Source organism: Ostrea edulis, chromosome 7 (assembly GCF_947568905.1).
Source record: "Ostrea edulis chromosome 7, xbOstEdul1.1, whole genome shotgun sequence".
In the NCBI taxonomy this organism is placed as follows: domain Eukaryota; kingdom Metazoa; phylum Mollusca; class Bivalvia; order Ostreida; family Ostreidae; genus Ostrea; species Ostrea edulis.
Window position 1 is genome coordinate 73,579,194 of NC_079170.1, and position 144,179 is coordinate 73,723,372.

The 144,179-nt window shown below is 35.4% G+C and overlaps 7 protein-coding genes and 1 pseudogene across 8 annotated transcripts; 5 read left to right on the forward strand and 3 right to left on the reverse strand.

Annotated features, from left to right (window-relative positions):
- The first annotated feature begins 3,430 nt into the window (after positions 1-3,430).
- LOC125655622 (uncharacterized) lies at positions 3,431-10,096 on the forward strand. The gene is made up of 2 exons (XM_048885975.2): positions 3,431-3,739; positions 8,694-10,096. The coding sequence occupies exon 2, from the start codon at positions 8,702-8,704 to the stop codon at positions 9,659-9,661; it is 960 nt and encodes a 319-aa protein (XP_048741932.1). The 5' UTR covers positions 3,431-3,739; positions 8,694-8,701; the 3' UTR covers positions 9,662-10,096.
- Positions 10,097-22,577: 12,481 nt separating this feature from the next.
- Positions 22,578-35,521, forward strand: LOC125655949 (microfibril-associated glycoprotein 4-like). Its single transcript, XM_048886490.2, has 6 exons — positions 22,578-23,071; positions 23,430-23,487; positions 29,156-29,277; positions 29,386-29,482; positions 33,484-33,648; positions 34,515-35,521. The coding sequence occupies exons 1-6, from the start codon at positions 22,658-22,660 to the stop codon at positions 34,769-34,771; spliced, it is 1,113 nt and encodes a 370-aa protein (XP_048742447.2). The 5' UTR covers positions 22,578-22,657; the 3' UTR covers positions 34,772-35,521.
- A 12,956-nt stretch (positions 35,522-48,477) lies between these two features.
- LOC125656297 (uncharacterized) lies at positions 48,478-51,236 on the reverse strand (annotated as a pseudogene).
- Positions 51,237-53,003: 1,767 nt separating this feature from the next.
- Positions 53,004-74,096, forward strand: LOC125655950 (fibrinogen-like protein 1). The gene is made up of 6 exons (XM_048886491.2): positions 53,004-53,584; positions 54,334-54,391; positions 58,456-58,577; positions 58,686-58,782; positions 63,200-63,364; positions 72,117-74,096. The coding sequence occupies exons 1-6, from the start codon at positions 53,270-53,272 to the stop codon at positions 72,371-72,373; spliced, it is 1,014 nt and encodes a 337-aa protein (XP_048742448.2). The 5' UTR covers positions 53,004-53,269; the 3' UTR covers positions 72,374-74,096.
- A 19,718-nt stretch (positions 74,097-93,814) lies between these two features.
- On the forward strand, positions 93,815-96,160 carry LOC130048487 (uncharacterized). The gene is made up of 3 exons (XM_056145331.1): positions 93,815-94,009; positions 94,203-94,221; positions 94,693-96,160. The coding sequence occupies exons 1-3, from the start codon at positions 93,986-93,988 to the stop codon at positions 95,874-95,876; spliced, it is 1,227 nt and encodes a 408-aa protein (XP_056001306.1). The 5' UTR covers positions 93,815-93,985; the 3' UTR covers positions 95,877-96,160.
- Positions 96,161-96,176: 16 nt separating this feature from the next.
- On the reverse strand, positions 96,177-99,539 carry LOC125655996 (uncharacterized). The gene is made up of 8 exons (XM_056145330.1): positions 99,341-99,539; positions 98,825-99,000; positions 98,503-98,648; positions 98,107-98,326; positions 97,785-97,978; positions 97,453-97,521; positions 96,996-97,231; positions 96,177-96,845 (listed from the first exon to the last, which is right to left on the reverse strand). Exons 1-8 carry the CDS (start codon positions 99,442-99,444, stop codon positions 96,425-96,427), a joined length of 1,566 nt encoding a protein of 521 aa, XP_056001305.1. The 5' UTR covers positions 99,445-99,539; the 3' UTR covers positions 96,177-96,424.
- Positions 99,540-105,777: 6,238 nt separating this feature from the next.
- Positions 105,778-120,563, reverse strand: LOC125653614 (uncharacterized). 2 transcript variants are annotated; one of them, XM_048883184.2, is made up of 11 exons: positions 120,225-120,563; positions 117,186-117,225; positions 114,728-114,895; positions 114,417-114,535; positions 113,824-113,992; positions 112,512-112,708; positions 112,079-112,129; positions 111,691-111,808; positions 110,109-110,288; positions 108,700-108,807; positions 105,778-108,526 (listed from the first exon to the last, which is right to left on the reverse strand). In XM_048883184.2, exons 1-11 carry the CDS (start codon positions 120,366-120,368, stop codon positions 107,505-107,507), a joined length of 2,316 nt encoding a protein of 771 aa, XP_048739141.2. In that variant the 5' UTR covers positions 120,369-120,563; the 3' UTR covers positions 105,778-107,504. The 2 variants fall into 2 exon arrangements, with proteins under 2 accessions (XP_048739141.2, XP_048739142.2); XM_048883185.2 differs by having other exon boundaries at positions 110,109-110,252; positions 120,225-120,551.
- Positions 120,564-133,933: 13,370 nt separating this feature from the next.
- LOC125653632 (cysteine and tyrosine-rich protein 1-like) lies at positions 133,934-138,043 on the forward strand. Its single transcript, XM_048883204.2, has 4 exons — positions 133,934-134,262; positions 134,705-134,798; positions 136,101-136,276; positions 136,561-138,043. Exons 1-4 carry the CDS (start codon positions 134,217-134,219, stop codon positions 136,776-136,778), a joined length of 534 nt encoding a protein of 177 aa, XP_048739161.2. The 5' UTR covers positions 133,934-134,216; the 3' UTR covers positions 136,779-138,043.
- Positions 138,044-144,179: the final 6,136 nt, after the last annotated feature.

Here is a 144,179-nt window from a genome sequence, read left to right on the forward strand (position 1 = left end):
ATGTATATAAATATTTGTAAAGAATATTTACTATCTTGTTTTGATGATCAGATGTTAATTTGGCCCAATAAGAAATCATTCTAGTATACACATAATTCAGGCATGTCAAAATATTCTTGAATACAATATTACAGTATTTTCTAGATTGTTGAAAAATGTATTTTAACTAACATAGCATAGTTAATAAAGTCAATGAACTATTTTTGATCTCTGAAAAACCGTTTTGATATTCTCTTACCAAAGTTTTGAAATAGCTAGTTTGACAAAAGTGGTCAGGTATCTTTTTTTTTGTTTTTTTTTTGTTTTTTGGTTTTTTACAGAAGGCCAGTGTAAGTTGTTTTCTGGCTCTTTAGACCGTGTTGCACTGTACTCACGTACAGTACTCACGTACAGTGCAGTGTTCAATATATGACTGATATGCACAAGGCTGTACATAATTTTATTAAATTTCGTACTTGTATATATTTACTGCTGAGGTACCTATTTCTAAAATTCTGAGATATTTTTCAAGCGATATTTTGCTCACTGCAATGGACAATGCAGATAAAAAAAAAATCGATCCCAAGAAAGAAAGAACAGAGAGAGAGAGAGAGAGAGAGAGAGAGAGAGAGAGAGAGAGAGAGAGAGAGAGAGATGGGAGAGAGAGAGAGAGAGAGAGGGAGAGAGAGAGAGGGAGAGAGTTGTTGTGAAAGGCAACGCACGCCCACTGAAGGTGAAAAACTCTGCCAATCTTAATATTTGCCAAAGTCTGAAAATTAATAAATTGTTTTTGTTTAGCATATTTTGATAATCCAAAGAGCTACAGATCTGCGCCAAAAGCATTCAGAAATATGGAAGAGTCTACTCTGTCTTTTGTGGAAATGTGAGCTTTGTGTGTAGAATGCCCCGCGACGTCACTGCAAGCACCCGTAGTTTAAACCCTATATTGTCTTTATTTCTTAACGTACTTCAATTTTCTACCGAGATATATACATTATTTGATAACAATCAGACGTAAAAGATACTTTCAATTTCAAATCAAACATTGGACTTAGAGAGCAACTATATGTAGATCACCCCTTCATTTTGTCAAAAATAGCAATTTTGTATACTTTGTGATATACGAGGGTTGTGTAAATACTCGTATACAATGTTAATAACTCATTTATTCGATAGAAAAATGATCAATTTACTTTGTTATCTAAAGGCATCGTTTTGTTGGGTTTGTTTTTTCTTACAAAGTATCATATATGTTATACCGTTGTGACACTAATAAAAAAAAACGTATGTTCATAGCTGTCGGCGCACAAATCCAGACCTCATAAAAGTTTCATTTGACGTTATCAGTTTTCTTTTTCAAAGTACTGGTCCCTGCGCGGTGCATTTTTCATGTCATTTCACTAATTCATAAAACGCACCTTAAAAACCACTTCTGATTCAGAGACAATTTTAAAAAATTTCCTCATCGCTCCTCTAATTTCTCCTACCGATTCAAACTTTTGTTTCTTTAAGCTGGCCTTCCAAAAATGGAAAGTAAACAAAATCGAGTGGAGCCAAGTCTGGGGAGTAGGGTGGGTGTGGAAATATTTGAAAGCCGATAACATCCAATTTCTAAATCTGTTTCAGCCGATGTATTTGCAGGATCGTTGTTATGATGATAAATAATGTTTTCAATGTGATCTTTTAGAGCTGGTCGTTTCTTTTTTATCGCATGAAGAAATCACGGCGAACCACTTTGGAATAATGCTTTGAGTTTACAGTCCTTCCTTGCACATCATGACTCGATGTGATCCCTTATCTGCCCATAAATACCATGTACCTGGTTTTCTTGTAGATTTGCTGGACTTTGCCTTCCTACGGGTTGGAGATCCCAAGGGTTTCCATACAAAGGATTGTCTTTTTGATTCTGGTTCGTAATATCAAAGCCAAGTTTGATCCATTGTGATAAATGTGGATCTTTGTGATGTTTCTTAATAAATAATGCGTCTGTGCATTTCTTCATTGGTAAGCAGTTATTGTACTTATCTACCAGACACTCATTTCATACCAAGATCGTTTGTTAGAATTCTATGAACCCCTGGTTTACTCATCGTCGCTAGCCACGCTTACTGAGTCCGGTAATACCTACCCTTGTGTAAACGGCGACAATGGGCGTGGTTTGCGACATGTGATTTACCGATTTACACTCTTTCTGCTACGCCCAAGACGATCTGATGACGATCGTTATCCATGACGATCTTAACCTTCAGGATTTTGCGGCCGCTATTTATTTATTTATTTATTTTGCTTTCCCTCGTTCGGTTCTGGTGTCTTTCCCTCCACAAATCTATTGTGTCGTTTAAACACTTGTGCCCTGCTACCATACGGATGATCTGATGTGATTTCCATTCTCCGTTTCGTTTGACCTACATGATATTTAATGATATGTAAAACCAGTGTATTATATATAACATCACTGATTCCATTGATATAAATTTTCGCTAAATAATGGGGGGGGGGGGGTGCATTTTATTTTCATTACTAAAGAGTAAATTAATGGTAATTGTCAGACCCCCCCCCCCCCCCCCCCCCCCCCCGATTCTACACACCTGTCTTCATTAGAACTATAACAACTACAAGTGTAATTTTTGGTCCATATCTTGAGAGCTGAAATACCATCATTTGTTTTTTAAATGGCTGATATTTATACTTTAATTCTATATTAATAAATGAGTTGGGGAAACTCAGTGCTTTTGTCGTGGCCGGAGTGAGAGGTCGCACTGTTACATGTAATCGTTGCTATAATGTATATTTTTGATACTATTAACTACAAATTGTATATGGTTGGTTAAACACCATGTCCATTGGAATTTAAGCCATAAATAATATTTTGGAGTCATCTATTGGAATTGAAAATCATCCTTACATGTAATCGATATTTTTCACGTTAATTCACAATAAACATCGATCTGAAAGATATACATGCGCAGTGTATATATAGGTTACATGAAGTAAAAACCATGCTCGTTTACTAATATATTTAAGCTTCTATTCAAATGAAAAGTGTCTAATTGATATCTAGACTTTACATAGATGCCGTGAATGAATTTCCGTCATGACTTTGCTGTTAAGGATCCCGGGGCTCTCACCTTCCCATAAATCTTAATCGCACCGTGAACAAAGGGGTAAAAAATCCTAAATAACAACAGGAGTTTCTTATCATAAGCACTTAAAGAAATACAAGTCTTTAATTGCTTTTTTACGATTCAAGGCACAACTTTTGGGGTTTTGTAAATGTAGGCATTGTCCTTAATTTTTAAATATACATAAGCAGGCGAAAATTCACGAACAAGTGGGTACTTTAAATTTTTTTCTAATAATTTTGAAATGTAATAGAAATTGAATGCCTCATTTTTATCCTCAATAGAAAACTTTTAAATTCCATTTTTACAAAGCTAATTTTAATTTCGTCACATATGACACAATTGCCATGGCGGTTTATAGTATAGGGAACAATACGGGCGCTATAAAATGACCTGTGTTTATGAAAGATTAACTCTACGGGGCCATGTTTGTGAGTTTAAGACATTATATCTGATCGCTACTTACTTAACGAAATTCCTCGAACAAACGTCTGTAATATATTGGCCCTGACCAGACAACAGTTTCGGAGAGGAATGATAATCAGGCAGCATTATTTAATTGTGCCCGGAATTATTTCACGTCATACATCTGATGTGTGCTGTGGGAAAAAAGTAACAGGACTTCTTTTAAAATTAAGGTAAGGGCATCGTTTTGTATTAAGGATTCAATTTTATGGTCTTTCTGTAAGTGTGATTTTTATTTTGCGGGAGGGAGAATGTATCATTTTATTTTTTTCTCTTCAAAATCACAAAATCCTGCAAAGAACCATAGTATGCAGCTGGAAAATCACATTAAAACATGGGTATATTACTGTTAAGACTCGTGAGTAAAATAATCAAAATAAAACACCCTCGATAAATCCTCTCTAGCGATGAATTAATTCATAAAAGTTGCTTCTTCCTGGGTTTTAAAGGGAGGGGGGGGGGGGAGATAAAAATCGTTAAGCGAAATTAATCTTTCTGAACTAAGGTTTCATTAAATATCATCAAAGGCTTTAAAAATGCAGTGTAAATGAGCCGTTCCTGAGGGGTTTTTTCCGGAATCATTAGATCCCTCACAGATATCCCAGTCACCAGCATTTTCTTATACGTCATTAAAGAATCGTTACAAAGACACCTCAATCGATCACAGTAGCGCATAGGTAGATTTAAATGACGTATCTATGACAGATATGTGCCGCATACAATTAATTTTTAGAAGGTTTTTAAATTACTATAACTCCCGGCGGAAAATCACGTCTAGTCTATTACATGTAATTTTAAACTTATTTTCCAATGTTGTGATTGCTTTAGGCCTGTCTAATTTGTTTGCCAACAGATCGAGAGCATTTGATAACTCTTTTGAGTTTTCTGGTGAAAAAAAACATTTTGTTTACACACAGCAGTATATCGGTTCCTGATTGAGATACCATTTGAATAGAACATGCAAGTCATGTTCCTTTTGATTTCAACTGATATTTTGAATAAATTGATTTCTGAATATTTTGAATTCCATCTATCATCTAGATACATGTAGTAATGCAGTATTATGGAGTATGGAGTTCGTTACAATTACATGTAATGCCATCTCATGATTTTGAATTACTACTGTAACAAATATATGTTGTCTGAAGTTGATATGGTTAATGTAACGTACATTGCATTCATGCAAATAAATGATGAATAGATATCTTTTTTCATATTTATTGTCGGACATGCAAAAACAATGAATGTTTGCTGTATACTATTTATTTATCTACTTGTACGGATGTTGTGTCACCGTAGAGTTTGTAGAGTTTGAACTCCTGCCCTTAAAGCAACACAAGCTGTAACTGACGGCAAAGAAATTGAAAAAAAAAGAACGAATATTCAATTCAACATATATATGTGATTGAATATATATAACTTCATAGAATCAAAGTGAATCTGAAGCAATAAATCCTCAAATCAGCAGAAAATGTCGATTCATGAATCATTGTCATCCCGTCAGTACAATGTAATTTCTGCTCGTAATCTCCGATGAGCATTGTCCTCGGAGGTCACTAATTCGGAAAAAAAGCGAAAATGAGGCATTGCATGGGCACGTGCCAGATTTGTAAACATGCCAATTTTATAAAAAAGAAATCACTATCAAAATTTCATATGAGTGGCACATTTGCGTAGTTATTGCTTTCTTACACTTTTAGTACTTCAAACAATGTCATATTTCAAAACAAACAAAACGTGTAGTTACGTATGTCAGTTTCCATCTTTGTGTATATGACCTCAGCCTCAGCAACCCGATTATCCGTGTATACGACACAATGGCGGTTTATACGAAACGCTCATTGTAAGTATGCTCTAAAACAATATTCCCTTATTTATTTTGCTGATTTTTTTCTTCAGATCTTGGAAATGATATTAGTTATACCGATAGGTGTTATTTAGTGCACAATTGAATATCTTTAAAAAAAAAAAAAATGCCGTCAGTTACAGCTTGTATTGCTTTAATATCACTAGTCATTGTTTTGGTTGGGGACTATTTGTTTTTTTATCATAATCCATTTCTCCTTGTCTTGGAATCTTAATGCATGACCAGAGGTCGCATGAATTTCACAACAGTGGAATTAGAGCTACATGTACCTATGTGTACATGGGTTGGTAGATATATTTTGGCTTGGTTTGGTCGTAATAAGTACAACTATAAAAATCCCCCCACTGTTTTTGGGCTTAATTGAGAATTCACAGAAATTAATTATATTCCATACGGTAAATTGTATCCATTGTACTTATAAAGAATTTTGAGATGTAGATCTAGTTTTCATTTTTGAACAATGTTTGTAGCAAATGTCATTAAAGAAAGGGGGATGTTGAAAATCACGAAGCTGTTGTCAGAGAATCCAAATAGTCTGAAACTCTGTTGAGCATGCATGGATTCACAATTGTGACGAGTGTCCATTGTTCGCTATAACAGGGTGTGAATTTGCATTTCTAAAAAAAAATTCAAACTTAATTTTTTTTTATTTCAGCAGTCAGAATTTGAGTAAAATCTTAGATCTTAGATCAAAGTTTCGACTTAATTTTTTTTTCGAGAAATCCAGGCCAGGCTGTATCTGTAAACCCTGGGGAAAAAAGCATGGATTTCTATTCCCCTTTTCACTACCTTTCTGAGAAAACTTTGTTCAATGTATTCAAATAGGTCGATAATTTCATGATGATTAACAACATACATTTTGAGAAAAAAAAAATTAGATAAATAAAATTAACATTTTCCTTCACAATTAGTTTGAGGTCTGTCATACAACCTCTCTAGATTCACCGGAGTATATCGGACAATGAATCAATGACACGTGATCATATTGATTGCTTTATATTATGAAACCTGCTTAATCCGTTTCTGACTCCCTGTCTAATTAATCTCAGGAAATACCTGTCGTATACGGCATGTTTCGCGTGTGTCGGTCTGTATCTTAGATGTCCTGAGGCGAGGACAATTGTATTTTGAGGATACAATCCATTCCTGGATTCTGAAGATCTAGAAACGCCTCGGATCACGAACATGCCAGTATCTAAATATGCAGCAGCAGTTTGTTTGCTAGATTGTCCGGAAAGAAGAAGCTTGCTTTTCTGAGATTTTAGATGGCTTATTGAACCAAAATTCTATTTAATGGCTCGTTAAAGCCTCTCATACGAAGCATTGTTTGATATATGCCAAGACGATCTCTTATATGCTAAGAAAACACCTTTTTTGTCATTCCAATAAAAATCCATACGGAAGAATTGAGAGGTTGTATCACTCTTTTGAGTAGGCATTAAATATGATTTTGATGCGATGAGCTAATGATGTAGATCTACTCATGACATTTTCCGTTCAACCATGAGTTCTCTTATGACTCAAAACTCATACATTTGATAAATGAAGACAACCTGTCAGTTCTACAGGTATCAGATATATCAACATGGAAGGAACCCCATGCTTGTCTTACAGATTGTCAATCTAACACATCCAGCGGATAGACAAGATGTTTAGATGTCGTTTATATTTTGAAGATTCTGGCACCATTTCCAAAATGTATATGCTACTCATCCACAAAAGAGACCCATTATTGGCTGCTGTTGCCTGATATGTAGATTTAAGCAATAAATGCTTTCTTTGTGGTTTTACGGGTCGTGGTAGGTCAGTGGTAGAGAGCTCGCTTCGTAACCGGGGGTTGTCAGTTCGAGCCCCACTCGTGTCATGACCGTGTCAAAATGAGGAGCGATAACCGACCGATCGCGATGAATCGTACTTTGTGTATGTAGTACATGTATATAAACAACGTTTGCAAGTGTTACCCTTGCCCCCCCCCCCCTTATTTTTTGCTTCAAGCATGCTACAACTGTAGCCTTTAGTTTTGGTATAGAATGAATTGTGTTTTATGCACTACAGAAATTATACGAAAGTGTCATTTAGCAATGCTATGGTATCATTACGGTAAATGGAATGTAATATGTTGCTTTTTTAGTCCAGGTATGTAAAAACCTCACTTTGTAATACAGAGTTTGTACGGCCTGACGGTGTTGTAAAAACTAATGATCAATTTCCCATCGTTGTTAGCCACGGTTACTGAGTCCGGTAGTACCTCCCCTACCTCAAACCGTGGCTGCATGATCACCGAAACCCTCGATTTTCATGAATATTAATGAAATGACATAATAATTGTTTTGACCAAACACAGTCACAATAACAAATTTCCGATATTTTAATGGGCGCCACAACTAAAACGTGCAGTATTTGTTTACAAGTAATAACAAATAAAAGGCTACAGATCCATGTATACTGAAGCAAGTGAAGTTTATAAGTATTAATTAAATGAAATTCGCATTAACAGCAGTGGTTACGCTTGTAAACTCTGTGTTCATTAACTTAATCGTATTCTCAAACTTGATGAGGAAGTTCAGGGTAAAGTGGATTTGTTGAAATCTGAAAGACTAGAGTTGATCGGACAATTATCTAAAGAGAGCGGCGTAGTTACGCATATCATTTGGTACATTTATTACACCAGTGAAGTCCACAACGAAGCGTCCATTTATTATATAATTAGTTACAACAGCTAAAAAGTGTCCAGTTTGTTCTCAATCGACAGTCCTCGGATTATTCTGTGCTACGAGCACGCAATGACCTCCGAATGATTTTCTTTCCACCAAAAAAAAAAAAAAAAAAAAAAAAAAAAATGGAAGCTCACCGATTGGTTAACTAATTAACATAAATATTCATGAAGTCGAGGAGTTAATTAATCATACAGTCACGGCATTTGACGTAGTGTAAACAGAGACAATAGGTGTGCTTTGCGACGAAGGCAATTTCCATGTTAATAATACCCAAAGTCTAAGGTTTTAAGAATAGGGATAATGAATGCACAGGGGCTAAGCCCGTTTTGGGCCCGAACTCTGTGATACCATAAACCGTTTTGAGCCCGAACTCTGTGATACCATAAATATTTATGGTATCACAGAGTTCGGGCCCAAAACGGGCTTAGCCCCTGTGAATGAATGTATGCTTTCGATGTTCTTTGTATACCTCGTTTGCATATAATTTGTATCAATGAACTGATGACTTATCATTATAATAATACATCAACTCTTTTATTTTAGTCAAAATAATGGCGGGTAAGCGACAAATCCGTATGCAGTCTGAAGGTGACGTCACAGGAATGAGTGAAGATACTTTATCGAATGCATGCATCAAAAACGAGTTAGAGAAATGGAAACTTATGAACGAAATGCACACACTCATGGTAGGAGAAAAACAGTCTTCTATGGAAAATAGAAGGAATCTAAGGAAACTAAAAGATGAAATTACAAAAATGCTTGCAGAAGGATGTGTTTATAAATCACACGGATTTCAAAAATACGACCCATTTGTTGCCAGTGCTGATGAAAAAGAAAATTTGGAAGAGGGATTTAAATCCAATGGTTACAATAAATCGCTTTCAATGGGAAGTTTCCCATCAATAACAGAAACAGGTAGCTATGTGAAATCAAATTTAAAATCATATGGAAGAAAAAGAGATAGAAAATCTAGTGAACGTTCGCTTATGTCCATTCCCAACACTCTGCCTACTATAGACGTTTCCGATAATACCACAGCGCAATTTGAAGACACTGACGACGAAAATGACGTAGTTGAAACTACAGGAAATTTGGCATCTTCTTTAGCATTGAGTTTCCATGGTATGGTCCTATGGCGACAAAAAATTCGTGACAGAATAGTTGAAAAAGAAAGAGCAAAAACAGAACCCCCTGTTCGACACCATCCAAAAGTCGAAACAAAAAACATGACAAATCGCTACAAAAGTATGTTTGCAGGCAACTGTAGGACGTGTCATGCAATGAAAAAGTTTGTTGAAAAAGAGGCTACAATAATGATAAATCAGGTTGACTCGCCATTATATCAAAAGAGGATGTCACAAATAGAAAAACTGAAATTAAAATGTCAAATTCCGGAAATCATAAGAAGAGACAGGTCAACGTCAGCAATATTTCGAGACTTTGAAAGTTACAAGGCAAACAAGATACAAGACAAGAAAAGGAAAGTGAAAGAATGGCAGGTCTCACAATGAAAATGTTGACCGGATATAATCTTTCAACGCACATATTGATAAAATTAGATAATAAATTACCAAACCCATGTTGACAGTCTGTAAATAGAGATATTATTGCAGCGTTAGATATGAAATTCATATTCAATGATAAAATCCATACTAGTGTCATGAAGTGTAATATTCTATGAAATATAACATAACCGATAAAGCTCATGGTTAGTATAATGAGTTAGTCACAATCTAGTTATAGTCAAATTCTGATAAGTCTACAATCTAATTAAAATTAGATGTTGGATCCGCTCGCATACTCGCTACAGTTTGTGTAGCGAGTATGCAAGCGGATCCAACATCTAATTTTAATTAGATTGATAAGTCTATTAACACATTTAAGATTACTTTTCTATAATTGGTAATGGTTGGTATCAGTGTACTTATAGTGCATTTCTGTAAATGTGATTTTGTTGCAATAATGAATACTCGTAAATCATTCGTGTTCAGCGTTATATTGTTTTCCAGATTTATGTGAGGATATAACATGCATGTACGTATACATATTAAGTAAACGGACTTTAGTTCTTGAGTATATTGACACAACTCATCGCCAAGACAACTCGCCGTCTGTTTAGGACAATCTGCATCTTGTAGTCTTGCAAGATAGACAAACGATTAAGAGAAAGAGAGATAAGAGAGAGAGATTGTCAGTAAAGAGATATTGTCAGGAGAGAGAGAGAGAGAGAGAGAGAGAGAGAGAGAGACGTAGCTGACACTTTAAGATACTTCACTATTGCATTAACGTTAAAGATCTTAAGTCTGTCCAATTATGAAAAATTTTACCAAGTCGAGTAAGTATTTTTAATAAATTCATATTGAATTAAGTCAGGCATGGGTTTCTCTAGCCCTCCTTGCACCAAAATTTACTAAATGTCGAGTTCTTGATAAGCCTAAACTATGCATGTAAGAATATCTACATTAGTCCATTTAGACAATCGAATCTTCGAATTTTACAGATTTTTTTCTTCAAGCCCCAGTTGTGATCGATCATACTTATCCTTCAAAATGAAACTAATGAAATCATATAACTTAATAAAGTAATTCTAATTACAACAAGATATCAAAGGTATTATAGACTTGATGTTTGTAAGAAGTCAATATACAGACGGGGTATCACACACACATGAAAGGTGGAAATAAAGAACAGTGATCAATCTCTTAACTCCTATAAGCAATACAAAATAGAGAGTTGGGCAAACGCGGATGCATACACCAAAGAGGTGTCTATGAAAAGTAAGTATCCCCTGTTGAACGATCACACCCGCCGTGAGCCCTATATTTTGATCAGGTAAACGGAGTTATCCGTATTCAACATCAATGTGCCAAGAACGGCCTATGAAAAAGGTCAGACAGCATTTAACACTGAGAGAGAGAGAGAGAGAGAGAGAGAGAGAGAGAGAGTTTAAATTAAGGCCAGATGATATAAACAGATGTTTCTACCTTTAGCACTGAAGAGTTCCCATGGTAAAAAAATATTTTGGTTGGTTTTGGTTTTCTCATTTATAGTTGTTTGGAACTCTTCTGTGTTCTAAGAGCAGGAAAGGGGTCAGTTAACAATGTAAACAATTATGACACCAGAATTATTCAGGGGGAAAAATCAGGAAGATTTATTAGTAAAGAAACGTCATCAAAGGTTATAGAATGTTAAGAAAGGTTATGCATTATCCCTTGGACGTAAGATAGTGAATGTTGATGCCAATAACAACGTGGTGATCGAGGAGAAGTTGGATGAATCAAGAAAAATTGTTCCTCTGGTGATAATTCACATGAATGCCTAGGAAATGAAGACACGTAACCATCTGATGCATCAAAGAGTGAGGAATTGGAAGAAGAGCATGAGGAGATGATTTGATGGAGAAGTGGGAGACGAGTTGTGGAACTTGGAATTCTAGTGGACAATTTGGAAAAAGGTGGTGCTGCGTGTAGTAGACCACTAGATTTAAGACATTGCGAGGACGAAAAATGGTATGGACTTGGATCATTGTTGCTATACATAAGATGTCAGCAGGAAGCATGCAGCCATCTTTCTCCTGTTTCTACTGGGAAACGTCGTAATGCAGAAACTAACGTAAAATGGCACATCAAAGATACCCTGTATTGGGCATATCTTTATTATTATCAGAGATGAATAGCAAAGGAAAACCAAGAGTGACAAAAACAGTAAAATCATAAATGCCATTGTAAATCATTTTCAGAAATTGTAAAATTTTACTCTTATATTATGGGAGATAACTCTTCTTTGTCTTGAGAAAATCAGCCAATGTCATTTTTACAATTATGCTTCTCCTCAGAAAATTCACTCCGTATGGTATATGTTCTTTAAGTTTATATTACACTTTAAACATTAATGCAACATATTATGAAGTTTATTTTAATTTGTAAACCTTTACTGAGGGTGAAATGTCCATATATGTAATTTTATTGAAACAGCAACTAATATTTTCTGAGCGTAAAATTTATAATGAATTAATAGTTTACATGTTATGTTGTAAATCTAATATCAGTACACTCTGTTCTCCTTGACAATCATTTTTTGAGGGATAAAAAAGGTAAACAAATGAAGAATAAACTAATTTACCATAACTATTGTTTTCTACTTTTTTGGAAATACTTAAAATATTTCACTCTCCAAATCAAAGGGAAAAAGAATTCAAGGAATTATCCGCTTTTATAAAAGAATGACATCATATAAAGTCTCTTCGAAAGAAAAAAAAATTGTTTGTATCATCTGCCCTTAAGGCGTTGTTGTGGTATTGGAAGAACATACAATTGGTTTACATAAAGCAATGATAAATGCTGTTTTCTGAGGGAGAGAAAACAAAAACCAATCTGGCCTCGATATGGTGAAATTTTTCATAACATCGAAGTTTCTCCTTCAAACATATATTTTTTAATTCAACGGATGAACAAAGTATTTCACCGCTAAACTAATTTTCCCTCCCTGGACAAAAGATAAAGTTAGAGAGCTGATTTGTGTATTCTAATACATTATTTGGAAAGAGCACTGTGCATAATGTTACGTCACTTTCGACTAATGACATCTCATCTTTGGTGGATGCGAGGAGAGCATAGTACATGTATCTATCAAACACCATGATCTCATTCATCAGCCAATGTTTATTTATTTTCGCATCTCAAACAAAGTTATTAACTGTAGAGAGATGTGTACGTACACACAGTGCACTGAAGTCTCTTGGTTAGCAATCTCCGACAACCTTCAAAATCAAAGACAAAAAAAAAAAGAAAAGAAAAGAAAGTTAATGAGGTCAATGAATCATATCCAATTAGGTATTTCAAAAGCAATTAAACAATCCATACCGTAACGTTTGATCTTTCACGTACATTAAACATTAATGTCAGTGTGTAATTTGTTCCTAGATAAGTTTTTTGAGGTATAGGTAAATCCATCATTTGAAATTGACGTCTTCTGGTTCGAAATCTATGTTTATAAACAGCTTACAAGTGTTGAATTCACATTGAACCAACAATGCATTAATATGTTACATGCACCACTTTTTGAGTTGTGTAAACAAGGATTACAAACTATAGGAGGATTCAATTTCAAAGAATGATAGAACGAATGATGGATTTACTTATACCACAAAACTAATTTTGCATTTATACTTATCAAAAAACAAAATACACACTGACAACTTAGAAATCCCAATACGTTTTTTTTTTATCTTAACATGTATCAATGTAGGCTTCGTCAATGTAGGCTTATATCATATCCTTGAAGGTAATGAAGAAGGGAATGAATCATCCTCTGAAAGGTCGCTGGAGCATTTGTCATAACAAAAGGCTTCACTTTCAATTGAAAGAGACACAGGCCCTAGACGTTTTAAATATCTATAACAAACATGTGTTCCTGTAAACGGGATACCGGTATTTACAATCTGTATCACGGCGTCATCTTGATTTTCATTTTTACTAGCTGCATCACTTGTCATTTTCGGCGTAAAGTTCGATGTTTTAAGATAAGTAGACTCCTACCGTTTAGAAGCAACTCTATCAAGGTCTCGTCACACGGCGTGGTGAACTGACCTCAAGAACATAAACAGAGAATAGATTCTAATTCGAAGGGTTTATTACTTGATATATCTTAACATTTATCTAGCAAAGACGTTTAAAAGACTGCTGATTTATAAAACAATTGAATGCAAACATATACTGAAAATATTTGCTTTTGACAATTATTCCAAAGGTTAGTTGAATACAACCCAATATAGACTTACGTCTATTCTCAGTTTACGGTCTTGAGGACGGGAAACAATGTTTATCTATCGACTATGATTAACCCTCAAATATCGCATTCTCCTTCTCAAATGCGACAAATTGTAATTTAATCATGTAATAAAGACATCAGCATATAAAGACAAAGTATAATCATATAATGAAGAAATATCATTATCTGATGTGTAAGTTTCAGCATGCAATGGTGAAGTATCTGCACAAAAGGTGAAGACAACGAACAACGATCAATCTCATGACTCCATAAGGAATACAAAATAGAAAGTTGGGAAAACACGAACCCCTGGTTATACCAGAAGTGGGTACAGGTGCCTAGGAGGAGTAAGCATCCCCTGTCAACCGGTAACACCCGCCATGAGCCCTACAACTTGATCAGATAAACGGAGTGATCCGTAGTCAAAACAGTGTGCCAAGAACTGCTTAACAATCGGTATGAAACACGTCAGACAGCATTTGACCCAATTATGAGTTGTATTGGTAAATGAAATCATTAAAACGGTCATAAAATTTGCAAAATATTGAGTTCAAACGGGACTGTTATAATCTCTGTACCATCAACTTGATTGTCAGTAGCCTGCCTCGATTTAAACTGATCATACGCAGAACAAACTCTTGCGTATGGAATCATTTGAGAGATATAAACACCATATGCAGGTGATAACGGAATATTGCTACATACATAGGGGAAGTTGACGATAGAGAAACGGAAATCATCCCATTTGTCATAAAGTTGAGTTGTTAGTTTGCCATTGATGATTATTTCCAATACAATATCTAAGTTCGAAGCAGATATGGAGTATTCTCTGGTGTAATTTATTTCGAGTTCACAGGAATCTATTGAATTGACATATGAATGAAAAGGATTATTGTTAATAGATAAAACATCGTCGTCGATATAATTATCTAAATGTCAAGTTGAAGGCTACAACCAGATTTTTCCTCTCATGTAGAAGCTTTTGAATAAACTCTGCTTAATAATATTAAAAATGTCAGCTAGCAAAGGAGCACAATTCGTGTCCATGGGAATTACAATGGACTGTTGAAAGACCTGATCACCATAGGCTATAAGAATATATTGAGCATATTGTTTTTAATTCCAAGATAGTTTAGAGCTTCAAGTGAACTCACTTGAAGACAATAAGAGCGTAGTAAACTGCATTCTGGATGTGATTTGGTCACGTAGTGTCTGAGAAACCGTTGGCCTATTCTAAGTTGAATCGTAAGAATTAAACACAGATTTGGACAGGAATTTAGAATATTTGAGATAACTGACGGAGGATGGATGAAGTTGACACTCATCTCTTGGTCAGGTTTTTGCAAGTTTAGGAACGAAACAACGGCATGCTCATCGTCAGTACTCGTGGTTACAACATTTACGCTGACAGATTCAGACGAAGTGCGGGTAAGTTGCTTTCTTTGGCATCCAAGGTGTGTAAAAATAAACACGAACTGACAAAGACATTTTGTTCTTTTGGAATATTTCTGTTGTAGGATTTTGATGACGACTTGCAGAGGTGCTCTGACATCAACAAAATTTTTCCTCATGGTCGTGCTGGCTATTGCACGGAAACAACAGGATATCATGATAAAGTAAATAACTCTGCCTCCAATTCTTCGCCTCCACTGCCAAAGTCGCCATATAGATTTGCCATATTGCAGATGTTGCAGGTTTAATTACAAATGGTATTTCAAGTAAAACAACTGAACGGTATGTTTAATGTTTCTGGAATTTTATTCCTGTCTATTACAACATAAACTCTATTTAAATATTCTGATGCGTGGTTTTATTTTCTTTCTGATATGATGGCATTGCGTAAGCATAAACGAGGTGAAAGTAGTACAACTAACCCAAATATTTTAATTTTGAAGCGATGATGTTATTCATACGCAGGGAAGTTTGATCACGTGACCAACTTCAATCGAACAACAATTTCGTTAGCATTGTCATATAAGGGTACACATTTGCAGATGTAAATAGTCCCGTGGGGATCCGGGTTAGTATACTTCCTAAGACCTTAGCACCCCTTGCTTGTCGTATAAGGCGACTAAATGGGCGGTCCTTCCGGATGACATCACAGAAACTAAGGTCCCGTGTCACAGCAGGTGTGACACAATAAAGATCTCTCAGTGCCCAGAGGCTGTAAGCGCCGAGCATAAGCCTAAATTTTGCAGTGATTGTGGTAGTGAAACATTCTCGAGTGGGACGTTAAAAAATATAAAATCAACAAATGTAAATATAGATCTGTAGCTCACTCAAAGTGAAACAGCATCCTGATCACATTGTTGTACAAAACTCCACAGGTTTTCGCAGTATGCAGAATTCGACTTACGTCTATTGTTCATCGAGAATTTTTCACTCATATTGAGCTGTAGGGGAAGTACCACAAATTTAGACCTATGCTTAGTGCTTAGGGCTCTTTAACGTGCCAGCGTCTGCCGCAACGCAGGACCTCGGTTATAAAGTCATATGCAAAAGACCAGTGATTGGCACTTCTAAATGCCGAGCGTTTGGTGAAGAATTATTCACTATGTTAACATCTTAGGTTTGATGCGACTATAGCACGAGCAGGACTCGAACTCACGACCTCCCGGTTACAAAGTCTAATATCTGTTTCATTTAACAACAGGTTGTATACATTGCTTACGTTTCAAAAACGTACTCATATACAATAGATCATGCCTATTCTAATGATAGAAGTTAGTTTCAGCATGCAATACATTTACATGGGTAAATTTTCGATTTTCGTTTTCATTTTAAATATCATTCTTACAGTGTATCTAGGGCTCAGCGTTGTGTTTAACAGAGATAGAAAACTGCACTGACTGTAGAAGCCAGTTCATTGTACTTTTTATATAGTGTGATGCTTTCTTTGCAAAACATTTTTCTGGTAATTAGAAAAAGTCCTTCACATGAATAAAAAAGAATTTAATGATAATGAAGAAAAACAAATCAAATATCAGCATTCTACCATCAGTCTGAGTCACATGTTTGACTCTGTATTTATCTATGTCCCTAAAGTCAACATTGCGAAAGGATATTAAAACACAACACCAACACATCAACTGAAGTGACCCTCTTCTCAGTATATGTGCATGACGCAATGAAAAAAATACATAAACATTGGTACACACACACACACACACACACACACACATATATATAGGAAGACTAGTAAGCATGGGACATTTCAGTTTGACGTCATATTATGCAAGATGACCCCTATTCCAACAAGCTATAAAATATTAATGATAGTTTTAAAATTCGACAATGCCTGTTTCAGGGAAAGATGATCACTTATTAATTTTATTTCAAATCAAATAATTCAACGCAAAATATCACAATCAGACAGGAAACATTTTCACTTGACGTAGGACTCCTGCCACAAAGAAAAATAGGATGCATATGCCGATGTATATTTTGGGTTAATCAATTTGCAATATTCCTAGAATATAAGTTTCAGGAACTTTTATATTTTCTATAATTTTCCAAAATCGTAATGTATTGCCTCTCCCTATATACGATTGAAGATACTTTGAATTGGACGATTGAGTGCCCGAGAGGAAATGAATTAAAGCAAAAATATGGTCAAAAGAGTTGGTAACGTCATGGACATTGATGAGTAGTTCACTATGTTCACGGAACTTGGTATAGCAGAGTTTCGCAGTAAAAAGAAATTGAAAATACTGAAAAACCAACGTAAGCTACTTGAATATTTGTTAACAAATAAATTGTTGAGCGGTATAGACACATTTTTAAAGGGTGGCTAACGCCCCAATGACCGTGTTTGAAATGTAGAGGGGACGAATGTTTGAGCAACAGTCATGAGCTCTGTCTTTTTATGTTACAATGTTGTCAAGAGTGCTCCGTGGTGATAAAATATGTAGATTTTAGATTAAAGTAACGCAAGGTTTATCTTATCAAATCGAATGAAACTGCACACATTGACAAAATAAATGTTTTACATATAAAAATGTGTTGATCTTGAATTTCTGAAAAATGATGTGACAAAAAGCGACATTGTCTTCATATTGTATAAATGATCCTTCTAACTCTTTACAAAGTGTGGGAAATGATTGAGACATGGTGGTGCAAGAAGTGAATTTTATTCATTTTACAAATATCAACATAAATCTTTCATCATCTTTGAAAACAAGTTGTTGTTCATAGCTAATGGATTTAAAATTAAATGTGCATACTTTGATAAAATCTAGGTTATTTCTATACAATTCAATACATCGACTGAATTTAATATTAATACACCGAAGCGATGCTTTCTGGCGTTTCTTTGAAGTAATTATATTCTAAAGTAAACATCGGCCAAATATACGTATAATATCTGTAATCAATAGACAAAGTTATGAAAAATAGTATTTCACTGAAAGACATGATTCGATTATTGTCAAGGCAATGGCCCCAAAAGGAATCCCTTTTTGAACTAAAACTGAAAGGCGCTAGAAAACAGTGTTGAATAAAAAAAATTGTGTATGCCAGGCCAAGCTGAATGCTTTTATATCATAACTGCTTCTTTGCCATACTAAATATATTCAATTCTATAATTACTGCTATGAGACAATCATCAGTTTTATGATGTGAACCTGATATAGATGTACATTATTTAGCTACCGAAGCTTTTTCCCTCACAAGTGAGATGTAAATCTGTAAAATAGCGACCGTTCAATAAGGTATCCCTTGTTTCCCTTTAATATCATACGTACAGCACTATTTCCAATAAGCGTTCTAGATGCATACATGTATGAGCTATAATAAAGGCTATTGTTATGAGCAAATCTGTGCAGACTTAATACAGTAATACAGCGAAATCGTCTTTTCTTTCGCTACTACATAACTTCGTTGCTTTGCTTTTGAATTTTCCTGATAACCCATATGTAACTTTCGTTGGCTCGTTGTCTGTGAAAATGTGGGTAAAAATTATCACGCCGTTGCCCGTTGCTATAGACTAGTTGTTAGAATTCTCGCTTCACAACCGGGAGATGGCGAGATCATGTGTTTGATTCTCAATTCCGGTGTAGAGTCAAATTTTGACTCCCATAGAATAATGACCGGGGATCATTTTTCAACACCGAAAAATGACCCCCTAGCCGTAGAAAAATTGGATAATTTTGTAGAAAGAAGACCCAGGGGTCATTATTTTGGGTGTCATACCTGAAAAATGATGAACCCTGTAGAAAAATGACCCCCCTCCCTTTTTTAGCAGATTGCTTTATTTGAAAGGATGCGTGTCATTATTTACCCAGAGTTATCGTTCCTGCTGCTCCTCTTATCAAATTTATTCCATGTGTAATTTTTTTTTCACGGTTAAAAAAAAGAGCTGCGTCTAAATACAATACTTCTTGTGTCACAGAGAGGCGTGAAATATTCTTAAAACTGATGAATTGACATACATTTTTTTGCAACTGAAGTCAATAACTTATCTCATTTACGCATCATTATCGTTTTTCAAGAATTTTGAAAAATGAGTAAGTGTGGATAGAGGTATTAGTGAGTATGCGAACGATAACTTTGGGTAGACTATAGCATTTCACTGGATAATTTATGCCTATCAGGGGTGTAGGACAGGGGAACGGGGGCAGGTGCCCCCTCACTTTTGGAAGAGGGGGGGGGGGGGGCGCAAGTGGGTTTGTGCCCCCTCACTTTTTTAACACAAAATTAACATAGATTGATCAGATGAGAATATACCATGGTTAAAAAAATACTCAATTCTAATATGCAGGTTCTCAGCACTCAAAGCATTATTTCTTGCATGTACATAACCTATTCTCTCCGTACTACATTTTTTTTGACCGAGTTACGTTTTAAACCGTCATAAAGTTATTAGTTACAAGAAAAATGTTCTCACGGTGATATAGTTATATCTCATTTATATTAGAAGGGACCCCCCCCCCCCATTGCAATGTTCAAAAGTGCAGTATGTCGTAACAATACATGGGGAGTAGGGGAAGGTACAGCCGGGGCACATGCCCCCACACTTTTCAAAGGGGAAAGACGTATGGTTGTGCCCCCTTAAATAAGGCATTTTTACAATCTGATTAGAAATATGATCCCCGATCCGCTCCTTTGTTTTCATGTTGTCTTTACAACATAAACACAAAGGAGCAGATGGAGGATCTCATTTTTATCAGATTGGGATTGTTAGTTAGTACCCACAAATAAAACAATGTTGAGTCATTACAGTCGGAAGACCCTCCAGAATTCTTCAAAATTTTATTCGGGAAAGATGTAAATACATGAAACTTGATTAATGAAGTCAGTAGGAAATGGCATACAAGCAAAGTATATAAAGTGTAAAAAAAAAAAAAAAAAAAAAGTGACAAGGGAAGTGTTGCCCCCCCCCCCCCCCCCTCCCCCGAAATAGGATTTTGGAGTGTCAGAAGGATATCCTACGTGTTTTTTAATTTATTTAATATTTTTCTTTTTTTCTTGTCAAGTCAAGATGTGTTTAAAGGGGATTCCTTTGGTGTCCCTCACTATTTTTAGCTCAGCTACGCCACTGCCTATTGTGTTAAATTTTCAAAATACCCAAAATAAAACGCCGCACTGTCATATCACAGTAAATGCAGTACACCTGCTATCACCGTGTAGAAACGCACTAGAGTAAAGTGTGTCACCTTCTTCTCTCTCTCTCTCTCTCTCTCTCTCTCTCTCTCTCTCTCTGTGTGTGTGTGTGTGTATGTGTATGTGTGTGAAGAATGTAGATGAAGCATATTTACTAAAAGATGTGATTAATTAAGATTAATTCCAGGTTTAGCACCCTATAAAAATGGCTGATTGGGGGGGGGGGGGGGGGGGGCGCAATTTGTCTCCCCCTTTCGAAATTCCTTGGATATCCGCATGAGTACACAATTCCCGCCGCTGATCAGAATTGGAGGATTTCCCAGACATAGTAACCCCCCGGCATGTCCATCCAGGTCTGCAGAGGTTGGGCTTATCGACAGAAAAATTTTGACATGTTAAAAATTTCTGCGGGAGAAAAATTCCGCTAAAATTCTTTCTAATTTGTTTTGATCCCGTCAGCATTCCACTTTCCTGTCCTCTCCGGTGAACATCCGTGGTGATTCCGTTGATTCTATATAATAAAATCTGCATTTCTTTCAGCGGATATGAAGAAAACATACATGTAGTGTTCTGCTTTTTTGCTCCCAAATTTCAAATGGATGAACGCTTATATATAACTGATGGGTGATCTGCAGTTCATGTATGATTACATGTATTTTGATAGTGTGCTTTGAAACAGTTTTCGTAGTGGATACAAAAGAGCGTTTTTTTTCAAGTACTTAAAAGAATCACTCGACCATTAAATATTTCCTTTAATCCTTATTTGGTACGAGTAACTATTTTGTTAAAACATGTAAATTCTTATTTTTGAAACAAAATTACAATTCCTAATATGTTTTGATCTGGTTACGTTTCATATGAATGATAGATTTACTTATAATATGACAATGTTGGACTGTCTCCCTTAGGCATTACCAGAGAAATAATCCTTAATAAAATTTACAAGAGGGTCATTATTCTACGGGGATCATTTTTCTAAACGTAAAACGAACTGATTTTTTGAAAAAGACATTTTTTCTATGGCCAAAAGGAGTCATTATTCTACGTCGAATAATGACCGGGGGTCACTTTTCGACGTCGAAAAATGACCCCCCGGTCATTATTCTATGGGAGTCAAAATTTGCCTCTACGCCGGCGCCGCCTCCAAATTAAGGCGTTTAACATAGGCAGTGACCCTTCTTTTCCCAAGAACTCGAAATTAGAAGCAAAATTAAACTAAAGTTACAATAAGCGTTGGCACGGTAAAGAAACCTCAACGACGCGACCATAAATATCATGTATAGGTCAACAGACAGGTCAACCTTCTCAACATGATCGGAAAATTCCCGAAGAATGTCGATCTTCATCTTAACATCAAATGGTCCAAAATTCGTCAAAATACACAGTTCTTTAGATGCCCACATCCTGGGACAGTGTTTCATAATGTATTTCCCAGTCGAGAAAATAATTTGCCATTGTCTCTAAGACTGCGTATTATGGTGGGCTTTTTTTTTCTTTGAAAAAAAATTCAGATACTTTCCTATGATTTGAACATAACGCATTGACAATTAGACAAACGGCGGACTGTATACATGTACAAGTTCCACAACTTAGACCGACATCTCCCTTAATACAAGCATATACCATACACTGTATAAAATACTAAATACATGTAATAGATGCATATAAAAAGTAAATTAGTACTGACAATACATTAAGTAAATGAAAATTTGAGAATGGTATAGAAATTCAAATAACTAATGTTGAAACTGACGGCAGAATGATGAACACAGAGACAGTGGAATATGGATTAAGTTTTATAGATTTCTTTCTTTACGTGTCATGATACTAAGATAGATGAAAAAAAAATCGCCATTGAAGAAAAAAAAAATGTTTACTTTTCTCACGACCTGGTGGTTATGCATTATTTACAAAATGAATTGGTTCATGTTTGAGGTATATTGAAGGAGATACAGTGCAATCCTACATCTTTATATTTATAGTTCCATCGCTTAAAGTTTCCTTTCAGAACAATATCAATATTTACATAAGCATTACACGTGTCTTATACAGATGGAGTTTACTTTTTCCCAATTTTAATCCATAATGATCTCCCGAGTTTTTTGAGCGGAAGTGACAAAGGAAATTGCAACCACGTGATGAAAAAACTCGTCAGAAGGTACTCTACTTTGGGGGGGAAAAAAACATCGCCTCATCCTGGATTCAGTTACTTTGGGGAATCTAGACCTTCGACGAAGATGTGGGTACAAAACTCCCATCTCCATGGTTTCGTAATAGCCTGCTTGATGATCCATAGCCAGGCTTTGAAAGAATTTGGGTATTTCACGTACATAGGAGACGTATCGTATGATGACCAAAATGAAACATTATCAGTCTTTGATTTATCTGACTTTATGACCAAATCCCGATGTGCCCAGAACTGTATGAATAATCTTCAGTGCAATGCTATAGAAGTATGTACGGCTGCCTCCGGGGATACATGCAGACTAAGCAGTGGAAGAAGGGACACGGGGGCTGCTATTAGTGGACCCCTGTGTAAAAGATTTCAGATGGTAAGTATTTTAACAAAATGTTGTTATCAGTTAATCTTATTTTACTTTTCTGTGATATATAAACGCGTATAAACTTTTCCATCAAAACGACACACACGACAGCCTACTTACGAAATTATATGAATAAAATACTAGTTTTTCATGATATATCTATTTTCAAAATATTAAAACAAATAAAAATGCCTTGCAATAAACCAATGATTGTTTTACGAAACATGGTTGAGTTATTGCATGTACAAATGTACATGAATTAAGTACAAATTACAAAAAAGTGTGAAATACTTAATGAATTTATTGCATAATGGCTACTTAAAGACATTTCTTGATCAAGAATACAAGCTACAAAATTATTTTATAGGATGATGTGTGTGAAAGTGAAGGCTACCTAGACAGGACGACAGGGGTTTGTATTTATGGTAAGTTCAATATTTTCTATAGTCCAGTCAAACTAGATTAAGAGAGCGAAACACGAAATTTATTTCGAATTATAACAGAACTATCTGTTGTTAGGAAAAGAAGTATCGAATTCGAATTATAACAGAACTATCTATTGCAATGAAAACGTAATTACTAGGAAAAAAGTGTCGACTGAAATGGGAAACTTCGCATACATTGATTGTATAAGAAACGTGAAAAGAAGTACAAGTTTTCATGTCAGAACAAGTCAGTAGTTGGCTTCCCGTGAGACACATTGCTCAACGTGATCTACTGACTCAGAAACTTCCACTGTCCTGAATGTTACATTCAGGATAGTGGAAGTTTCAATTTCACTATCACGAGTGTAATTTCCATTATCCCAAGTGTAACTTTAAGAATTTCGAGTGTAAATGTCAGTAGCTTGAGTGTAAATGTCAATAGCTTGAGTGTAAATGTCAGTAGCTTGAGTGTAAATTTCGCTAGTTTGAGTGTAACTTTCACTAGCTTGAGTGTAACTTTCACTAGCTTGAGTGTAACGTTCACTAGCGTGAGTGTAACTTTCAATAGTTTGAGTGTAACTTTCACTAGTTTTGAATTAAATGTGTATATACCAATATTCTCTAAACACAGCCTATTTATCATCTGATATGTATGTATTTTTGGGTTGAAAATTTTAACAATTTTTAACCCAATTCGACAACAGACGACTCTATGATTCAATTTTCCAAACCTCACCACAATCATCCGTTCCCGTTGATTTTGATTTAGCTTTCATTACTTTTTCCAGTTATGAACGTGTTTTAAAATGTATTGATTTAGATAATCTGAAAATTTGTTGATAAAGGACTTTCTACAAAATAGTATTCACAATTATTTTTGCATAAAAAACACAATTCTCACTACCTGATAATAAAGGATAGTTAAGATAATAAAGGATAGTTAAGATAATAAAAGATAGTTAAGATAATAAAGGATAGCTAAGATAATAAAGGATAGTTAAGATAATAAAGGATAGTTAAGATAATAAAAGATAGTTAAGATAATAAAGGATAGTTAAGAAGTTGTGAAATAATGTCATTTACCCTTCAGAAAAGAATTTGATTGCTTTGTCGACGTATGCTTTGATTAAATCAATTTATAAATTAATTTGTGGAATGGAGTCAATAAAATTCGATACAATGTACAGTAAATTCTAAAAAGCAACTGCTCGCGATCCGCCGGTCAATGTGATGTCATCTGGCAAAATGTGTGCCTTGAAAGTTGAATAAAACATTTTTTTATTCAGTGAAAAATGTAATTCAAAACGAAAGAGAACTAAATTTAATAATACTTAAAACATACCATTATTTAGAATATGATATGTGTGTTCTATGCTATTACATGGATTTTGATATCATAAAGAGGCGGTATTGAACTTTTATCAATTGAAAGTGGTTTATTGTGTAAAATAAAAATAAAATCTAACAAAAATACCTTTTTGTTCAAGTTTAATATAATTTTTTTTTTGGTCTTTTTAAAATTATTACATTGTAACACTGCTACTTTGTACCTACTATCAAAAAATGATAATAATACAAAATAAAGAATTTAGAAAAAAGTAGTGCCGGCTGGGGTTTGCAAGGTGTGTGTCCTCATACCAAGTTAATTCATATGTAAGGCGAAGATAAAGAACAGTGATAAATCTCATAACTCCTATACGCAATACAAAAGAAAGAGTTGGGCAAACACCATCGTCGGAGACCCCGGTCTGTCGCTCTATTCGTTTACCTTAAAACCGGATGTCCCGTGTCACAGCGGATGTGGCACGCTAAAGAACTCTCACTGCTCTATGGCTGAATGCGCCGAGCATAGGCCTAACTTTGAGGGTGTTGCTAAAACGCGGGAAGGAAAACGAAACGGAACGGAATTGAAAATTAGAATGATTAATGTAGTTAAGATAACGCCAAAAAGGGGGGGGGGGGGGGGTAATTCATTTTGATTAAAATCAACAATATGGGAATTGTTTACAAGCTATAAAACAACTTTATCTTAAAATTTTGCATCATAAATTGATTAAGCGAATTAAGTTAAACGTTTGTATAAGAATCTAAAAAGCGTTTTACAAGAATTTTGAAATATCGGCATTGAGAGTGTTAGCGAGCAGTGACACCTAGGGGTAAAAAATGAAAAGAACACACGTGGTTCACCCCCCCCCCCCCGGCGAAACGTCATTAACGCACATGTACATGTATTTACACACAATACCGTGTATGTGTGTGCTTACAACGGGGAGTATGATACAATGTAGGTATAAAACAACGATAACTCATGATCATGTTTTTAAGTCAACAAGTTGAATATCTTGTGTTTGATTTATTATTTTTTAACTAACAGAGATTTAGTGACCGCAACACCCCAATCCTAAATAGGGAGGACTTCTAGCAGTTCATTTCTAATCTAAATACTTATATATTATCTTAACATTTAGATTAATAATGAGATGACTTTTAATTCCATTCAAGCATAAATTTTGTGTTGGGCTTTTAGCTATTTCATATATCATGAAATAAATATGTTGATTCCTCTTACTATGGGTTGTAAACTTGAACCTAATTTACATTGATTGTTTTAGTCTTTCTTTCGCGCTGAATCTCTTCAGTTTCAGCACTAATCCGCAGGATATCGGTAAATATACGAACTTTCACAAATGAGGCGAGCCTGTTTTCTATTCCGAACTCGTTTGCTTTAAAATTTGATGTGATGCTTAAATCTATATTGTACCAAGTGTACATGTAGATCTAAATTCAAACCCATTTATCTTAAACATATCTAGTTCGATTAAAAGCACGTTTGATTTACAAAGACTACGTTTGGGAAAAATTGTTCAAAAAATTATTTTATCTTTTAACAATGTTTTTTTTTTAGGGGGGTACCTTTTATTCATTGGGTAGGCTCACAAAATCATTTCCTAAGGTAGCAGCCAGAATAAAGTAATAGAATTTGAAAGGGGTTCAAGTATTTTTGAGTATGTTTATCTTATTTACTCTTCGTTTGTAAAACAACATACTGTCACAATCGCGGGGGGGAGGGGGGGGGGGGGGTCACTTACAAAACCGGCGAAAATGATGGCACCTACAGGTGCTTGCTTAATATTCTTATTAAAATTTACTATGCAAAATATTAAGCAAGCGCCTGTTGGATACATTCATCCACAAAATCCACCGTTTTTAAGTTCATATTAATGCATTAGTATGAGGTATTTATATGAAGTGGTTGATTCTGAGGATGACGTCCTATTCTCTCTAATTTCTGCTTCCCTTGTTTATAATAAACCTTTTGATTTTACAAAATGCTGACCTCATAACATTATTGCATAAAATATTTTACGTTCCGTTTCATTTTCCGTTCCGCGTTTTAGCAACACCCTAAATTTGAAGCTCTTCTCCGGTATTGGTGACGTCTCTATATGAGTGAAAAATTCTCGAGAAGGGCGTTAAACAAAATACAATCAATCAATCGACTTATCTATTGCTGAAGCTAGCCAAGAACGTTACCTTGCGGTGTAACTATGGAATTGAAAACACACACAAGGTGAAATAACTGGTGTCATATTGATAAAGATAAAGAAAAGCACCTTATGTACATACTGTATATGTCAGCTAATATTTTTTTCTTCTCTTTTTTTTCTGTTTAGACAAAATTTACTAGACGAGACTTCACCAAATTATGATTACACGGTTATCAGCGTTTAACGCATTCTGTTGAATGTTTACCCAAGTACATGTACCGTTACTGTTAATTCTGAATTTTTAGAATGTTTACACAAGTACATGTACCGTTACAGTTAATTCTGAATTTCTACAATGTTTACACAAGTACATGTACCGTTACAGTTAATTCTGAATTTATAGAATGTTTACACAAGTACATGTACCGTTACTGTTAATTCTGAGTCTATAGAATGTTTACACAAGTACGTGTACCGTTACAGCTAATTCTGAATTTCTAGAATATTTACACAAGTACGTGTACCGTTGCTGTTAATTTTGAATCCCTAGAATGTTTACACAAGTACGTGTACCGTTGCTGTTAATTCTGAATCCCTAGAATGTTTACACAAGTACGTATACCGTTACTGTTAATTCTGAATCTCTAGAATGTTTACACAAGTACATGTACCGTTGCTGTTAATTCTGAATCCCTAGAATGTTTACACAAGTACGTATACCGTTACAGTTAATTCTGAATCTCTAGAATGTTTACACAAGTACATGTACCGTTACAGTTAATTCTGAGTCTCTATAATGTTTACATAAGTACGTGTACCGTTACAGTTAATTCTGAGTCTCTAGAATGTTTACACAAGTACGTATACCGTTACAGTTAATTCTGAATTTCTAGAATGTTTACATAAGTACGTGTACCGTTACAGTTAATTCTGAGTCTCTAGAATGTTTACACAAGTACGTATACCGTTACAGCTAATTTTGAATTTCTAGAATGTTTACACAAGTACATGTACCGTTACAGATAATTCTGAGTCTCTAGAATGTTTACACAAGTACATGTACCGTTACAGCTAATTCTGAATTTCTAGAATGTTTACACAAGTACATGTACCGTTACAGTTAATTCTGAGTCTCTAGAATGTTTACACAAGTACATGTACCGTTGCAGTTAATCCTGAATTTCTAGAATGTTTACACAAGTACATGTACCGTTGCAGTTAATCCTGAGTCTCTAGAATGTTTACACAAGTACATGTACCGTTACAGTTAATTCTGAGTCTCTAGAATGTTTACACAAGTACATGTATCGTTACAATTAATTCTGAATTAACATTGTACAAGGATAACAATTACATGAAATATATTTATAGGTTATAGGCTTTGTATGGGAAAATATGACGACCGAGTTTTTTGGCGCGTAGACGGACCGAGCTTGCGAGCTTCCCATACAAAGTCTATAACCTTTTTATTATATACTTTCAATTTCATTTAGAAACTAACAATAATTTTATTTTTAACAATAACGTTATCGGTTTAACTGAGTAAAAGATGAAAAACACGAAAAATTTGAAAATTAACGGCGTAGAAATTTGATTGTGACGTAATGTTTGCGGGCCGGAATGTTTCCGGGCATATATCGTGTGATATATTCCCGCAAACTTTTAAAGAAAAAAGAAGAGATGAAATTGAAAGTATATAATAATTATAATTATTATACCTCAGAATGTTTTTGCTATATGAATGTTAGGTGAATAAATTTGCTATTTCTTCTGGTTAACGCTAGCTATGAAATAGTTTCTGAACTATCTCACCCTAGGGGGAAATAGTCTTGAAACTATTTACCGAATGCTATATTTTCCCGCGTTTTTTCGAAATATATCTTGTGTTATCAAGTGTGACGTCAAAGTCCGATAACTCTAATTAGTTGGGGATTGGTAAATTTCACTTTGGTGTGTCTGACAGAAGTAAAGTCTACTTTGGTATAATAAAACACCTATTTACTGACTATTCGGACAATAGCAAGTTTATTGTTTATAAGTTTATTGTCCCCCCTCGGCTGCGCCTATGGAGATAGTTGCTGTCTTGGGGGACAATAAACTTGCTATTGTCCTCATAGCCAGTAAATAGGTGTATAATATAAGATAAAAGTTAATTAAATACAAGTTTAATGCTTATTTAGACAGAGACACAGATTGCGACTACATATCACAGACTACCCAGACTTCGGGAGTGTACATCATAATATTAGATGGTGAACCCAAACAGGTATACTGCTCATTTGAGAGCGGGTCGTCTTGGACAGTGAGTATACATTGAATACATTTAACACCGTTCATATCTTATTTCTGTGTTTCTAAGCTTATGGATTATGATTGCACATGTATTCTAAAATTGAATATATTTATATAGGTATTGCAAAGGAGAATAGATGGTTCTGAAGATTTCATGAGAAATTGGACCGATTATGAATTTGGTTTTGGATCCCTCGAGTCCGAATTCTGGCTAGGTAATTCAATCAAAAATATGAAACTCATCTTGAATTAAACCATAAATATTTCACTAGGATGTGAAGTGAGGTGGTCACACGATCAAATATTATGAAGCCAGAAGGAAAATAATTGATCACATAGCACCGCATTTTACATTTAATTGGAGTTTTTGAAATGGTTATTAACTTGAAATACACATGTATACAATTTTGAAATATTACAAAAAAACAACAACAACAACAACCCACCCGACGTACATAATAACGACACGCTACCCCCCCCCCCCCTCCCGCCACCCCCCTCCTCCCCTGAAAACAAGGTTACTGTCTAAACTTTCGTACAACTGAAGTTTAGATTTTGATCACTTTCAACTAAGGATTTTTGTTGTCATCATTCTGAAGTGTGCATTTCAAATGGTCAATCGAAACACAGTAAAATTGGGGAGAGGGTCGTTTGAAATATCGAATATTGAATAAATTAAAATGGTGCGATGACGCGTATTTCGTTCTTAGGCATATATATTCATGTTGCTGTGGTTTTGTTACTGCAGACATGTTTAACCAGTATTCCATTCTGAGCTACTGGTAAATTTTTGTAACACCCTGGTCGTATGTTGTGTCCGATCAAAGACATTTCTGTTTCAAATCGGCATCAAGGTTTTAACCTTCAACCTCGCAAGAATAATTGAAATTAAAGCTATTTCGTTTCAAAATATCTATATAACATAGGAATATCCTGTACAGAATGTATATACATGTTCTTTTGGGAAATTTGCTAGTTTAACGCATAAACCGGACATTTTCAATGCATTCTTACTTAAAACATAACTCATTTTATTTATCTAAGAACTGAAGAACCATTTTGAAATCGTCTCTGCTAAAGGAGGTGGAGTGGTCATGTGATCAAATCCGTTGAAGGCCAACAGAGCTTCTCATTAGATTTGATCATGTACCATCACTCTGCATTGCCTAGTGAATATTCTAACTGAACCGTCACTCTGCATAGCCCAGTGAATATTCTAAGTGAACCGTCACTCTGCATAGCCCAGTGAATATTCTAACTGAACCGTCACTCTGCATAGCCCAGTGAATATTCTAAATGTACCGTCTCACTGCATAGCCCAGTGAATATTCTAAATGTACCGTCACTCTGCATAGCCCAGTGAATGTTCTAAAAGTACCGGCTCACTGCATAGCCCAGTGAATATTCTAAATGTACCGTCTCACTACATATCCCAGTGAATATATTTAAGTGAACCGTCACTCTGCATAGCCCAGTGAATATTGTAACTGAACTGTCACTCTGCATAGCCCAGTAAATATTCTAACTGAACCGTCACTCTGCATAGCCCAGTGAATATTCTAACTGAACTGTCACTCTGCATAGCCCAGTGAATATTCTAACTGAACCGTCACTCTGCATAGCCCAGTGAATATTGTAACTGAACTGTCACTCTGCATAGCCCAGTGAATATTGTAACTGAACTGTCACTCTGCATAGCCCAGTGAATATTCTAACTGAACCGTCACTCTGCATAGCCCAGTGAATATTCTAACTGAACTGTCACTCTGCATAGCCCAGTGAATATTCTAAGTGAACCATCACTCTGCATAGCCCAGTGAATATTCTAAATGTACCATCTCACTGCATAGCCCAGTGAATATTCTAAGTGAACCGTCACTCTCCATAGCCCAGTGAATATTCTAAGTGAACCGTCACTCTGCATAGCCCAGTGAATATTCTAAGTGAACCGTCACTCTGAACAGCCCAGTTAATATTCTAAGTGAACCGTCACTCTGCATAGCCCAGTGAATATTCTAAATGTACCGTCTCACTGCATAGCCCAGTGAATATTCTAAATGTACCGTCTCACTGCATACCCCAGTGAATATTCTAAATGTACCATCTCATTGCATAGCCCAGTGAATATTCTAAATGCACCGTCTCACTGCATAGCCCAATGAATATTCTAAATGTACCGCCTCACTCCATAGCCCAGTGAATAGTCTAAATGTACCGTCTCACTGCATAGCCCAGTGAATATTCTAACTGAACCGTCACTCTGCATAGCTCAGTGAATATATTTAAGTGAACTGTCACTCTGCATAGCCCAGTGAATATTCTAAATGTACCGTCTCACTGCATATCCCAGTGAACATTCTAAATGTACCGTCTCACTGCATAGCCCAGTGAATATTCTAAATGTACCGTCACTCTGCATAGCCCAGTGAATATTCTAAATGTACCGTCTCACTGCATAGCCCAGTGAATATTCTAAATGTACCGTCTCACTGCATAGCCCAGTGAATATTCTAAATGTACCGTCTCACTGCATAGCCCAGTGAATATTCTAAATGTACCGTCACTCTGCATAGCCCAGTGAATATTCTAAATGTACTGTCTCACTGCATAGCCCAGTGAATATTCTAAATGTACAGTCTCACTGCATAGCCCAGTGAATATTCTAAATGTACCGTCTCACTGCATAGCCCAGTGAATATTCTAAATGTACCGTCACTCTGCATAGCCCAGTGAATATTCTAAATGTACCGTCTCACTTCATAGCCCAGTGAATATTCTAAATGTACCGTCTCACTGCATAGCCCAGTGAATATTCTAAATGTACCGTCACTCTGCATAGCCCAGTGAATATTCTAAATGTACCGTCTCACTGCATAGCCCAGTGAATATTCTAAATGAAGTGTGTATTACTGGTGTACGCATTTGAGAGGAATAGCACAATTCTAAAATACAGGTATGACACTAATCAACCACCGTATACTGCTCCGACGCAGTGAAGCGATTTTAGGATCTTTGGGGTAAGGATATTTGTGGTTGTTTGTAAATGTGAATGGACCAGTTGGGATGACGCGAGAGAAAAAAGAGGGGAGGGGTTCAATCGAAGTATTGAACATTGAGAAATTCTTCATGGGACGCAGACTCGTGTTTCACAACGATGCTAGGTTGATTTTGTTACTGTTATTGCAAAAATAATGAACCAGAGTTCTTAACAATTGAAAGATGTTTTTTATACCCAGCTCATGTTTTTGTCTGATTGGTGCTTCGAACTGACTTTCATAAAACTTCCTTGGAAATTGTAGCTATATATTGCACTTTCTATTGGCGTGTTTACGTAACAAAGGGATGTCATGAATGAACATTTACATTCACCGAATTTGTTCACTTACATTTCTTTAGAAATTGACATTGCTTTCATTACAGACAATGAATACATGTTTGTTGCAATCTAGTTCGATTCGGTTTTTAGTACCACCTGCCTCCGTATTCATTACCAAATATGGAGCGTCATCAAGGTCAAAGGATTCATTGTGTAACATATTTTAGTGCTTAGATCTAGCTTATATTTGCAAAAAAAAAAAAAAAGAAAAAAAGAAACACACACACACACACACACACACACACACACACACACACACACACACACACACACACACACACACACACACACTATAAACGATAAAACCATTTTCTTTGTTGGTACATATGCTTGCTACCTTCATTGCTCGAAGAAACAACAAAGAAAGCATTTTATTGGTTAGATATGTTAAGAACTAAATTTCAACTTTTGAAAATGCAACTGGCACGCTTTTCGTCAGCTTTTGTCATGGGGCATATTAGTGCTTTATAAAAAGCTGGCGTGAACCGTTCCTATTCATATCCTCATGCATTTTCAAAAATGAAATTCAATAATTGACATTTTACTTCCATTTCTGTCGGGATATTCCCAGACATTAAATAGTCGTACCATATTGATTAAGAATCATACGCACACTGTTCAAATTCACGGGGAAATGTCTGATCAAGATATCGGAGTAAAACATTGAAAATGTAAAATAAATAGTTTACTATGACCATATTGCACTCTTAATGTTCGCAATTATATTTACTATATCGCAGCCTGTTGTTTTTCTAAGTAGTTCTTATAGCTTTAGATTTTGTATTTGATGTCTGACCATTGTAATGAATGCAATTAAACTTGTGAATATTGCTTGAGTAGGTAATAAGTACATCAACAAACTCACGACGGACAGCCATACTATACTGCGTATAGAGATGGAGGACCACAGTGGTAATACAAGATTTGCTGAATACACCAGTTTTACAGTAGCCGACGCAAGCGACAACTATAGGATCCAAGTCACTGGTTATTCCGGAAATGCTGGTTAGTGGTTTATATATATATATATATATATATATATATATATATATAGTGAGATAAATCTCCGATATAATCTTCTAGAGTGCTCGACGTGGCCTCACGGAGCTACATAAATTGATGATCAGATGGAGTTCAATCACATAGAAATAAATGCTATGTGATTGAACTCCATCTGATCATCAATTTATATATATATATATATATATATATATTGAGAAGAAAAAGATAATTTGAACGCCGAAAATAACTCAACCGGTTTCATTTTCAATATGATTTAATTATAAACACATTTTCACGCATTATAAATCTGTTTTATTTGATTGTTAACACATAGGTCAGAAGTCAACTGCTATGTAAACAAACTTGTCATTATTATTGTACATATTGTATATTTTTTATCTTGCACAGACCAAAAGTTGGTTGTGTTTTTATTTCCATTTTTTTTTCTTCTCATGTAATATTTTATAACGTTGTATCATGATGTCATAATGATCTTTGTTAAAGCGTCAATGCAAACCGTCATGTTTGACGACATAGTTAAATCTATAATGTGTAACTAAGCAATAATGTCACAACTCTTGAAAATTGAAAATGAAACCGGTTGAGTGATTTTCAGCGTTCTAATTCTTCTTTATTATACTATTACTTGTGTGGATATTTACTCATATTTTGGATTATATATATACACATGTATATATATATATATATATATTCTCTCTCTCTCTCCCCTCTCTCTCTCTCTCTCTCTCTCTCTCTCTCTCTCTCTCTCTCTCTCTCTCAGTGCATCACCCCCTCCTAATGCAGTTTAAAAAATATAAATTGTACTTAAGATATTTTATTATGTATATGTATGGTCATTCTATTGACAGGAGACAGTTTTGGCGGAACCTGCGGTATATGTAACAATGGAATGCCCTTTTCTACATTTGACAATGACAACGATAACCATGTGATCCTGAACTGCGCCGTGTGGGGGAACGGAGGCTGGTGGCATAACGCATGTCATAAATCGAACTTGAACGGACTGTATGGAGATAATAACTACGGACAGGGCGTTAACTGGGGAACATGGACAACATTGAGTTATTCCCTTAAATCATCCATCATGAAAGTCAGAAAACTGTAATATTGATCGACGTATAGCTATCCACAAATGGTAGTGATTCTCATTTTGGTGATTTTATGCCTCACCCATTATCGTATTTATAATTTTTAGTATCATAAAAAAAATTAATGATATTTATCAACTTTGAAATGGTTACATGTGCGTCAAAATTTAAAATAGGAGCCAACTTAATTATTTTTGTCCAGGAAGCGAAAATTATCCTGTTTGGAACTTCAATAGGATTTATTGAACCTTTATGCCTAGAGTCACGTGACACGTGTTGGACATTCATAGTAATTGAATTGATGAAAAATCAAGATTTGTCGTTGTGAAAATACTATTTTGTACATTGTATATCTCCGTCTTACGTGTACGTGGTGTATTGTCTTTGTACATTTATAATTTTACTCAACTCATTTTCACTCTCCTCATGTTTAACCAATCTCATTTGCCCTTTTGTTTAAAGTAAATATTTTTGTGAAAAGTTTGACTAGGTGTTTTTAAAGAAATTAATTTGCTTGGGGAAAAGCAAAGAGAGTGCTTTAGTTTTCTGTTTAGATGAAGTGAGTTATATACCTGATATACCCCTTATAGCATTATCGCACAATTGATCACTTGTTAGATTGCATAATAGACGGCACGTTTTAATCTCCATATATCTGTTTATTATAAAACAAACAGATGAACATCAAGCTATAGTTAGCGCGTCATAGTAGGTTTGTTTCTCGTTAGAATTTCAAAACACTTCAACTTTTATAAAAGGCAAGAACTTGATGTAACAGTTTTATCGTTAATTTGTCTTCTTCTGATGCCATACAAAGTCCCAGTTTTAATCCTGTTTATCTCCATTATTACACATACATGTACTTCCAGTACTGTATGGACATAACAGCATGCACTAAAAGTTATACACACCCCCTATTCTAACTGAAATTCATACTGGATATTTACATTCCTTCAATTATCGACAGCTGATCCCAGTCAATCACAGCAGTCTTTGCTGAACTCGCTTCGTTTGTCAGTTATCTGTTGTCTTGGTACACGAACTACCACAGGTTTGGTTTTGTGTGAGAATGAGAATACACCTTTTGACCTTTATAAAGGACGTAATAAGGGGATACTTCCTTAGACTGCTTATCACTTCTTCCACAGGAGCTGAAGTTTATCAATTAAATAGAAATAAAAATCCGGAAAAGAATTATCCAATCTGGAAAAAATATACACCGCCTTCTATTAAAATAGTTTAATAGAAGACGGTCAAACTCCATACAGTGTCAATTCTCCGGGACTACGTCCCCTACGAATAATGACAATGGAGTTGTAGCGTAACGGAATACAGTAAAACTCTGATATAGCGAATTTCTGGAGACCCTCTATAAAAATTCGCTATAAGCGTAATTCGTTATACGTTTATAGCGAATTCATAATTCAAATATAACGAATTCGTTATAAAACTGATTTGTTCTTCATGTATATCAGTTCTATAAGAAAGCAGCAATCGATATACTTGCGTTTGTTTTGTCTTTAAGAGAAATGAAACCTATATATTTTCGAGAAGAAATATTTTTATGCAAGAAATTTACACATTGATTTATATATGATAATTTATCTTGATAGATTATTAAATCATGCAAGAACATGTCGAGAGAGAAATGTCAACAAAATTTTGCGCAATACATACATGTACAGTCTATTGCAATTGTCATTTACTTGTTGCTTTACACAAATAAAGGAGTGTACGATAAAATAAATGTAATCAAACTTCAAATTTAATTAACGAGAATAGTAAACAATACTGCAAACTATTTCCTAAACGTATGTGTAAGTATTGTTTTGCGTTAACAACCTTTTTTGAAAAAAATACAAACAGAACTTTTGTAATAAGTGTGGATCCTTTATGTCAATGGAAAACGATTGTTGAAAATCACAAAGAATTTAAAATGAAAAAAAAAATGAATTCGTTATAAAAGGTGATTTTTACGTTCATTTTTAATTCAAGGGGAATAGGAATATACTTCGTTATATCCGTGTTCGTTATAGACGCAGATTTTTATATAGAATATATAAAGAATTTGCCGGGGAAATCGTTTTCACTTCGCTATAGCCGTAATTTCGCTATATCCGTGATCGCTATATTCGAGTTTTACTATATACTGAGCTGACTGGAGCTTGAGAGGACGGTGTATATTTTTTTCCGGATTGGATAATTTTTTTCTCGGATTTTTATTTTGATTTAATTAATAAAACTTCAAATTCCTGTGCTTTTTCTAGTTACCACTGGTTGAACTACTATTGAATAGCAGGTGCGTCTATAGAGGACGTACGGCATTCGGTCGCGGTTCTCTCTCTCTCTCTCTCTCTCTCTCTGTTTGTGTCTCTCCCTCTTCCCCTATCTCTCTCTCCTGACAAAAACTTAGCAGTCTTAAAGTGACATATCTTTGAATTAAACTACAGATAGGAAAAAAGATGTACTTTTACTTGTCAAGACCTTTGGAACTCCTTTACGCTTCTATTGGCGGTGGAAAGAGCAAAAAGTATTATATGAGAGAAAATAAACACTTGATATAATTCCAGTGACCATGAAAACTTGACACATGACACATTTAACTTGACACATTAAATGTTCAATCAACGGATCTTTCTGCAAAACAGATGTACAAGAAGCAAAATTAATGATCTGGTACGTAACGTACAGACGTAATTGCAAAAGGAACGCTTTTCTTTGCAAAACGAACAATATTTATAACAGTGTTATTGCGTGGACTCAATGTCTACGCAGAAAATGTATAAGCGACGTTTAACTGGATACTATGGGGGAAAAGTCAGCTTGCACATGCACAAGAACTTGTCATCAAAACCTAACGGAATAGCACGTAACCATACACATGCTGGGAGGGGTGAACTTGCGCATTCATAAGCACATGTTTATTGGGATCGGCAATGTTTCATAAGCAATTGTCAAGAGATTATATATATGTATGATTTGTGAAAAAACGGACTTTAGTGTTTTGAATAAAACCGGGTAATGTTATGGAGTCTTGTTTATCTATATATTTACACAGTTTCACGAAAAACATATTCACCTCAGCAACGCTTAACAAAAGAGTTAATATACCCGTATACTTGTCCATATCTTTAAAATGGATATCATTTGTGACGTTGTACTGAGCGTTTCAAATAAAATACATTTGTATTTTTTGTTGCTGGATATCATGAAAGGTGAGGATAACGAACAGGGATACTCAAACGCTATCATCTAGACCAGACCTATTCCCCCAACTGATATATAATCTTGATGGTCCAGAGTACAGACAAGGACGCTTGTTAATTCTGAGGTTATAGGACAAAACTACCGATCCTCATATTCAGCATGCCTATTATATTTTAGATAACTCTAGCAATTATACTTATAATGAAACATTTTGCATGTTCCAAGATGTAGATTCAAACATATTTTTATTTTAACCTAAACTATCCTGTTTTTGGTAAGAACACCTGCCAATCTGATCAACGTATTCCAGTCCCTATCTAAAGAACAGCAACATGTTTTGCAAATAAATGACAAGAAAATCAATTCAAACGTTTTCTCATCACATATATATGTATAGAAATCAGGATGCATGTACCTATGCGCAGTAATCTATAGGAAAAATTGAGAATGACCAAACAATTGCTATGGAACACGTCAGACAGCATTCGATTCAGTGCTACTTTGTTTGAAAACTCGACCACTGTAACGACCATATAATTTATAAAATGCTGACTTTAAAAAAGACTGTTAAAACCCCTGTATTATCAACTTATTTGTCATTAGCACACTTCTATTTAAAAGTTGATGATATGCAGAACATATCCTCGCGTGTCGAATTAGTTGCCACATAAACACAATATTCTGGTAATAATGAAGTACTGCTAAGTTTTGCTTTTAGCTTGCCTTTGGCATCTATATTCAATAAAATATAATATGCAGATAAGAAACAGATAAGGAAGACTCTATGGTGTTTTCTATTTTGATTTCACTACTATATATCGAATAGGTATATGAGTGAAAATGAGTAATTGATAATTGATAACACGTCATCAATATGTCTTCATATGCCTTAAAGGGAAAGGCAATCCTAACCACATTGTTGCCTTTATGAATAAAATATTGCTTACTGATATCGTAAATGACAGTCTTTAACAACAAAAATCTTTGCTTAACAATTAAATCAATATTAATCTATCTTATATTTCAAATTACCCGCCGCTAAGAGAGCGGCCATTGAAGTTTAATTTATTACGTCATACCGTCGGTTCCGGTTTATTTCATCAACAACACTGTAAACATGAGTCACGAACTGTTAAGTTTGGAGCCGTATAGATTTAAGCCCATTCTTTTGCAAGAAGAATTTAAGAAAAGAAGACGTTCAGTCGAATCGCAGACCAGGCAGATGGTACTCGTTTCTTCATACATGTAAATGTCTCAAACCTCAACTTGTCATTATGCAAATGATGAATCCACACTTTACACAGTATTTTCTTTTCAAATAACTTTGTTGGGTCAGGAATTTCGGGGGGAAAACTTTTTTTCACATCTCCCCTTTGCATTAGTGTAATCAACTGTTTGAAAGGAAGGCATTCACCTATTTATAATGCATTCATAAAATCTACCACATGCACATCTTTGATCTCATCAAAACCGGAATAGACGGTGTGACGTCAAAATTATTGATTTTTTGTGGTCTTGAATACAAAAGATTTCCGCATCATGGCAGCCTCAATAGATGGCGGGAGTTTCAATTTTTAACGTTTTAAAATTAGTACTGAAGCTTATCTAGGCCGTATATCAAAAGAATAGTATGATAAATCTTGATCATATAATTAATCCTATCATTTATCATGTAAATTTTTTTTGGGTTGCCTTTCCCTTTGATATGCCTTATATGCATATACTATACCTTAAAGGCTAAAGCAAATGGAACTTCTTCTGATGTACGTAGAAGCCTTTGAATAAATTCTGCCTTTAAGTGAGACAATAACATTTATCCTTCAGAACAAAGGTCATACCTCACAAGAATTTTCTGACAGACATAGTGGGAGACGCGGAAGCATTGTATACATATCATTTGTCACGGAGATGAAGGTCCTGTTGTCTGATATCTGGGGCAAATTCAATCGTACAACAAAGTACTGTTATGGATACCTTAATGAACGCGGTGTAGGAACATAAGAAACTTATTATTGTTAATAATAGGACCTTCGTTCCCTGTGAAGTTGGAAATGCATATTCTCTCAATAACAGAACCATATCTTTTTAGCTGTCCCCACCTAATCATCCTGCTTGTTGTGGGTTTCAAAGCTTTGTAAACAACTCTCAAAGTTTGAAATTCGAATTCAATATAAAAATTCACTGTATTTGAATCACATTGAAAACTTTTAACAAAACCTTCTCCGCAATTACTGCCTGTTTTTATTCTTGCAAATTAGCCAACCTCGAGATATCTTCAAGAGAAGACTTGAACATTTGGTGATCAAGATCACATATTCCACATGGATGCTTTCTATTTCCATGGTTTTTATTTAGCTTCGTCATCATCCTTCCTGTTGACTTCTTCTGACACAATATTACATCCATAAATTGTACAATTTAATCATTACAAACAGTGTACCCCTAAACTGCTGAAATATGAATCCAAAAAATACTACATTGATATGTATAGTCTTACAAGGTGTGATACAATGTTAAATTATGACACTGATCATGAACGATATGAGAAATCAATACCACTCTTCTATGGACAGTCAATCAGCCATTATCAAGCAATGTGATACTCTCTTTTGCATTGTATAGATACAAAGTCTTATCTTATTATCTGTGACAGGAAGTAAATAAACAAAATAACTGCTATCCGTGTCAAATATTTTCCTAAAATTGACCAAATTGAAAATGCGAGGTGAAGATAAAGAACAGTGATCAATCTCATAACTCCTACAAGCAATACAAAATAGATAGTTGGGTAAACACGGACCCCTGGACACACCAGAGGTGGGATCAGGTGCCTAGGAGGAGTAAGCATCCCCTGTTGACCGGTCACACCCGCCGTGAGCCCCATATCCTGATCATTACATTTTTTTTTCAAACATCAAAGAAAATTAGAAAATTGTTGGGAATCTACCTCTGCACATCTTCAGGTTATCTGAAAAGGCCTTTTCTTGAAATTTGTGAGAAGAGTTAAATGGACAATCCATGTACTCACTTTGTAATATTTCCTCAAAACTGACCAACGTCAACAGCTTGTAATTTTCTCAACAAAATGAAAAAAAAAATCAAACTCCTTGTCACATACACATACAAATACTCTATAAATGATCCTCACTTGAAATGTCTGGCAGAAGTAAAACGTACAAACCATATGCCTGCAAGAAAGTCATGGACATCGTTTATATAAAAGACCAAGTATAAATGATGTCACGTTTTATTCACTTTTACCTTACGTCAACAGACAATTAGGTCCACATCACATTCGTACAAAACTTTATTCTATTTAATAGAGAGTTTTACATACGTTATTCCAAGAAGCCACAGTTAGTCTATACATGGAGTTTTCAACACCTAAATATAGAGTGAACTCTATGATTATGGATGTTGCCTACCACAGGCTCTTTAAACCTCACGGGTCATCGATGATTTTCCTTCCAAATCATGCCGTCAGTTCCTTAGGCTCAAATTTACAAAAAAGGAATAGATGCCATCAACATAAGCAACATTCTTCGTCATAAAAGAGTTCAGTCGTGTATTCCAATTTACATATTTCAAGTTCAATTCTACACCCAATATATCCTACAAATATATTTCTACTATTGCATCCAAACTTTTTAATTATAAACCAACATTTCAGTGCCTAGATATAGGCCATCTAAAACTTATTCCACTTACTTGTTCTTCGTCTTCTTTCAACTATAGTCCAGCTGGACATGTCATTACTGGTTATGTTGATATAGTTGAAAATAAGGACCTCAAATCATTTATTCTAAAAGGACCTAAATGCAGAGAACGTCAGTATTTTTAATTGGCGACAGAACTTCATCTATACTATGAATTATGTCGAACATCATGCTAGACGATGGGCTAAATGTGAAAAAGAATAAGTTGATACATTGTCAGAATGGATTAAAAGTGTAATAGGAATATGAAAATCCCACATTAGACATATTAAACCAAAAGTACGTACCATCTATCCTTCTGTGTTTAGTAAACCAGAAGTGATAAAAGAATTAGATAGTTTACATGAAGAATATGCTTTGATTCCAGCTGACAAAGCTTAAAACAACATTGTCTTTGTAAGGCTCATTATTACAACTACATTTTGAACGAACTTGGCATTAATTCCACTTTTGGTAACCGTACTTATACTCCAGCTGCCCTTTCAAAACATGGAATTCTTCAACTCCATGTTTCAGTTTTAGACACATCTAATGTTCCAGTCAATTGGTCGAATGAATGAAAAGTGAAATAACGATCAGTGATCAATCTCACCCCTCATATAAACAATACAAAATAGATAGTTGAGTAAACACGGACCCCTGGACACACCACGGTGGGAGCAGGTACTTAGGAGGAGTAAGCATTCCCTGTTGACCGGTCACACCCGCCATGAGCCCTATATCCTGATCAGGTAAACGAAGTTATCCGCAGTCAAAATCAGTGTGCCAAGAACGGCCTAACAGTCGGTATGAAAAGCGTCAAACAGCATTTGACCCAATGATAGGTTGTATTGACGAACTAGATCGTTATAACGACCATAGAAGTTGCGAAATGCTGATTTCAATCGAGACTGTGGAAACCCCTGCACCATCAACTTGTTTGTCAGTAGTTTGCATAGATTTAAAAACTGACCATAAGCAGAACAAGCTTTCGCGTATCGAATCAGTTGAGAAATATAAACGCCATATGCAGGTGATAACGAAATATTGCTACATAAATATGGAAAGTTGACGATAGAGAAGCTAAAATCATCCAGTTTGTCATACAGTTGAGTTGTCAGTTTGCCATTAATGTCTACTTTCAATAAAGTATCTAGGTATGAAGCAGAAGTGGGTGACTCTGTGGTGTCTTTTATTTCTAGCTTACAGGTATATATCGAATCGACATATGAATGAAAGTTATTATTGCTAATAGACAAAATCGTCGTCGATATATCTAAATGTCGAATTGACTATGAGTCACCGTACGTATACTGGATTCCTAAACCACATAGAAATCTGTACAAACAAAGATAAATTGCTGGACCCAGTAAAAGCTCTACCAAGCCCCTATGTTTGCTTCTCAAGAAATATTAACAGCTGTGAAGGAGAAACTTTTTAACTTACTTTGCGACTACATATGCCAGAAATGGTGCAAATCAATTGTGGATTCTAAAAAACTTTTAGTAAACTTGAAATTGCAAAACGTTCCTCAAATCATAAACACCAAAACGTTTGACTTTTCAACAATTTACAAGACCATTCTCATGATAAATTAAAGACTTGACTTTTTGACATCATAGACAAATGCTTCTTCAAGAAAAATGGAAAATGCAAATATTCATATCTAGTGATCAGTCATTCAAAAACCTACTTTGTTAAACACCACTCTGATTCCACGCACAAATACTCCTAAGTTGAAGTAAAAAATATGCTAGAGTTTCTCATTGACAATATCTTCATGGTCTTTGGTGATCAGGTTTTCCAACAGTCTGTTGGAATTCCCATGGGCACGAATTGTGCTCCTTTGTTAGCTGACCTGTTTCTATATTCATATGAAGCGGAAATTATCCAAAAACCTCTACGCGAGAAGAAAACATTTCTTTCTGTGGCCTTTAATTCGCCATTTAGGTATATCGACAACGTTTTGTCTATTAACAATGATAGATTTCTTTCATATGTCGATTCGATATATTGATGTGACCTGGAAATAAAGGACACCGCAGAGTCGTCCACTTTTGCTTTATACTTAGATATTTTATTGAAAGTAGACATTAATGGCAAACTGACAGCTCAACTGTATGACAAACGGGATGATTTCAGCTTCTTCATATTTCAACTTCCAATATTTATGTAGCAATATTCCATTATCACCTGCATATAGTGTTTATATCTCTCAACTAATTCGATAGGCAAGAGCTTGTTCTGTGTATAGTCAATTTTTAAATCGAGGCAAGCCACTGACAGGTTGATGGTACAGGGGTTTCAACAGTCTCGACTGAAGTCTGCATTCCGCAAATTCTATGACCGTTATAACGATCTAGTTCGTCAATACAACCTATCATTGGGTCAAACGATGTCTGACGCTCTTCATACCGATTGTTAGGCCGTTCTTGGTACACTGATTTTAACTGCGGATAACTCCGTTTACCTGATCAGGATATAGGGTACAATTTTTTGACCAGCGTAGATGTTCGTTGTAGGCATCATCTAAAGTCTCTCAATTTTTCAGAGTTATTTCACAAGAAAAACAGGTGACTTTATTTATCTCCGATTCGTGTGTAAATGAACCCCGCTCGTGCAAAATCCTTTTTGAACGTACCTTTAAAAATGTCGACCAGTCGTGAAAAGTTGCAAAACGTTCCGTAAAATTTATGTAGTTGGTCCAAGAGTTGAATAAAGCTGAATGGGGAATATTTTTCTCAAGTCGAGTCATATACGCACCTGATCCCACCTCTGGTGTGTTCAGGGGTCCGTGTTTGCCCAATTAACTATTTTGTATTGCTTGTAGGAGTTATGAGATTGATCACTGTTTGTTATCTTCACCTTGCATATTTAAATTTCAGTTTTTTTTTCTATTGGAATCCATTTCCCATGATGTTGACGGTAAACAATCTAAGGATTTAACATCGTCGTCACTCCATGAAAAAAAGGAACTTCCATCAGCTTCCACCCTAGTAAGTCCGCAAGTCCGTAGACGACAACGTGTTTCGTCAAGTCTCGAAGGAATAAATGAGAAAACTTGATTTGTATCTCACTAATATTTGTCGACCAATTTCAGTGAATCGTGCATTAAAAAAATCCAATGTTTTTGCTCAAATTATTACCAACCAAAATACAGAAAAAATGTGGTGTTCTAAATGTAAAATTATACGGTACCAATTTTGATGCACCAGATGCGCATTTCGACAAATAATGTCTCTTCAATGATGCTCAACCGAAATGTTTGAAATCCGAAATAACAATGAAGTTTAAGAGCTATTATAGCCAAAAACAGCGTGCCAAAAAAAGTGCACTCAAATTCGTCTAAGGATAAGAGTTATGCATGAGGGAGATACTCTTTAATTTTTAAATGAATTTCTAAATTTTATAACAGTAATTAAATATACATCCGTATTTTCAAGCTAGTAACGAAGTACTTAGCTACTAAGCTTTAGAGACCCTTGGGGACTAACACTCCAATGAATTAAATTTATTTTTACATCTTATACTCAATAAAAGTCACTTCAAATTCTAATGCAATATTCATTTTCTCACATTGCGTATAGGAGTTATGAGATAGATCACAGTTCGGTATCTTCGTCTTTCATTTTAGAGAAATTTCTACTGAAAAATCGTTGGAGTCCGATGTGATTATCCCACCGTAAGTGCAACTGAACGTTATCTCACAGTCAGAGTTATTACTCTTTGTATCATATGATAATTATTCCAAAATCAATAATTGTGGATCTTTTTCAAATTTATTTCAGATAACAGAAGACAAAATGTCTTAAAAGAAAAAATAAATTCTTCTTTTTTTCTTTAAAGCGTGTTTTATTTTCTTCTATCACCAGAGAGCATTTCAAAGATTCCGTATTAAAACGTTTTGGTAATGTTACATAACAAGTATGTAAATCATCTTACGTCTTTTCCTTTTTTTTTCGGGAAGATGACTGTACCAATGTTTTGCCATCTTTTTTCCTAACAATAATTTGATTTATTGTTAAAACATTAGAAAAAATCGTGACACAAAACTCATGAGTAATATTCTAAACGGAACAAATAAAGAAAACAGCAAGAAAGGACAACGAATTTGACGGATTCCGATAACATTTTACAGAAATGCAAATATTTTCCATCGATGACACACCTTTTTCGTCATCCATAGGAATTTGGAAGCTCAATAAATACAGAGAAGTAAAAGGTTAACAAAATGTCCATGTGTTTATTAATTTCATATCTAGCATTGAAACTTGAAAACAATTATGAGATAAGATTTGTGTGATAACACAAGATTGAATATTCTTCTATTTCTTATGTTAGTTCAGTGGACTTTTTTTTAACATGTGGAATCTTGAAAGGTATGGAAAATAATAATTTTCCTCGACGCTCTGGAATATTCCATTAACATGGCTGATTGTATTTCTAAAGGACGGGTGTCCTTTCACACAGTATTAATTATTTACCCTGTCTCTTTCCTTTCAATGCATGGATCGAGGGGGCTGGAAACAGTTTACATTCATATGAAAATGAATTTAATACATATCTTAAATTGTGTGTGCTATTATATCCAGTTTCTCCATCGTCAACTTTATATAGCAATATTCCATTATCACCTGCAGATGCTGTTTATATTTCTCAACTGATTCGATACGCAAGAGCTTGTACTGCGTATAGTCAGTTTTTAAATCGAGGCAAGCTACTGACAAACAAGTTGATGGTGCAGGGATTTCAACAGTCTCAATTGAAGTCAGCATTTCGCAAATTATATGGTCGTTATAACGATCTACTTCGTCAATACAACCTATCATTGGGTCAAATGCTGTCTGACATGTTTCATACCGATTGTTAGGCCGTTCTTAGTACATTGATTTGGACTACGGACAACTCAGTTTACTTGATCAGGATATAGGGCTCACGGCGGGTGTGACCGGTCGACTGGGGATGCTTACTCCTCCTAGGCATCTGATCCCACTTCTGGTGTGTACAGGGGTCCGTGTTTGCACAACCATCTATTTTCCTTTGCTTATAGGAGTTATGAAATTGATCAATGTTCGTTATCTTCACCTTGCATATACCTAAGCGCGCAGTATATGCGGACAACACGGTATTGTTGTCTGAAACTAAAGAGGATTAAAGAGGATTTACAGTACCAACTAGATATTTCTTGTGAATACTGCTCCTTTTAGCACTTGAAATTTAATGAAGGAAAAACTGAGGTCATGATTTTTGGTAAGGGGAGACAACCAACATATCTAAAGATTGTATATAACGGATCTGACATTGAAATTGTAGATAATTTTCTGTACTTAGGTGTGTTATTTTCAAGAACAGGGGCGTTTTGGGATAATATTAAATATTCATATGACAGTTAAGAAAGCCATGTACAGTGTACTAAGTATAGAAATCATAATTTACCCATTGATTGTCAATCAGATTTATTTGACAATATTGTTTCACCAATTTTATCATATATCCGTGAGATATGGGCTTTTTCAAAAATAGATATTGCAGAGAAATGACATCTGAAATTTCGTAGATATATTTTGAATCTTCATAATTCTACTCCAAATTACATGGTCTATAGAGAATTGGGAAGCTATCCTTTGACTTTAAATATAAAAGTAAGAATTATTACCTTCTCTTTAAAAAAAATGTTATATTCTATTAAATTGTGCACTAAATTATATTCTATAATATATATATTTATAATACTATGAGTAATGTCAGTTTTAGAGGGGAGGTAATCAACTTTCACTCTTAAAACATTCCATGTCAATAAATGGATCTCTCTGTTTTATTTTCAATATAAGGTAGCGGTTTTTTTTTAAGTTTAGCTAGCACCTGTTGGTCTTTGATGAGCTTTCTCCTCTCTCTAATGTTCAAACGTTCTTCACTCAGAAGCGTGTCTGATGTTATGGGGGATGAAGTTGTACATGCTACAGTAGTAGAGGGAGATGCTGATGCACTAGTTGAAGAGATGGTTGTTGAAGATGATGCACAAGTGAAGGAGACGGTAAATGATGAAGAAGCAGTAACGAATGGAATTGACAATGACGATACAATTGCAGCTGATGATGCTGATGGAGAAGCAGTGTGGCTTGGAGGCAGCAGTAGAAATAGGCTATCCAGATCACCAGGTTCTGAAGAAAAAATATGATTTATAACCTACTAATTTGACGTGTTAATTCTTTCAACATGTTATTATTTATCAATCTTCACCCGAGTCAATCTTTATTCCAATGACATTTTTTTCTCCATACCAACCTTACCTCAAAGGGTCATGACATATCCAAACATGAAATCACCTCGATATGGAAATATGACTAATATGACCTTGGTGTTATGGATGTCAAGGTCATAACGTCTGAAATGAAAATCCTTGCCATACAAAAGGTCTTGCCAGAAAAAATGCACATATGAAATATGAGAATCCTATATTACTCATGGTCATGCAGTTATTGAGAAGATTCCCCCGTATATATCAACATGTAAAACTTTGATCACATATTGTAGTCCCATTTTACTCCAAGAGTCATGATTTGAACAAACTTTAATCTACTCTATATTTGGTAGACTTCAAGTGAATTTCGACTTTTCTGATCTAGTGGTTTTCGGGGAGATTTTTAAATGATATTTCTTGATTATCTCTCCCAGTAAAGGGATATGGCTTTTCATTTGAACAAACTTGAATCCCCTTCACCAACCGATGATTTATGGGAGGTTTGATTGAAATTGATCCAATGGTAATGGATAAGAATTCGAAAATGTTAAGAGTTAAACAATGGATGGTACAATACTAACAAAATGACAGACAGACTGATGCCAGACAAAATGTGATCAGAGAAGCTCACTTGAGCCTCAGGCGAACTACAATATTTGATGTTCTGATACATTATGAAGTCTTATAAAGCATTAAACAAAGAATGTTATTGTAAACATCTGGTACCAGCTTTATCTATTCCACTGGAAAGTCAACGCATGCTAGGCCTCCCTTCAAAATTGTCAAGTACCAGCTGCTCGCTGGCACTTGGTGATGGTGGTCTGTTCCCCTCCTGTTTTTTGCCTCATGAGATCATTTCTCTTTTCTTTTGCTACAATTCAATGAAACATCATAACATTGTTAATAGATGGAATATCAATTTATTATAAACTTGGAAATGCTTATGCCAACTCTTCACTGCGTGATACAGATAATGTCACGATAGCCAATATCAATGACTGCTACTTATTTACTTGTAACATTCAACATATCAATATTTTACTGCAGTAAGTCACTGTTTTTACTGCAGTAAATCACTGTTTTCACTGCAGTAAATCAACGTATGAAAGCTTTTACTATACTAAATTATAATTGATGCATAACCTTTTAATGTAATATTTTAGAGACCTTTTTAACCTTGTTAATCAATTTCTTAAATACATATTGCCTTTACTTTCATCAGTCAAAAAGATGTGTGGGTGGGGTTGCAGCGAAATATTTTAATTCCTAAGCTGTTACTAGAGATATATTTGTATTTTATTGAATTATGATGAATATGATCTACACTGACAGAGATAATCATTAAATCTAAGCATGCGTTTACCTTTCAGCTTGATATTTTGATACTTCTTCTTTATCTCCTACACATTTCTTTGGACAGATGTATTACTACTATGAAAAAAGTAAACAAACCTACTGTACACATGAAAAATGCATTTACAGCATAATATAAACAACGTACACATACCTAAAACAAAACTTAGGCAATAACAAAATATCTTCTATACCTAATTTATCATCTTCATCAATTTAGTTCACATTAAAATACTAACAGAATTTCCTTGATATAGAAATAAACTTAATAATAATACTAAAGCACCATTGAAATCGCTTTATCAATCAACAAATAATTACATAATGATTGATCTTTGGGTATTCCTGCCTGGTTCAGTAATTAGGAATATCTAATGTATGCAAGGTGAAGATAACGACCAGTGATCAATCTCATAACTCCTACAAGCAATACAAAATAGATAGTTGGGCAAACACGGACCCCTGGACACATCAGAGGTGGGATCAGGTGCCTAAGAGGAGTAAGCATCCCCTGTTGACCGGTCACACCCGCCGTGAGCCCCATATCCAGATCAGGTAAACGGAGTTATCAGCAGTCAAAATCAGTGTGCCAAGAACGGCTTAACAATCGGTATGAAACACGTCAGACAGCATTTGACCCAATGTGGGGTTGTATTGACGAACTAGATCGTTATAACGTCCATAGAATTTGCGAAATGCTGACTTCAATCGAGACTGTTGAAATCCCTGTACCATCAACTTGTTTGTGCTACACAAGATGAATTCATTCTGTTAGGTCTTCGTCAGTTTATGCATGCCGTGACTATTATTAAGTATGTGCATACATTTTTTACATAATCATACCTGTGTAATTTTCACAGTAATGTATAATACTGAATATATCCTGGTACATTCTTAATATGTTGGGCCTTTGCCAATTATTGTGGTTGTGCCAATAACTATTTGTATATATTTTGTATGTTGAGTATTGAGACAAAACGTTTATGTAAGTGCTAGATTTCATAATCAAATGAAATAATTTCATGTAAGGAAAAAACGACCACAGGTTTATATAGACCCACTTACGCATTCAAATGATTGACAATATCCTACCAGGCTTTCGCCTTGTCTAGGGCAGTCCTGCCTGGTCCCGACAACTTCCCAAATAACAGGGACTCTCTCCTCTGAACTTCCTCAACAAGAATGATATCGTCTATTGAACTCCAGTTGGATTTCCTCTTCCTCTTCGCGCAGTTCTCTTCCATCCCATAGTTGTTAATGTATATAAGCAGACGATAGAATTTCTTACCTTCATATGGAAAAGAGTTCCTCTACCGACGGCACTTGATTCCTTATTCGGGTTACCATATAATTCACTTGTATTTTAGATAATAATTAGCCGTCGAAAAGTAGCAGCAATAGCGTGGAAAATTTTAACGCAGGGGTTAGCCTTCTTATGTGATCCAATTTAGTTACCGGATCGATTGCTCGATTGTACGAAACGAGTGCGCCCAATTTCGTTTCTGTGGTGGATCTTTCTTCCGAACATGAACTGGATGTTTTGAACATTGGTGTTTTATTTATTTATTTTTCGATGGCCAATTTTACGTCTACGTAAAAGAGTACCTTGTTGCCATAGCAATTTAAGATTGTAAACTTAGACTTAAGTTAAGACAACCTTGGTTAAGATTTGCTTCAGTTCGTTTTGTGATGTATTTAAGTTAGCAATCTTAGCAAAGTCAAAAGCTTAATTTAAAGTCAAAATTTTGACTCTTAACTTTACGACAGTTTCATGATCCCGGAGCCCGATCAGGCACGGAGTTATCCGTAGTGAAAATTAGTGTGCCAAGAACGACCCAACAATCAGTATGAAACACGTCAGACAGCATTTGACCAAGTATTTCAAACTGTCTCTAAGGGGAGCTTTCGACAGTGAAAATCTGCAAATACTCGAAAAAAACAACTGTTTATTATAAAACCACCAGGCAGAGCAAAATCCGAAACCATTTTATCACCCTTGGTAGTTTTTAGCAAGTGTAGAAACATGTATATCTCTGTCCTCGGTGTTTTTTTTTATTCTATTGTTTTTTTTTTGTTTTTTTTTGTATATTGGAATAATTTATTTGTCTTGTTACACTTGTATGATCAAGTTTATCTTTTAAAATAAAAAATAATTTTTATCAAAATTGTTTATCGGAACTGTCTACATAACGCAAAGACCGACGTGTGTACAACTTGTATCTGCTATGCAAATTCCAAGGTGCCTTCTTTACCACAATAGAGGTCAGCTAATCCGGGTATTTGAAATTAACATTCGTACAGAAGGTGTGAAAATCAGCAAAGGCAATTGAAATATGACAAAAGTGGTGTTTATATATTTTGTCTCTCAAAAATGGATGCAGTTTTCTATAGGTTTAAAATTGAGGCTAACGCAACAATCTTATTAAAATTGGATGTTAGATCCGCTCGCATATCTGTTGATCATTACTGTAGTTAGTCATTATTTCATTATTTGTTTTATTTATTCACTCATGTGTTTGTTTTATTTTTCAATCTATTTCAATCATATTTTGATTGTTCTTTTTTGTTTGTATTTTCCCGTCTTATCCAAGATGACAGGTTCTTATCAACTGGCTAATACGATGTCTAGATGCAACCCCCCCCCTCCCCCCCCCCCCCCCCGCCAGAGAAAATGTTCCAGACATGCCTGATGAGAAGTTTTTTAAATCATCGTATCTGTCGTGATACATTTATGTAAACACGTATAGGTTTTATTTGAGAATAGGCCTGGAATATACAAATTGCGCACGTATTTTAATGACACTCTGATCGAATGTACGAAAATAGCGAAATAGACGCGACTTCTTCAATAAATTTGATAGAGCAATGAATAAATGAAGTTGAATAATCAATATTCCAGGACAATACAATTTATGCACCTTTATTTCCGAAGTTAAAAAATATTAATTTCCTGTTATTCCAACGTGTTAACAAGGCATTAACCTATTCCTTGTTTAAACTAATCCCAAAATGAAATAAATAATGCCGAAAAATCAAATCGTGGAGGTCATGCCTACCGTTTCGTGCAGACCATTCAAAACCCCCTCCCCGCCCAAAATAATTCATTCTTTCATGACGAGAAGTTTTTTGAAATCATTTTATCTGTTTTCATACACGTACACATGTATATAAAATGTATAGGATTATTTAACATATGTCTTTGGGAAGTCAGGCCTGGAATATACAAATTGCAAATGTATTTTAACGACACTCAAAATGAATGTACAAAAATAGCGAAACAGACGCGACCATTTCATATTCAGTTTCAATGGATTTAATAGAGCTATGAATCAATAAAATGTGATTAATCAATATTCCGTGACTTCACGATTTTTGTATATTTTTCTTTTATTCCAGAAATAAAAAAAAAATAGATTCATTTGTTTTCATTCCAACGCGTTCATAAGTCATTGATTTAATAAGAAAAAATGAAATTTACAGTTTCGTGCATGAGGAATAATTTTAAAATGAATCATAATTTCTTCTCAACCTTGTTTAATATCTAGAATACTGCCATTATATTGAAAATATTCCTTGACTAAACTAACCCGAGGATGAAACAAATTATACCGAGAGAAAAAACCAAAGCGTGCAGGTCACGCCTACCGTTTCGTGCAAACCGTTCACAAAGCGCGCAAGCAACGCCTACAAAGGGGTCAGCATTTCGTGGGAAGCGTTTCGTGCAAACTGTTCACCGTTCCGTGCAGATCGGCAAGTGGTGTAGTAGTACCCTCAAAGTTTGTACTTATATATAGTTTCACCGCTTAAAGTTTCCTTTGAGAAATATATCAATATTTACATATGCATTTCACATGTCTTCTACAATGGAGTTTGTTCTTTCCCAATTTCAATCAATAATGATCAGGTTTTTGATTGGAAGTGACGAAGAAATTGCAACCACGTATTGAATAAACTCGTTGGAAAGTACACTACTTTTGAAAAAGAAAGCATCGCATCATCTAGGCTAGTCCCCGGTTAGGATGTGGGTGCAGAAATCCCATCTTCACTGTTTTATAATAGCTTGCCTGATGATACATAGCCAGGCTTTGAAAGAATTTGCGTATTTCACGTACAGAGGAGACGTATCGTATGATGACCAAAATGAAACATTATCAGTCTTTGATTTATCTGACTTTATGACCAAATCCCGATGTGCCCAGAACTGTATGAATAATCTTCAATGCAATGCTATAGAAGTATGTACGGCTGCCTCCGGGGACACATGCAGACTAAGCAGTGGGAGAAGGGACACGGGGACTGCTATCACTGGACCCCTGTGTAAAAGATTTCAGATGGTAGGTATTTTAACAAAACGTTGTTATCAGTGAATCTAATTTTACTTTTCTGTGATATATAAACGCGTTTAAACTTTTCAAACAAAATGACACACAGTGCAGTATATTTACGGAATAATAATAATGATAAATAAAATTTATACAGCACCTTATATAAAACAAATTACTCTAGGACGCTTTACAATGGTAGCGGTGAGGAAAGCAACAATAAAAAAAAACAACAAACAATTAAATGAAATTAAATGACAGTATGATATAAAATCTTACATCTATAAAATTATGAAAATAAAGTATCTAAAAAGTACTCTAAAATGTTAAGTCAAAAGCTAAAACACTATTGGCATAAATGTTCTAGGGGAAAAGTAATACTCACAATTGTATAATTAAGAAACAGAATTGCAGATCACACATTAAAAGCAAGTCGAAATAGGTGGGTCTTTAAACTTCTTTTAAAACAGTCGAGTTTCTTTACATTTCTAAGTCCATATGGCAGACCGTTCCAGACGAAATGATATGAATAAAATGTTAGTATTCCATGGTATATCTGTTTTCGAAATATTAAAACAAATAAAAATGCCTTGCAATATACATGTACCAATGATTGTATTACGAAACATGTTTGAGTGATTGCATGTACATGATGTAAGTACAAATTACAAAAGAGTGTGAAATACGTCATGAATTTATTACATCATGGCTACTTAAAACATTTCTTGATAAAGAATTCAAACTACATAATTATTTGACAGGATGATGTATGTGTAAGTGAAGGCTATATAGATAGGACGACAGGGGTTTGTATTTATGGTATGTTCAATGTTTTTTACCAGTCCAATCAAACTAGATTAAAAGAGCGAAAAACGAAATTGATTTCGAATTATAACAAAACTACTATTGCACTGAAAACGTAATTACTAGGAAAAAAGTGCCGAATGAAATGGAAAACTTCGCATACACTGATTGTACGAGGGCGAGTCAATAAGTAACAAGCCTATCCTATTTACTATTAATCCAGACGGTCACGATTGTCATGTCTTGCTGCAATACATATTTTATACCTGGGTACAAAATTACACGCGTATCGAATCATTTTTTTTAAAATAAGATATTGACTGTCAAACATAGCTAGTGATGCAAAGGTATGCTTTTCATCTAAAGTTGAGTACCGTGCTATAATTCGGTACTTGCATCTAAAAGGTAAACAAGGTTAGGAAATACAAGGCGAGTTAGCCGATGTTTATATGTCTTCTGAACCAATCTTATGTTCAGGTTAAATTCTGAGGAATTCAAACGCGGTAGAACGTCTTTAGAAGATAAAGCCAGGTCTGGATGCCCATTGGATGCCAACGACGAAGAAATGAGTAAGAAAGTTCGGGATGTGGTATACTCTGATAGGCGAATCCAGGTGGAAGAAATAGCACAGACGTTAGGTATTTCACATGGTGGCGTTTCAACGATCTTACATGATCGTTTAGGTATGCGCAAGCTAATAGTCTGTTGGGTTCCCAAATTCCTTAGTGATGAGCAAATGGCAACCAGAACATCAGTATACAGCGCCTTGTTGAAGTGGTGTAGGTCAAAATATGATTTTCTTTTGCGTCTGGTGACTGTAGATGAGACTTGGGTTCATTATTGACAATAAATCTCAGAGCCGTCAGTTGGCAGGGCCTGGGTCCCCGAGGCCAAAGAAGTTCAAGACGCAACCATCTGCTGGCAAGGTGATGACCACAGTATTTTGGGACGCAAAAGGCGATATTATGTTGGACTTTTCCCCAAAAGAAATAAAATAACTGGAGTGTACTATGTAAAACTCAACTTGCTAGACCAGCTGAGAACCGTCATCCGTGAAAAACGCCAGGGTAACCTTTCTAAATGTGTTTTGCTGCAACAGGACAACGCAAAAGTCCACACTTGCAAAGTTGCAATGGATGTTGTGAAACGAAACGTGTATGAATTAATAACACATCCTGCCTATTCGCCTGACCTAGCTCCTAGCGACTTCTTCCTATCCCCAAACTTGAAAAAGGATATCTGTATTTCCGGTCCGACGAAGAAGTTGTGACGGCATTTGAGGAGTAAATGGAAAGGACCCTGACTTTTTCAGTTCTGGACTGATGGCACTTGAACACCGTTGGTTTAAGTGCATCACACTCGAGGGCAATTACACCGAAAAAGAAGAGGTGGATCTCAACCAGAAATAAGTTGGACTGGTTACAGATTGACTAGCCCTCGTAAAATAAATGTGAAAAGAAAAATTACTTGTTTCCATGTCACAACAAGTCAGCAGTTAGCTTCCCATGAGACACATTGCTCGACGTGATCTACTGACTCAGAAACTTCCACTATCCTGTATGTAACTTTCACTATCAAGAGTGTAACTTTCATTATCCTGAGTGTAACTTTCGCTATTCCGAGTGTAACTTTTATCATCCTGAGTGTAACTTTCGCTATTCCGAGTTTAACTTTTATCATCCTGAGTGTAACTTTCATTATACTGAGTGTAACGTTCATTATCCAGAGTGTAAGTTCCATTATTTTGAGTGTAACTTTCATTATTAGGAGTGTAACTTTCACGATCCCGATTTTGACTTTTCACTATCCCGAGTGTAACTTTTATTATCCTGTGTGTAACTTCCATTATCCAGAGTGTAGCTTCCGTTAACCTGAGTGTAATTTTCACTCTCCTGAGTGTAACTTTTACAATCCCGAGTTTAACTTTCATTATTCTGAGTGTAACTTTCATTATCTAAAGAACTTTCATTATTTTGAGTGTACCTTTCATTATCCCGAGTGTAACTTGCACAATTTCGATTGTAAGTTGAGTGTAGCTTTAACTAGCTTAAATGTAACTTTCACTAGCTTGGGGGTAATTTTCACTAGCCTGGGTATAACTTTCACAAGCTTGAGTGTAACTTTTTCTAGCTTGAGTATAATTTTCACTAGCCTGCGTATAACTTTCACTAGTTTGAGTGTAAATTCCACTATCCTAAGTGTAATTTCACTGTCCTAAGTGTAACTTTCATATTAGCTTGAATATAACGTTCACTAGCTTTAGTGTACATTTGACTATCCTGAGTGTAACGTTAACTAGCTTGAGTGTAGTTTTCACTAGTTAGAGTGTAACTTTCACTACCCTGAGTGTAAATTTTACTAGTTTGAGTGTAACGTTAACTAGCTTGAGGGTAAATTTCATTAGTTTGAGTGTAACTTTCACTAGTTTGAGTGTAACTTTCACTAGATTGAGTGTAACTTTCACTATTTTGAGTGCAACTTTCACTAGCTTGAGTGTAGATTTCACTATTTTGAGTGTACATTTCAGTAGTTTGAGTGTAACTTTCATTATTTTGGTTATAGCTATTACTAGCTTGAGTGTAATTTTCACTAGCTTTCAAGTTTATTTGTATATACCAATATCCTACAGACACAACCTGTTTATCATTTGACATGTATGTATTTTGGGGTTAGAAATTTTAACAATTCTTAATCTAATTCGACAACAAACGATTCTATAATTCAATTTTGCAAACTTCACCACTTTCATCCGGTGCCTATGATTTTGATTTAGCTTCATTATTATTTCCAGTTGTCAGTTCTGAACGTGTTTTAAAGTGTATTGATTTAGATATTCTGAAATTTTGTTGTTAAAGGACATTCTACAAAATAGTATTCATAATTAGTTTTGCATAAACAAAACAATGCTCACTACTTGATGATAAAGGGTAGTTAAGAATTTGTGAAATAATGTCGTTTACCCTCCAGAAAAAAAAATCGGCTGCTTTATTAGTAAATACTTTGATTAAATAATTTATCATTCATGGAATAGAGTCTATAAAAGACGATACAATGTACAGTAAATTTTAAAAAGCAACTACTCGCGATCTGCAGGTCATTGTGATGTCATCTGGCAAAGTGTAACGTATTTGCCTTGAAAGTCGGATCAAACACTTTCTTATTCAGTGAAAAATGTATTTTAAAACGAAAGAGAACAACATTTGATAATAATTGACATACTATTATTCAGAATATCTATCTGTGCTCTATGCTATTACACGTATTTAGACAAAAATAAAGAAGTCGTATTGAACTTTTACCAATCCAAAAGTTGCTTACCTGTGTACAAAAAGCTAACAAAAGTATATTTTTGTTCAAGTTTAATACCACTGGTTTTTATTATTATTATCATTATTTGATAGTAGGTCTACTCTGTAACAGTGTTGCAATGTGATAAAATATGATATAGAAAAAAATAGTGTCAGCTTGGATTGGCAAGGTGTGTGTCCTCATACCAAGTTAATTCATATACGATTTAAACTTTTTTAGTGTACGTAGCTAATGAAATCGTGCGTTACAAGTACAATCAAATAATCTTGGAAGGAAAATAAGAGTAAATATGATATTGATAACTCTTATTACGAAGACTGTGCTCGTGTATTCTACAGCCTCTAAAAGCATTGTTTGCGCTAACTGTTGACCCTATTGTGCAGTAAATGATAGCAGCACACAAACTATGATTATTATTATTTTCTGCTAATTCATTTCTGAAGCTAGGCAAGAACATACCTTGTGGTGTGACTCCTGAATTGAAAACATACCAGTACATGGTGAAATAGCTGGTTTCATAGTGAAAAGCGCCAGATATACATATTTGTCAGCAAATGCTTTTTTTTCTTTTTTATACAAAATTTACTAGATCAGTCTCTACCAAATTTTGATTAAACAGCTGTCAACAATTAATGCCTTCTCTAGAATGTTTACATTAGTACAGCTACAGCGAATCCTGAATTAACATGGTACAAGAATAGCAATTACATGAACTATATTTATAAATATAAAATAAAAGTTAATTAAATACAATTTTAATGCTCATTTAGACAGAGACACAGATTGCAACTACCTATCACAGACTACCCAGATTTCGGGAGTGTACATCATCGTATTAGATGGTGAACCCAAACAGGTATACTGCTCGTTTGAAAGCGGAGCGTCTTGGACAGTGAGTATTTATTGAAATACAGTTAACACCGTTCATATCTTATTTCTGTGTTTCTAACTTATGAATCATGAATGCGTGTGTATTCTAAAATTGAATATATTTCTATAGGTATTGCAAAGAAGAATAGATGGTTCTGAAAATTTCATGAAAAATTGGACCGATTATGAATTCGGTTTTGGATCCTTCGAGTCCGAATTCTGGTTAGGTAATCAAATCAAAAATATAAAACTCATCTTGTCTTGAACTATAAATATTTCACTGGGATGTGAAGTGGGGCGGTCACATGATCAACCATTATGAACCCAGAAGCCAAACTCACCGTCGAGGCCTCATTACATCACCTACGTATAGACCTCCCCTATGTGACGCAGTACAATATACAGATTTGTATATTGTGAGTCCGCGATTATCACGCGGGCAAATAACACTAAAGAAATAGTTCGTAGTTAGAGCTTGAAAATATTGACATTAAGAGCATTAATATAAAAGTATGGATTTTATTTTAAACATAGAATGATCAAAAGATCATCAACAAGTAGGAAATGTGTTCAAATTATGGTGTAAAGTAATGAACTTGATGTTTACATTTGACGTTATGTTATTTCGTCATTCTACAGTGACGTCACCCAGTATCCGCGGTCTAAGAGATCGCTATCCCATAATGCCTAACTGGAAGAGTTTGGTTTGCGAGCAAACGAACTCTTGCGGACGTTTGCCCAGAAGCAAGATACTTGATCACATAATACCTCATTTTACACCCCAATGAAGTTTTTGAAATGGTTATTAACTTGAGATGAACGATTTTGAAATATTACAGAAACCACCCGCCGTACACAATAACGACCCCCCCCCCCCCAAGTTATGTTGTCATCATTCTGAAAGAGCGTAAGGAGAGGTTAATTTGAAATATTGAATGTTGAATAAGTGAAAATGGTGCGATGACGCGTATTTCACACTTAGAAATAGATATCTGTGTTGCTGTGGGTTTTTTTTTTTACTGCAGAAATGTTGAACCAGTATTCCATTCTGAGCTATTGATATCTTTTTATAACACCTTATCGTATGTTGTGTCCGATCGAAGGCCATTCTGCTTCAAATCAGCATCAAAGTTTTAATCTTTGACATCCCAAGAATATTTGAAATTTCATTTTGATTTATATATATAACATATGAATACCACATATACAATACATAGACATGTTCTTTCGGGACGTTTGCTAGTTTAACGCATAAACCGATCGTTTTCAATGCATTCTTACTTCAATTTACATATCTCATCTTATTTATTTACACATGTAAGAATTGAATAACCATTTTGAAATGGTCATTGCTATATGAAGTGGAGTGGTCATATGATCAAATCTGTTGAAGGCCAACAGATATTCTCACTAGATTTGATAACATACCGTCTGGCTACATAGCCCAGTAAATATTCTAAATCGTGTACCATCTCACTGCATAGCCCAGTCAATATTCTAAATGTACCGTCTCTCTGCATAACCTAGTGAATATTCTAAATGAACCGTCACTCTGCATAACCCATTGGATATTCTAAATAAACAGTCTCTCTGTATCGCCCAGTGAATATTCTAAATCAGCAGTCTCTCTGTATCCCCCAGTGAATATTCTAAATGAATCGTTTCTCTGCATAGCCCAGTGAATATTCTAAATGAACCGTTTCTCTGTATAGCCTAGTGAATATTCTAAATGTACCGTCTCACTGCATATCCCAGTCAACATTCTAAATGAACCGTCACTCTGCATAGCCTAGTGAATATTCTAAATGTACCATCTCACTGCATAGCCCAGTCAATATTCTAAATGTACCGTCTCTCTGCATAGCCTAGTGAATATTCTAAATGAACCGTCACTCTGCATAACCCATTGGATATTCTAAATAAACAGTCTCTCTGTATCGCCCAGTGAATATTCTAAATGAGCAGTCTCTCTGCATCCCCCAGTGAATATTCTAAATGAACCGTTTCTCTGTATAGCCCAGTGAATATTCTAAATGAACCGTTTCTCTGTATAGCCCAGTGAATATTCTAAATGAACCGTTTCTCTGTATAGCCTAGTGAATATTCTAAATGTACCGTCTCACTGCATATCCCAGTCAACATTCTAAATGTACTGTCTCTCTGCATAGCCTAGTGAATATTCTAAATGTACCATTTCACTGCATAGCCTAGTGAATATTCTAAATGTACCATTTCACTGCATAGCCTAGTGAAAATTCTAAATGTACCGTCTCACTGCATAGCCTAGTGAATATTCTAAATGAATCGTTTCTCTACATAGCTCAGTGAATATTCTAAATCGTGTACCGTCTCACTGCATAGCCCAGTGAATATTCTAAATGTACCATCTCACTGCATAGCCCAGTCAATATTCTAAATGTACCGTCTCTCTGCATAGCCCAGTGAATATTCTAAATGAATCGTTTCTCTGCATAGCCCAGTGAATATTCTAAATGTACCGTCACTCTGCATAGCCTAGTGAATATTCTAAATGAACCCTTTCTCTGCATAGCCTAGTGAATATTCTAAATGAACCGTTTCTATGCATAGCCCAGTTAATATTCTAAATGTACCGTCTCTCTGCATAGCCTAGTGAATATTCTAAATGAACCGTCACTCTGCATAACCCATTGGATATTCTAAATAAACAGTCTCTCTGTATCGCCCAGTGAATATTCTAAATGAGCAGTCTCTCTGCATCCCCCAGTGAATATTCTAAATGAACCGTTTCTCTGTATAGCCCAGTGAATATTCTAAATGAACCGTTTCTCTGTATAGCCCAGTGAATATTCTAAATGAACCGTTTCTCTGTATAGCCTAGTGAATATTCTAAATGTACCGTCTCACTGCATATCCCAGTCAACATTCTAAATGTACTGTCTCTCTGCATAGCCTAGTGAATATTCTAAATGTACCATTTCACTGCATAGCCTAGTGAATATTCTAAATGTACCATTTCACTGCATAGCCTAGTGAAAATTCTAAATGTACCGTCTCACTGCATAGCCTAGTGAATATTCTAAATGAATCGTTTCTCTACATAGCTCAGTGAATATTCTAAATCGTGTACCGTCTCACTGCATAGCCCAGTGAATATTCTAAATGTACCATCTCACTGCATAGCCCAGTCAATATTCTAAATGTACCGTCTCTCTGCATAGCCCAGTGAATATTCTAAATGAATCGTTTCTCTGCATAGCCCAGTGAATATTCTAAATGTACCGTCACTCTGCATAGCCTAGTGAATATTCTAAATGAACCCTTTCTCTGCATAGCCTAGTGAATATTCTAAATGAACTGTTTCTATGCATAGCCCAGTTAATATTCTAATTAAGAGTTTATTACTTGTATATGCATTTGTGAAAAACAGACAATTTTAAGATATTACACTATCCACCCACCGTAAACTATGATGACGCAGTGAAGCAATATTGGGATTTTGGGGTAAGGATTTGTGTCTGTAAATGTGCATGTGAATGGAGCAGCTGGGATGGCGCGAGAGAAAAAAAGAGAGGAGGGATTCAATCGAAGTATTGAACGTTTATGAATTCTTAATGGGATGCAGACTCGTGTTTCACAACGATCCAAGGTTACAAATTGGTTTTGTTTCTGTTATTGCAAAAATAATGAGCTAGATTTCCCTTCTTAACAATTGAGAAATTCTTATTATACCCAGCTTATATTTTTCTTCGAATCGACCTTCCTAAAACTTCTTTTAAAATTGTGAGAACTTTGTATTGGTGTGTTTAAGTAACAAAGGGATATCATAAATGAATATTTACATTCACTGAATCTTTTCTTTTATATTTCTTTCGAAATTGACGCTTTCATTATAGACAATGAATACATGTTTGTTGCAATGTACTTAGATCCGGTTTTTTAGTACCACCCGTCTAAGTATCCATTACCAAATATGGAGCGTCATCAAGGTTAAAGGGAGCATTGACTCTTCCGTTTAACATAACGAACGGGTCAACCATGATATTTTAGTACTTAGATCTAGTTTATATTTTCAACCAAAAAAAAAATACTTTAAAATAACGTCAACGCGGGTAACGATTTTTCTGCAATGCTTCCCACCTTCATCACCGATGAAACAACAAAGAAAGCATTTTATTGTTTGGATTCATTAAAAAATAATTTTCATTTTTTTTTTAAATGCAACCGCGACGCTTTCCATCAGCTTGCGTCCTAGAGTGTGTTAGGGTTTCTTGAATTTGCTGGCGTGAACCGTTAACGTTACCATTCATATCCTCATGCATTTTCAAAAATGAAATTCATTTTCTATATTTACATTTTACTTTCAATTCTGTCCGAATATTCCCAGACATGAGATAGTCGTACCATATTGATCAAGAATCATACGCACACTGTTCAAATTCATGGGGGAAATGGCTATCATTTTCATTGGTAAAGGTATCGGAGTTAAAACCTCGGAAATATAAAAAGTTTACGATAATCATATTGCATTCTTAATGTTCACAATTATATTTACTATATCGCAGCCTGTTGTTTTTCTGAGTAGTTCATATAGCTTTAGATTTTGTATTTGATGTCTGACCATTGTAATGAATGCAATTAAACTTGTGAATATTGCTTGAATAGGTAATAAGTACATAAACAAACTCACGACGGACAGCCATACTATACTGCGTATAGAGATGGAGGACCACAGTGGTAATACAAGATATGCTGAATACAGCAGTTTTAAAGTAGCCGACGCAAGCGACAACTATAGGATCCAGGTCACTGGTTATTCCGGAAATGCTGGTTAGTGGTTGATATATACATAAGAAAGCATTATATTTCTAAAATATACTGGGCACAGCGAAAAACCAATAGGCATTTGATTGGAGGACACGCCGGGAATATGAGGTCATGTACTCTGCCATGAATAAATGGGATTCAAAATGGCTTTGTTAGATCTGCATGTATATACATAACAGCTTATTAAAATAAACATTATTTTTTCCGAAAAAAACCGTTTTTCTGTCGGTGTAAAAGCCACACCCTCCGTGTTGATGTATATACCTAGCAACGAGAATGAGTGATTGGCAACGGGTTATGTTATTTAAAAAAACAGATGCGTTAAAGTGATGCGTGTATACATATATGTATTAAAGACGAACAGTGATCAATCTCACAACTCCTATAAGCAATACAAAATAGAGAGTTTGCTAACACGGACCCATGGATATACCAGAGGTGGGATCAGTAGCCTATGAGGACTAAGCATCCCCTGTAAACCGGTCACCATTAATTACGTCCCTTTGCGTTGTCAGTCAAAGGTCAATCGATGAAATTAATGTAAGAGGTTATTGCTGTATGTAAATCATCGTTACAATTTAAGTTTTCATACACGTTTATGGGTCCCCCCCCCCCCCATTATTGTAGCTGACTACAATTGGTGGAAAAATATGAAATGCCCAAGCTACACACTAGAAAATTATAAAGGCCAACGTAGGGAAATATTACTTTTAACTGATAGATGGCGGACGTGGGACGTAATTTGCTGGAAGTTTTGATACGTGTATGGTTTGCCAAAGATTTGAGGAAGATGTCGTTTTAGCAATAAAGTACATACGGTGTTCTCTCTCTCTCTCTCTCTCTCTCTCTCTCTCTCTCTCTCTCTCTCTCTCTCTCTATATATATATATATATGGTGCATCAAAATTGGTACCGTAAAAGTTTTACATTATGACCCCTGGGTCGAGGCATCTGCTCGTGGACTGTTAGTCCCCGAGGGTCTCTACAGCCCAGTAGCTAAGTACTTCGTTACTAGCTTGAAAATACGGATGTATATTTAATTGCTGTTATAAAATTTAGAAATTCATTTCAAAATTAAGGATTATCTCCCTCATGCATAGCTCTTATCCTTAGACGCATTTTACTCTACCTTTTTGGCACACTGTTTTCCCCTATAATACATGTAGCTCTAAAACTTCCTTGTTATTTCGGATTTCAAACATTTCGGTTGAGCATCACTGAAGAGACATTATTTATCGAAATGCGCATCTGGTGCATCAAAATTGGCACCGTATAAGTTTTACATATATATAGATATATATATATATATATATATATATATATATATATATATATATATATATATACAAAGCACTAAAATGACCAACGACACGAACAACGAGATTGTCAAATTTTCGGGACGACCCGTCCCTTCTTCAGGACAAACGAAAAGAATTACATAATGTGGTCAATATCAACAGAGCATAATAACAAAAACTACATATAAATACATCTAGCACTACAACTACACTAATCTACACACGTATTTACAACGCAGACTACATGTTTTTGGTCTTTAGGCTTGCCAATCAATATTAAAAGTGGAGCGAATTAGGACATGCCTTATTCGTCCAAAGAGCTGATCCAAAATGTCCGAAAAGAAAAACAATAAACTTAATTAATCTCAAGTGGAACGAGTTAACCCAATTACGTTGACAAATAGTAAAGCTAACTCGTACCCAGAGAGATTCTATTTTAACCATGCATAATTTATAAAAGATAATAATAAGTAAGAAATACAAAAAAAAGAGGAAAAAAAAAGAGAGATAATAAATAAATGAAAATAAGCTATGTAAACGAAGTAAGAAATTAACAAAGTTTGAGAGAAAGATAATGTAAACAACAAGTTTGAATAAGTTAACAAAATGGACCAACTCCAAACAAAAACAAAGAATAGGCAGCCCAGGAAATTGAATCAACATCAGACATTCCTGCACTGATCATGTCTAGGGTAGATGTGTAAAAATCATAGAATCACGGAAACTGATAAATGGGTTTTACATGTAAGCAATCGGTTATGAAGTTCAATTTTTTTTTTAAAAAGATGGGCTGATTGTAAACAGAATTGAAAAAAAAAATGTGTTCAAAAATGGTCATAGTACCACTGTTAGGGACATGATCAGACGAGTAGGTCTAGATGAAGCTTAAAATCTAGTAAGGGTTTAGCCCGTATTCATCCTGGTGAAGTCAGTAGGTTTGTTGATACCATGCGGTTCAAATGACTTCAACCTGTGCATCCAGAATTTTTCCTTCTGCTTTCTTTCGGTATCTGACCAACTAGGGTCATGATCAATAACCACTACTGTCATGTCCTCCCATCGGTGGTTATTGCCATTGAAATGTGTTGCTAATGGCAAATCTTTTTTGGTTCTGATGGAGGACCGGTGGTTGTTGACCCGTCTGCGAAGGTCTGTTGTTTCTCCTATGTACTGCTTCTGGCAGACATTGCAACTGATGAGATAGATGCAGTTATTGGTTTTGCAGGAAAAGTTTCCCAATATTTTAGAACTGCGACCCGTGACATGACTGCTAAAACCCTCAGTGTCTGAGCTATATTTGCATAATTGACATCTGAGGTCTGAGCATATTTTGAAACCTCCATTGGGTAAAGGGTTATCCAGTTTGGTCCTTACTATCATGTCCTTCAGGTTTCTGGGGCGTCTGAAGGATGCCATTGGTGGTTCCTTAAAAACACCAGCCATTCGTTTGTTGGCATGCAGAATGGGCAGGTGTTTCTTTAGAATACCGTTGATGTTCTTGAGGGCAGGATGATACGTAGTGACCAATGGAACCCTGTCATTCTGAGGTTTTTCTTTATACTGGAGGAGGGACTGTTGGTCCTGTAGTGACATCTCATCAATCGCGGATTGTACCTTGCAAGGATCATATCCTCTGTTAGTGAGATGAGTTTTGAGGATTGTTCCTTGTTCTTGGAAAATAGTAGGAGTGGAGCAGATGCGGCGGATTCGCGTAGCCAAACCCTTAGGTACACCTTTGAAAGTGTGGGGTGGATGACAACTAGATGGCATAAGGTATAAATGAGAGTCAGTGGGTTTGGTGTGGAGATTAAACTCAATTTCCCCGTTTCTAAATGTGGCTGTGGTATCCAGAAGAATGTTATTTGAGGTGGAAATTTTCACAGTAAACTTGATGGAATTATGGAAAGAGTTTGCCATCTCAATAAAATCGTCCAGGCTTTCACGACCGTTAACCCACTTCATCTCAATGTCATCAATAAAACGTAGCCAACTGAGGGGTTTAACTGGTGAATAAGGTAGAAGTCTACGTTCCAGTCTCCCCATAAAGATGTTGGCATACGATGGTGACATTTTTGTTCCCATAGCTGTGCCACTTATTTGCAGGTAGTGTTCACCATTAAACATGAAGTTATTGAACTTGAGGACATGTTCAAGAAGCTGAATGAGTGATTCAGTTGAAGGACATTTAATTACCCTATTGTTCCAAACCTCTCTACACGCCTCGATACCCTCGTCATGTGGAATGTTTGTGTAAAGTGAAGTAACATCCATGGTCACAAGGAGGGTATGGTCTGGCAGGCCCGATTAGGGTGTTTTATTAAGGTAATCAGTGGTGTCCTTCAAGTATGATGGTAAATCCTCTACGTGCTGACGGAGATGTAAATCAATGAATTCAGAGATTTTCTCCGTGGGATGTCCGATGGCGCTGACTATAGGACGGCCTGGCATGTCTTTTTTGTGAATTTTAGGCAGTAGATAGAATAGTCCTGATCTACAGTTGTTAGGACAAAGCGCTCCCAAAACATTGTCACCGATCCCGACCTTGTTGTACATTTGCTGGAGGGTTTCGGTGATCTTGGTAGAGAACTCTTCGGTGGGGTCAGACTGTAACTTTTTATAAAAGCGTTCGTCTGAGAGCTGTCTATGAGCCTCGTTTAGGTACTTGTCTTTGTCCATGACAACAACAGTAGAACCTTTGTCTGCCTTTTTAATGACAATATTATCCCGACTTTTTAATGTTTGCAATGCCGACCTTTTGTCTTTGCCGAGATTATCTCGGGTTGAATCCGGCTTTAAAAGGATTTTGTTTATTTCTTCCTCGACCGCCTCGATGTAAGACTCCAAAGCTCCACATTTGCCTGGAGGTGGTTCCCAAGTGCTTTTGGGTCTGTAGAGAGGATGTTTCTCTAAAATGTCAATAGCATTTTTTTTTGTATTTGTTACTTATTGTTATCTTTTATAAATTATGCATGGTTAAAATAGAATCTCTCTGGGTACGAGTTAGCTTTACTATTTGTCAACGTAATTGGGTTAACTCGTTCCACTTGAGATTAATTAAGTTTATTGTTTTTCTTTTCGGACATTTTGGATCAGCTCTTTGGACGAATAAGGCATGTCCTAATTCGCTCCACTTTCAATATTGATTGGCAAGCCTAAAGACCAAAAACATGTAGTCTGCGTTGTAAATACGTGTGTAGATTAGTGTAGTTGTAGTGCTAGATGTATTTATATGTAGTTTTTGTTATTATGCTCTGTTGATATTGACCACATTATGTAATTCTTTTCGTTTGTCCTGAAGAAGGGACGGGTCGTCCCGAAAATTTGACAATCTCGTTGTTCGTGTCGTTGGTCATTTTAGTGCTTTGTATAATTTTTTGTATTTGACCTTGTATCCATGTTGTGGATCCGACACTTTGAGGTATCGGGTGTTGTTGGAACTTTAGTGCTTTTATATATATATATATATTAATTAATGATCAGATGGAGTTCAATCACATAAGATTTATTTCTCTACAGGCTGTTTCGTAAAGGGATGGTTTTCCCCTCACTCGTCGGGAGAAAAATGACATCTAACGAAAAACATCCGCATGGCTGAGTATATGTTACACAGAAACATTTCATTGAACATCCGCATGGTTGAGTATATGTTACACAGAAACATGTTTCTGTGTAACATATACTCAGCCATACGGATGTTTTTCGTTAGATGTCATTTTTCTCCCGACGAGTGAGGGGAAAACCATCCCCTTACGAAACAGCCTGTAGAGAAATAAATCTTATGTGATTGAACTCCATCTGATCATCAATTTATGTAGCTCCGTGAGGCCACGTCGAGCACTCTAGAAGATTATATCGGAGATTTATCCCACTATATATATATATATATATATATATATATATATATATATATGCACAGATCCTGAAGTGTACTACTACACCACTTGCACGGAACGGTACGAATGTTTCTTGCACGGAACGGTGAACAGTTTGCACGAAACGCTTTGCACGAAATGCCGACCACTTTATAGGCGTGGCTTGCACGCTTTGAGAACGGTCTACGCGAAACGGTGGGCGTGGCCTGCATGCTTTTATATATTTTTTTTGTTGGTATTATTTGGTTCAAATAGTTTCAATATAATGGCTGTATTCTAAATATTTAAAGAAAGGTTAAAAAAGAAATGATAATAATTCATTTTAAAATGATTGCTCATGTACGACACGGTAAATTTCATTTTTACTTATTAGATCAATGCCATGAACACGTTGGAATGAAAATAAATGATTTTTTTAATTTCGGAAATAAAAGAAAAATATGCAAAAATCACATCGTCACGGAATATTGATTAATCAAATTTTATTGATTCATTGCTCTATCAAATTCATTGAAACTGGTTATGAAATGGTCGCGTCTGTTTTGCAATGTTGTACATTCATTTTGAGTATCGTTGAAATACATTTGCAATTTGTATATTCCAGGCCTGACTTCCCAACGACAGATGTTAAATAAACCTATACATTTTATATGCAGGTGTACGTCTATGAAAAACAGATAAAATCATTTCAAAAAACTTCTCCTCAGGAAAGATTGAAGCATTTTTCGGAACAGTCTTCACGAAACGATAGGCATGACCTGCACGCTTTGATTTTTCTGCATTATCTGTGTCATCCTGAGGTTAGTTTAAACAAGGAGTAGGTTAATGACTTATGAACACGTTGGAATAAAAGGAAATGAATATTTTTTAAAGTCAGAAATAAAGGAAGAAGATGCATAAATTGTATCGTCATGGAATATTGATTATTCAACTTTATTTATTCATTGCTCTATTAAATTCATTGAAAAAGTCGCGTCTGTTTCGCTAATTTTGTACATTCAATCTGAGTACCGTTAAAGCACGTCTGCAATTTGTATATTCCAGGACTTTTCTCAAAGACAGATGTTGAATAAACCTTTACATTATTACATACGTGTATGATAACAGAAAAATGATTAAAAAACACTTCTCGCCAGGTAAGACTGGGTCATATTTTAGGGCGCGGGGGTGGGTGGGTACATCTGGATATCGTATTAGCCAGTTGATAAGAACCTGTCACCTTGAATAACAAGGGAAAATACAAAACAAAAAGAAACAATGAAAATATGATTGAAACAGATTGCGAAATAAATCAAATGTATGAATGAATAGATAAAACAAATAATGACTTACTACAGTAATGATCAACAGATATGCGAGCGGATCTAACATCCAATTGTAGATAGATTGTTGCATTTGCCTCAGCTTTACACCTCTAGAAAACTGCATCCAATTTTGAGAAACAAAATATATAAACACCTCTTTTGTCTTATTTCAATTGCCCCCGCCGATATTTACACTTCTGTACGAATGTTAATTTCATATACCCGGATTATCTGACCTATTGTGGTAATCAAGAAAGCACCTTGAAATTTGCGTAGAATATAAAAGTTATACACAAGTCCGTCTTTGCATTATGCAGCCAGTTCCGATAAACAATTTGGATGAAAATAGTTTTTATTTGAAAACAGACACTTGATCATAGAAATGTAAAAAGACAAATAAACAAGAGGTCCATGGGCTCATCGCTCACCTGAGTCACTTTGGCCCATATTTAAAGATTGTCTCTATATATTTGCATTTAAAACTTGCATTCCTATTGTGGCACCAACCTAACCCCGGGGCCATGATGTTCACAAACTTGAATCTGCACTATGCCAGGAAGCTTTCATGTAGATGTAGACATCTTTGGCCCTGTGTTTCTTTAGAAGATTTTTAATGCTTTTCCCGATATATTTGTACTTAAAACTTTGATTCCCTATTGTGGCCCCATCCTGCCCCCAGGGGCCATACTTTTAACAAACTTGAATTTACACTATGTCAGGAAGCTTACATGTAAAATTCTAATTTCCCATCCCAACGGTTCTTGAGAAGATTTTTAAAGATTTTTCCTATATATTTGTATGTAAAACTTTGATTCCCTATTGTCACCCCATCCTATCCCGGGGGTAATGTTTTAACAAGCTTGAATCTGCACAATACCAGAAAGCGTTCATGTAAATTTCTATTCTCTTGGCCCAATGGTTCTTGAGGAGAATATTTTTTAAATATTTGCCCGATATATTTGCACTCAAAACTTTGATCCCTTATTGTGGCCCCATCCTGCCCCCGGAGCCCATGATTTTAACAAACTTTAATTCGCATTATGTCAGAAAGCTTTCATGTAAATCTCCGCTTTTCTGGTCCAGCGGTTCTTGAGAAGAAGATTTTTAAAGATTTTCCCTACATATTTGTATGTAAAATTTATATCCCCTATTGTGGCTCCATCCTATCCCTGGGGGTCATCATTTTCACAAACTTGAATGTGGACTATGTCAGAAAGCTGTCAGGTAAATTTCAGCTCTCCTGGCCCAGTGGTTCTTAAGAAGAAGATTTTTAAATGACCCTAACCTTTTTAGCATATTTGTGTTTATCTCCCTTTTGAAGAGAGCATGGTCTTTCATTTGAACACACTTGAACGCCCTTACCCAAGGATATTTTTGCCAAGTTTCGTTGAAATTGGTCTTGTGGTTCTGGAGAAGAAGTAAAAAATGTAAAACGTTTACAGACAGATGGACAGATGGACTGACGGACAGACTGACAGATGGACAGTCGACAGACAACAGGCGATCAGAAAAGCTCACTTGAACTTTCAGCTCAGGTGACCTAATTAGTCCTATATGCATAAAACAAATCCGTCTCTGGACTTGCTATAAACTACCAAGGTTAAAAAAAATGGTATCGGATTTTGCTCTGCCTGGTGGTTTTATAATAAACTGTTTCCTTTCGATTATTGCAGATAATCACTGTTGAAAGTCCGTCTAAGAGACATTTTGAAATAATTGCTCAAATTCCCAAAAACGTTTACCTGTCCGACATCCCATGCCAAAATGATTTGCACAATATGTACGTTTCTAAGGGCGTGGTTTGAACGATCTGCACGTTTCTATGGGCGTTGCTTCATCATGCACGGAACGATTCTTGTACGAAACGATTTACACGGAACGATGAACGATCTGCACGAAACGCTGAACGGTCTGCTTGGAACGGTGAGCGTCTGCACGGAGCGCTGAACGGTTTGCACTGAACGGTGAACGGTCTGCACGGAACGGTGAACGGTTTGCATGGAACGAAACGAAACTCTTTTGGAGGTGTGGTAGCACGCTTAAGTGTCTGTATGATTGACTGACATTCAATATGAATAAAACAAATAGTGCGTATTATAGAGGGACAACAATTGATAAATATAAATGCATAAAAATGAATAAGAATAGATTTGTACTACCACAGAACTTCCTAAAATAATTGTATATTTTGGTATTTCATCCCTCTCTAATGTTTTTTTTTCTAATATGAAACTGTACTTAAAAATTCTTAGCATATATTTCTACGGCCATTTCATTAACAGGAGACAGTTTTGCTGGAACTTGCAGTATATGTATCAATGGAATGCCCTTTTCTACATTTGACAAGGACAACGATAACCATGTGACCCTGAACTGCGCCGTGTGGGCGAACGGAGGCTGGTGGTATAACGCATGTCATCGATCGAACCTGAACGGACTGTATGGAAATGATGACTACGCAAAGGGCGTTAACTGGGAAACGTGGAAAACATTGATATATTCCCTTAAATCATCCATCATGAAAGTCAGAAAACTGTAATATTCGACTTGGTTGACGTATAACTACCCACAAAGGTAGTAATGCTCATTTTGGTGATTTCGTTTTTATCTTACCCCACATCATCTTACTCCTTTCTAATGTCATCAAAAAGATTAATGATATTCATCAGCTTTGAAATAGTTACATGTGCGTCAACATTTATACTAGGAGTCAACTTAATCATTTTTGTCCAGGAAGCGAAAATTATCCTGTTTGGAAATTCAGTAGGATTTAGTGAACGTTTATGCCTAGAGTCACGTGACACGTGTTGGACAATCACAGTAATTGAAATAATGTAAATATCAAGTGTGTGTTGTTGTTTTTTTGTGAAAAATACTATTTTGTCCACAATAATCCTGCACAATCTGTACATTGTATATTTCCACCTACGTGCACGCGGTGTATTGTCTTTGTACATTTATAATTTTACTGTGTCTATTCAATTCATTTTCAATTTCCTCAAGTTTACCCAATCTCTCTTGTCGTTTTGTTTAAAGTAAAGGATTTTGTGAAAAAGTTTGACTAGGTGTTTAAAAATGATTAAGAGCAAGGTACATTAAGGCCCAAATTTCGCCACAAAATTAGGATAAATTTAAAATGTGGTTTCACTTGGTTTAATCATTATGATTATGCACTAGGGTATTGGCCCTGATGATACATGTGGAAATTAGTGACGTAATATGTTCTGTGACGTCATTTTCCTTATCTTTGATTGACATGATTTACCGAAATCGTAGAAATTAGCCGTTTTTTATGCCTTTGAAACCATTTTAAAGATAGAGCACATGCAACAACCACAAAGATATTTTGTGTACAAATTAATCATGTTGAAAGTCAGTAATGGGAAAAATTTCGACTTGATTGTTAAATGAGCAGACTATTAAATCTAACGTTTAACCATTTCCCGCGTTCATCTGTAATACAAATTTCAACGTTGATGGTGTTCATATATACAAGTTTAATGAGCAAATAATATGCATATGTACAGCATATTAAATTTTATAAGACTCTACGTAGTTTGCATTGAAGAAGATAGTGTAGAATCAGAAAATTGGAATCTTCGATACAGATATTTCCGATTCCAATTTTATGTTTGATATAGATACGCAATGATATCAACGCAATTAATGTAACACATGGCAAAGTTCAATCACATATTCTTTTTTATCATAGATGGTTTATGATATGAATTATCCTTCTTAATTGGTGTGCATATACTGTGGTGGCTACAATGCGTATCTAAATACATGTCTAAATATGCCTTGCCAGTCATAATATTCTAATGTACATGTAGGCTAATTATAACTTATTGGGTATGTTGCATGTGTAATTTCAAAAGCTATTCTAATATTGTATTAAGCATTATGTCAGACACATCTAATGATTAACCATTTGAATTAAAAACCCACTCATGATACATAATACGCTTGTTATTAAGTAAGAATTTTATTATGGCTTTGGCCTGGCTTTTAAAAAAAAAATGCACGTCTGCAACCGAATGCAATCTTTGTTTATAAAATAAAAAGTTTAATAATATCGAAAATGAAAGCGCGATAGCTTAATCGGTACCTTTATACCAGAGCATAATAGTGCGAGCATTATATTGCTTTAGATATATACACTTGAAAATCAATTCATTACAATATATTGTTCATTATTTACATGCTGCAGTACCTGTAGTTTTATGACATGCATGTTTCCTATCAAAACAATTCCAACTTCATCGATCTGTCAAAGTTGTTGAAGTTACTCGATGATATATATGGTAATGGAATATTCGCATCTACCCTGCTATAAGAGTGAATGTTGGTAGTTGATAGATAGACGATGTAGTGTCTAGATATCTAAATTAAAACTCATTTGTAAGCTACAAGATAAAGTATACGCTTGTATTGTGTGTTCCAAGAGGACAAAACCCGGTGACTCCCGATCATTACATGTAAAAAAAAAAAAAAAAAAAAAATAGATAAAAAAAACATTTCTTAAGAAAACATGTTTAGTAGAAACGAACGACTCTGACTGCATTTGCAATCAATGCCAACAGATCTACAACTCTAATCGTTTCATACTTATATTTTCGCAAGCATTCAGTATTACCATAAAGGGGGGTGGGATAAATCAAAATTCGCATGTAATATTTATGGAAAAACTACATTCTCAAAACAAAAGAATTTGGGCTAAATTCCCCTTTTCCTACATTGCTGTAATAATTATTTCTTTATAAAATCGCCTTACATTTATCGATAACTGACGCACGTGTTCTGTGATATAGTCTTATTTAAAAATACATGATAGCTAGTCATTGGTTACTATTTTCATCATTAAATCGTGGAACTGGTGTTGAAGTATTAGAACGCGAGTTTCACACATAAGGAACACTTTCTTTTCCTGTATTTACACTTTAACCACCTCACTCACCGTCGGTCACTTAGTATTTAGTGGCATGTGCACAAAACACCGCTTAATGACTATATCCGAATCATGCGGGGATCTACAGTGGAGGTCCGGACACCCCCGTCCCCTCTGGAATTAAAGTTGAATGTAATTTGTGCGCAAAGTAATGAGGACTAAAGCGAGCACAATATTATCATTTGTACAAAACTGGAACGATTGTTCGATATCCTTTTCCCAATATACATTGTACATAATTACCGGTGATTAATGTAAACATTCTAACCAAGCAGTATTCTTGGCTTTTTTCAATTTCAATTTCACTAGAAATCTTTGTGGAAATAATGTAAGTTCTCAACAAAGCACAGGAATTTGAATACAGCGCGGTAATAATATATTAATTTTAGCAAAGCATGATATTTTGTAGCATTAAAGTTTGAACACTCGATATTTTCTTTGTTTAAATTTCAAATAATTCAAATAGCCGACGTTATAGAAATAAAGTAAAAGTATTGAACAATTGTTCAATGTGTTGTAATCGTACACTACCATTATTTGGAGACTTTAGTGAAATGAAGAATTCAAACATAACTCTCCGAAATTTCGCTGCATTTATATAGATGAAGTACGTCAGTCGCGTGTCATTTACTACAAAAGAAAATCACATATTCCCAGATCCATGGAAATCGTGCAGCATGCAGAAAGTACCCTGAATATGTGTCTGACAACATCAAGTTACGAAGTCCTTGTACACAACGATGGCTTCGAAAAAACATGTGCCGGTCATGGTCACGGTCTGATGATATCGCGGCACTTTTGCACGATGATGAATATCTAATATGAATGTAAGATCGAATAAAACTTAATTGGCTAATCTATAATAATTTAATTATTTACATATTGTTAAGTATAATATTTTCTACAATTTTACGTTCTGTAGTAATTTTCTTGAGATCGATTAGGTGAACAAAGTGAACAAGCATACGATATGTCTCCGAGTAAAACATTACTTAACCGCCGAGTTTATCTGAAACCCCCCCCCCCCCTATTTGGTAAACAATGTGCACCCCTTTTTTACACCAAAAATCCTTGAAAAAAGTGCATATCATATTCGACAAAATATGGTACTATGTTACACATCGACGTATTCTTCATGATATTCAAGCATAAATATGATGGTTTGATGAGAGACTCAGGAAAAAGAGGCTAGATTTGGTCATGAAATTTTCATTTATTTGTCTCAAATGAACAATTTGCATCTAGATTTTTTCCCGGACCCCCACCCTCTTTAAGAGAGGACAAGCCCCTCTCAAACTCTTCCCCTCGTCGCATCGCGACTCGGCCGTCTACTCTCAGCAGCCGGACTAGTCACAAATCAGCAGGACTAGTAAATTATAGATTCTAGTAGTCCTTTTCACTAGTATAGTGAAAAAACTTAGTGTCAAAAACTGATTAGATCTTACACCTTTCATTATTTTGACACCTGCTGGAAAATATAAATATCTTTGACTGACGGCATTATATATGCTGATGCACTGTCATAGTGATTGACTTTGGTACTGTTAATAGACAGTCTCTGCTTCATTCACCATTAGAAACTGGCCGAAAAGGAATTGTTGAATGATTTATTAGATAGGGAAACCAAAGTTGTTTTCATATCTCCGACTAAATCGGCATGTATCAAAAGATAGAAGGGGAGGGGGGGGGGGGGTAAAAAAAAATATACGATCCTCTCCCATGCGGACTTCGGACGTGGTTTGAGACAATGATATGATTTATGATTCAAACTTTTTTCCTTTGCGTAAATACTAATGCATTGAAAGATTTGTTATATAAAGATAATTGTCAGAAGCCTGTATTTTTTTTTTCAAATAAAGAGTGTAATTAATAGATGCAAGTGTATATGCTAAACCATTGAATATAATACCGACAAGATTATTTTTTGTTAGGTTTTTCATGGTGTCAGTGTCAACTCCTGTGTAGAACTTATCACATTGTTTGTAAATTTTATCACATCCTATAAGGTTCACATTCGGTCCCATTGTCATGTGTTGAATTTAAAGAAAAAGTTCGTTTTATAATATTTTTTTCACATATATTCTGAATGAATTTCATGTTCTTTTTACTACATGTACAATCCAATGTAGCATTGGTTAGTGCGTGTTCCTTCGCTGAAAACAATTTGTGCGCTCGGGAAAAAAACGAACAAAGTGTACATATACACACAAGAATAACTTAAGGTAACCACGCGCTACGTACATATCTGATATTCATTTAATTTAGAATAAAACAATGCAAATTGGATGTAAATGTAAATACAATGTTAAAATTGAATGAATATATATGGGTTGCTCTACAATTCTTAGATACAATTACACTAATCGTCCTTCAAATCACAGCATCCGCCGCATCGAATCATCTACAATTGATTAAAACTTTCGGAAAAAAATCAATTAAACTTTTCAAATAAAAATCATAGTGCACATTTGTTTAATAAAACTTTGAGCATATGGCGACATAAATTGGATTATTTTCATATTGAGTTCATGACATAGCTTTCTTGTTCAAGACGTCGCATAAAGTAACGTCAAAATGGCACAACGTTATCGTAAACTATACTGTATTTACATATGTATTATACATAAGTAAAGCTTTTTACGAAGACATCATAACCATTTTATGGAAGTATACACCATATGAAAGAATTTTGAGGAATATCATTTAATTTGAACGCGGGGCCAAATTTGGCCCCAAACGTACCTTGTCTTTTGCTTGGGAAAACCAGTTAGAGCGTTTTATACCTTATATACCCCATATATCATTATTGCACAATTCATCACTTGTTACATTGCATAATAAATTGCATATTTTAATCCCCATATACCTGTTTATTATAAAACAAACAGATGAACATCAAGCTGCAGTTAGCTGCGTCATAGTAGGTTTGTTTCTCGATTAGAATTTCAAAACACTTCAACTTTTATAAAAGGCAAGAACTTGATGTAACAGTTTTATCGTTAATTTGTCTTCTTCTGATGCCATACAAAGTCCCAGTTTTAATCCTGTTTATCTCCATTATTACATATACATGTACTTCCAGTACTGTATGGACATAAACACCATGTACTAAAGGTTGTACACACCCTCCTATTCTAACTGAAATTTATACTGTTATTTACATTCCCTCAATTATCGACAGCTGATCCCATTCAATCACAGCAGTCTTTGCTAGTCTCGCTTGGTTTGTCAGTTATCTGTTGTCTTGGTACACGAACTACCACAGGTTTGGTTTTATGTGAGAATACACCTTTTGATCTTTATAAATGACGGATTAAGGGAATACTTACTAAGACTGCTTATCACTTCTAGTTAACACTTATTGATTGGCCATAGAATAGGTGCGTCTGTAGAGCACGTACGACATTCGATCGCGGTACTCTCTCTCCCTCTTTCTCACTCTCTCTCCCTCTCTCTGTTTCTCCTGTCCTTTTTCTCTGCTTCTCTCTCTCTCTCTCTCTCTCTCTCTCTCTCTCCTGAATTAAGCAGTCTTAAAGTGACGGTTTAAATTAAACTATAGATAGAAAAGATATACATTATGATACTCTGACTGACAAGTCCTTTACAACTCCTTTACGCTTCTATTGGCGGAGGAGAGCAAAAAGTATCATATAAGAGAAAATAAACACTTTGTTTAATTCCAGTGACCATAACAACTTGATAAATGACATTTAAAAATGTTCAAGCAACGGACCTTTTTGCAAAACAGATGTACAAAAACGCAAAATTAATGATCTGGTACGTAACGTAACGTACTCACGTAATTGCAAAACGAACGCTTATCTTTGCAAAACGAACAATAGATATGCATAACAGTGTTAATGCGTGGAGGCAATGTCCACGCAAAAATATATAAGCATGATTTAACCGGATGCTATGGGAAAAAGTCAGCTTGCGCATGCACAAGTGTTCATTGTCACTGAAGATTGATGACTCGTCATTAAAATCTAACAGAGTGCACGTGATCGTACACATGGTGGGAGGGGTGAACTTGTGCGTTCATAAGTACATGTTTATTTGGGATCGACAATGTTTCATAAGCAATTTTCAAGGGATTTTATATACATGTACATGGGATGCTTACTCCTCCTAGGCACCTGATCCCATCCCTGGTGTGTCCAGGGGTCCGTGTTTGCCCAACTATCTATTTTGTATTGCTTATAGGAGTTATGAGATTGATCACTGTTCGATATCTTCACCTTGCATATACCTAAGTGCGCAGTAATCTGTGGGAAAAATGGTCAATAACCCAACAATAATACGTCAGACAGCATTCGATCCAGTGCTAGCTTGTTTGCAAATTCGCTCACTGTAACGACCATGGAATTTGCAAACTGCTGACTTTAAAAACGACAGTTGAAAACCCTGTAATATCAACTTATTTGTCAATAGCCTACTTCTATCTAAAAGTTAATCATATGCAGAACGTACCCTTACGTGTCGAATTATTTGCGACATAAACACACTATTTGGGTAATAATGAAGCACTGCTAAGCAAAAATTGGAAGTTGACAATGGATAAGTTGAAGTAATTTCGTTTGTCATGACGTTGTGCTATTAGTTTTCCTTTAGCATCTATATTCAATAAAATATCCAGATAAGAAGCAGATAAGGACGACTCTATGGTGTTTTTTTTATTTCGATTTCACTACGATATATCGAATCGATGAATGAGTGAAAATGAGTAATTGATAATTGATAAAACGTCAATATGTTTAGGTATCGCATTAAAGGCCACAGCAAAAAGAAATCCTTCTGATGTAGCATCTTTTGAATAAATTCTACCTGTAAGTGGGATATGAATATTTATCCCTCAGAACAAAGGTTATACCTCAGAAGAACTTTCTGACGGACATAGTGGGAGACGCGGAAGCATTGTATACATATCATTTGCCACGGAGGTGAAGGTCATGCTGACTGATATCTGAGGCAAATTCAATCGTACGACAAGGTACTGTTATAGAAACCTTAATGAACGCGGTGTAAGAACATAAGTGGAGGTTGCGTTCTCTGTGAAGTTGGAAGTGTATACTCTTTCAATAACAGAACCGTATCTTTATAGCTGCCCCCCCCCCCCTCCCAATCATCCTGCTTGCTGTGGGTTTCAAAGCTTTGTAGACACTTTTCAAAGTTTAAAATTTGGATTCAGTTTGAAAATTCATTGTATTTGAATCGTATTGAAAAAGTTCAACAAAACCCGTCTCCGCCATCGCTGCTTTGTTTTATAGGTATATTCATACAAGGTGTGATACACACAGTAATGTTAAAGTGCGACACTGATCGTGTTAACATTAATATGAGAAATCAATACCACTCTTCTATGGACAGTCAATCAGCCATTATCAAGCAATGTGATGCCCTCTTTTGCATCGTATAGATAAACGGTCCTACCTTATTATCTGTGACAGGAAGCAAATAAACAAAGTAACTGCTGTCCGTGTCAAAGATTTCCCTAAAATTGACCAAATTGAAAAGACTGTACATTTTATCAAACATCAAAGAAAATTAGAAAATTTGTTCAAAACTTAAACAAAAATTGTTCGGAATCAACCTCCGGACATCTTCAAATTATTTTAAAAAGGCCTCTTCTTGAAATTTGTGAGAAGAGTTAAATGGACAATCCATGTACTCACTTTGTCATATTACCTCAAAACTGACTAACTTCAACAACCTGTAATTTTTCTCAAGACGAAGAAAACTAAATTCCTTGTCACATACACATCTTCAACACACATATAAATACTCTGTAAATGATCCGCACTTGACATGTCTGGCAGAAGTTAAACGTACAAACCATATACCCTCTCTATAACATTAGATTTCAAGTAAAGTAGCGAGACTCCTGCAAGAAAGATCGAAATGGATAAAGCCTAAAACATGATCTAGAGTGACTCACAAGGAATTTGACGCACTTCTTGAATATACCGACGTAAAACGTTGCATTTCACATTCATACCCTCAATGTAGTTTCGAAAGTAAAATTCATTTTTTAAGTATACATACCATAGCAAAATATGTTTTGTGTTGTGTGAAATTGATCTGATGACTAGTGGTGGAAATGATCATGTAATTTATATATAAGAAATATATAAAAAGTGGGGTGGTCACGTGATCAAATCTTGAGACGGCCGCTGTGATTCTCGGTAGCTTTGAGCATACTCTGTGTCATACCTAAGTCTGAAAAGGGCGTATTGATATCTATCAGTATAAATTACCTTTGAAAATATAATGTCAGTATACTTGACGACAAAACGAGCTCTTTAAATTCATTACAACGAAATATCATTTTCGTTCCACGTGAAAGCAAACATGTTAATATAATTCAATGATAAAAGCAATCTGCATATAAAATCATGTTATGAGCAGAAAACTTTAATATGCAAGATATTTCAGAAAGTTTGAATGAAATTCTGAAAACTCACACAACCCCTACTTCTGCCACCAAGGGGTTCAGCAGCGACACTCATATTCTATGTTTACACACACACACACACACACACACACACACACACACACACACACACACACACATATATATATATATCTATATCTATCTATATATATATATATATATATATATATATATATATATCCTTTTTTCTTGCCTTTTAAAAACCTTTTTCTTCATTTTATTTTATCACATGTGCTTTTTTATTATCACATAACCTCTAGCATCCATTGGAAATATTCTCGCTGCTGAAAGGTGACACAAACTACCAGTGATCAATCTCATAACCTACAAGCAATATAATAGAATAGAAAGCTTCGCAAAAACGGACCCCTGGATATACCAGAGGTGAAACCATTCCCCTGGAATCAGTCTGTTTTTTTAAACTTCCAACTTATTCCATTTTCATTTGATGCTCATTAATTCATGTCATCTATTTCAACTGAATCTAAACAAATTACACATGTGGCATAAATCACTAGCATTTGATCATCAATATTTCGAAAAGAAAACGAAAGTAACCATACAAGGTAAAGGTGGTTAACTTAATAAAATGTAACACAAGTCACAAAACGAAAATGGAGCCAAACAGAGAAAGGAAATTTTCAGGAAAGTAGCAATAAAAAAGATTTGGCTGAATTTCTTGGACGCATGACTTTAAAATATAATCTCTCATTCAATGTTGAAATGTTTTGTATCAGTATAAACAGCATTTTCGTTTCCTGAAATGTCAATCTGATCTTTTTTCTAACGTCAAATCATAACAAATCTTGCGTACCGATTCAAATGGGATTAAATGCATGCGATATTAGCATTTCAAAGGATATCAGAATTCAGTCGATTAAATACTGTGAAAAAGTTATCTAACGGTAATGTAAGATTTAAGTACCAATAAATTGATCTAGTCCAATAGTTGCATTTAAAACCAGCTTTTCGCAAATTCTACGGTCGTCATAACGATATAGTTTGCCAATACAACCTATCATTGGGTCAAATGCTGACTGATGTTTTTCATGCCGATTCTTGGGCCGTTCTTCGCATACTGAGTTTGACTACGGATAACTCCGTTACCTGATCAAGATATAGGAATCACGGCGGGTGTGACCGGTCGACAGGGGATGCTTACTCCTCCTAGGCACCTGCTCCAACTTCTGGTATATCGAGGGGCCCGTGTTTACCCAACTCTCTGTTTTGTATTGCTTATAGGAGTTACGAGATTGCTTCATTTTATTTTATCACATGTGCATTTTTATTACCACATAACCTCTAGCATCCATTGGAAATAGTCTCGCCGCTGAAAGGTGACAAAAACTACCAGTGATAAATCTCATAACTCCTACAATCAATATAATAGAATAGAGAGCTGCGCAAAAACGGACCCATGGATATACCAGAGGTGATACATGATCACTGTTCGTTATCTTCGCCTTTCATAGTTGTGGTCATTTTGTTTAGAAATCCTTCCGTTTAAAATTCAGTCGGAACGAGCTCGTTGAGACATGGCGTCCGGATGTAAGAGTCGGGGGTATGTAGGGAACATGGGGATGTTAAGCGAGGCTCTTACTTGCAACACCCCGAACCAGGGACTGCTATTCAATTTTCATTTTCGCAAGTACTGCTGGAAAATCTAAAGTTTCTAATATCAATGATAGGTGGTTTTTTTCTTTCACGATTATCTGAATTTACCTAGCTTCTCTAAATTAATAGACTGACGAGTATTGGGATATCTTATGGTGCATGTGTTTATGGTATTGCGTAGTTGTTTTACCAATAGCCCTACACCACTCTTCCCGATACACAAAACCTATAAAGTAACCATTATACCTCTGTATCGAACCTTAAGGAACTAAAATTCACAAATACTACACGGCATTTTATTTGAACATTATTCAATAAAATGTATATAAGCAGATATGATCATATATTTGGAAAATCTATGGTCATTATAACGATCTAGTTCGTCAATACAACCTCACATTGGGTCAAATGTTGTCTGACGTGTTTCATACCGATTGTTAAGCCGTTCTTGGCACACTGATTTTGACTGTGGATAACTCCGTTTACCTGATCAGGATATAGGGTTCACGGCTGGTGTGACGAGTCAACACGGGGTGCTTACTCCTCCTAGGCACCTGATCCCACCTCTGGTGTGTCCAGGGGTCCGTGTTTGCTAAACTATCTATTTTGTATTGCTTATAGAGATTGATCACTGTTCGTTTTCTTCACCTTGCATAAACTAGATATCAACCATACATATAAGTTACATATAATACAAAATGCACAATTGTAACTAATATTATTGAAATTATATATGAGATATTTTATCAATCATTTAACTTAAAAAAGAACAGTATTTTATCATATGACGTTCTCTGCACGAATTCGATGCTTTTATAAAAACACTGCTTCTATATTCTTAATTGTTAGAAAAAAATTACAGAAAACATACATTTCCAGTAATTGTCTGAAGAAAACTGTCTGAAGAATTTCGATTCATAACCATAGAGTTCTATGTAGCTGCATTGATGTTTCGTTCCTGTTCAGGTATTCTGTTGGGCTGTGGGTATTCTTGCATCCCGAACTCCGCCAGAGATTGGTTTCGTCTCTGGCGAATTCTTTCTTTAAAAGATGGATTGAAAAAGCAAAGCAGAAGCTGTAGTTGATAACGAGGCTCGCGAAATCGCCAAACGTACACTACTGGATTCAAAGCACTGTTCAGCATGCATATGATGAAACACACAGGTATGACATGCACATGCTGAGGAAACAGCTTCCTGCTAACAAGAGATGAGAGATTGAATACAATGAAGAATGGAAAGGTCATGACGATAAAGCCACCGGAAAGGCACCAGAGTTTTCGGATTAATTTTGCATCTCCACTTCCCAGTGAATGGGGAATATTAGCACTGTTTTCAATGCGACGAAGCTTGTTCCTCACATAATAAATCATGTATGCTAACATAAGTATGTTCGACAGCATAATCAGTAGTTGCAGAGATCGGGCTGCGCTCATTATTATCGCGTTCTTTGGTATCATGTAAACATTGGCACAATTCAATCTAGTGGTGTTGCTGTTGTCATAGAACATAAGGTATGAAAGCAAGACAGCGGTGGGCCAGGTGCACACAAAGTGATAACAGTCCGTTCAGTGATGTATTTATAGTACCTCATAGCAAACCGAAACACCAGGACAAGATCTCCGTTCATCATAGTTATGGACAACATGGAAATAGTCAGCACGGTGGATATGAAGTATTTTTTCATTCTACAATCCCAATAGCTGAAAGAATTGTCAGGCAATATCAAAATTAACCCAACAATGAAGTCTGCGATGCTGAGATTTATGACCAATAGTTTCACTTGGAAAATCAACCGGGAACTCCAGTACAGAATAATTATTGCTATGCAATTTTCTATCACTATTAAACATCCAACGGAGATACTAGATATTCCCAAAATCTTCATTGTTTTGTTGTCTTCTGATTCATATGATAAATTCATCCTTAATCAGTGAATGTAGTCGCATCTGTTTACCGTATCGCGTTTTTATATTACTTTTATTACTTCGTCATGAAATATCAGCAACAAACCAATGAAAATGTTTATTTCGCCATGCGTCATACATTTCACACACGGCATTTACAATGTAAATTAAAGGCAAATCTAATATATATGTCAGGTTTGTTATGTAATAAATCTGTACTCGAAATTGTCGACTGACGCATGTGACCTAGATATGTAATTAACATGAATACATATAGTGGTGGATCCAGGATTTCTGAAAAGTTTGGAGAACACAAGTCAAAGTCAAGCAATGGCCAAATTACTCAGCCACTTTGGGTGACAAATTTGGAGTTTTACTCATATTATTTCTACATTTGTGTTGAAAGAGGGGTGGATGTGCTTGGCCTGCCCTCTACATGTAAATATTCCACTAACATGTACTACCCAGGTAGCAAATATTATTTTCATTTTATGTTGCAAAAAGGTTGTCGTTGAATACAACTTATCATTGGGTCACTTGCTGTCTAATGCGTTTCATAATGATTGATTTTGAATACGGATTAATGTCGAATTGAAGGCCATCGCAAGAGACTTTTTCTTCTCACGTAGAAGTTCCTGGATAAATTCTGCTTAATATAAAAACAGGTCAGCTAACAAATGAGCACAATTCGTGCCCATTGGAATTCCAACAGACTGTTGGAAGACCTGATCACCAAAGACCACGAATATGTTTTCAATGAGGAACTCTAGTATATTTTTTATTTCAACTTCAGAGTACTTGTGCGTGGAATCAGAGTAAATTTTTGGATGACTGATCACTAGATAGGAATATTTGCTTTTTCCATTTTTGTTGAGGAAGCAACTGTCTATGATGTCAAAAAATGTAGTCTTTAATTCATCCTGAGTAATGGTCGTGTAAAGTGTTGAAAAGTGATATGTTTTGATGTTGTTGATTTTAGAAAAGTTTTGCTAATAGAATTACTTAGAATCCACCTTTTATTTACACCACTTCTGGTATATGTACTCGCACAGTACGTTTGATGTTTCTCCTTCACGGCTGTTGATATTTTCGCGTGGAGCAAAGACAGGGGCTTGGTAGTGGACGGCACAGTGGTGTCTTTTATTTCGAGCTCACAGGGATATACTGATTCGACACTATTGTTAATATATAGGTCGTCATCGATATATCCAAATGTCAAGATAAAGGCCATGGCAAGAGATGTTTTCTTCTCATGTATATGCTTTTGAATGAACTCTGCTTCATAAGAACATAAAAGCTTGTCAACTAACAAAGGAGCACAAGTAAAGAACGAACATCTTCCAAATATTTCGAGACTTGCTCTGAAATAATATTTGAGCTCCTTGTACAAAGAAAACAAGATGCAGAACATACAATACACACTGTTTGTACATGTATTTTGCATTATCTCGCATGCTAATTGAAAGAGCCCTTGAAGTCATTTGGAGTATTTGGTATTATTTCTATAATAGCTAGGTAATGTGTGCTTCGTTTGTTTGAGGTATTTCATATTATTTCTATCCTAGCTAGGTAATTTGTGCTTTGTTTGTTTAGGTTATTTGGTATTATATCTATCCTAGCTAGGTAATGTGTGCTTCGCTTGTTTGGGGAGAATGGTATTATTTCTATCCTAGCTAGGTAATGTGTGCTTCGTTTGTGTTGGGTTATTTGGTATTATTTCTATTCTATCTAGTTAATGGGTGATTCGTTTGTTTTTGAGCCTTGGTATTATTTCTATTCTAACTAGGTAATGTGTGCTTCGTTTGTTTGGGTTATTTGGCATTATTTCTATCCTAGCTAGGTAATGTGTGCTTCGTTTGTTTGTGTTATTTGGTATCATTTCTATCCTAGCTAGGTAATGTGTGTTTCGTTTGTTTGGGTTATTTTGGTATTATTTCTATCCAGCTAGGTAATGTGTGCTTCGTTTGTTTTGGGTTATTTGGTATTATTTCTATCCTTGCTAGGTAATGTGTACTTCGTTTGTTTGAGGTATTTAATATTAGTTCTATCCTAGCTAGGTAATGTGTGCTTTGTTTGTTTGGGTTATTTAGTATTATTTCTATCCTAGCTAGGTAATGTGTGCTTTGTTTGTTTGGGCTATTTGGTATTATTTCTATCCTAGCTGGGTAATGTGTGCTTTGTTTGTTTGGGTTATTCGGCATCATTTCTAATCTAGCTAGGTAATGTGTGCTTTGTTTGTTTGAGGTATTTAAGATTATTTCTATCCTAGCTAGGTAATGTGTGCTTCGTTTGTTTGGGGAGAATGGTATTATTTCTATCCTAGCTAGGTAATGTGTGCTTCGTTTGTGTTGGGTTATTTGGTATTATTTCTATTCTATCTCGTTAATGGATGATTCGTTTGTTTTTGAGCCTTGGTATTATTTCTATTCCAACTAGGCAATGTGTGTTTCGTTTGTTTGGGTTATTTGGCATTATTTCTATCCTAGCTAGGTAATGTGTGCTTCGTTTGTTTGTCTAATTTGGTATTATTTCTATCCTAGCTAGGTAATGTGTGTTTCGTTTGTTTGGGTTATTTGGTATTATTTCTATCCTAGCTAGGTTATGTGTGCTTCGTTTGTGTTGGGTTATTTGGTATTATTTCTATCCTAGCTAGGTCATGTGTGCTTCGTTTGTTTGGGGTATTTAATATTATTTCTATCCTCACTAGGTAATGCGTGCTTCGTTTGTTTGGGTTATTTTGTATTATTTCTATTCTAGCTAGGTAATGTGTGCTTCGTTTGTTTGAGTTATTTGGCATTATTTCTATCCTAGCTAGGTAATGTGTGTTTCGTTTGTTTGGGGTATTTAATATTATTTCTATCCTAGCTAGATAATATGTTTTTCGTTTGTTTGGGTTATTTGGTATTATTTCTATCCTAGCTAGGTAATGTGTGCTTCGTTTGTTTGAGTTATTTGGTATTATTTATATCCTAGCTAGGTAATGTGTGCTTCGTTTGTTTGTGGTATTTAATATTATTTCTATTCTAACTAGGTAATGTGTACTTCGTTTGTTTTGGGTTATTTGGTATTATTTCTATCCTTGCTAGGTAATGTGTGCTTCGTTTGTTTGGGTTATTTAGCATTATTTCTATCCTAGCTAGGTAATGTGTGCTTCGTTTGTGTTGGGTTATTTAGTATTATTTCTATCCTAGCTAGGTCATGTGTGCTTCGTTTGTTTGGGGTATTTAATATTATTTCTATCCTAACTAGGTAATGCGTGCTTCGTTTGTTTGGGTTATTTTGTATTATTTCTATTCTAGCTAGGTAATGTGTGCTTCGTTTGTTTGAGTTATTTGGCATTATTTCTATCCTAGCTAGGTAATGTGTGTTTCGTTTGTTTGGGGTATTTAATATTATTTCTATCCTAGCTAGATAATATGTGTTTCGTTTGTTTGGGTTATTTGGTATTATTTCTATCCTAGCTAGGTAATGTGTGCTTCGTTTGTTTGAGTTATTTGGTATTATTTATATCCTAGCTAGGTAATGTGTGCTTCGTTTGTTTGTGGTATTTAATATTATTTCTATTCTAACTAGGTAATGTGTACTTCGTTTGTTTGAGGTATTTAATATTATTTCTATCCTAGCTAGGTAATGTGTGCTTCCTTTGGTTGGGTTATTTGGTATTATTTCTATCCTAGCTAGGTAATGTGTGTTTCGTTTGTTTGGGTTATTTGGTATTATTTCTATCCAGCCAGGTAATGTGTGCTTCGTTTGTTTTGGGTTATTTGGTATTATTTCTATCCTAGTTAGGTAGTGTGCACTTCGTTTGTTTGGACTATTTGGTATTATTTCTATCCTAGCTGGGTAATGTGTGCTTTGTTTGTTTGGGTTATTCGGTATCATTTCCATTCTAGCTAGGTAATGTGTGCTTCGTTTGTTTGAGGTATTTAATATTATTTATATCTTACCTAGGTAATGTGTGCTTTGTTTGGGTTATTTGGTATTATTTCTATCCTAGCTAAGTAATGTGTGCTTCGTTTGTTTTGGGGTATTCAATATTATTTTTATCCTAGCTAAGTAATGTGTGCTTTGTTTGTTTGGGTTATTTGGTATTATTTCTATCCTAGCTAAGTAATGTGTGCTTCGTTTGTTTTGGGTTATTTGGTATTATTTCTATCCTAGCTAGGTTATGTGTGCTTCGTTTGTTTGGGGTCTTTGGTATTTTTTCTATCCTAGCCAGGTAATGTGTGCTTCGTTTGTTTGGGGTTATTTGGTATTATTTCCATCCTAGCCAAGTAATGTGTACTTCGTTTGTTGGGGTTATTTGGTATTATTTCTATCCTAGCTAGGTAATGTGTGCTTCGTTTGTTTGGGTTATTTAGTATTATTTCTATCCTAGCTAGGTAATGTCTGATTCGCTTGTTTGGGGCATTGGTATTATTTCTATCCTAGCTAGGTAATGTGTGCTTCGTTTGTTTGGGTTATTTAGTATTATTTCTATCCTAGCTGGGTAATGTGTGCTTTGTTTGTTTGGGTTATTCGGCATCATTTCTATTCTAGCTAGGTAATGTGTGCTTCGTTTGTTTTGGGGTATTCAATATTATTTTTATCCTAGCTAAGTAATGTGTGCTTTGTTTGTTTGGGTTATTTGGTATTATTTCTATCCTAGCTAAGTAATGTGTGCTTCGTTTGTTTTGGGTTATTTGGTATTATTTCTATCCTAGCTAGGTTATGTGTGCTTCGTTTGTTTGGGGTCTTTGGTATTTTTTCTATCCTAGCCAGGTAATGTGTGCTTCGTTTGTTTGGGGTTATTTGGTATTATTTCCATCCTAGCCAAGTAATGTGTGCTTCGTTTGTTGGGGTTATTTGGTATTATTTCTATCCTAGCTAGATAATGTGTTCTTCGTTTGTTTGGGTTATTTAGTATTATTTCTATCCTAGCTAGGTAATGTCTGATTCGCTTGTTTGGGGCATTGGTATTATTTTTATCCTAGCTAGGTAATGTGTGCTTCGTTTGTTTGGGTTATTTAGTATTATTTCTATCCTAGCTGGGTAATGTGTGCTCTGTTTGTTTGGGTTATTTGGTATTATTTCTATCCTAGCTAGGTAATGTGTGCTTCGTTTGTTTTGGGGTATTCAATATTATTTTTATCCTAGCTAAGTAATGTGTGCTTCGTTTGTTTGAGGTATTTAAGATTATTTCTATCCTAGCTAGGTAATGTGTGCTTCGTTTGTTTGGGGAGAATGGTATTATTTCTATCCTAGCTAGGTAGTGTGTGCTTCGTTTGTTTGGGTTATTTGTTATTATTTTTATCCTAGCTAAGTAATGTGTGCTTCGTTTGTGTTAGTTTATTTGGTATTATTTCTATCCTAGCTAAGTAATGTGTGCTTCGTTTGTTTTGGGTTATTTGGTATTATTTCTATCCTAGCTTGGTTATGTGTGCTTCGTTTGTTTGGGGTCTTTGGCATTATTTCTATCCTAGCTAGGTAGTGTGTGCTTCGTTTGTTGGGGTTATTTGGTATTATTTCTATCCTAGCTAGGTAATGTGTGCTTCGTTTGTTTGGGTTATTTAGTATTATTTCTATCCTAACTAGGTAATGTCTGATTCGCTTGTTTGGGGCATTGGTATTATTTCTATCCTAGCTAGGTAATGTGTGCTTCGTTTGTTTGGGTTATTTAGTATTATTTCTATCCTAGCTGGGTAATGTGTGCTTTGTTTGTTTGGGTTATTCGGCATCATTTCTATTCTAGCTAGGTAATGTGTGCTTCGTTTGTTTGAGGTATTTAAGATTATTTCTATCCTAGCTAGGTAATGTGTGCTTCGTTTGTTTGGGGAGAATGGTATTATTTCTATCCTAGCTAGGTAGTGTGTGCTTCGTTTGTTTGGGTTATTTGTTATTATTTTTATCCTAGCTAAGTAATGTGTGCTTCGTTTGTGTTGGTTTATTTGGTATTATTTCTATTCTTTCTCGTTAATGGGTGGTTCGTTTGTTTTTGAGCCTTGGTATTATTTCTATTCTAACTAGGCAATGTGTGCTTCGTTTGTTTGGGTTATTTGGCATTATTTCTATCCTAGCTAGGTAATGTGTGCTTCGTTTGTGTTGGGTTATTTGGTATTATTTCTATCCTAGCTAGGTAATGCGTGCTTCGTTTGTTTGGGTTATTTTGTATTATTTCTATTCTAGCTAGGTAATGTGTGCTTCGTTTGTTTGGGTTATTTGGCATTATTTCTATCCTAGCTAGGTAATGTGTGCTTCGTTTCTTTGGGGTATTTAATATTATTTCTATCCTAGCTAGGTAATGTGTGCTTTGTTTGTTTGGGTTATTTAACATTATTTTTATCCTAGCTAGGTAATGTGTGCTTCGTTTCTTTGGGGTATTTAACATTATTTCTATCCTAGCTAGGTAATGTGTGCTTAGTTTGTTTGGGGTATTTAACATTATTTCTATCCTAGCTAGGTAATGTGTGCTTAGTTTGTTTGGGGTATTTGATATTATTTCTATCCTAGCTAGGTAATGTGTGCTTCGTTTGTTTGGGTTATTTGGTATTATTTCTAACCTAGCTAAGTAGTGTGTGCTTCGTTTGTTTTTGTTATTTGGTATTATTTCTATCCTAGCTAGGTAATGTGCACTTCGTTTGTTTGGGTTATTTGTTATTATTTTTATCCTAGCTAGGTAATGTGTGCTTCGTTTGTTTTGGGGTATTTGATATTATTTCTATCCTAGCTAGGTAATGTGTGCTTCGTTTATTTGGGGTATCTCATATTATTTCTATCCTAGCTAGGTAATGTGTGCTTCGTTTGTTTGGGTTATTTGATATTATTTCTATCCTAGCTAGGTAATGTGTGCTTTGTTTGTTTGGGGTATTTGGTATTATTTCTAACCTAGCTAGGTAATGTGTGCTTCCTTTGGTTGGGGTATTTGATATTATTTCTATCCTAGCTAGGTAATGTGTGTTTCCTTTGGTTGGGGTATCTCATATTATTTCTATCCTAGCTAGGTAATGTGTGCTTCGTTTGTTTGGGTTATTTGGTATTATTTCTATCCTAGCTAGGTAATGTGCAATTCGTTTGTTTGGCTTATTTGATATTATTTCTATCCTAGCTAGGTAATGTGTGCTTTGTTTGTTTAGGTTATTTGGTATTATTTCTATCCTAGCTAGGTAATGTGTACTTCGTTTGTTTGGGTTATTTGTTATTATTTTTATCCTAGCTAGGTAATGTGTGCTTTGTTTGTTTAGGTTATTTGGTATTATTTCTATCTTAGCTATGTAATGTGTACTTCGTTTGTTTGGGTTATTTGTTATTATTTTTATCCTAGCTAGGTAATGTGTGCTTCGTTTGTTTTGGGTTATTTGATATTATTTCTATCCTAGCTAGGTAATGTGTGCTTCGTTTGTTTGGGTTATTTGGTATTATTTCTATCCTAGCTAGGTAGTGTGTGCTTCGTTTGTTTGGGTTCTTTGGCATTATTTTTATCCTAGCTAGGTAATGTGTGCTTTGTTTGTTTGGGTTATTTGGTATTATTTCTATCCTAGCTAGGTAGTGTGTGCTTCGTTTGTTTGGGTTATTTCGTATTATTTCTAACCTAGCTAGGTAATGTGTGCTTCGTTTGTTTGGGGTATTTGGTATTATTTCTATCCTAGCTGGGTAATGTGTGCTTCGTTTGTTTGGGGTATTTGGTATTATTTCTAACCTAGCTAGGTAATGTGTGCTTCCTTTGGTTGGGGTATTTGATATTATTTCTATCCTAGCTAGGTAATGTGTGCTTCGTTTGTTTGGGTTATTTGGTATTATTTCTAACCTAGCTAGGTAATGTGCAATTCGTTTGTTTGGGTTATTTGTTATTATTTTTATCCTAGCTAGGTAATGTGTGCTTCGTTTGTTTTTGGTTATTTGATATTATTTCTATCCTAGCTAGGTAATGTGTGCTTCGTTTGTTTGGGTTATTTGGTATTATCTCTATCCTAGCTAGGTAGTGTGTGCTTCGTTTGTTTGGGTTATTTGGCATTATTTCTATCCTAGCTAGGTAATGTGTGCTTCGTTTGTTTGGGTTATTTGGTATTATTTCTATCCTAGCTAGGTAGTGTGTGTTTCGTTTGTTTGAGTTATTTGGTATTATTTCTATCCTAGCTAGGTAATGTGTGCTTCGTTTGTTTGGGTTATTTGGTATTATTTCTATCCTAGCTAGGTAATGTGTGCTTCGTTTGTTTGGGTTATTTGGTATTATTTCTATCCTAGCTAGGTAATGTGTGCTTCGTTTGTTTGGGTTATTTGGTATTATTTCTATCCTAGCTAGGTAATGTGTGCTTCGTTTGTTTGGGTTATTTGGTATTATTTCTATCCTAGCTAGGTAATGTGTGCTTCGTTTGTTTGGGTTATTTGGTATTATTTCTATCCTAGCTAGGTAATTTTGAGCCTTGGTATTATTTTTATCCTAGCTTGAAAATGTGTGCTTCGTTTGTTTTTGAGCCTTGGTATTATTTTTATCCTAGCTGGGTAATGTGTGCTTCGTTTGTTTTTGAGTCTTGGTATTATTTCTATTCTAACTAGGTAATGCGTGCTTCCTTTGTTTGGAGTATTCGGTATCATTTCTATTCTAGCTGGGTAATGTGTACGTCGTTTGTTTGGGTTATTTGGTATTATTTCTATCCTAGCTAGGTAATGTGTGCTTCGTTTGTTTGCCTCCTGTTTTACATCCCATTAGAATTGTTCACTACTGTAGAGAAGTCACAAGTTAAGTCCCACAAAAGTTTACCTATGCAATGCATTCAAGGCCGTAAAAGTGTGTTCTTTATTGTATCAACATCTATCGTCACACCGCCTCCATTCTTTACGTCACATCCGGAAGATCAGTGACTGTTTCTTTTTTATAGTTTGTTTTTAAAGATGCAGACAATGATATTTTATTTCAAAAGTGCAAGTATGCATATCATAAATGCATATCTAAGTACTCAGTTCAGTTAAAGCTTCCCGAGAACAATAGTTTACGCCAGCACCGTTTCCGGTTTTAAATATTAGTCACGGTTTATGGGGGATACTGAAAACGCTTTATCAATTAGACGCTTGAAGTTAACAATGGTGAAATATTGTTGTGTTCCACTTTGTGGTGGTTTTGGGGGTCACAAGTTTCCCACAGATCAGGAATTACTCTTGAAATGGAGGGTAGCGATCAAACGGATGGATAGGAAAACAAAAAAATTATGGAACCCAGGAAAAGAAGACGTTGTTTGCCATATACACTTCACAGAAGATGACTACAAAATCACCGAATCAGGTTAGATCGAGGTCCTATCAATCAGTTATATAAAGCTGCATCGTCAATTGATTTGTTGAATTGTTTTAATTTTTCCTTCTTTCAAATATTGATTTATAAAGTTTCCTCATTTTGTCTTGTATTCGTGTATTGATAACGTTCTTTTTTACATTCTTGAATGCGTTGCTTTGTGGTTTGTTTTTACTCTTTTCAGGTGCAACTACTGACATGTGGTATGTATCACAGTATTCATTTAATATAATACTAGGCTATATGACGAGACATATACTGCTTTGATAAAACGTTACAGGATTAAAGAGTGCTATGATACCATATATGTATATATATACACACATATAACCAGCTGAGTCCTGGTCTCCACACAATGTAATTAAAATTAGATCTTCCATCCGCTCCCCAAACTGGGGAGCGGATGGAAGATCTAATTTTAATTAGATTGGGTCTCCACATTAACAATCACCATTTTCTGGTGTTATTTTCATATATTTGGTGATTCCCCCCCCCCCACCTAATATTTTTTACAGTAGAAGTGACTGCTAAAAATGCAAGGTTGAATTTGCTACATGACTATTTATGTAAATCAATTATAACAAATCTAGTTTATAATTAGCGAATCTTAAAGCTTTTAAATATAAAGTATAACTTACAACCAACATTCCTGTAACATATTCAATTTGTGAGAGGTGAACGAAGACGACTTAAGTATGGAGCTGCGCCCTCTGTTTTTGACTTCAAGAATACCAGTACTACCCAGGAATCTGACAGAGCTAAGCGAAAGAGGCTGCGAGAGTCTACTCAAGATACATGTACTCCAATGATTGAAGACCTGCCCATATATATGGATGAATTGATTGTACATCATGAAGTTGTTGTAGATCAGTCATCTACAAGTATTTCCACATCCATGCCAGAAGAAATGTGTTCAACAGCTGAGAAAGAAATCCAGTGTGACATACCTACCTTAGGTAGATTTTCAATTGAAGGTATGAAACTGGACACTAAGATGCTTTCTTATTACACTGGTTTGAATGGCTATGATCATTTCATGCTTCTCTTTAATATTCTTGGGCCAGCAGCTTTTGACTTGAATTACAAATGTGGCTTATTAAGTCCACAAGATCAGTTGTTTTTAACTCTGATGAAACTCAGACAAGCAAAAGAAGATGTGGAACTTGCTATGCTCTTTAAAGTCTGTGAATCTACTGTTTCTAAAATTGTAACAACTTGGATTAACTTTTTGTATTTTCAATTAAAAGAGTTAGAGGAACAATTCTGGCCTTCTAAAGACATCATTAAAGAACATATGCCAACAGATTTTGCTAAAAAGTTTCCCAATACACGCGTAATTTTAGATGCAACCGAGCAACCAATTCACAAACCATCAAATGTTGAGGCACAATCCAAAACATGGTCTTCTTATAAACACAAAAACACGTTGAAAACCATGGTAGGTGTAACTCCAAATGGAGCAGTATCTTATGTATCCTCTACTTATGGGGGCTCTGTGTCTGACAGACAAATCATTGAACACTCTACTCTGCTAGATGTAGGCAAATTTGATGCTGGTGACAGCATTATGGCAGATCGGGGAATTCTTGTTCAAGATTTATTTGCGAATCAGAATGTTTTTATTAATACACCTACGTTTGTCAAGGGCAAAAGCCAACTTGACCCCGAAGAAATAGTTAGAGATAGGCGAGTTGCCTCAAAACGTATTCATGTAGAGAGGGTGATTGGGCTTGCAAAGAGGTTCAAAATTTTGAAACATGAGCTACCAATGTCAAAAATCCCCCTAGCTTCCAGAATTGTGTACATTTGTTTTATGTTGTCAAATTTTAGGAATTGCATTGTTGATAAAAGTGCTTAAACATGTGCCAGTAGTATATCAAAATGTACATGCATACATGTCTAAGTTTAATAAATGTATGCCCTGCACATACAGTGAATCCCTTGAGAGTTGTGTTCATATTTCTGCTTACAAGTTTTAAATGTATCGTACATTTTTTGTATCCTTTATGCAACATGTGCTGTCAATATTCAAAGGGATACATCATACAAGGATCTTGGTAGAAATATCAACTTTTAAGTGTAAAAGCTATTTACCTTGAAAGGGTCAAAGTACAATATCTTTTTTAAAAAATCAATTTAAAAAGTTTAACACTTTATATAACCAACATCTATGCATTGTTACATGTATATTGTCAATACAGAAAATTTCATATCATGGATATGCAATGTATTTCATCTGAAATTGATTGGCATTCTGGGCAGAAACTTAGGCAAAAAAACATGAAGAATCATTTGCAGACTCTAATCAAATCATGAATACAAAAAAGATTCTGTATAAAAAAATGAACTGTCTCGATAAATCATTTAGAAGAAACTTTTACACAAGTTTGCATATATGCTTCCACTTTACAGCAAGGATAACAAGTATGGCATGAAAAATTTATCATAGAATACATCAAGCTTTGGAAGAAGAGAATTCTGGCAACATTCTACATCAATATGTACTTTCTGGATGAACAAATCTTTGAAAGTGTATACAACAAAATAGCAAATTTGTTTTTTGGCAATAAGCATTTGGCCTTGTATTTGGAAAAAATATTTAGAGGTGGGTTTCAATTTCATTTCACCAGTTACAGAGTCCATTGTTAGATATGGGAAGTACTTTCCAGGCTGAATCTTCTCAAAGCGACCAGCAAAGGGACATTTGACTTCAATTAGTGCATCATTGCCAACGAGTCCATCCGGTGATGCCCCCAAGTAAGGTCGATCCATATCAACAAAGAAACCACATCTTTGAACACCTTGGCCAGTCTCTCTTTCAAAGGATCTGTAATGAGAGATAAAAATAGGAAAAGGCATATAATATATGTAAATAATAATTTACTGATTTGACCAATGCTTATATAGAGCGTTAAGATTTACAAACCAGGTCTCTGCTGTACACGTGATTGTCTGACTAGCTCACACTAAAACATACCTAATAGCACGTGTCTCATAGGTACGTCCATGGACTAGAGCTTCACTGCGAAATACAGCAGCAGAAGGCTGGTATAGAGACTCGCAGAGTTTCTGCCTATTACGTCTGTCTGTAGCTAAACAGATATCTCCAAATCTTGAGGCTGTGATCCGCCATGATCTCTCCTTGAACCAATTATTTGAGCTGGCTTGTCCACGTGTCTGCTCCTCAATGGCAACTACTTTATCTGCTGTAACCTTTAAGAAATTGTATATAACAAAAACCATATATCTTGTACTGTGTTTTGTAGTATAAAATTGCATGGTATTAGTAATACATATGAACATGAGAAAAAATCCTTGCAATCAATTTACATTGCACATTATATCTTATTTTAACACATATACAACATTTGCACAAATGTCATAAAATTTAATTTTGTTGAAATGCAGTTTGAGCCAATTAACAAAAGACCTACCTCAACAGCTCGTTGAACCCAATACTCTGTGAAGGGTCTTTCCAAATAATCATGGTCCAATACTGCTGCCTAGTGAAACAAAAGGTGTTACAGTTTGTTTGTTATTAAACACTTTATTTTATATGTGCAGTTTTACCCTTCACTACTTACTGCTTTAGATTAACAGACTTATAATTTTAAAATCAACATTTTATATGCATTACTAATATAGCTTGCTATAAGTTCACTAGCGAGATACTTTTGACTTGACGCTGCTTATAATTAGCGATGTACAGGGACATTAAGTGAGATTCTTGCTTGTGTGAGTAATGCATTTTCATGCTTATGTTTACCTGAATAAATGCTTTCTGGATGAGATATCTGTATGTCAGATTGTCTGAGGTCTCTGCACAATGGTTTAAGACCATATTGCGAACCCTATCCGGGTAACCAGCTACACCTTTTAGATGTTCAGGGCGGGGATCATTTAAAAAATCATCAGTCAGATTCTGCTTCCTGGGCAGATCTTCAGCTTTGACTGGTGAACCTATATCAAAATTTGAATATGTTAAACATGTGGAAAAAAATAAATTATTGTACTTGATTCAATATATGGTCATAAAACTATTGCTTCTGTTCATCATGGAACATCACATAATATTCATGTATTTTTACCTGAGTATGAATGTTTGGGTTTATGAAATGTCTGCAGGTTTTCTGTGCATGATCTCTGAATCCTCAAACCTTTTCCTTCAGAACAAGAGAGTAAAACTATGGCAACAGCAGCAAGATGTTTGCAAGTTCCATGGGGACCTCGTCCTGCAGGACACTCACAATGGCTGTTCAAAATGTCTCCCGAGTTTTTGTCAAATTTTAATTTGAAGTTGTATGTTACCTTTAATTTGAAATACATACATGTATTCTGGGTAATATAATTTTTTTTAGTTATTTTTACAAAAATATCTCAGTACAAAGTAATAAAATAAGAGAAAATAACTGATAACATACATGGTACATGTACAATTAGTACTACAATGTATATTATATCCACAAATTAAATGTAATACTTGCCTTTGTTTTCATGGCTGCGCCAACAATGCCTGTAAAGAACAGGGAATTATCTTCCTTTAAATATGACACAGCCAAGACTCTATCACTTTCAACAAGCAGCCTTCCTTTCTCGATAGCCTTGACATCACCAGTGCTTTGTCTGTCACCTACACATAAGTACAAGCTCATGATTTTAAAATTTATTTACTCATAAACACATAATTATATATATGTACAAATTATTCTATAAGATATTGCACATTCATTAAATGACTCCTAATGTTAGATGTATGTTTTACAAAAATGTTGTTCTTAATCATACAAGTAAATTATATGAACAAACCTGCTAATCTATGTACAAAATACATGTCTATCTGCTCAATGCATATCTCTGGGATTTCTTCTTTATGTGATTCCTGGAGCTGTTGAAATCCCCTCGTTGGCCAATCAACTTCCAAAGGCTCAGGTATATGAATTGGGTCATTCTTGAAATCTTTATTTCTATCATATGCCTTAAGCCTACAATAAAGTACTGTACAATGTCCACTTCCCATAAAAAAAATATTAGGTACCAAGACGTACTAGTACATGTCAGTGAATGCCATTGTATCATGTATTACAATAACAACAGTCCGTATAGTACTATAATTATTACGTATAATTGATGACATAAATATAACTTATATCACATTAATTTATTGAATTTTGATAAAAGAATTGTCGCAATGAGCATCAAAACAATCTCTAGGCATAATCATGCCGGCGTAAACATCCTCCGTCGTCTGCATGGGTGCAGAGCTACGAATTTGTTGAAATATTACAAACGAAAATAACGGCTATGAGGTATGAAACTACAAACCTGTCTATAAGGTCGGCTTTTCTGCCTCTCGTGGTGGCTCCTTTTTTCTTTAACTCGTCCTTGAGTCGAGAGACGGAAAACTTTACGTAAGTTTCTCTTTCCATTTCAGTGTTTACAAGCGTCTAAGTGAAATAAAGCGTTTTAACGTATCCCCCATAACGACATAATTTTTAGAACCGGTAACGGTCGTCGGCGAATACCATTACAGTGTTGTATATAAATGTACCTCAGTGCACTTCGCACCATATGACGTCACAATAAAAACGTACGTCACGACGTACAAGTTCTTACAGTTGTATCGCAGGGAAAGTGTCATAATAGTATGTCGTTATTTACTACCGTTATCAAGTGATAAGCAGTATACATGAACAATTTTCTTGTCATAAAATCATATATTATTTCTTTTTCATATCAAATCACTCTGCATTTATCATATCTAGTTTGCACGAAGGTGATGTTCATTTTATATTGTTACCTTGAAATCGCCCCTACATATTCTCCTGATTCGGATTAGCACTGCGTTTAATTTACATAAAGATTGCGACCAGCTGCAGTAAATGTAAAACTGCAACGATGTACAGTGTATGGTGGTGCTTGATGTTTATATATTCATATTCTTATTACATTGATATATCAGAAAGGAGTTTAAGAGCAACTTCTGACAAAAAAAGAAACCACTTTCCTCATCTGATAAACTCTTGTATACTCTCGAAAATTAAGAAATATGCTGCATTATATGCATTTTAAACTTCCTTCCTTCTATCGGAGAACTTGCTCCCAAAACTTTTCATTTAATGTAAAGGAGGCTCTGTTTTTCAATATTAAAAGGGTCGGCCTGCATGTAACCGATATCGTTGCACTTTTGTAATTATCACAATAATTTTTGTTGGTTCTAAATATATAATGTCACGTGATAGTCTCGTGATGTTAAACACATGCCTCGATGAAAATATATGGAAGCCTACTGGGTATCGGTTGAAACGTCGTTTCGTTCTCGGGTATTTTCCATTAAATATTTTTCATACAAAAAAAACAAAAAACGAAAGGCCATTTTATGCATCTGCTTTACTTTATTTTAGTATGGGACGCCTTAATTCAACTGAGTACATTCACAGTACATTCACAGTCAGTACAGATTGATGATTTGTTTAATATTTTCATATTTCATTGTAGCTCTGTTGTTTTAAGAAAGAAAGAGAAAGAAAGAAAGAGCAGACATAAAGAAATAAAGTTAGATTGATAGGGTGTAAGATGGGAAAGAAAGAAAGTTGTTGCAGTGCAGCTTCAAGGGATCAATATTAAGACGTTACTGAAATAAAAACTTATAGAATAACAGACCATAAAGTATTGAAATCAATTCACTTACGCTCATTAGCATTGTACATGTGTTTGAAAGATTTGAAATAGGAGTTGAATTGATTTTTTAAAGAAATGAGTAAGTGGACAGGTATTCTGACAACGAACTTTATATATGTATTGCCTCATTAGCATTAATGTAGTGTTGATAAAATATGAAACATCATTATTGGTTCTCTCATCTAAAATATCTAGCATTTACATATGTTAATTCAAATCAATATCGTTTGACTGACATAGAGAATTATACGGAAGCCGATAGGTGCCAGGGTATAGAATTAATATCTATTTAACTGGCGGCCGCCAGTTAATTTATGTGGCAGTCGCTACTTAATTTAACTGGCGACCGCCACTTATTAACTGGCGGCCGCCATATAAATTAACACTTAATTTATATATGGCGGCTGCCAATTGCAAAAACAATGTAATTCGTATCGCTGAGTGATTATTTTGGAAACATTTAGAATGGTACGCAAACAAGCAGCACCGTTTTTCAAAGTGTATAGGGACAGTCGGAGGAGAAATTGTCTTCTACAATTGTTGACAAGCAGAAAAGGAACCTAAGATGTCTCTTTTGTCCAAACTTCGTACTCCTGAATTGGTGGGAGAGGGCTCCGTTCATTCTTCAATTGATCAGTTCGTTCATTATTACATTTTTACCATTCATTACTACCACCAAAAAAGTGGGGGTGGGGGCCAATCCGCCAATTAATCTTATTTCACATGTGAAAATAATTATAGTTTGCATGTGAAAATAATAGAAATTGAACGTTGTCAAAGAATGGAGGGTCAGCTCCGTGGGTCTACGTATTTAACAGTACAATCGAAAAATAATAAGTTAATGCTCTTAATTGTATATATATATATACAGATAGATAGATAGATAGATAGATAGATATCACATACATATTACTAAACATTGGGAGGGATTGCACCCCTTTCATTTTGAGAGAGAGATAGAGAAAGAGAGAGGAATTGGTTAACTTGTGACAGCCATATAAATGATTTAAACTGAGTGGCGGCCGCCATATAAATTAAGTGGCGGCCGCCAGTCAATTCATATGGCGGCCGACAGTTAAATTAACCGGCGGCCGCCATATAATTACCTGGCGGCCGCCAGATAAATTAACTGGCGGCCGCCAGATAATAAGTAGCGGCCGCCAGATAATAAGTGGCGACCGCCAGTTAAATTAAGTGGCGTCCGCCAAATAAATTAAGTGGCGACCGCCAGTTAATTTATATGGCGGCCGCCAGATAATATGTGGCGACCGGCAGTTAAATTAAGTTAAGTGGCGGCCGTCAGTTAAATAAATATTAATTCTATACCCTAGCACCTATCGGCTTCCGTAGAAATATAACTTTATCCGAACATTGTTGAATAATAGGACCTTGCCAAATTAAATGAACGATTGTTTTTTCCTATTCTTCACAAAACGTACACAGATTTGTATCGGCTTTGTCTATTTTGTACATACAACTATTGGTAGTTATAATATGATTATTAAGACTTTCATTCATTACTGGGTGCTTGGCAAAGGAGCATTCATCGCATATGTTTCAGTTTGAACGCGGTACCAGGATATACGCAGGATCTCCTCTTAATTAGGAGATGCACGCCCTAGCCACTAAACTACCGCTTAAGGTACGGCGTGCAGTTTCTCTTTGTGACGTTTGAAAGGAAATATGCGAAGGCTGTCACTGTAATGGGAAAGACTGCCAGTGTCAGTTCAAGTGGATTTTGGATAAAAACCTCTCTTTCTCCCCCTCCCCTCTTTTTCTCTCTTTGGATCCCTCTCCCATTCGTCCTGTTTGGAAGAAATACGGTATACATCAGATATAATATTTTTTCATGGATAAAATACATTGGTCTATATTCGAATTTTTAAAGACAGAACAAGTTGCGTGATATATTTATTCGCTTTAGCTCAGTATAGAATCGTGGTTAATCTCTATACAAGTGAGAGAGATCATTTATAGAATTATTCATCATACACCCACTTTAAAAATATATATTTTTAATTCATACTTCAAAGAAAACCCCTATGTTTGAAATTAAACTAGGTCAACACTTAATATAATTCTTTGTCTTTGACATTTTTGTAAAACGTTGAATTTTCTCACACTTTCAAATTCTCAAGAACGATGCACTTACACCAGGAAGTCATTAGTACAACTTAGAAACGAACGAACCAGGCGCGTGGTGACAGATGCTTGATAACATTTGGGTGGACATAGGATCTTCAGATTGAAGTAAGGTGAAATTACATCTTCTTTGTATCCAAGTACATAATGGTACATTAACTCGTTCTACTTTGAGAACAATTACTTCACCCATTATCTCTCGCACTCTGTGGATCAGCCAATAGGACGAATAGCGCGTGTCCTGATTCGCTCCTTTGAAAACATTGATTAACAAGCAAAAAAAAAACAAAAAAAAAACAATAAACATGTAATTTATATTGTATTTACATTTGTAGATTTAGTGTTCACTGTCTTGTACATATTTTACTTATATAATTTTTTTTCCAGAGGACAGGACAGGTTTTCTCATTAATTGTCCATGGTGTTGGTCGTTAATCCGTTTAGCGTTTAGACATGCTTAATATGATTTTTATATTTTTCCTTGCATATACATGTACTTTGTGGATCCGACACACGGTAGACATTGAGTGTTGTTACAATCTCTCTCTCTCTCTCTCTCTCTCTCTCTCTCTCTCTCTCTCTCTGTGTGTGTGTGTGTCTTTTCCTCTCTCCCTTTGGATTTCTGTCGTAAAACCACAAATATGACTAACAATATATATTACGTATACTGTAAGCACTAATTAACTGTAAGCACTAATTAACTGTAAGCACTAGTTAACTGATAAAAAAAGAAGTGGACTGTGAACCCGCAATGCTTGGACTGCACTTCCCCAAAGTACGGGCATCACCTAAACGCAATGACGCTAATTTGAATTAGACTATCTTCTCCTAAATGTGCGCATGATCGTTATGAAAGGTGAAGATAATAAACAATGATCCATCTCATAACTCCCATAAGGAATGCAAAATAAAGAGTTGGGCAAACACGGACCCCTGAGGTGGGATCTGATGCCATTCGACACAATTTAAACATAATTACATTGCATGATATTAGTAAATAACACACTAATTTAAAAATATAATTTTTAAATAGATCTTAATCATTTCAAAAGGTTTTAAACAAACAATATGATGAAGAGAATTAAGGTCAAAGGTCATAAAATGGAAACGTCGTACTTTTAAATTATATACATATTCATCATTTTCTAATAATATGACGTTTTCCACTAAACAGAATAGATATTGTAACTTTAAAACAAAGATCTTTACTGTTTATCTAAAATAATTAACTTTTTTGGATTTGAATATATTTGGTTGCCAAGCAACAACACCATATCAAATGTTATCAAAACGTCCCCCGTGTTTACACCCCATATTCATTGTATACGAATGTTCAAGTACTTAATTTCGATCACTAAATCCAATTGTACTTTATCATATTTAACAAAAATGTACTTATATTTAACCTCTTAAAACCAATTTCAAGACACGATTCTTGATACTGGATTGTTCCGATAGGGGCATGCGTTGCCCAATATCTGACTATAACTTATACAATGTTGAGATCATTTTCCATAAACTAAAATGAACTGACAAATCTAGATTCTTTCATAGGAATATGGGACCATTGATGTGGACAACGAAAGAAGTCAGCGAGTTGGACCGTGAACAGTGAAACCAGAGGAAGACACGTGAGCCTTTCAGGCCCTTTGGAAACAATGCGGAAGTTCCGAGTTCCCCAAGAGTTATTTCCCTTTGTCGAAACTCTTTCGTAAATTATGACGTAAAATATGATGACAGTGGGTACATTTGCTAATTACTATCTTTGTATTATTTCTTAAAAGATGATATTCAGAGTTTCTGAGACCATCCTATCTCAGGGAAAAGGCAACTTTAGTGAGTTTATGAGTATTGGATAACAAAATGGCTCAAACAAATATTGTTAATTGCCATCTTTCTTTGATAAAAGCGTCACCCATGTAGAAGAGGAAACGTATAATGATTCAATATCCAATTTGATGATCTTATCCAAACAAATTATGCTCGATATGGCCAGAATATGCATACCAGTGATTGACATAAACAAAAGTTAAGCTTTTATTACATTAATCGTACGTAATCGTTATGTACAATGCCAGTCTACGATATAATGTATACATTGTGTACCCACCATAAAATGCGAAAGAGTTCGACAAAGGGAAATAACTTTTGGGTAACTCGGAACTTGCGTATTGGGATGTAGATGTAGACTGGTATTCAGACAGGACGTATTATGGTACAGAGATGCTTACTCCTCCTAGGCACCCGACCCCACCTCTGCTGTGTCCAGGGGTCCGTGTTTGCCCAGCTATCTATTTTGTATTGCTTATAGGATTTATGAAATTGATCACTGTTCGTTATCTTCACCTTTCATATACGTCCGTTTGGAGTGCTCTATTTCTATTTTCATATTTCTGTCGCACATTACACTCGTAGCTTCTTTTTAGGTCACTCTAAAATAGTTGCAGTTTTGATCCATTTTGACCTCCTCCTTTGCATGAAGTTTGCCCGTTTATTCGAAAATTAATGTAGTATGGAAGGTACATGGTTTGACAGTCTAACTTCTCCCACAGTTTAGCAGAACTTATTTTATTGTTTGTCTCAGTATTGAAGACTTGTTTATGCAACATTGATATTTGAGAATTGTGAAGGTTGTTGGACTTAGTGTTGCGGAAATACACTAGTATACATTGCCAACAAAACCATTGCTTGCCTGTCCAACTTCTCCCATAGCACAGGAGTCTGAAGTTTTGTCAATTAAATCAAAATAAAAATCCGGGGAAAAAAATATCCATTGGCTTCTAATAAAAGGAACATGGTGGATATTTTTTCCAGATTGGATATTTTTTCCCACAATCCTGTGCTCATAGATTTACCCCCAAGCAAACTAAGATGGGCTTATTTCCCAATATTCAGTTACGTGCATATAGACTATATTTAATATAGCAAAACAAACGACATTTCAATATAATTAAAATAATTTATATCATTTATAATTGTGTTATACATAAAAATAAATCCAAATATTCATATATCAACAACGATTAATATATACTTGAAATATATACAAAGTTCATTCTTATAGATTGAAACCGAAGTGCTAATAGGTTATGAGTAGGTTACAAACGCATGTAAATGTACATCGTAAATAGGAAAACTTTCAAACGAATACACAAGCAAACATATATAACTATTCTGAATACAAGAAATAAAATAGTGGAAAGAAAAACAGATTGCGCTGAAACTCAATTTTCCAATTCAGTATTGCCAATATGTCATTCTCTTTATCAGTAATCAGACATTTGAAGGACACCAGCATATTTGGGGTGGGGTGGGGTTCCACGCTTTAATTCAATCACATTGATTAGTTATTGCATATATTTTGGTACATGTGTATGCACTTTGACAAGAGTGATCTTCAATTGTGTAAATCAAAGCGACATTATCTGTAATTTTGTCACCAAACATTGATTTCAATGAAAATTGAACTATATTATATATTTCAGTTAAAATAACGGTATTTAATTATTTCAAACACTTTGTAACCTCAAAACAGGCACATGAATATGTAACTGTGGTGAATGAATAGTTATTGTCTTGCAAGACAAGGGGCCTTCGTGGCGAGTGGTTAGAGCATCGCGCTCAAAATCACACGACCTCTCACCTCTATCGGCGCGGGTTCGAATCCCGCTCGCGCCGGTAAGTGAGAAAGTTTCACAGTTCACTTTCGGAAGGTCGGTAGTCTCTTCCCAGGTGCATTGTATCTGGATTCTCTCTTCCAACAATACAAACTGAAAGATTTTTGTAAAGCTTCTGAAGATGTAATGAAAGCGCTAAAGCTTTACGGAGGATTTCTGTTTTCTTTTCATAATATTTTAATATTAGTATCCGATTAGTGAGACTCTATTTCAATTATATATATATATATATATATATATATATATATATATATATATATATATACTCTATTTCAATTTTATATATATATATATATATATATATATATATATTACATGCATATAAAAACCAAATACAAAAAAGTTTGAAACACACGCAAAAATACATTATATGTATTGGAACAAACAAAACTATGTAATACATTTGATTATAGTTTACTATAATTACTATATTTCTATGGCACAAAAAGAAGGCTATAATATGGGCAGTTCACCTAAATAATTTGGGAGTACAGAAATTGAATGTCAAAGTATCAATTTAAAAGCTTACAACCATCTTCTAACCTAAAAAAGATATTTCCCGTCTCATTTAAATAATTTATAACTTTTCTGAATCATTTTTCTATTTTACAAAAATGAATATATTGCAATATTGAATAACTTATAAACGTTACCTTCATTATATTACAGAATGTTTCGGGTCAACTTGGATGATTGCAAAAACACATATTAAAATGAGAGATCTTATTTTGTTTCAATATCTGAAAATGATTTAATACCTGTGTTAACTGATAAAGTCAAATTTAAAATGAAGAAGAGAAGCATAAATTGCGTAATAGCTTGCTTTGGGGTGGAGTAAGAAACGGGACTCAACACGAAAATTGAAAATAATTACTAAACCATGTATATGGAGCACATTAGTAACATACATGTTACAAAAATAAAAGAATTTCAACAATCTGTTTGTAAAGAGACAAGGTGTCCAAAAGATGTTTCCAGATCAATATGATTTATACACTTTTACCGCCGATACTTCTGCAAGATTCCTCATCACTGAAGTTGTTGTCCTCATGATAGTCAAACGAAGTTGGTAAACTTTCAAAACCTCGATTTCTTAAATTCAAAGAAAACATTTTATCCCACAACACTTCACTTGTGTCATCAGTTATTATGCTAGGTGGGTGGAAGGTATTTGGATCACTTGAATCCTCCAAATGTGAGTAGTGGGGAGAGGCTGGACACTCCTCAATTCCTAACATTTGATAATGGATAACATCTGTGATACTATCCACGTTTCCTGGACAATTGCTGGGGAGGTTTTCTTCGTACATTTTCTTGATTGTTTGCCTATCACTCTCAGGAAGACTCTCCGCACTATCTAACCCCGAATCTGTGGACGTCTCGGAATTCATTCTTCTAGGAAACTTTGCTTCATATTCTCTAGCTTTCTGTATTTTTTCATTCAATCTTGATCCTTCCAGCAACTGTGTGAAGTCGTCAACAAAAGCCAATCCTACGTCTTCCATTTTTGTTTTGTGCTGTTCCAGCTGATGAATGTGGCAAAGGAATTCTTGGAGATGTTTCATTAAAACGTACTCTCCACCAGAATTGAGGTCATTAATAGTGTGTTCCTTTTGTGTATAATCAAAACGGACCATTATGAATTTTCTGTAGTCGGAGAGATTGTTTAAGCGGATACACGTCTGGTTCAATATTGGTATAAATAGATCGGCCAGGGGGCTGCCTTGAAATATTTTGCTGTTTTTCTTGCCGTTGGACTTCCACTGCTTGTATTGTTCATAAGCAGTGATGGAATTGATGATCACTGTGTAATCGGCTTGATCCATAGAGTTAATGACCCAACGGAATTTGTCCTGCATGATATCCGTCATTCTCCAGGGTGCAAAAATTACATCGCAACGACAGTGTCTCTTCAAGAAGGATGCAAAAGCGTTGAGGACTTCTTTGTGACATTCATGATCTTCTGCATATGCAAGAAATACTGTCTTCATTGGCAACACCCGGTCCTTAGCTATATAAAGAAATAGGATGTATTTTAAGACATCTCTAAGTGTGCATCTGGAAACTCGATACCTTGGTTGATCTTTAATGTCATTTATCTTAAAGTCATGAATTACCAGAAGGCATAAATAAATACATGGGCGCAAAAAGCATACTCTCTTACAAAGAAATATAGAAATATACCCCGAATTGGTTCATGGTCTTCGATTGAGAAAATTGAGTTGTCTTTTCCGATATCGATATTCGTTGACTTAAAGTTGGTCAATTTTTCTTCGGTGTCAGCATCTCCTTCTAAAATACAAAACAGACTAAAACAAATAGAAATTTCTGGATCCATTATATATTAATGGAATTCACAAAGTTTTCTTGGTTGTTCATTTGTAATGTATATTACAAATGGCATTAGAAAGATTTTTGAATTCTAAGACCCTTGAAAAATGCCTGTTGCTAGCTTCGTAAAACATTCAAACCAAATTTTCCAACATCAAGAAAATGCTGTAGAGTTGATTGACTATAAGTCAAAATATCAAACCAATGTCTATCAAATACTAGCATACTGCATCTTACCAATGTCAATAAAATACTATTATACTACACCTAACCACCATCTATTAAATACTAGTATACTGCACCTAACCAACGTCTATCAAATACTAGTATGCAGCACCTAACCAATGTTTATCAAATACTAGTATGAAAGGTGAAGATAACGAAGAGCGATCAATCTCACAACTCCCACAAGCAATACAAAACAGTTAGACAAACACGGGCCCCTGGACACACCAGAGGTGGGATCAGTTGTCTAGAGTATCTTACACCTAGCCGACGTCTATCAAATACTAGTATACTGCACCTAACCAATGCACGAGTATATCAAATACTAATATGCCGACCTAACCAACGTATATTAAACACTAGTACACTTCACCTAACCAACGTATATCAAATACTATTATACTGCACCTAACCAATATATATCAAATACTAGTACACTGCACCTAACCAATATATATCAAATACTAGTATTTCATGTAAATATCAGCTTTCTGGCTCAGTGGTTCTTGAGAAGAAGATTTTAAAAGATTTTTCCTATGTATTTGTATGTAAAATTTGATCCCCTATTGTGGCCCCATCTAACCCCCGGGGGCCATAATTTGAACAAACTTGAATCTGCACTATGTCAGGAAGCTTTCATGTAAATTTCAGCTCTTCTGGCCCAGTGGTTCTTGGGAAGAAGATTTTTAAATGACCCCACTCTATTTTTGCATTTTTGTGATTATCTCCCCTTTGAAAGGGACATGACCCTTCATTTGAACAACTTGAAATCCCTTCAACCAAGGATGTTTTCTGGCCAAGTTTGTTGATATTGGTCCAGTGGTTCTGGAGAAGAAGTCGAAAATGTAAAAAGTTTACAGACAGACGGACAGACGACGGACAATAGGCGATCAGAACAGTTAAATGGTTTTTAAAATGTCCATGACAACAGTTCATAAAACTTGAATATACATATAATTAATTTTTATATGTGTCAGATGAAACGAAATATTCGGCATACAGACAAAGTTACCCGTGAATCTGAATATAACGTTTACCTGTGTTTTTCTTTCTCCAGTAGACGAAGAGAAAAGCTAGGACAATTGCTAACAATAACCCCAGCACACATCCCAGGACGGTAGGGACGATGGCATCCTCATTGGAGTGAGGCAGTGGGTGAGTCACGGTGGTGGATCCTGATTCTGTAACAGTGGTTGATGGAAGATTAGGTGGCGGATCTACAGGAAGAATCGTGGGTGTAATAGCTATTCGAAATATTTTCTGAATCTTGTGTAGATAGTGTACATGACTTCATGTTTTAAATTTCGAATTACTGCGTGAATGATTCTTTTTTAAATCAGATATGGCAAAGAACTGCATAGAAGTGAGAATCACGTGTCTTTCGAATATGACCTTAAAAATGGAGGTCCCGTGTCACGGCATAGAATGTGGTTGCCAAGGCATGCTTACTTAACCCTTCCCATTTCCAATGCATTAGTTGTCTACTAGGGGTTATTAACAATATCAATATCCAGAAAAATTATCAGATATCACAGTCGTAGAAAAATGCGACAGTTTATACATTTTTTAAACATTATTCAGGTTTTAATGTTTGTATCGGTATAATAAAACGATTAAAGTGTGGCATTGAGGGAAACAGCAACATTCCAGCTTCCCTTGTACAACCTATTTCTCCTGCCTTCATCTCGGGAAATAGGCTTGCTCTTGGGGGAACTGGAATCTTGCTGACTCTGTATTATTTAACTGTATGTCGTCTCGGTCATAGTTGCTACAGAAACAGAAAAAGCTTCAGACCAATATTACAATAAAATCTCGCAAAAATTACATTTTCATCTGCGTGGTTATTTTATGCTGTTTCAGTCAATTTCGTAATAATCAGCTAATATACAGGTAGCTTTAGCAGCTAATGCCTGTTTAAGAATACGATGACTGGTACATGTAGCTTTAGCAGATAATGCCTGTTTAAGAATACGATGATACTTTTTTGACAATAAACTCATCGCAAAGTACTCTGAAAGTCTAAATGAACACACACACACACACACACACACACACACACACACACACACACACACACACACACAGAGAGAGAGAGAGAGAGAGAGACGTTTTCAAATGCTATTAATTTCTTTTGAATTCGGATTTTACGTGCACTGTTCATCAAGCGCTTAACAATTCTATAACTTCAGAAACGTCCGTATTTGTAACAGTTTACGTTCATCAATAAAAGCACAGTGAAACTTGTCTGATCCGACATGCTATGGGAGATAAATTTGGTGCCGAAATAAAAAAAAAGATTTTGGAGATTACACAGTGCAAAATGCCTTAATTTATGAAAGATGATTGTGAATAAATGATTGATTGATTAGCACATTAAATGTGATTATTTCCCTTTGCTATTACTTTCCACGAGCTCATGAATATGATAGCATCGCGAGACTATATCAATACACACCCGAGTTTAAAATTTTATCTTAAAGTTATTTATTATATCATAAATGAATTGTACTCTGTGCAGATGTACACGTGCTTCAGAATGTTGACAATAAACCTATAGCTATTTGAAGTACCAGTGTACTGTGAAGAATAATATATGAAGCTATACATGCAGATACTCACTATACCCCAGTGTGAAGTTTTCCGTTATCGTAGTTATGCAGGATTGACATACGTTAGTTTGCGTTTTACACAAACAATGATATGGTCCTAGATTAAAGTTTTCGTCAAATGGTATAACCTGTTAAGAATACACATATAGCCTTAAAGAGGAAGTGAGAGTTAATATTAACTTATAATTCTAGATTGTTCTGTATTGGTTTTGATGAAAAATTGAATTAGCCTTAAGTGAGTATTAAGAATATTCTAAGATGGTAACCAGAAATACGTTAACGTTACTCTTCGTGGCTGGTTTCAAGTTAAACAACACTCTTAAAGTAACCTAATCCCATACAAATTGTAGAGATTGATAATAAAATGTCAACCTAAGAACGCGTATAGTACAATTTACCTTTATAACATATGTTCCTGGCTTTAGCTTCCTAAATACATGTCGTGGATTCTGAAAAGAAAACAGTTTAAAGTACCGTATAAGTAGATTTTTTAGCGAGGATTCAATCTTGGATAATTAGCGACAGTGTTGCGATCGCTAAAATTGATTATCGTTAATATTTATTCCATATCAGAAGAAAAAGCTATCCTTCTTGGAATTATTAAGTCGCTAAAATTAGCTCTCGCTAAATATATATACCCATTGTGTATGTACAAATCGTTAAATTTGCGTCTTGCTAAACATATCCCTTTTACAGTATTTTGTGTATGTGTGTGTTTATTTTAGTTATTATTTTTTTCAAGTTGCAAATTCCAGTAATTAAGTTCCTAACAAAACAATCGAAATTCACATGAAAAAAAGTACACAATGCATAAAAACTAGAAAGTCATACTTGGTTGGTTAAGTTGAGCTGTGAGACTGGTTCGCTAAGACTGGTAGCTTTGAATAAGCTGACTGTGTAAAGACTGAAGCCAAACTCAGGTGGAGCCCTAGCAAAGCTCATCTCAACTTCGTTAAACGGTCCCGAACTGTTCGTCAAGGGCTTGTAAAATATCGTACCTTTCCACTGACTCGATGATACCACGCCATCTGTAAATATTCACATCTTTAATGAGTTTGCTTTTGATATTTTTACTAATTGTACTAGCCTAATGAACATCGAGGCAGGATATGCAGAAATGTCAGACAAAATAACTATAAATGGGCATCACTTTCTCAAAATCAAACGAATTGATCTTAAAATCAGATGTGGGTAACTGTCGATACACTTACACAGAATATGCATAACACACCTACATATAATTTTGGAACATCTAATCAAAATCACTCTTTTGACAAAATGCCCTGATTTATACCCACTACAATGAACGTTAGGGTATATTGTTGTTAAACTGGACCGTTTTGTCGCATGTCACACTTTCTTCTTCCTCAAACTCCTCTTTTAAAATAAGTACATGAAGTAATCAATTAATGTTTGGAATACCAAAGATGGTGTCCTGTAAATGTAGAATAAGGTTTCGGAAAAATGTTACCGAGGGAGGGGTGGGTGGGGTAAAAAAAAAAACAATGTTTTTTCAACATCAAAAATTCTGGTTCCAAAAACTCCTCATATATTTTACGCAATAGCCAAATCATCTTTTGGGAGAAGATTGGTGGTATCCTGCAGATGGGCTACTATGTTACATAAATTTTCACTTTCATCCAAGGGTCTAAATGAGGTCGAAAAACGACGGGATTTTTTTCTTAGAAAAAACCTGGTTCCCAGAACTCCTCATACAATTTACACAGTAGCCTAATTATCCTTTGAAATATGATTGGTGGTGTCCTGGGAACGAAATTAGGGTAAAAAGGCGGGAGGGGGGGGGGGTGTCGACAAAAAATCATTTTACATTTTACACAGTAGCCAACTTATGTATTGGAAAGTAATTGGTGGAGTCCTATAGATGTGTAATAAGGTTGCATAATTTTCATTTTCATCCAGAGGGCCTATTGGGGTTTGATTATTTATATTTATGTTCAAGTAAATCATAGAATGGCTAAATTGTGGTTTATTTGCTAGTTACAAAAGTACAAGGAAGAATATTATTTTTAAAGACAACATCTAGTTATCAAAATACATCTGACATTTCTAATCAAATTGACATGACACAATACCCTGATTATGAAAATGAAATAGACAAATACATCGAAAACTGATTGCTTACTGCATCCTTGAGTAGGCACACAGACGCCAAAGTCCCCTTGTTTGATATATTCTGTGGCATTCAGGTAGCGGTCATATTTAGCAGGGGCAGGGGGAAGACTTCTACTGACCAGGTAAATCACTGGGGGGTCAGCCGGGGACATCGGCCAAACGTCTACATGAAAATCCGTCTGAAAAATAATTACAACGTTCAAATCAAAATGTCGCAAAATCTAGTGAAGAAATCAACACGGTACCGTCCATATATAAAATGTAGAATTCTGAGGGTTTACTGAATGACCCCCCCCCCCCCCCGAAACGAATTCTTAAGACTTACAAAATTTATTTCATAGCAACAATGAAATAATTGATGAATACTTCATACACAGAAAAAAAAAATCAAATATACAAAAAATGTGTTTCTGTCTGTACAATTTACACGCAATTCTGATTTTCACTGTTGCCACAGAAATGTGAAATTATATGCGTTCCGAAATGTAACAGGAAATGTGCTTGTATGAGATTTGATTTTAAAGTTATTACATGTGTATACGTGTATCTACAGCGAATTATGATACCATGACACGTGACCAACTGTACCCGTATCTAACCTACCTTAATGACGTCATTATACGTGAGTTTCTGTGCAGATAAGTCAAAAATCAAACATCCATACTTATTGTCCAGGTTGTAAGTAAAGATAAGTTCGAATCCTTTCAACACATCAAAACTTCCTGAAAATGCAAAAATAAGCCCCACTTTAAGTAGGTACATCAATAAGCTTAAATCAATCGTTAATTTGGGATGCTGATGAAATACAGAACGTTGTTGTTGCTCTTTACTTCTTTTGACCTTTTGACCTTCAATGACGTCATAATGTCCTCACTACATGTGATATGATTTGAATATTAAGGAATTCAAAATACCTGTAGCGGGTGCTCTCAGTGTAATTTTTAGTCCCGTGTAATATTTGTTGTTGCTGTGTATTTTATTTATAACTTCTGTTTTCATTGATTCGGGTTTTTCCGGGAATCTGGAATCTTCAGATATTCTATACAACTGTGGGAAGGCCGTCGCAGCTTTCGCCGAACAACCTGAAACAAGAGATGTTTGTAAAACACATATGCCCCCATGGTGCAAAATTGAAAAGGGTTATACATACACATCATTTAATTGATAGTAGTATCATCAATTCAAAATATTGAGCAGACAATATCTTCCTATGTCAAGAGTGGATTGACCATGTGACCTAAAAATCAATAGGGGTCATCAACTGCTGAAGATGTACCAGTGTACCAAGTTTAATGTCTGTCAAGCAAAGGGTTCTCAAGATATTGAGCAGACAGTATATTCCTATGTACAGTTTAACCCTTAACCTTTGACCACGCGACCTCAAAATCAATAGGTGTAATCTTCTCCTGAAGATGTACCAGTGTACCAAGTTTAATGTCTGTCAAGCAAAGGGTTCTCAAGATATGGAGCAGACAGTATATTCCAATGTCCAGTTTGACCCTTGACCTTTGACGACGTGATCTGAAAATATATAGGGATCGTCTTCTCCTGAGGACGTACCAGTGTACCACGTTTGATGTCTGTCAAGCAAAGGGTTCTCAAGATATTGAACGGACAGTATATTCCTATGTCTAGTTTGACCCTTGACCTTTAAACATGTGACCTCAAAATAGATAGGGGTAATTTTCTCCTGAAGATGTACCAGTGTACCAAGTTTGATGTCTGTCAAGCGAAGGGTTCTCAAAATATTGAACGGACAGTATATTCCTGTTTAGTGTGACCCTTGACCTTTGACCATGTGACCTCAAAATCAATAGTGGTCGTCTTCTCCTGAAGTCGTATCAGTGTATTAAGTTTGATGTCTGTCAAGCAAAGGGTTCTCGAGATATTTAACGGACAGTATATTCCTATGTCCAGTTTGACCCTTGACCTTTGACCATGTGCCCTCAAAATCAATGGGGGTCACTTTCTTCTAAAGATGTACTGGTGTACCACGTTTGATGTCTGTCAAGCAAAGGGTTATCTAGACATTGAATGATCAGTATATTCCTATGCCCAGTTTGACCCTTGACCTTTGACCAAATGACCTCAAAATAAATAGGAGTCATCTACTCCTTAGGATGTACCAGTGTGTCAAGTTTAATGTCTTTCAAGCAAAGGGTTCTCAAGATATTGAGTGGACATTATATTCCTATGTCCAGAGTAGATTGACCCTTGACCTTTGATCTTTTGACCTGAAAAACAATAGGGATCCTCTTCTACTCATAACTAACCCACATATGAAATATCATTATCATTAAGTGAATGGTTCTCAAGATATTGAGCGGACAACACATGGTCTACAGACCGACCAACTGACAGACAGGTGCAAAACAATGTCCCCTCTTTTTCAAAGTGGGGCATAAAAATCGCAAGATTTTCATATTACCGTCATCATTTATATAAAAATCAAATTCATCTTATTTACATTAATCCGAGGTAAATTTATTACAGCAGTAAAAGCATAATTATTTATTGCATGATAGTTGAATATAATAGTTGAATTCTTATTTTATTTCTATTTTCTTATTTTTTCTTTCTTTCATATTTTGGACAACCAAACAAATGCATCATTTAATGTTATGGATAAAAGGTCGCCCAAAATATATTTTGATAGAAACAATCATTGAAAAGTATCTCTATACGGAGGTAAAAAGGTGTGACATTGTTTTAATAAGCAGAAATCTATATGGTATATCAGAAAATTTATTTCACTATTGCGCTAATGAATGAAATTACAAGAACTAATAACTCTAGAAGAAATAAAAACAATATATATTATAGTACTACCCGCGGGAGTGGGGGGGGGGGGGGGGGGGGGGGGGGGTAACTCTAAACACAAAATAGTGCATGAACAATGTTTTGGTGAACCAATTCCTTTACATCTTTCCCGTTTGGTTTCTTGGATTTTTGTAAATCGTTCAGCACAGCTACTGTTGTGTTTGTTTGTTGTTTGTGGGGGTTTGGGGGGTGGGTGGGGGTAGGGGTAGGGTTCAAAAATGCAGTGCAATTTTTCAATGTGTAGCGCATAATGTTATTTCAAAGCTGTAAATACCACCATGTCAATGTATTAATTAACAATTCACACCTTGGGAAAACTTTTGGTAAGAGCTGTACATTTTTTTCCAAAAAAAAAGTTCGCTAAACCAGGAAGAAGTTAAGACTTGGCCTGGTGCCGAATCTTTTTACGCCTACTTATACCCATTTCGTGTATGTAAAAAGCAGGTAAACTCAGGTAATTTATTATTGATAAGAAGGCACGGGGTATAACAGAACTTCACAACTTAGGCATTCTCTCTCTCTCCCTCCCCCCCCCCCCTCTCTCTCACTTACCGACGTCTTTGATGTAATATACATAGCAGGTAACATTTTGCTGAAAAAAAGAAACGAACAGATATAAGTACATGTATTAATGGTATTATGAAAATTATCTAGAATTGATTAAGTATTTCTAGGTAAGGAACTAGTAAGTAATGATAATTTGTTTTCCAATCCTTTGGATTACTACGAATAAGATATGTTCAGATTTATTAATTTGGCAGTTTGTTGCATTTAGTTTCTAACATCACCATTTTACACAGAACTCTTGCATGTGCTAATCAAGTAATTTATGGGGACACATTTTGAGATGTATGTTATAAAATTAATGTGAAATTAGTTTCTTACTACAAAAATGTAACACACATCATTTTTATGCATGATGCATTTATAATCATACACTCGGACTATTCATTTCTTCATGTCTGCTAATCAAAACGCGCTGTGCCGGCGGATGAAAGGAATGAGGTTGTAAACGGGATGGGGGTGGGTTGAGTTGAGGGGAGGGGAGGGGAGGGGGGGTCCTTTGGCTTGAAAACTTTAAGGAAACTGGCGTTACATTGAAACAATTTGGCTGCGTCTGTTTATCTCACGAAAATAAAATCAAGCAATGATGAAATACAATCACATGTTTTTCTTCTTAAATGCGTAAATCAATATTAATGGACACGCCTTGTTACAATGTGTAGGCTCCGCACTGACATCATGCTGTGTAGAGGAAGCGAAGAAACAGAATTTTCAATACACACTGCTGAAAAGGGCCACTGGGAAGTCATTTGAAAAAGAAATAACAAAATATTTTCCATCCTAGTTAAGTGTTCGGTGTATACAAGTCCGTTAATTGTGAAATCAGGAAGAGCTTATTTTCCCCGGTTCATTTGTAGGTTAATGCTTCCACTTTCAGTATACCTCTCAGTGGCTTTTTAAAAGGACAGTACACACGAGGATGCCGGGATACTACACACGAGGATGCCGGGATACTACACACGAAGATGTCGGGATACTGCACACGAGGATGCCGGGATACTACACACGAGGAAGCCGGGATACTACTCACGAGGATGCCGGGATACTACACACGAGAATGTCGGGATACTACACACGAGAATGCCGGGATACTATACACGAGGATATCGGCATACTACACACGAGGATGCCGGGATACTACACACGAGGATGTCGGGATACTACACACGAGGATATCGGGATACTACACACGAGGATGTCGGGATACTACACACGAGGATGCTGGGATACTACACACGAGGATGTCGTTGCTGTCACTGCCATGAGGGGAGGCTGTTGTTATCAGTTCAAGTGGATTTTGGACAGGACTGTCTTTCTATCAGACCCATCTTTTTTCTTCTTTCTTTCCCCGTTAATAATGAACACGACATACATGCACAATTGTACACTTTTTTATAAATTTCCATATACTTATAGTATACACAGTAAAACTAGAGGGAAGGAGGGAAACCCTTTCTTTTTGACTTTTCTATTAATGACCACCATCCATACATGCTGAGACCCCCCCCCCCCCCCCCACCTCTCGATGTTTTAATTGAATCTCTTTTTCACACTATTATCATTATTATTTTATATTCCAAAAAGGCTTTCATCTGTAATTGAAATTAAACTAGGCCAGCACTTGATATAGTTCTTTGTCTTTGACATTTTTGTAAAATAGTATATTTTTTCACACTTGAATTCTCAAGAACGATGCACTTATACCAGGAAGTCATCAGAAGAACTTGTAAATGAACGAACCAGGCGCGTTCTTACAGCTGCTTGATGACATAGGGTGCTTGGGATCTTCAATTTAAATTAAGGTGAAATAGAATATCTTTATATCATACATATACAGGGATACTCTCTCTCTCTCTCTCTCTCTCTCTCTCTCTCTCTCTCTCTCTCTCTCTCTCTCTCTCTCTCTCTCCCCTCTCTCATTATGATCACACATAGACTATATTCATTTCCCACATTTACAACATGCCAGACCGCACTTGCTTCGATTAATACTAAGTTCTATTACTTGAATTGTCATCGGATATATGCTATTTCAACCGTGCACAAATGCAAATAAAATATAACCGAAAAAAACCCCCATCTAGGTAGTCGCAGAGCCAGGTAGCAGACGAAAATCTTATAGATTTTTAAACTTCTGGGTAGAGCAGATAAAACCGGTATCTTAAAACTGAAAAAAAAATAATTAAAGAACGTGTCGTAGTTTTTTTCTTCCTTTTTTTTTTCTTTTTCTTTTCTTTTCTTACTCATGTCTATAAACAATGATTATCATTTAACCATTCCCAATTTTTTAAGAAATCGATATTAAGCACGTGACCTAGTTCTATAGGAACACATGACGAAGTGGAAATTCCGATAATAAACAAGCATGAACGTATAATTATGAAGTAACTCTATCCTTTTTACACCGGCTAGACGTAAACTTTAAATACCCTCAAGAGAAAACACGATGTCGATTGTATGAACAGGGATGACAATCTAAGACAGTTAACTGTGGAGTTACGATCAGTAATTCTATATCGTCATCCTTGACTAGCGAAGATGGGTTACATTATGTAAACAAAATTACTAGACAGAAGTCATTGAACAATATTATATCACCGTACCCACTGGAAATGTTTCTCCGTATTAATTCAACTGTATATCTTATTAAGTGTTCGTAAAAATAGAAGGAGGGGGTGAGAGATAAGACGATGTAATATTTCTAGGTAATACTGCTAGGAAGCACGTAAAATTTATATATATATTCCCCTTACATGGCTGTTTCTGTCACAACTTAAAAATGATAATAATTTAGGCTACTTCTGTGTAGATGTATTCCAGGTATGTTGTACAAAAATGTAAATACACTGTCAATACGGCATGGCATTTTAAACACAGGTAAAATTTAACCTCAAATAACCACAGGTGTTCTCTCTATCTCTTTTCGTTTTCTCTCTCTCTCTCTCTCTCTCTCTCTCTCTCTCTCTCTCTCTCTCACACACACACACACACACACACTTACACTAATAAAATAAATGGTATACATACATTCGATGAACAAGTCTTGTTGAACCCGATGTCTATTCCATTGATGTTCAAACTTTCAGTTTTTGAAATTAAATTCAACATACAATACACCAAAATAAGAATTTGGATAGAAGTAATATTAAATCGCCTCATTGCGCACAGCATGTGGAAACTTCTGTTATAACACAGAAGAAACAAGTTATAAAGTTAACATGTCCAACATAATCACACGGAGGTCTATACATTCGTCACGACTATTGATAATCAGTTCCGATCCCCTCTTGATATACGCGTTGCTCCCAGTTCTTAAGCGCGTTTCAATTTGTAAACAAAGAGTTGTCGTTCGTTTAAACGTATTTATTAAAGGGTACAGACGCTTACGAAATTTCCTGACAGGAAATTCACACTTGAGTGTATTCATTTTCATAAAGTGTACGGGATATTTATCATGAATGGGCAATGCAAAGGATACTACACAACGTTTCATGCAAATGCAAAGCAAATATTAAATTCCAAAATAAACGCCCGACATTTTAATACCACAGAGAAATATTTAAACACTGCTTCTTTGATTATAATAACTTGACCAAATCCTTTGATCGTCATTACGAAATCATGTGAAATGTTAGAGGTGATCTCTGCTTATTACATGTATGATTATACGGTGATGGAAGGGAAATGCCAGCTCTATAGCGCTCATTAGATACGCTTCTTGGGGCTTTTTCTGAGACTTGTAATACCACAATAAATTGTCAAATTTAAGAATGGCGTAGTATTAGCGACTTCCGTGGGTCATTGAGAAATGACGCCGATTATCGGAAATAAACCATTATACAGCGAGATAGTGCACGATTTGTCGATGAATGAGGGCAAATGCTGTCTGACGTATTTCATATTAATTGTTAGGCCGTGCTTTATATGTTGATTTTGACTATGGGTTATTCCGTTCTTCTGATCAAGATATAGGACTCACAATAGGTGTGTCCCGTTAACAGGGGGTGCTTACTCATCCTGGGTACCTGTGTCTACCTCTGGTGTTTCCAAGGGTACCTGTTTGTGATCTCTAATTTTTTGTTCGAGTTTAAAAACACTCTGTAGCTTAATATCAAACAAAGTATCTATAATCCCTGGTTTTTCTTTTCTAATTCCCCTTTATGTGTAGAATTAAAATGTACATGTACTTCCAAACGAATTGCCAATTCTACAAAACTCAGGTTCTCACCTCTTTACCTTCATGTTCACGGGGGGAAATTCAATATTTCCCTTCGAGACCCTCAATGTGCGTCCTTTAACATTGAATATATGCATGCACGATTTAATGTGGTACCTCACAATTATATCTATCTGTCTATATATCTATCGATCGATCTATCTATCTTTCTATCTATCTATTTATCTTTCTGTCTAACTATATTTCTATATATCTAACTGAAATCCCAAACGACACGAACAATTATATTCTCATATTTTTTTGACACAAAAAGTTATACAAATAATATTTGAATCTATCACGTCACCCATTATCGCGCTTTGTGGATCTACTCATTGGACAAATAAAGGACGTGACCAAATTCACTCCTTAGAAATTTTGAGAAGCGAACCAAAGACTGCATGAAATATTCTGCAGTGTTGATGTCGTGTGCGCTGTTTTGTACAGATTTTTTACTTATGTAAAAAAAATAAAAATCGTTCGTCTCGATGAGGAAGAGACATGAAGCATACAGTGTTTATTCAAGTTTGTTTCGCCCATTTATATGTTACAAACCCTGCCTAGGGCCACAATGGGGCTTTTTTTTCATTGCAATATTGAGGACCTTTTCGTTGAAATCTTCCTTTCAAGAAGCACAAGGATGCAGTTACACTGGTCAATATAGAAGTTGTTAGACTTGTTATGTCAATATAGAAGTTGTTAGACTAGTCATTATAGACGTTATTAGACTAGTCAATATAGAAGTTGTTAGACAAGTCATTATAGAAGTTGTTAGACTAGTCAATATAAAAGTTGTTAGACAAGTCAATATAGACGTTGTTAGACTAGTCATTATAGACGTTGTTAGACTAGTCAATATAGAAGTTGTTAGATAAGTCAATATAGAAGTTGTTAGACTAATCATTATAGAAGTTGTTAGACTAGTCAATATAGAAGTTGTTAGACTAGTCAATATAGAAGTTGCTAGACTAGTTGTTAGACTATTTAATATAGAAGTTGTTAGACTAGTCATTATAGAAGTTGTTAGACTAGTCAATATAAAAGTTGTTAGGCTAGTCATTATAGAAGTTGTCGATGTGTATCTCTGATTTGAAATTCTTTGTTAAATGATCCTGAATATAGTGTCAATAGTTTTAAATGACCGTTAATCCCAGCATGAATGCGGGGACTCGGATGGGCATTGTGAGGGACCCGTGCGACAGTCGCTGTGATGGGTATCCTTTGTTAGAATTCGTAGCTAGTCCTTTCTTATTCATTTTGTTCTCTTTTCTTTTGATTCAGTTTCGGTAAATAATTGTAAAAATCCCAGTGAGTTAGAAATACAAATTTGATTTGATTTCCAACTATTCTGACTATTTTGTCAGTGTTTTGTTCTTTCAAAATTGATCACCTTGGATATTTTATATGCAACATGTACTTGTAAACTACAATGAAAAAAATATTACCATGGTTATGTGATATGCAGTGCGCAACATGTACATGCATTTGTAAACTACCATGATAAACAAACAAAAACATAGAAATATATTTCACTATATGCTATGTCACTTTCACTGTTGCTATACTTTTATTGACGATTAAGAATTAATATCGTCTGATACCCACGGGTGATCTAGTTGTTTGCTCATCATCCGTGGGCAAACTCGCCGAAATACAGCCGTAAAATATGCTAATTTGTTGATTATAGACAACCAATCAGAAAGTTGGAACTCTTCAATTTTGAAAATATGTTTATTAGCTTGCTATTTATGTTAAATATCTTGACGCCCGTTAAAAACGTGCAAATTGTGTTTTAAAACGATTAAAGACAAGTCGCACAGGTCACTTACATCAAATACCCGTCAAAAATTACATGGGAATACCTATCTCAAACTGAGTTCAAATGCACCGGTGAGTGGATTTATTTGCAATCGGGGTGTTTACGGAAAAGTTTTTGTCATTGCCGAACATGCATCTGTACAAACGTAACATAAACTTTGATTCGTTGATTTGCCATCGCAACTCTGTGCATGCAACAGCCAATCAAATGATCCACGCATATTAATTACATACGATGATTTTTCGGCGAGTTTGCTCGATATGGCTTGAAACGTACGACTCCCCTGGGTATTTCTAGGATTTTTCTCAAGTCTGCTGCATTTCAAGAAAATACTGAAAATACTTCTCATTACAAAAGCCGATATTTGGATTTGTAATCATAGCAATACGAACCTATGTCAATGTCCTATTACTTACATGTAAAGCCGTGCCGCGTATCGGCTTGCTACATACATCAATATACAGAACTATACGGTTTACACAAGACCAACAAATATGTTTGTTTCCTGTTACCAAGGCCAAAAATCGAAGTAGTTTTTTTCTTCTTTTTTTTCTCTGCTTTTAATTATCATTTTTAGGGGGTTAGTTTACACAACTTCAAGAAATGGACCTAAACTAAGAGTTAAATAACACGACTTGATCACGCATAAAGTATAGGCCACAGTGTGAGACCAAACAGTTAAGAAATCGGACCCTGCACCACAGGCGTAGTATCCTTGCAGTGGTAGAGCGTTCGCTTCGTACCGGGAGGTGTGAGTTCGAGTCCCGCTCGAGTCCCGGCCACGTTAAACCTAACACGTAAACACAGGTAGTGATGGCTCCTTTCTCACACGCCCGGCATTTAGAAGTGAGAATCGTATACGTTTCGGATACGACCTTACATTTCATACTTTTGACCATAAATATCTAATAAAGTAATTTGGGTCCCTAAATGATGTAATCCCCGAGTTCTCTCTGTGATGACTACAGTCTTTGAATGTTAATTACAGCAACCAGTTTAGCTACTGGGGGCTTCCATATTGTCTAATTTATAACTTAAGCCAGATCGGTATTAAACAACTTCCGATTTGTTTGGCCACACTCAACAATTTTTCAGTTATCTGGTGGTGTCCAGTTTTTATTGGTGGAAGAGAGAACCCAGATACAATGTACCTGGGAAGAGACCACCAACCTTCCGAAAGTAAACTGGGAAACTTTTTCAGTTACCAGCGCGAGCGTGATTTGAACCCGCGCCGACCAGAGGTGAGAGGCCGTGTGATTTGTAGCGCGATGCTCTAACCACTCGGCCACGGAGGCCCTCCGCCAATAAAACATGCGAAAATGCTGAAAAATAGAAAATAGCAAAAATGATTGTGTACGAAACGGTCAAACGTATAAAACAAGGACGCATGCTTTATTATGCACATGTGTTGCACGTGACCCAACAACTGCCAGCATAGAATAGGAAAATTATGTCTTTGAATAAAATGGATTTATTCTTAGTACATGTACGTCTGTTTCACAGGGACATCAAATAATTGAATAATAAAACACTTATGAAACAAATTAAAGTTTCATAGCAATGTTTCCCGCATTCAAGAAGGCTGAAGCTATTTGTATGAGAGATGGAAATTGGTAAGAGCTCATGACCAAACTTAAAGAGCACCGGGGTCATTCACCAGCTGTTATTCGTCATTTGCGAGGTCATAAAGTTATACCAGATACAAAGGACGAATTTGTTTCAAGTTAATTAAGTTTTGTAAAAGTGCAATTTAAACCAGTTTTGAAAAATAACTTAAATTTGATTTCATAAAATGCAATAAACAAACGGTTGAAGTCTACAACATTGTTGCAATATTCAAAGGTCAGAAGTGAAAAAAAAATCTACTTCATAAAATAATGCGTCTTCCACTAATTAACAACCTTGAATACTTGACTAATTGAAATTTATCAATTAATAAGTGACAGTGATCAAATTTAAAGCAATTGCTTATATTCTCAGAAACAGTTGATTTTTATGCAGCCGTTACGATTGCATGTACACAGTAATTTGAACATACAGGCTGAGTATTTTCTAAGTGCGTGTGACACATGATATCATAGTACCGTCGTCATTATGTTAGTAGCGCGCTTTGTCAAGAGGCGGTGTACGTTCCCGCAATGTACATGTAAATATTGAATTGTAATATTATAAGTTTTCTGTGTGAGTGTGTTTATATCTCCTTATTTCTCTTTCTTTGTTACAATGTAGGGGTTGTACACATGCAAATGTTGCTTTCAGGTCATTCTCGTGACCCCGTGGTTTATAAAGACGTAGCTGCTCATGCTTACTGAGTCCGGAAATACCTACCTTTCCTCAAACCGTGGCGGTATGATCAGCAAAACTCCCGGTTTTCTTGAATTTTTCGAATTCTGCATTAAAACAATCATTTATTGACCAATCACAGTCACGATAACATATTTCGAAATTTTAATGGTTGGTGCAGCCTTGGTAACAGGTAAAGTGGAAACAAAAATTGGCCAGAATGATTTCAATACGTCATATTCAAGCGATTATTTTGATTGGTCAGTGACATTCTATAGCGGTCAATTTTTTAAGAAAAGAAAAATAAGTGAAAATAGCAGTATAGACACAGTCTATTTTTAGCCTTCTCCCTACGTGACCAAGGTTACATTGAACAAACACACATAGGCATATCTTGTAATTAGAATTTACATGTATCAAAAATAAATGCAAGCGAAAATACATGTAATTTGAATTGAAAAAGTAATGGTTTGGAAACACATACGATATAAATGAGATTTTACTATATAATTACAAATTGCTTCTCATTAGTGTTCTATAAATAATTCAAATAATTTGAAAAAGGTTTTATCAAAAGTCTTAATATTCAATTGTCCTCTGTTTGAATTTATGAGCACATTTTTTCCAGTACGCTAGAACGTATGCTAATCTTAAAATCGTAAAATTGAATCTCTTCGTAGTTTTAAATCATTATTATTTTTTCTTTAAATAATTTGATTTAACTTGTAACACATAATTAGATTGGTTGAGTATAGTGAAAAATATTAACCTACGATATTGTAAAAGTTAGGTTATATATAATGTACTATGTCTTCAATTGCGTGTATTAATGTACAGTTTTCTAGAAAATTGTTATTTGTTAAGAATTGTTTCTGTCCGCCTGTCTTTCTGTTTGTCAACAAAAACTTTGACCTTGATCACAACTATTGACTGGATGGTTGGGCTTCCATATTTCACATGACAAAACTTTAAGTAGCACCTTTTTTTTTTTTTCCTTGACCTTGGGTTGTGAGATAATTTTAAAAAATCCAAAACAAAACAAACATTAACCTTGGCTATAACTTTTGAACGGTTATTGCTAGAGCTTGTATATTTCACGTGTGTATTCCTTGTGGCAAAACCTATTTTGGGTACCAAAATTGTTTTGCTGTCACACGGGGACAATAGCGTTTCACAAACACATCTTGTGGAATATTTTAGACCAATTGTGTTTATAACGTTTTATGCAGTTGTGAATACAGGTATATACATGTATATGTTAGGCAAATTCATTTCTTATTGTATAAAACATAGACTTGATCAAATATAATGTTTACGAGTTCTATACAATGAATGCCTATTTCTATGAATACTTTTTTATGATGACATGAGATGAAGGCATGGTATTACAATGTAATTATCAAAACGTAATAATTATCAATTGCACACATGTTTAAACATAGTTTTGAATATATTCAATTCCATGTAATTGAAAATATTCATTCAATTAATGTATATTGAAACTAGTGATTTGTTACAACTTGATTACAAACACTGATTTTCATTACTCCATCCCTGATCAAAACTCAGTTTTCGGAATTCTCATATACAGTGCATACCTGATGCCGACGTAACCGTGTCCGTTCCCATAATAACAAGCCTATATTGGATAAGAAATACTTATGGTGAGGAAATGCAAAAAAAAAAGACAACCCCCCCCCCAAAAAAAAAACCCACCCAAACAAACCAAAAAAAAAAAAAAAAAAAAAAAAAAAAAAAAAATCGACAGTAAGGCGAGACGAGTTGTTGCTCTTTGACTGCAAATGGTTAATTACTCCTTCTGTGATAAAAGGTGATGTTTGATGTTAAGTGGTTTTTGTAATATGAAACTAGTGGTATTTTTCATATGAAAATATTTAAATCGTTCTTCGACTTCATTTAGAGACATACCTGTGTTGACCTAAATCTGATAGCACAGATTGAATGCTCTAATTACTGCACTACTACTAGGTAATGTCTATTGCGTGATAAACTCATAGGGCATTCACAGGGGTTGTTGCAAGATACATGTCAATTTCATGAAAGAAACATTAGTAAGTCAATTCAAAACATAAATACTATTTTCTATGTACACCAAGAGCATAGCTTGCATTTTCAAATTAACACACATTAAAGATAAGAAAAACTTGGAATACAGACATTCTGAAGTAATCAGATGAACTGATTGATATTGAGGCAAATCGGAAATGAAATCATGACAGCTATTTCTTGACGCGCTTAATTGTAAATATATATATATATATATATATATATATATATATATATATGAAATCTCACCAATCTTATTTTGAGTGGAGTGATGATGTAAGAGTGGAACAGGGGAGGATCCAGGAATTGCGGTGAGGGCACTTTATGAGGCAGGGGGCCACCCTGAGGCCCCCAGTGGGTCCAAAGCGAAGTCCTGGTGGGGGGATAGTGGGCAAAGCCCCCGTAAGCTTCTGGATTGTACAGATTTTATAGGTCTCCTATTTAAGTCATTTGTACTATTTTCTATCATTTTTAATAAGGTGAAATTAGTAAAACAACGCAAATTTTAAGGGTTTTCAGAAAAAAAAATTAAGTTCTCCTAGTAAAGTAATTCAAGAAGTCAAAAGATTTTGGCATTTACTTCTCCGGGAGTGGAAGAAATTATTGCTTCTTTTATCGTTTAGTACAATTTTCTAAACAAGATACCACGATTTACCTTAAATTTCAATTCAAATCTTGCGATATGCATATTTTCCTTCGCTAGTTTAAGCGCCATTGCGTCATATGCGCCCTCGGGTTTGAAAACATCTATTAGCCATTTCATACACAGATTAGATTTAATCTACAAAAATCCAATTATCACGTTAACGGCTTGTAAAGAATAATGCATTAAGATGTTTTGTGCCGTGCTCGGGTGTACTAGTTGTCGGTAGAAAGGATTTAGACTGAGTATTTTTCAATTTTTCGAAGGACGGTACATCTGTACGAGAAAGAAGACGTGGATAATTTTTTTTGTTGGAGCAAGAACTTTACCTTAAAAACACACCCAGTCACCTTTTCAAACACCGCGTGGACAGATACCCTGATAAACTGCGAGAAAATGGATATATCGAAGCTATAAGCACTGGTAGGCCTATAGCATACATTCTGTTTTGCTCTTCAAATTCAATACACACTCAGATCAACTGACCTTCACCTTGTAACAACATATATCGACGATATAATGTAACTTCTACCAACTGGTACATTTACAAAAACAAAAAACAAAAAATTAAAGATACAAAATAATTGAACTTTTAATTATACAAATAATAGACTATTGTATTTCCTAACTTTAAATTGAATTATAAAATTATTCCCTAATTGAACTCGTAGCATCTTGAGTGCGTCAGTAGGTTATAACGCCGTGCTCCCACTTCGTACTTCCTAAAGACGTGCATATCACAATTCAAAAATAGCAATAAGATTGCTTTATGAAAATAAAATAATGTGATTTCCACTTTAAATTTGAATATTTTTATTGATTTGTGTGTGTGTTCTCGTTTTCTTTCTTTCCGAAATGCACACATGACAATAGCTTAGCATAGGGCCTAGTTGTCAACAATTTAACGGATCATAATTTGTCTAATCCAAAATTAAATAATGATTGCACTGTTTATTTTAGAAAAAACAGTGCCAATTACAGATGTATAAAGGAATAACATCCCCAAACAGTTTGTAGACAGCGACCCACATAAACATTATTTATTCACAATATTACCGATTTCATACACGCTTTACTCGCTATATTTGGGTATTTACATCGTTATATGTGTGCACTGGTGGCAAACACATATAAAACTCGGACAATTTGTCAACATCGATTTAAATGTTGCCCATGGTAAATAAATTAGGCCCCTAAAAGTTGAGTTTTTAATAATATCTCGCAGTACTTTCACAATCCGAAGGGCGCATGTGACGCCACTGTACCACGTGACTACCTACCTTTTGAAATTAAGTCTGTATTGTGGTTAATTATCGCAAAATTTCGGCGAACGAACTATTAGAATTAATTACTATAAGCATAAAGAAGACAAAATGCATGTAATGTTGTATACTTTGAAAACATGAGATGTGTCCTAAATAATTATCAATCCCCTCCTACGATTGACCCCAACACCGAGAACACTTCAGCAACTGCACCACAAACTCTGTCAGCCATGTCTAAGTGGTTAGTAGTAAAAGCCCCTGGGTCTTGATCCAGCACCTATATAAGTTGTGGACCGTTTCCAGCATAATCTCAACCGCATCGGTGGTCTAGAGGTACATGTAGAGCGTTCGGCCCGTATGCGGAAGGTCGGGGTTCGAATCCCAGCCGCGACAGACCTAAGTCGTTAAAAGAGGTAGTGACAGTTCCACCGTCAAACGTTTGACATCAGGTGTAAATTTCACGGGTTCTTGGAGATGGCCTTTAAAACGGATGTCCGTCTCACAATAGGTGCTGCACGCTAAAGAACCCTCGCTGCTCAATGGCCATAAGTCCCGAACATAAGCCTAAATTTTGAAGCCGATCTTGGTGACGTGCCCATATAAATGAAAAATTCTCAAGAGAGACGTTCAACACGATACACTCAATCCAGCATAACCTCCACAGATCCCAACACGGGCCTTCACAATATGCTACTAATATTTCACATTGCATCAACTCCTACTTTCATTCACAACAAAACTACGACACCTGGTGGGAGCAAAATTACATATCTCATTCTAAACACAACTCTCTCTAAAAACCATAAGCATAATATTGTTCTACAACCAATTCTTCACGCAAAACCAATTTCCATCATTATGAAAAGTGAAGGTAACGAAAAGTGATCAATCTCATAAATGCCATTAAGAGTACAGAATTAAGATTACGGCATACACGGACCCCAGAACACACCAGAAGTGAGAGCATGTGCCCAGGAGAACTAAGCACCCCGTGATCGATGATCGCAACAACCGAAAGCCATATAACTTAGTGGGTCGATCTTCATGTGACTTATCAATATTAATGGTTAAAAGTGCAAAATCTGTTGTAATTTCCATTCAATATAGTTGAATTTAATTAATAACCAAAGAAAATGTGTATGTTGCCACATTTTTAAAGATTTTTAAATATCTCTACCATATTTATATATATTTGATATAGTATTATAAATATCGAATTTATGTATATGAATGTATATCTATATCTATGCATATGTATATGTCTTATATATTAATTTTCTTAAAAGTAATATAGTGTATGATTTAAATATATATATATGTGTGTATATATATGTATACGTATATATATATATATATATATATATATATATATATATATATATATATATATATTAGCTATATTATATATCTATATATATATATATATATATATATATATATATATATATATATATAGATAGATATATAATATAGCTAATAAATAGTCTAATATAAAATCTGCGTAAAATCTAGAGAATGTTAGCGTTCAATATCCTGAGAATTTATTGAACGCTAACTTTGCATTACGTAAATTGTATGCGCCCGAAACATTCCGAGTATGAGCGTTCAATATTGACGTTACCGTAATGACGTAAACAAGCCAAAATGGCAGACGACGGTCCTCCAAATCTGACAGAGCCGGTGTTTGATATTTACTTAAGCAAAATGTTTTACTGTACATAAATTATGATGTCCCCATTTACAAAATCAGTTTGCTTCATGCATTAATGACGGGTTAAATATTGAACAGTTAAGAAATACATGCTGTTATTGCACACTGCCAATATTGATGAATTCTCGTCTATTTTCGAGTAGTTTGAGTGAAAAGGGATATAATTTAACAACTAAATACTTTAGCTATATAATAAAAGGGTTATTGAACTTATATTGGTGAATATTGGCACAAGTTGACTGTCAAAATGCACGAGCTTGCGATATAATTAAAACAAGAGGCCCATGGGCCACATCGCTCACCTGATTCACCTTGGTCCATATCAGAAGACTTTCTATATATATTTTCATGTAAAACCGTAGTCCTTATTATGGCCCCAACCTACCCCTGGAAGCCATAATTTTTGCAAACTTGAATCTACACTATGTCAGAAAGCTTTCATGTAAATGTAAACTTCTTTGGCCCAATGGTTCATGAGAAGAAGATATTTGAAGATTTTTCCAATATATTTGTATGTAAAACTTTGATCCCCCCTTGTGGCCCCATCCTACCCCCAGGGGCCATGATTTGAACAAACTTGAATCTGCACTATATCAGAAAGCTTTCATGTAAATATCAGCTTTTCTGGCTCAGTGGTTCTTGAGAAGAAGATTTAAAAAAAAAAAAATCCTATATATTTGTATGTAAAACTTTGATCCCCTATTGTGGCCCCATCCTATAACAGGGGGCCATGATTTGAACAAACTTAACTCTGCTCTATGTTAGGAAGCTGTTCATGTGAATATCAGCTTTTCTAGCTCAGTGGTTCTTGAGAAGAAGATTCTTAAAGAATGTCCCTATATATTTGTATGTAAAACTTTGATCCCCCCTTGTAGCCCCATCCAACCCCCAGGGGCCATGATTTGAACAAACTTGAATCTGCATTATGTCAGAAAGCTTTCATGTAAATATCAGCTTTTCTGGCCCAGTGGTTCTTGAGAAGAAGATTTTTAAAGATTTTTCCTATATATTTGTATGTAAAACTTTGATCCCCTATTGTGGCCCCATCCGACCCCCGGGGGCCAGGATTTTAAGAATTTAGAATTTGTACTATATCAGGAAGCTTTCATATAAATCTCAGCTTTTCTGGCACAGTGGTTCTTGAGAAGAAGATTTTTAAAGATTTTTCCTATATATTTGTATGTAAAACTTTGATCCCCTATTGTGGCCCCATCCGACCCCTGGGGGCCATGATTTTAACAATTTAGAATCTGCTCTACGTAATAAAACTTATCTATAAATTTCATCTTTTCTAGCCCAGTGGTTCTTGAGAAGAAGATTTTTTAATGACCCTACCCTATTTTTACCTTTTCTTGATTATCTCCCCTTGGAAGGTGGTCTGACCCTTTATTTTAACAATTTAAAATTCCCTTTACCTAAGGATGCTTTGTGCCAACTTTGGTTGAAATTGACCCAGTGGTTTTTGAGAAGAAGTTAAACATGTTAAAAGTTTACAGACGGACGGACGCCGGAATACGGGTGATCAGAAAAGCTCACTTGAGTTTTAGCTCAGGTGAGCTAAAAAAAACCCAAAAACCCCCAAAAACAAACATTTTTAAAGATGTCAGACTTTATAAAGAACCCAGTATTATATGTTAACATCAGAAAATCACACATTTTCGTATACAGAATAATTAAAATCTTGTTGAAATGACATATTTTAAATGTCAACAGTTTAAAAAATTGTTAATTCATAAATATGTATAAATTAATTGCGGATTAGGGAAATCATGTATAATAGACATACAGTAGAAAAAATACTCTTATTATTACCAGCATAGGAGTTATTGCCCCTGACAACATTTTTTTAATTACAAAGAATTGATTATCTATGGAAAATATAAACTTTTTTAAAATCAATAGTTTACCAGATTTTTCATTTTATGTAGTGAATAAAAATCCTCTGAAAGATATATTTCTATCATGCGGAAAGTTTAATTTGATAGGGATTTTTGCAAAAACCTATGACATCACACGAGGATCGATTAACTTTAACAGCACCATGTACCAATGTCATAGGCGCCATAATACCTAAACCAGACACGGACCCCCAGGTTCCTGACTCCTTCAGACCAATATCACTTTTATGATACTTGTGCAAAACTTTTGAAAGAATGCTGAGCACCATGTGAAAATGGTGTCTGGAGAAACTAGGCACTCTGGATCATGTGTCAAGAGAGGTTCGTCCCGAACGCAGCACAATAGCCAATCTTGTTAAGCAAAAAGTCAGAGTCACTACACGAATGAAAAAGAGGCAGTACACGGTGCAGTCTTCATCAATAGATCCAAAGCCTTTGATCTTGTCCGGCATCATGGGTTAATATGCAAACTTCTCACCAGTGTCACACCACATGCAATGCACTCTGTTTCATCAGGGTTTTCAAATGCTCAAATATGAAGTGTCCGTGCAAAAAGGCAAAAGTTCCACGTATAGCTACCTTTTCGCAGTGCGAAAACACTGTCATTCATCCAGGATGAAGATCCACGCATGTGCGGGAAATTAGATTAGAGCTAGCGTACCATCGCCGAAACCCAAGGGTTATTACTCTCTTACACTGTTCGTGGCTTCCGACGATTGGGGTTTGCATGTACATGCATACGTTATTGACATTTTCAATTTAAAAAAGGGCATCTGTACAATAGACATTGAAGTTGAAACAGGAACCAAAAAAAAAAAAAAAAAAAAAAAAAAAAAAAAAAAAATAGATAAAACCAAAGCCAAAAAAACCCCAAAAAAACAAAAACAAAACCCAAAAATAATAATAGTAACGACCGCAAAATTTTGAAGATAAAGAACGCTATTGATTTTTATATATGTCTATGAGTTTCAAAATGGCAATGGCAAAACCAGTTTGATCGTGTGTTTAAAGTACCTGTGATCGACCATTTGCAGTATTTGTATATGTCCCGGTGCTTGGAAGAGTATTGGATCGTTAGCGACGACATTGTGTTTCTGTGAAACCACAAGCAGCAAAAATGTTACGAGAATTAGAAATTACGTCTACAGTTTTCTTGAACTTTGGTAAGTAAATTATTTTTTTCTGTGATAGTTCTTGAATATAATTCGCTTATTAATTGTACGTAGTTGTAGAATTGAATAATACAATGATAAAATTCTACATGGTATCGAAAACTCTGATCGATTTTCCAAATATCGCCAAGGTGTGAATATCAACTGTGTTCATTTGAAATTCCCATTATTTATCGTAACGGGAGACATTGTAATTCGGTAATGGAAATTAACATGATCTTGAGCAGCCCAATCACAGTTTGAGAGTGAATATCGCACCTGCATCCATATTTCTATGCTTTACACCTCTATCTAGACGAAAATACAGTATAACAAAAACACACGTATATAGTCATCTCGGAAAGCATCATACATGTACATGTATAGACAATACATTAATTATTGGTGTGCAGACACATAGTCAGTGTTAACAAAATCATCTTTATGTTCACAGGTGTATACTTCGCATTGGCGGGTTGTTATTATAAATCGTACTATAACAGGTACTATTGTAGTTACAGTTACTATGACTACAACTACTATTACATGTAAGTATGTTTTGTTACATATAGTATTAATATATATGTGGTATTTTTATGATACTACTACATCTCCATCTCCCCTCCCCCTCTCTCTCATTTTTTTTCTCTCTCTCTCCCTCTCTTTCTCTCTCTAATTCTCTCTCTCATTCTCCCTCTCTCTCTCCCCTCTCTCACTCTCACTCTCTCTATCTCTCTCTCATTCTCTCCCCACAAACTCTTTGACTTTGACCTTTTGACCCTAAAATCAATGGAGGTTGTCCTCTCTTGATAACAAAGCTACATGTGCAGCACCATATCAGTCGAACACGACATGTGACCTCCAGAGGGTCTACAAGTCCAACAGTGACCTTGACCTTTGACCTTATAATGATCAAGGCATTTCGATTCAGTATTAAATCAATCGGACATAGCCTGTGTCTACAAGTTCAGAGTTACACGCATACTGACACTCCTTTACACATGAGCGGTCCTGTTACCATATCGAATCACGAGGGGATAACAAATATCTAAGTGACAAGTACTCTATAGTACTGAGTGTTTACAATATCTATGTGACAAGTACTCTATAGTACTGAGTGTTTACAATATCTATGTGACAAGTACTCTATAGTACTGAGTGTTTACAATATCTATGTGACAAGTACTCTATAGTACTGAGTGTTTACAATATCTATGTGACAAGTACTCTATAGTACTGAGTGTTTACAATATCTATGTGACAAGTACTCTATAGTACTGAGTGTTTACAATATCTATGTGACAAGTACTCTATAGTACTGAACGTTTACAATTTATCAGCATTACTTGCAATTTTTTCAAATTGTAGTCCGCTAGTAACCATATATATATATATATATATATATATATATATATATATATATATATGCTCACAGCGGGTTTGACCGGTCGACAGGGGATGCTTACTCCTCCTAGGCACCTGATCCCACCTCTGGCGTATCCATGGGTCATTGTTTGCCCAACTATCTATATTTGTATTGCTTATAGGAGTTATGAGATTGATCACTGTTCTTTATTCTCACCTTTCATGTAGATATTCCAGACTCTATATTATTTATTGACGGAAATTAAGGGGTGTTTTTTTTTTTGGGGGGGGGGGGTACTACATTGTAATATTTTGTTTACAAGTGCAAGATTTCAATTTACGCCTTACATTGCGCAATATTGAACCGACTACCGACTCTTTATTTTCACCTAACACTGAATTGCAAGCAATTGTTTTATCATATTTATTTGCTAATTCATATTCTATCACATGGATTTATCTAATTTTGAAAATTCTCGATCTAGTGGTGACGGGGCAATAGCTGGAATTATCATCGGGGTGTTAGCGGCTATTGGATTGCTGATATTCGTCTTTGTCTGTGTTTGTATCAAGAACTGCAAGGGAGTTCACTTCCGAACGAGGTCACGATTCGGATGGCCAGTCGGGAATTTAAATAGCTCAGTGACGTACCAAAATACAGGTGATTGATTTTGTTTTCAACTGTTAGTTTTATATTCGGTTCTTAAATCATTATGCAATTAATATATTGAGCGATTAATAATGGCAGTATTTCACTATCAATATACATGTATTTAAGTTTTTGTTTCCTCTGAATAAAGCAGAATTTTATTGACCATGAAAAAAAACCCCACATGATGTACATGTAACGAGAGCTGAACGTTGTAAAAAACAAGCAAACTAAAATTATGGTTCTGTTTGGTTTGGAGAGATGTCATATAAGATGTCTTTTCTTTTAATTTGCAGTTCGACAAACAAGATTGTTTCATCAACAGCCATATCCAACTACTACACTGAATTATACAACGGCTCCCGTCCAAACATATCTATACGGAAACACACATGTTCAGTACGGGATACCGCCACCCGTCAATGCACCGGTACCGTACAGCGCCACCTATACAGCTCCTCCGCCGACCTATTCTTCCGTGTTCACTACGCATGCTCCAGTGGGTAAAATGTAAATCAGTTCACTCCTTCGTCTGGGGAACCTGGTAGTTCAAAGACACAAGATGGATACTTGATAAAGTGATTACTAAGGCTGGTAAAAATGACGATTGGCAAATTCAATCATGGTCCTCAAATGAATTCCATTTATGAAAGATCTCGTAGTTTCCGCACGTTGAGCACCCCCTTGCAAACAGTGTACTCGTATTCTTAATTAATACATTTAACTTCTAATCGTTCCTTTCCGGAAAAACAATTAAATTGGATTTGGATTGAGGACTCTTACCGAATCAAAATATAGATTTCAAATGGGCTTCATCTGTGAATAAATCATGTGAGGGTCACTCGGTAGTTTTGCTGAAATTAAATCCCCAAATGATTTTTGATGGACTGTGTTATAATGAACCTGTTTATATTGTATAGACGTGGTAGGTCTATTACTTCGTATGATTTTATCATTTGTGATATTGGCCATTATCCTTCCCTACTCTGAAATCGATATCGACTACAGTTTATATGAAACGTATTTACTGTGATTGTTCCACGACAACGAGTAGACTTCTTTTCAAATTTTCAGACTAGCGTACGCTACTTAATCTATACTGCATGTAGAGACGAATATTCATTGCTGCCTGTGTAGCTCCCTACAGAATACAATCTACATTATAAGACTATGTGAAATACTGTGACTTACTGTCACACTGAAGTGTCCTGGAAGTTTGTTGATATTGATTGTGTTTTCCTGCATCTGGAATGAGTTTTGTGTTTGCAGTATGCAGATGCTGGCAATAGTAGACGTAATCAAATGAACCATATAAAGAGGTCAAAACTGTTACGTACAATTAGTATTTGTCCCGTACAATCAGTAGTCGCCACGTACAATTAGTAACAGTAGCGAACAATCATGTAATGGCAACCCTTATATTTTGAAATTTAAGCATACATTTGAGCTTTTCATATTTTTATTGCAGATGATTTTTTTGCATGCTTCAAACAAATTTTAACGCGAAAAACACATAATTGTGATGACCTAATCTGTAATATGACCTCTGTGTGTGTTAATTTAATTTTGTCCGTCATCATTTCATGTGGAGGCATGAAATAAACATACTACACAGCTGATATGTTTGCAAACAAACGAATATTCTTAATAAGTTATAGATATATCCTATTTTGTTTCTGTGTGATTTCCATGCCACATTCTCTTATTTGAACTTTTCACACTTCATTGTATATTATGGTTCGAACGTATTTTGTCTTAGATAAAGTATTTGCATTATTAGTTATGCTGTGAATTCTTCGCAGGGTATTTAAACTTACATTCCCTGTCAACGTTTATATTGTCAGGAGCCGTTAAGGTGAGGGAGAATAGTAGTTTGATTTGGAGTGCGAGTCCATATACCCTGCCAAAAATCCATATAACGAATATGTCCTACAACATAACGATCCATGTAGAAATGAATAATGTTTATTTTACGATGCTTTTAAGTATATAGATCTATTGAAGCTATTTTGAATCCCATCTATTCTTGGCAGGGTGTAAGGCCTCATACTCCCGGCTTGTCGTCCAATCAAATGCCAAGATTTCTCTCTGTAGTAGCTTACACGGTTTTTTATTATATCGTTTATTCTTTTATTAAGTTGATATGCATGTAACAAGTGATTAAACATACCCTTTGTCATATCAACCTGACAATAGGGTGTTGGGGTAACACAGGATGAAAACATTTATATGTAAGAAAAAGACATATTTGATCAAATGTCGTACTTAAATCTTTTGGCTTTTTAATTTGCAACCTTTTCCATTCTTTTTAAAATGCATCATGAATTTTGTTTCTATTTATTCATGTGAAACCGTGTCAAAATGGGATCCCCATCAGGAGTGCGAACCCATTTTCTGATTTTGGAATCTGGATCTTCATAAACCTAACCAGTAACTGCGAATGAAAAAAAAATATACATGCATATCTATTAACATTTTTGTGACATGTTCGAATTTTAGAAATATAATCTTTATAAGTCACCGTTAGAACTGCTACAGTAGTAAAAATTCATTTCCCTCAATGTGTGATGATCAGAGAAAATTCAGATTAATATGTTAGAACTCTTTTATGCAATTAAAATCAAGAACAGTTATCAACCAATCAAAATCAGTCTAGGTAGTATATAAAGAGCGTAGTCACTGCAGCTCCTCACTTCCTTGATAGAAGACAAGCTGAAAACACCTTAAGTAAGACAGGGATTAGACGTGGCTGAACAAGCTTTTCCTTCCCTATCTCCCTAATAATAAGGATATTCTTTATAATGTAAAAATTAATATACGGTATCAATTTGGATGCACCAGATGCGCATTTCGACAAATAATGTCTCTTCAGTGATGCTCAACTGAAATTTTTGAAATCCGAAAGAACGACATACTTGTTTTAGGGGGAAACAGAGTGCCAAAAAGTGGAGCGAAATTCGTTGAAGGATAAGAGCTATGTATGAGGGAAATAATCCTTAATTTTGAAATGAATTTCTATATTTTTTCACAGCAATTAAATATACATCCGTATTTTCAAGCTAGTAACGAAGTACTTAGCTGCTGAGCTGTAGAGACCCTCGGCGACTAACAGTCCACCAGCAGAGGCCTCGACCCAGGGGTCATAATGTAAAACTTAATATACGGTACCTATTTTGATGTACCAGATGTGCATTTCGACAGTAAAAGATACATACTTAGTTAAGGTAACTCCATCCTCATGTGACTTATCAATATTAATGGTTAAAAGTGGAAAAACTTTATCCATTCCCACTCAATATAGTTTAATTTAATCAATAACCAAAGAAAATGTATATGTTGCCAACTTTTTAAAGATGTCAAACATACAAAAACAGAAGTATACATCAACATCAGAAAATCACACATTTTCGTTAAACAGAATAATAAAAATAGATAAGAACTTGTTTAAAATAACAAAATTTAGATATCAACAGTTTTAAAAAAAACCTGCTAATTCATAAATATGTATAGATTAACTGTGGATATTAGGGAAACCAATGTATAATAGACATCCAGTAGAGGAAATTCCAGCATAGGAGTTATTGCCCTTGACACATTTTTTTTAGTCATAAATAATTAATTATCTTTGGAAAATATAAACTTTTGTGATGTTAATAGTTTACGAGATTTTTTATCATATCCAGTGAATAAAAATCCTTAAAAAGATATATTTCTATCATGCGCAAAGTTTAGATTATCAAGATTTTTGCAAAAACCTATGATATCACATGAGGATCGATCAACCTTAAGTGAGACAGTATCTGAATCAACAAGTGTTTCCATCCCATTTAGAGTTTTTTATTAGCTACGAATCATTGTTCCGTCTCAAAGTTGTAATTGATTGTTTCATTATTTTTGTCTCTTTAACGGTTCTCATAAGTTATCTGGGCTTATCCCACGAATCAGAACAAATATTTTTTTTGAGCATTTCGCTCAGTTTGAATTGTGGAAAATAGTTTTACTTTAGTGTATTATTATTTATTGTATTTGAATAATTTTGGTAAATCCGCTCGGTTAGACGTCACAAATGTACTAGAAACTGAAAAGTACATTACGGGGAAATGACTTGATTTTTCCAGGGACAACGCTGCATGAGAGGAAACAAAATCGATGAGTATACAAAATTTAAAACTCTTATTCAGATATACATGGCCTTTACATTCCCATACTTAATAGAAATACGGAATTGGTACGGCTCTGAGACTGAACCCGAGCGACTATACAAAACCTTCTGGGATTTCCCCCACTCCAAGACCTCATGTATGTACACCTGAATCTGCGGGATGTTTCTCAAAAGAAATAAATGGATCAAGAAACGGAATCATCATATCAACAATTGGCGGGTTTTTGTCTCAAATCAATATAGTGAAATAGGAAGAATGCTAAAGGTTTGTGTTAAATCCTATGGGAAATGAATGGCTACCATTTGCCCAACCATGCGATACATATATCTATTCTGCAGGGAACACCAACGTGCAGTTTGTTGTAAAGGGTTAATTGGTAATCTTATTAATCTAACTATATTGTTATCAACTTCAATATATATTTATAATCATGTATTACTATTTTTTGCGTGTTTTTATTTTCAGATAACTGAAATATGTCTTTGTGCATAACTGGCACAATGAAATGCGACTCGTAATTAAGGTAAATTGATATATTACTCTGTCAATATCATAAATATTAAACATGCTATAGGGAACCCAATAGTTGCATTGCATGTATGACATACAAATAGTAAATTTGAATATCGAATGATGGACAGGTCACGCTCGTTTAATGGTCACAGTAGGGACGGTTTTCATGGACAGGTGGCGGTGGTTTAGCGGTGTTGGTGTTCGTGGACAGATCGCAGGAGTTTGCGGTGACGGTGTTCGTTGACTGTTTGCAGTGGTTTAGCGGTGTCGGTGTTCATGGGCAGGTCAATCTAGTTTAGTGATGACTGTGTTCATGGGTATTTCTCGGTAGTTTAGTGGTGGCGGTGTTCACGGGCAGGTCACGGTAGTTTAGTGGTGACGATGTTCGTGGACAGGTGGCGGTAGTTTAGTGGTGACAGTGTTCGTTGCCAAGGCACGGTATTTTAGCAGTGACGGTATTTGCTGGCTGTTTGCGGTAGTTTAGTGGTGACGGTGTTTGTTTACAGGTCTCGGTAGTTTTAGTGATGACGATGTTTATGTACAATTCGCGGTAGTTTAGTGGTGACGATGATTGTGGACAGGTCGCGGTAGTTTTAGTGATGACGATGTTTGTGGACAATTCGCGGTAGTTTAGTGGTGACGGTGTTCGCTGGCAGTTTGCGGTAGTTTAGCGGTGTCCGTGTTCATGGGCAGGTCACGGTAGTTTAGTGATGAATGTGTTCATGGGCAGGTCACGGTAGTTTAATGGTGACGGTGTTCACGGGCAGGTCGCAGAAGTTTAGTGGGGACAGTATTCACGGGCAGGTCGCGGTACTTTAGCGGTGATGGTGTTCGTGGATAGGTGGCGGTAATTTTGTGGTGACGGTGTTCGCTGGCAGTTTGCGGTATTTTAGCGGTGTCCGTGTTCATGGGCAGGTCACGGTAGTATAGTGATGAATGTGTTCATGGGCAGGTCACGGTAGTTTAATGATGACGGTGTTCACGGGCAGGTCGCAGAAGTTTAGTGGGGACAGTATTCACGGGCAGGTCGCGGTACTTTCGCGGTGATGGTGTTCGTGAATAGGTGGCGGTAGTTTAGTTGTGACGGTGTTCATGGGCAGGTCGCGGTAGTTTAATGGTGACGGTGTTCGTGGATAGGTCACTGTGGTTGAGTGGTGACGGATTTTGTGGACAGTTCACAGTTCTTTGGTGGTGATGGTGTTCGTGGACAGGCCATGGTTGTTTCGCGGTGATGGTATTCGTTGGCAGGTCGCGGAAGTTTAGTGGTGACGGTGTTGGTGGACAGGTTGCAGTAGTTTAGTGGTGACGGACGGTGTTCGTGGACAGATCGCGGTAGGTTAGTGGTGACGGTGTTGGTGGACAGGTTGCGGTAATTTAGTGGTGACAGTGTGCGTGGACAGATAGCGGTAGGTTAGTGGTGACGGTTTTCCTGTGCAGGTCGCTGTGGTTTAGTAGTGACGGTGTCGGTAGACAGATCGCGGTACTTTGGTGCTTACGGTGTTCGTGGATAGGCCAGGTTGTTTCGCAGTGATGCTGTTTGTTGGCAGTTCGCGGTAGTTTAGTGGTGACGGTGTTCATGGACAGATCGCAGTGAAATAATGGTGACGGTGTTGGTGGACAGGTTGCGGTAGTTTAATGATATTCGTGGACATGTTGCGGTAGTTTGGTGGTGTTGTTGTTCGTGGGCATGTACCGAACTGGCAATGGATGTACCCACAGGTAAAACGTATAGCGTTTGTTTACAAATAAAAACAGACAAAACGCTAACAGATCATTCGTTTAGAATCAAGTCAGGTAAATAGCAAACTGTCAAATGCAATCTGCCCTAATTAACAAAATGAGAATATGCTTGCATGTATCAGTTACTTTATTTTGATTGGCTATGCTGTCATCTTTCCCAATCGACAATCCTCGGATAATTCCTTTACGAGTCATTTAATGATTTCCAAGTGGTTTTGTTTTTCATCTCCAAAATTATGAGTGAAATATTCTCGAGAGGGGCGTTAAACAATATACAACCATATAACCAAGTACAAAATATGGAAGTCTCCCGATTGGTTGATAAATATGGACATATTCATTCATAAAGTCGAGAACTTTCTTAATCATATGGCCACGGCTATGACGTAGTGTGAACGGAGATATTTATTTCAGTACTGTGTATTTGTTGAAAGAATTTGGTCACGTCTTTCTTTCTGGATGTTACAAAAGACAGGGAAATAGTGCAATTTGATATACAAACAATGATGTTTTGCCTATTGATTGAACATGAATAGATTATTAATGTGATTACTTTGTTGGTCAATAGATGCACAAATATTTTCAACCTCTAGGAAAGGTTTACCATTCACGTTTAATGATATTTTAGGATCTTTACATTTACACTATTTACATGAAATTTCTAATCGACACAAATGTCTTTATCAAAAGGTGATCAAAATAAAAATGTCGTTTTGAATGACTTAATAATTTGTATCAATTAATTGCTATTATTTCAAAATGCTACTCATGTTCTTATTTTCCCAACAGTGTGAATACAAGGATGAAGGTTGGCTTGTATGGTTATTTATGTTTTAAAAGCCTATAAAAAGATTTTAAAAAGCAAACAAAAAAGAAAAGATCTTAAACGATTTGCAAACAACTGTGCTCTTTCTTTTTTATAACGTAAGTGTCATGACACTTCGGTTGTCTCGTAGATCACTGCATTGACAAACGTGTAGGTGACCTAAACTAACAAAGGGGTCCCTAATTTGCTATTTATGGACACGTATTCGGTCGGATACATTATTTCCGGTTTGTGCTATGCAGTTTTCGCCACATCCTCCGCAGGTCGTGCAGCAAAGTATGTTTTTTGGCTGTACAGTTCCTATTTGATCGAACTACAAAGGTCATTCCGTTTTTAAATGTAATACAATTTCCGGTTTTAAAAAACACCTGGTTCGATCAAGTACATATCTTACAGGCTGTCAAGATCCATTTCTTAATTTTCTAGAACTCATTAGATATGCATACGATACTCGTATCTAACCTTACTTCATCAAAGGAATCCTCAATTGCCAAACAATGAAAAGTTCGTCAACCCCTCGATTTGAATAACCCAAACAACAGCTTATATGATTTCATGTTGTAAAGTAAGGCAATTTTGAACTATTTTTGACTTGTCGGGGGCTGCCACTTCGAAGCCCTCGCTTAGTATACTCAAATGCCGTTGGACTGTTATCTTTATCACACAATTTTCA

Coding starts and splice junctions, on each gene's coding strand:
- LOC125655622 (XM_048885975.2), top strand. CDS start 8,702: ATGGCGGGTAAGCGACAAATCCGTATGCAGTCTGAAGGTGACGTCACA.
- LOC125655949 (XM_048886490.2), top strand. CDS start 22,658: ATGAAAAAACTCGTCAGAAGGTACTCTACTTTGGGGGGGAAAAAAACA. Junction 29,278..29,385: donor AGAGCGGGTCGTCTTGGACA/GTGAGTATACAT, acceptor ATATTTATATAG/GTATTGCAAAGGAGAATAGA. Junction 29,483..33,483: donor CGAGTCCGAATTCTGGCTAG/GTAATTCAATCA, acceptor TTGCTTGAGTAG/GTAATAAGTACATCAACAAA.
- LOC125655950 (XM_048886491.2), top strand. CDS start 53,270: ATGTGGGTGCAGAAATCCCATCTTCACTGTTTTATAATAGCTTGCCTG. Junction 54,392..58,455: donor GACAGGGGTTTGTATTTATG/GTATGTTCAATG, acceptor ATGCTCATTTAG/ACAGAGACACAGATTGCAAC. Junction 58,783..63,199: donor CGAGTCCGAATTCTGGTTAG/GTAATCAAATCA, acceptor TTGCTTGAATAG/GTAATAAGTACATAAACAAA.
- LOC130048487 (XM_056145331.1), top strand. CDS start 93,986: ATGACTACAAAATCACCGAATCAG.
- LOC125655996 (XM_056145330.1), bottom strand. CDS start 99,444: ATGGAAAGAGAAACTTACGTAAAGTTTTCCGTCTCTCGACTCAAGGAC. Junction 98,327..98,502: donor GCGCAGCCATGAAAACAAAG/GCAAGTATTACA, acceptor TTCAAATTAAAG/GTAACATACAACTTCAAATT. Junction 97,979..98,106: donor ACCCAAACATTCATACTCAG/GTAAAAATACAT, acceptor ATTTTGATATAG/GTTCACCAGTCAAAGCTGAA.
- LOC125653614 (XM_048883184.2), bottom strand. CDS start 120,368: ATGCTGTGCGCAATGAGGCGATTTAATATTACTTCTATCCAAATTCTT. Junction 112,709..113,823: donor TGTGCCTACTCAAGGATGCA/GTAAGCAATCAG, acceptor GAATATTTACAG/ATGGCGTGGTATCATCGAGT. Junction 108,527..108,699: donor AGACCATGAACCAATTCGGG/GTATATTTCTAT, acceptor TTCTTTATATAG/CTAAGGACCGGGTGTTGCCA.
- LOC125653632 (XM_048883204.2), top strand. CDS start 134,217: ATGTTACGAGAATTAGAAATTACGTCTACAGTTTTCTTGAACTTTG. Junction 134,263..134,704: donor TACAGTTTTCTTGAACTTTG/GTAAGTAAATTA, acceptor TTATGTTCACAG/GTGTATACTTCGCATTGGCG. Junction 134,799..136,100: donor GACTACAACTACTATTACAT/GTAAGTATGTTT, acceptor TTCTCGATCTAG/TGGTGACGGGGCAATAGCTG.